The sequence below is a fragment of the Hyla sarda genome, chromosome 5 (assembly GCF_029499605.1).
Source record: "Hyla sarda isolate aHylSar1 chromosome 5, aHylSar1.hap1, whole genome shotgun sequence".
In the NCBI taxonomy this organism is placed as follows: domain Eukaryota; kingdom Metazoa; phylum Chordata; class Amphibia; order Anura; family Hylidae; genus Hyla; species Hyla sarda.
Genome location: NC_079193.1, coordinates 89838582 through 89982760, shown reverse-complemented (window position 1 = coordinate 89982760; position 144179 = coordinate 89838582). Strand labels below are relative to the sequence as shown.

Here is a 144179-nt window from a genome sequence, read left to right as displayed (position 1 = left end):
TGAGAAGGTTGTGTGTTTAATCTTTTTTTTTCTTTTTCAGAGGTGTTAGTTAGCAGTGCTAAAGCTGATCTAACTCTGCAAGATAACAGCAAAAATACTGCACTACATTTGGCATGCAGTAAGGTAGGTTGCAGTATGTAGTTGTGTAGAGTGTGCATCTATTATAAGACAAATTCTACAGCATTTGATTACACAAGTTGTCTCCCCTTAAGTCAGCCATCTTTATCCTTGAATTGCTTTATATACATTTTAGTGTACATATGCCCAGAACTGGGAGGTTCTGAATGGTAATGTCATCCCCATTTTCAGTAACAGTGGGATTTCCAGTTGTTGGGTCATAAATATCTATTCTTGAGGTATTCTATTGCTCTTTGTTACCTAGTACCTGTCCCATTTCCCCAACTTACATGTGGTTACTAGGAAAACTTTATATCTAACCTAAATAGAAACCCTCAGAACTATTTGTAATTTAGTGACATTTAAATTTATTAAAATGTAACTGTTGGAAATGTATCTTTTACAGAGGCCGTCTAGCAATAGATATTTGCTGCCCTATCTGAAGGCAGTATAAACTCGTGACAGACAGCCAGAGTCCAGCCATGTGTGACCTTTTTTTTTGTTTTCATGCAGCAGATCTCAGAAAATCAGCCTTTGTATATGGCAGACAGAGCTGAGCACACTGCTGCTTTCTGCACCTATCCCTGTGTGGCAGCTTTCTGCACCTATCCCTGTGTGGCTGCTTTCTGCACCTATCCCTGTGTGGCTGCTTTCTGCACCTATCCCTGTGTGGCAGCTTTCTGCACCTATCCCTGTGTGGCAGCTTTCTGCACCTATCCCTGTGTGGCAGCTTTCTGCACCTATCCCTGTGTGGCAGCTTTCTGCACCTATCCCTGTGTGGCTGCTTTCTGCACCTATCCCTGTGTAGCTGCTTTCTGCACCTATCCCTGTGTGGCTGCTTTCTGCACCTATCCCTGTGTGGCTGCTTTCTGCACCTATCCCTGTGTGGCTGCTTTCTGCACCTATCCCTGTGTGGCTGCTTTCTGCACCTATCCCTGTGTGGCAGCTTTCTGCACCTATCCCTGTGTGGCAGCTTTCTGCACCTATCCCTGTGTGGCAGCTTTCTGCACCTATCCCTGTGTGGCAGCTTTCTGCACCTATCCCTGTGTGGCAGCTTTCTGCACCTATCCCTGTGTGGCAGCTTTCTGCACCTATCCCTGTGTGGCAGCTTTCTGCACCTATCCCTGTGTGGCTGCTTTCTGCCCCTGTCCCTGCGTAACAGCTTTCTGCACCTATCCCTGTGTGGCAGCTTTCTGCACCTATCCCTGTGTGACAGCTTTCTGCACCTATCCCTGTGTGACGGCTTTCTGCACCTATTCCCTGTGTGACGGCTTTCTGCACCTATCCCTGTGTGACGGCTTTCTGCACCTATTCCCTGTGTGACGGCTTTCTGCACCTATTCCCTGTGTGACGGCTTTCTGCACCTATCCCTGCGTGACGGCTTTCTGCCCCTGTCCCTGCGTGACAGCTTTCTGCCCCTGTCCCTGCGTGACAGCTTTCTGCCCCTGTCCCTGCGTGACAGCTTTCTGCCCCTGTCCCTGCGTGACAGCTTTCTGCCCCTGTCCCTGCGTGACAGCTTTCTGCCCCTGTCCCTGCGTGACAGCTTTCTGCCCCTGTCCCTGCGTGACAGCTTTCTGCCCCTGTCCCTGCGTGACAGATTTCTGCCCCTGTCCCTGCGTGACAGCTTTCTGCCCCTGTCCCTGAGTGACAGCTTTCTGCCCCTGTCCGAGTGACAGCTTTCTGCCCCTGTCCCTGAGTGACAGCTTTCTGCCCCTGTCCCTGAGTGACAGCTTTCTGCCCCTGTCCCTGAGTGACAGCTTTCTGCCCCTGTCCCTGAGTGACAGCTTTCTGCCCCTGTCCCTGAGTGACAGCTTTCTGCCCCTGTCCCTGAGTGGCAGCTTTCTGCCCCTGTCCCTGAGTGGCAGCTTTCTGCCCCTGTCCCTGAGTGGCAGCTTTCTGCCCCTGTCCCTGAGTGGCAGCTTTCTGCCCCTGTCCCTGAGTGGCAGCTTTCTGCCCCTGTCCCTGAGTGGCAGCTTTCTGCCCCTGTCCCTGAGTGGCAGCTTTCTGCCCCTGTCCCTGAGTGGCAGCTTTCTGCCCCTGTCCCTGAGTGGCAGCTTTCTGCCCCTGTCCCTGAGCGGCAGCTTTCTGCCCCTGTCCCTGAGCGGCAGCTTTCTGCCCCTGTCCCTGAGCGGCAGCTTTCTGCCCCTGTCCCTGAGCGGCAGCTTTCTGCCCCTGTCCCTGAGCGGCAGCTTTCTGCCCCTGTCCCTGAGCGGCAGCTTTCTGCCCCTGTCCCTGAGCGGCAGCTTTCTGCCCCTGTCCCTGAGCGGCAGCTTTCTGCCCCTGTCCCTGAGCGGCAGCTTTCTGCCCCTGTCCCTGAGCGGCAGCTTTCTGCCCCTGTCCCTGAGCGGCAGCTTTCTGCCCCTGTCCCTGAGCGGCAGCTTTCTGCCCCTGTCCCTGAGCGGCAGCTTTCTGCCCCTGTCCCTGAGCGGCAGCTTTCTGCCCCTGTCCCTGAGCGGCAGCTTTCTGCCCCTGTCCCTGAGCGGCAGCTTTCTGCCCCTGTCCCTGAGCGGCAGCTTTCTGCCCCTGTCCCTGAGCGGCAGCTTTCTGCCCCTGTCCCTGAGCGGCAGCTTTCTGCCCCTGTCCCTGAGCGGCAGCTTCTGAGGTATTCAGCGTGAAGCACAAACATTATTATATAGATGTATCCAGTATTTTGAAGGGTGCATGAAGTTTGCCTTTTGACTATACTACAGTGTATTTTATTTGTTCCTCTACTTGTAGGGTCATGAAACCAGTGCCTTGTTAATACTAGAGCAAATTAGCGACCGCAACCTCATCAATGCAACTAATGCAGCATTACAAACGTAAGTGGTCTGTCTTTCCATAAGAATATAAAGTCCTTGTAAGTAACCAAAATGACTCTCATGAAATGTAAACCTTAACACTGTGGCCCTGATTTACGGTGTTTTCTTTTGGATTTGGGTTTTATTTCCTGACAGGTTTCGCTACTTGTTTTCCCTCTGTTTTGCACTTTTCCCTACACTTTGCTTTATTTACACATGCTCTGATCTGTCGGGTTTTCCTCAGCTGAAATCCACCACATTTTCTGGGGAAACCTTAGTAAATATGTTGGGATTTTTTGAAAATGTTGGGAACACGCCCCTTTTCGGCAGTCATGTCGGCAGTTGGTTGGGTTTTTAGAATTTTTTAAGCAAATTCTGGCGCTGACACAATTTGTGGCACAATAGGACATGCCACATTTTGGCACACAACCCGACAAAACAGATTGGGTTTACAATAAATAGTAAATCAGGGCCATGCTATTGATACTTGTAGGGCTGGATTTACATCCATATTTGTACCCAAAATTCAGAAGAGAATGTAAATCTTTGCATTGAACAAATATACAGCAGTGGTTCTCAACCTTTTTCGCTACTGTACCCCCAAAGGGTGAAAGTATGTCCGCGGGTACCCCTCGCACATAAATTCGTGCATAACGTATGCCCGTGGGGTACCCGCAGACTAAATAAGTCATAAAATTACTTATTTTCATAATGGGGTGTGCTTACCTTTATACTAATGCAATACTTAATCCCCTTGTGCCATTCCCCCCTGCATCCTAATTCCCTTGTGCCATTATTATCCGATATGGCAAAAGGGGACTAGAGGGAGGGGGGAATAATGGCAAAAGGGGATCAGAGGGAGGGGGGAATAATGGCACAAGGGGATTAAAATGAAGGGGGGAGGGATAAAAGGGGATCAGTGGGAGGGAGGGGATAATGGCACAGGGGATTAAGATGGAGTGAGGGGCGGGGGGATAATCATTACCCCTCCCCCCCCCCCCCTCCATTTTAATCCCCCTGTGCCATAATTCCCCCCTCCCTCTAATCCCCTTTTGCCATTATCCCCTCCCCCCATCTTAATGCCCTTGTGCCATTATTTCTCTCCCTTCATGTGAACCTGATTTTCTTTGTCATATTTAAATCTCCCTTAAGAATTTTTTCTTGTTACAGGAATGTGTCTGGAGTTAAAGATTAAGTGTATTTTATTATATATGTATATTGTTTTGCAGACCTCTGCATGTAGCTGCTCGGAATGGGTTAACGGTTGTTGTCCAGGAGCTACTGGGGAAAGGAGCAAGTGTATTGGCAGTGGATGAAAATGGTACTTAATGTAATCACTGCACTTTGGGATTTTATCATTCATGTTGTGTATTAATCCTGTCTTTGCATCTTGTTTTGTGCATTAGTTGCTTTTTTTAATTACCCAATGTGGTTGTGATTTGTGTAGTGTGCCTGTTTCTACATGGTTTATTTGTCAATGTTTTTTATTTTGAGGGTAGGGTCACATGTGCTGTATTTTGCTCCTGCATATTCTCCTACCTATTGAAGTCATTGGGTAGCAAATACCCACTTAAAGGGGTACTCCGGTGGAAAACTTTTTTCTTTTTTTTTTTTTTTTTATGAACTGGTGCCAGAAAATTAAACAGATTTGTAAATGACTTCTATTAAAAAATCTTAATCCTTTTGGTAGTTTTTAGCAGCTGTATGCTACAGAGGAAATTCTTTATTTTTTGAATTTCTTTTTTGTGTTGTCCACAGTGCTCTCTGATGACACCTCTGTCCGTGTCAGGAACTGTCCAGAGCAGCATAGGTTTGCTATGGAGATTCTCTCCTGCTCTGGACAATTCCTGATATGGGCATCAGGTGTCAGCAGAGAGCACTGTGGACAACACAAACAAGAAATTCAAAAAATAAATATTTTCCTCTGTAGCAAACAGGTGCTAAAAAGTACTGGAAGGATTAAGATTTTTTAATAGAAGTAATTTACAAATCTGTTTAACTTTCTGGCAACAGTTCATTGAAAAAAAACAAAAAACTTTTTTTCCACCGGAGTACCCCTTTAAGGAAGCAGGGCGTACAGGTACGCCCCCGTTCCCGAGTCCCGCTAACAGGGTTTATGCCATTCTCACAAGCGGAGAACAGGTTAAACCCCATGGGTCCTGCTTGCTATGGGCAGCCATGACCCACGGCTAATGCTGGGCACTGCCGATCGGGCTGATGCCTGGCATTAACCCTTTAACCCAAAGTTGGTCGCAGCATCTAAAATGAAAGTAAGGGACTATCGTGACAAAATCACAATGTCCTGATCAGATTACTGGACGACGGGAGGGTTCTCACCTGCCTCAAACGTTGTCCGATCAGCGATCTACTGCTCAATGTCTGGCATAGCAGTGATCAGTATATGCAATCAAAAAATTGCATGGTATAGCCTCCTAAGGGGGCTAAAAAAAAAGTAAAGTGGTAAAAAATAAATAAATAAATAAATAAATGTGAATAAGCCCCCCCCCCCCAAATAAAAGTTTGAATAACCCCCCTTTTCCTATTTTTAAAATAAAATAATGTAATTAAAAAATAATAATCACATGTGGTACTGCCACGTGCGTGAATGTCTGAACTATTTAAATATTAGGTTAGCTAAACCGCACAGTTGATGGCGTACACGTGAAAATAAATACCAGAGCCAAAAATTGTGCATTTTTGGTCACTTCATGTACCAAAAAAATATTCATAAAAAGCAATTAAAAAGTCCCATCAAAACAAAAATGGTACCAATAAAAAAACTACAGTCCACGGTGCAAAAAAGAGCCCTCATATGTGTCATTTTTACCGAAAAGTGCACTGCAAAGAAACGAGCTCTAAAAAGTAGCAAAATGGCGTTTTTTTTTCCCACCCCACAAATTATTTTTTGTTTAGCTGCAGATTGTTATAAAATAAGTGATGTCATTACAAAGTACAATTGGTGACGCAGAAAACAAGCCCTTATATGGGTCTGTAGGTGCAAAATTGAACGCCTTGTGATTTTTAGAAGAAGAGGGAAAAAACGAAAGTGCAAAAACAGATTTTTTTTGAGTCCTTAAGGGGATACATAGGAACATACAGCATGTGAGACCCTACGCTAAAGCTACAACATTTTTTGTGCAACAGCGTTCTAAGGAGGTGGTGGCATTGATTCTTTTTTATTTTATTTTTTTTTTTTTATTGCAAAGTATACAAATACATCATCAAAAAGACATTGATAAATAAAATTTTCTTTTTCCACAAAAACCTAACTCCCATAGACACACAACCCCCCCCCCTATTACCAGCTAGGATGTCTCCTCCCATCTCTTCAATTCCTTTTCTATTTTTAACCCAATCCTTCTTCCTCTGAAATAAATCTCCTCAAAACTTCTCATTTGTTCTCTTCCTCTCATTGAAACTTGGGCCCTCTGGCGCAAACCATCTCCTCAAGATAATTATTTTTGCCATGCCAAAGACCTTCAAAATCACACTGTTCTTCTCCTGATCCCTTAGTCCAATCCCCAAAATTGCCGATTTAATATCAAATAACTATCTTTATTTGCATTTTCTCTTCTATCGTTTTATAAACCTCTTTCCAGAAGGAGTGTAATTTCGGGCATGTCCATAGCATATGCTGTAATTAAGCTTCTTCCATCTCACACTTTGGACACTTTGAGTCTGCTCTTTTTCCTATTCTGTGTAGAAACCCGGTTGTATACGGGATCCTATGTAGAAGTTTTATCATTGAGATTTTATGGTTCATATTTAGAGATGAATAGGCTATGTTGGTAAATACTTCTCCCCAATCTTCATCTTTTATCTGTCCTACCTCCTGCATCCATTTAACCTTACTCTTGGGGGGCGATTTTTCCAAAGAGGATCTAACCAGTCCCTTATATACTGTACCCAGTACTTTTATGGAAGAGGGTCGTAGCCCAAATATATGATCCATTAATTCATGTTGTCTGTTAATCACCCATCTGGGATTGGTTTTCTCCTTCACGAATGCGCTTTTAACTTGTAAATATAGGAAGTAATTGTTCTGGTTTATGTTAAATTCCCTATTAAGAGTTCTCCACTCTTTTAACATACCCTCCACCACCAAATCTTTAACTTGGACTACTCCATTTTTTTCCCAATCCACATACTCTTTCAGTTTCAAAAATTCTGGAAAGAAACCATTACCCCACAAAAGTGTATAGTGCAAACTCCCCTTAATCCCCAAAAGTCGTCTAATAAATCTCCAAACTTTATTAACCCCTTAAGGACCAGGCCATTTTACACCTTAGGACCAGAGCGTTTTTTGAACATCTGACCACTGTCACTTTAAACATTAATAACTCTGGAATGCTTTTAGTTATCATTCTGATTCCGAGATTGTTTTTTCGTGACATATTCTACTTTAACATAGTGGTAAAATTTTGTGGTAACTTGCATCCTTTCTTGGTGAAAAATCCCAAAATTTGATGAAAAATTAGAAAATTTAGCATTTTTCTAACTTTGAAGCTTTCTGCTTGTAAGGAAAATGGATATTCAAAATATTTTATTTTTTTTATTCACATTTCCAATATGTCTACTTTGTTTTCATCATAAAATTGACGAGTTTTTACTTTTGGAAGACACCAGAGGGCTTCAAAGTTCAGCAGCACTTTTCCAATTTTTCACAAAATTTTGAACCTCGCTTTTTTTCAGAGACCAGTTCAGGTTTGAAGTGGATTTGAAGGGTCTTCCCATTAGAAATACCCCACAAATGACCCCATTATAAAAACGACACCCCCCAATGTATTCAAAATGACAACCAGTAAGTGTTTTAACCCTTTAGGTGTTTCACAGGAATAGCAGCAAAGTGAAGGACAAAATTCACAATCTTTATTTTTTACACTCGCATGTTCTTGTAAACCCAATTTTTGAATTTTTACAAGGGGTAAAAGGAGAAAATGTATACTTATATTTGTAGCCCAATTTCTCTCGAGTAAGCATATACCTCATATGTCTATGTTAAGTGTTCGGCGGGCGCAGTAGAGGGCTCAGAAGCGAAGGAGCGACAAGGGGATTTTGGAGAGTAAGTTTTTTTGAAATGGTTTTTGGGGGGCATGTTGCATTTAGGAAGCTCCTATGGTGCCAGCACAGCAAAAATAACCCACATGGCATACCATTTTGAAAACTAGACCCCTTGGGGAACGTAACAAGGAATAAAGTGAGCCTTAATACCCCACAGGTGTTTCACGACTTTTGCATATGTAAAACATTTTTTTTTTTTCACTAAAATGTGTGTTTCCCCCCCAAATTTCACATTTTTGCAAGGGTTAATAGCAGAAAATACCCCCCAAAATTTGTAACCCCATCTCTTCTGAGTATGGAGGCACCCCATAAGTTGGCATGAAGTGCATTACGGGCGAACTACAATGCTCCGAAGAGAAGGAGTGATATTTGACTTTTTGAGAGCAAATTTTGCTCGGGGGGCATGTCGCATTTAGGAAGCCCCTATGGTGCCACAACAGCAAAAAATACCCACATGGCATACCATTTTGGAAACTAGACCCCTTGAGGAACGTAACAAGAAATAAAGTGAGCCTTAATACCCCACACGGGTTTCACGACTTTTGCATATGTAAAAAAATATATATATTTTTTTTCACTAAAATGTGTGTTTCCCCCCAAATTTCACATTTTTGCAAGGGTTAATAGCAGAAAATACCCCCCAAAATTTGTAACCCCATCTCTTCTGAGTATGGAGGTACCCCATAAGTGGACCTGAAGTGCACTACGGGCGAACTACAATGCTCAGAAGAGGAGGAGCACCATTGAGCTTTTGGAAAGAGAATTCGTTTGGAATGGTAGTCAGGAGCCATGTGCATTTACAAAGCCCCCCGTGGTGCCAGAACAGTGGACCCCCCACATGTGACCCCATTTTGGAAACTACACCCCTCATAGAATTTAATAAGTGGTGCAGTGAGCATTTACACCCCACTGGCGTTTGACAGATCTTTGGAACAGTGGGCTGTGCAAATGGAAAATAAAATTTTTCATTTTCACGGATCACTGTTCCAAAAATCTGTCAGACACATGTGGGGCGTAAATGCTCACTGTACCTCTTATTACATTACATGAGGGGTGTAGTTTCCAAAATGGGGTCACATATGGGGGGGGTCCATTGTTCTGGTACAATGGGGGCTTTGTAAACACAAGTGGCCTTCAATTCCGGACAAATTTTCTCTTCAAAATCCCAATGGCGCTCCTTCTCTTCTGAGCATTGTAGTGCACCCATAGAGCACTTTACATCCACATATGGGGTATGCTCTTACTCAGAAGAAATTGGGTTACAAATTTTGGGGGGCTTTTTTTTATTTTCCCTTGTGAAAATGAAAAATTTAGGGTGACACCAGCATTTTAGTGAAAAAAAATTTTTTTTTTTCATTTTCCCATCCAAATTTAATGAAAATTTGTCAAACACCTGTGGGGTGTTCAGGCTCACTATACCCCTTGTTACGTTCCGTGAGGGGTGTCGTTTTCAAAATGGGGTCACATGTGGGTATTTTTTTTTGGGGGTTTATGTCAGAACCGCTGTAAAATCAGCCACCCCTGTGCAAATCACCAATTTAGGCCTCAAATGTACATGGTGCGCTCTCACTCCTGAGCCTTGTTGTGCATCCGCAGAGCATTTTACGACCACATATGGGGTATCTCCGTACTCAGGAGAAATTGCGTTACAAATTTTGGGGGTCTTTTTTTCCTTTTACCTCCCGTGAAAATAAAAAGTAAAGGACAACACCAGCATGTTAGTGTAAAATAAATTTTTTTTTACACTAACAGGCTGGTGTAGACCCCAACTTTTCTTTTTCATAAGGGGTAAAAGGAAAAAAAGCCCCCAAAATTAGTAGTGCAATTTCTCCCGAGTACGGAGATACCCCATATGTGGCACTAAACTGTTTCATTGAAATACGACAGGGCTCTGAAGTGAGAGAGCGCCATGCGCATTTGAGGACTAAATTAGGGATTGCACAGGGGTGGACATAGGGGTATTCTATGCCAGTGATTCCCAAACAGGGTGCCTCCAGCTGTTGCTAAACTCCCAGCATGCCTGGACAGTTAGTGGCTGTCCGGAAATGCTGGGAGTTGTTGTTTTGCAACAGCTGGAGGCTCTGTTTTGGAAACACTGCTGTACAATACGTTTTTTTATTTTTTATTAGGGGGACAGTGTAAGGGGGTGTATATGTTGTGTTTTACTCTTTATTATGTGTAAGTGTAGTGTTTTTTGGGTACGTTCACACTGGCGGGTTTACAGTGAATTTACCGCTAGGAGTTTGCGCTGCGGTGAAAAAGTTGCCACAGCTCATACTTGAAGCAGAAAACTTACTGTAAACCCGCGAGTGTGAATGAACCCTGTACGTTCACATGGGGGGGCAAACCTCCAGCTGTTTCAAAACGACAACTCCCAGCATGTACTGACAGACCGTGCATGCTGGGAGTTGTACTTTTGCAACAGCTGGAGGCACACTGGTTGGAAAACCTTCAGTTAGGTTCTGTTACCTAACTCAGTATTTTCCAACCAGTGTGCCTCCAGCTGTTGCAAAACTTCAACTCCCAGCATGTACTGATCGCCGAAAGGCATGCTGGGAGATGTAGTTATGCAACAGCTGGAGGGATCGCAACTACAACTCCCAGCATGCAGAGACATCTGTTTGCTGTTTAGGCTTGCTGGGAGTTGCAGTTTTGCAACATTTGGAGAGCTATAGTTTAGAGACCACTGCACAGTGGTCTCCAAACTGTGGACCTCCAGATGTTGCAAAACTACAACTCCCAGCATGCCCAGACAGCAAACTGCTGTCTGGGCATGCTGGGAGTTGTAGTTTTGCAAGATCTGGAGGTGCACACTATAGAGATCACTTTGCAGTGGTCTCAAACTGTAGACCTCCAGCTGTTGCAAAACTGCAACTCCCAGCAAGCCTAAACAGCTCTCTGGGCATGCTGGGAGTTGTAGTTTTGCAACATCTGGAGGGTTACAGTTTAGAGACCACTATAGTGGTCTCAGACTGTAGCCCTCCAGATGTTGCTAAGTAACTCACCGGCTTCCGTTGGATCCAGGGAGCTGCGTCGCCGTCCTCTTCTTCGGCCGATCGTCGCCCGCTGCCGCCGCTGATCGTCGCCCGCTGCCATCGCCGATGGGTAAGTGGATCTTCGGCGCCGGTCCCTGTCTGTTTCCCCGTCCTGCCCCGCCTATTGTGGGTGGGCAGGACGGGGAAACCGAAAGTAAACCCCTCCGCCCCCGATCTGCTATTGGTGGTCGCGTCTAGACCACCAATAGCAGAGATAGGAGGGGTGGCAACCCTGCCACCTCACTCCTATCGCTGCGGTGGCATCGTGGGTGTCTAGGACACCCGCGATCCCCCTTCTATTCCGGGTCACCATAGACCCGTATGACCCGGAAGCGGCGCAAATCGCAAGTGTGAATTCACTTGCGATTTGCGCCGATCGCCGACATGGGGGGGTCTAATGACCCCCCTGGGCATTTGCGCGGGGTGCCTGCTGATAGATATCAGCAGTCACCCCAGCCCGATCCCCGCCCGGCGCGCGGCGGGTACCGAAATTCCCACGGGCGTACAGGTACGCCCTTGGTCCTTAAGTACCAGGGAGCAAAGGCGTACCTGTACGCCCTTGGTCCTTAAGGGGTTAAACATATTACATGTGGGTATTCTTACCCATTCCTTATTCATACATCTACCACCTTCAATTAATTGTACTGTGCTTCCTCCACTACTTCCCCTCCTCGCAAAAAAACTTTTAAGCATTGCATCTTCCTTAATCATATATTCAATTTGTGCCGCTATATAATATAATTGTATATTTGGTGTACCAAGACCACCTTTATTCAAAGGAGGACTCAAAAAAGTGTGTTTCATACGTGTGTGTTTCCCATCCCATAAAAACCCATTAATCTCACTCTGTATTTTATTAAAGTGATGTTCCCCTAACCATATAGGAGCTGCCCTTATTACATGCAAAACCATAGGGAAGATAGTAGTTTTAATCTAAACAATTCTTTCAGCCATATTTAGGCGAAGTTTCTTCCATATCAAAATTTTATTTCTTACTTTCTGCTTCAATGGAATTAGGTTCAACCGCGCAAAATCTTCTATATTTCTAGATATTTTGACTCCCAGGTATTCAAGAGCCTCCCCATCTCTGAGCACATGTATCTCTTCATTAATATCTTGTCTCTCACCTGACAAAAGTAGTAACCCCGATTTCTTCCAATTAATCTTGAAGCCTGAATATTTACCGAAATCCCTAATCAATTCAATAATACTTGATAATTTTCTTTCTGGATCTACTACAAATAGGACCACATCATCTGCATATAGCAGTATTTTCTCCTCCTCTCCCTCAACACCGAACCCACCAAACAGCTCCGAACTCCTAATCATCTGTGCCAGCGGCTCGATAAAGAGGGAGAAGAGGAGAGGTGACAAGGGGCAGCCTTGCCTAGTTCCCCTCTGCAACCAGACTGTCTCCTGGGAGATTTTATTGTTTATATAAATTTTTGCTCTAGGGGCTTTGTACATGGCTTTCAGTCCCTGTAAAAAATAGTCTCCAAGATTCATGCGCTCCACAATCCTGAAAAGGAAACCCCACTCCACCCTGTCAAACGCTTTTTGAGCGTCAACAGACAGGATGGAGTGGGGCCCCCTACATCCTGCGTCTGCATATTCAGAAAAACCCTTCTAAAAAATGTTGTTATAAATATTTCTTCCTTTCATAAAACCTATTTGCTCCTTTCCAATTAACTTATCCATCATATGCTGCAGGCGCTTGGCCCAGATTTTTGCAAATCTTTTCTGATCTGTATTCAGGAGGGAGATTGGCCTGAAATCGTCCATTTTTCCGCTCTTACTGCCTTTTTTTGAAATTAAGACAATAATGGCTTCTGCCATAGATGGGGAAAGTTCCCCTCTACTCAAGGATTCATTGTAGACCTCTAAAAGGCATAACAATAATGGATCACTAAAGCATTTATAAATTTCAAAGACGAGGCCATCCGAGCCTGGGGCGAGTTTTAATATTATCGGCATGGGGGGATTTAAGATATTTTGTGGGGCATCGCTCCCCCCCAAGTGATTTCCTTGGATTAAGTTTTGGTGACATCCTCTCCCCCCCTTTTTTTTTTTTTTTTCCTTGTTTTCCTTTCTCTCTTAGGGCACTATGCATAGTTCAGACGAGTGTCAGTCCAGCGCAGCGTTTCCCTGTAGTCAGCAGGTTCTCATCTTGTCTGTCTGCACTGGGCGGCGGACGCTGTAGGGATCCTTATCGGGAAGATAAGGGGGGGGGGGAGTGGAGGACACATTCACCCCGCAGGGTCCATCAGGCGGCCAGAGGGCAGGTCCGGAGCTGACGGTGTTACGTCATGCCGTCACAGCGCCCGCCACAGCTTTTCGGCATTGATTCATATGGACAAATCTTTTGATAAATAACATTTTAACAACCTGTGTGCAATGAAAAATGAGCCCCATTGCTTCTTCCTATAACTTGCTGTAGCACTCTATTTACTCCCTCTGTCTCTTGCACTCTTGTGATCTTCGTGTATGTTTTATGTTTTATATTTTATGTAATGTGTATATTTTTCATGAATGTTAATGTCTCCCGTTATACAGGCTACACACCAGCATTGGCATGTGCTCCGAATAAGGATGTCGCTGACTGTCTGGCTCTCATCTTGGCCACCATGATGCCGGTTTCATCATGCAGCACAATGCCATCTCTAACTTTAAATCATTACACCAATCCCTCAAAGACTGTCACATTTGACTCTTTGCCCATTATGAGGAGTGAGCACAGTTCTTACTGCAGTTTCAACAATATCGGCAGGGAAGATGGATATCCGTACACAGAAGATGATGAGCTCAATGACTCTGACTCTGAAACCTACTGAGGTTCTGCAGGAGCCCAGATTTTTAAGTTCTTTCAATTGTCAAACCTGAAAGAGTTTTTTGTTCTCTGTTCTGCCACAGTGGCCAGAAATTTAGGGGTAAAATTATCACATACAAAGTTTTTTTTTTCTTTTTAAATATACACTGATTTGATGAATACATTTGCAAATGTTTTAATCTGACCCACTTTGTTGGATAAGAATCCTTTCTACAACCGAATAAATGTAATATAATGGTTTGGAAGCTGTCGTGAGCAGAGGAGTTAGCGGGAACAGAAGATCAGAGGACTTTCAGCAGTCTTTACTGTTTTATTTAAAGTTTTATTGTCTGTGTCGAGAGAATCTTTTATAATGCGGGGCATAGCAGTCCAGTCAGCAGACTCCTACTATAATTGTACAGGAAACATTATAATAAACATTGTATAAATAAAATGAAACAATTTTGATGGCAATAAATGAATTTGGTGCATCTGGCATTGTGTGTACATCAGTTTGCCAAGGGACCAAATAACTTTTTTTATTTCTACAAATGGTTTTTGGATGTAAAATGACTGGAATCCGTTAATCTAGAACTGTGCATCTAATATTTTTATTTCTAGGTCGTGTTTCTTTCTGTCCATGCCGAGAAAATGTCCAAAATAGGATTCATTTTATTTTGAATTTTTTTGTTAGCAGGAGCTGAACAGGATGATGTGTTGAATTTCTGTTATGACATTGGATAATGTTGTGCGGGAAATCAAAAACTGTGTTTTGGTTTTTCCTTTGCTATGGCTCTTAAATGGCACTAGTGGTATGTACCCATGGATGAACATATGTGGCAGGATTCCTCATGTTCATTTGGTCTTAAGTTAAAATAAAATCTGAAAAATAAATTATGACTTGACTATTTAGGATGAGCACATACGTTGTTGATCAAAAACCCAGATTTAGATTTTATTGTAATGTGATATCATTTTTGAAGGTTATTAACCACTGTTCTTTGCTTGTTAAATATTAATTATTAGCTGATTAATTTTTCCCACCATCTTAAGCATCTATCAATGCACTTTTTTCTTCAATATTATTTAGATTTTTGCGACTGTATTTGTTTACAATGTTAAACATTATGAGAGGCATTAAAATGGCCATCAGGTAAAATGATACCAACCTCAAGAGTGCTGCTGGGCCAAACTGAGGGTTCTATAGTGATCCAGGTTCCGTTCTCCCATAGCAGGTCTTGCTCTTGTAAATGTAATAAAGGCAATTAAGTGGCACCATTTAATAGCTGTAAAAATCCAGTTTAAGGATATGTCCAGATTTTTGGTAGCAGATAATTTTTTAGGATTTCCAAATTAAAATCCACGACTTCAGATCTGAATGTTTTTTTTTTTTTGTTGTTTTTTTTGGTGTATGGAAATGCCGTTAAATGCTGTCTTTAGCATTTCCTTTCCTTTTGACAGTGTTCTTTGTAGATTATATACACTCCCTTGCTCCCTTGCTGCTGTAATACAGACCTAAAAATACCTCCATGTAAGGGTGGGTTCACACTACGTTTTGTCCCATACGGGAGCGCATACGGCAGGAGGGAGCTAAAAGCTCGCGCTCCCGTATGTAACCGTATGCGCTCCCGTATACCATTCACTTCAATGAGCCGACCGGAGTGAAACGTTCGGTCCGGTCGGCTCATTTTTGCGCCGTATGCGCTTTTACAACCACGGTTTTAGGTCCGGTTGTAAAAGCGCATACGGCGCAAAAATGAGCCGACCGGACCGAACGTTTCACTCCGGTCGGCTCATTGAAGTGAATGGCATACGGGAGCGCATACGGTTACATACGGGAGCGCGAGGTTTTAGCTCCCTCCTGCCGTATGCGCTCCCGTATGGGACAAAACGTAGTGTGAACCCAGCCTAAGACAACTGTAAACCCAGCACTGTTGTCACTTCTGATGACTGTTTAGTAAACACAATTGCAGATTACGTTACAGCATTATATATATAGATATATAGATATATATATATATATATGTATGTATGCGCCATGGTCCTAATTATGCCTATCCTAGAGGTTTAGACTATTGACATGACATTGCTCAAATTGTATCTTCAGAGAAATAAGTAATATTTCCCAGATATTCACATACCAGCAGCATAGTTACCATAGTTACCAATTTAGTTGCATAGGGGAAGATTTATCAAAACCTGTGTAGAGGAAGAGTCATGCAGTTGCCCATAGCAACCAATCAGATCACTTCATTCTATTTAAAAATGCCTTTTTTAAAAATTAAAGAATTGATCAGATTGGTTGCTATGGGCAACTGCACGACTCTTCCTATACACAGGTTTTGATAAATCTCCTCCATGATGCCTTAAAGGGGTACTCCAGTGAAAAACCTTTTTTTTTTTTTTTTTTTACATATCAACTGGCTCCAGAAAGTTAAACAGATTTGTTAATTGTTAATATTAATCAAATCTTAATCCTTCCAGTACTTGTCAGCTGCTGTATACTACAGAGGAAGTTGTGTAGTTCTTTTTTGTCTGACCACAGTGCTCTCTGCTGACACCTCTGTCCATGTCAGGAATTGTCCAGAGTGGGAGCAAATCCCCATAACAAACCTCTCCTGCTCTGGACAGTTCCTGACATGGACAGAGGTGTCAGCAGAGAGCACTGTGGTCAGACAAAAAAGAACTACACAACTTCCTCTGTATTATACAGCAGCTGCTAAGTACTGGAAGGATTAAGATTTTTAACAGAAGAAATTTACAAATCTGTTTAACTTTGACACCAGTTGATTTGAAAAAAGAGTTTTCCACCGGAGCCTAATTTGCCTAATATGTGTCTAGTCTATGGGTTGCATGAAAAGTGTCAAACCAATTTTGTTTGTGGGATTGTTAAAGGTCGCACTAACAGTGGCATATCCAGTATATATGCTACAAAATTCTGATCTGGGGAAATGCCTTTAACTCATGAGGGTACGAAGCTGTGGTTTTTTGTAGTTCCCCAGCCTTATTCTGTGCTAGACCCACAAAATAGAACATCTACAGGAGCAAATATGTGACAATGTGGTCATTTCAGAGAAAGCAGATTGCTGGTAAAGGGCATCTACCCAATGTAAGGACCCTGACAGTCCAACATATCTCAGCACCCTAGATCCCGGGTGCAATATGCAAAACAGGGCGCCTCTCAGCCTGACTGGTTAATAGCACCAATTATTTTTATTTTTCGTTATTCACAGCCTTTACCCTGGGCCTGCTCTGCTGAAATATCTTGTGTGCCCCATGAAATGAAGTTCACAAATAAATTCAGATTATCTGATAAAGCCAGCAATTCTCCAGGTTTAATTGTTTAGGGAAACATTTCTTACAGAACACAATTTGGAATTGTAATTTGTCATTTTATTGATAGGCCTCCAGCAAGTTGTGAAATTTTTGCTGATCCTATGGAATTGGACTCATAGTTTTGGGGAAGGGGGTGGGGCAATGGTATTAGGTTGTTTGAAACTATGATTATTACTTTATTTATTGTTTATTTATTTGTATTTCTAAACTGAAAAAAAAAAAAAAGTTTCTTGAAATAAAGTGTAAATATGCAAAGCATTTGGTTTTGCTATTTAATGCAAACCGTAAAATTTGATCAAAGAATTTATCTACAAATCGAAACCACATTACGCAAAGTGTATTTAATGCCTTTATGAACCAGTTGCATTTTAGTTTATCAATTTGTTGTCCTAATAGTTTTTTCCAGCCCAACTATAAACAAAAAGTCTTTTTCTGTAATGTGAAACTGGAAAACTTTTAAATTGTATCTGATCTTCTGGTTTTAAGAACAGAATGTGACAGTATTTTGAACTATTTGAGAATATTGTAAAGGTTTTTCTTTATTTTATTTTTTTCTTAAGACAATATCGGCATGTACATAGAAATAGTGACTGCTTGGATACTGTATTTACCTGCACTCTTTCAGTACATTGAAATTCCTGTATATTTTATGGAGTATAATAAAATGTGAGTTATGTTTAATTAATGTTTGATTCCATTGTGTCATATTTTATATTTGTGTGGCTTTTTAACCCCTTCAGGACGGAGCCCATTTTGGCCTTAAGGACTGGAGCGTTTTTTGTACATCTGACCACTGTCACTTTAAACATTAATAACTCTGGAATGCTTTTAGTTATCATTCTGATTCCGAGATTGTTTTTTCGTGACATATTCTACTTTAACATAGTGGTAAATTTTTGTCGATACTTGCATCCTTTCTTGGTGAAAAATCCGTAAATTTGATGAAAAATTTGAAAATTTTGCATTTTTCTAACTTTGAAGCTCTCTGCTTGTAAGGAAAATGGATATTACGAATACATTTTTTTTTGGTTCACATATACAATATGTCTACTTTATGTTTGCATCATAAAATTGACGTGTTTTTACTTTTGGAAGACACCAGAGGGCTTCAACGGTCAGCAGCAATTTTCCTATTTTTCACAAAATTTTCAAACTCAGTATTTTTCAGGGACCAGTTCAGGTTTGAAGTGGATTTGAAGGGTCTTCATATTAGAAATACCCCATAAATGACCCCATTATAAAAACTACACCCCCCAAAGTATTCAAAATGACATTCAGTCAGCGTTTTAACCCTTTAGGTGTTTCACACGAATAGCAGCAAAGTGAAGGAGAAAATTCACAATCTTCATTTTTTACACTCACATGTTCTTGTAGACCCAATTTTTGAATTTTTACAAGGGGTAAAAGGACAACATTTTTACTTGTATTTGTAGCCCAATTTCTCTCGAGTAAGGACATACCTCATATGTCTATGTAAAGTGTTCGGCGGGCGCAGTAGAGGGCTCAGAAGGGAAGGAGCGACAAGGGGATTTTGGAGAGTACGTTTTTCTGAAATGGTTTTTGGGGGGCATGTTACCTTTAGGAAGCCCTTATGGTGCCAGAACAGCAAAAAAAAAACACATGGCATACCATTTTGGAAACTAGACCCCTCGGGGAATGTAACATGGGATAAATTGAACCTTAATACCCCACAGGTGTTTCACGACTTTTGCAAATGTAAAAAAAAAAAAAAAAAAAAATTTTACCTAAAATGCTTGTTTTCCCCCAAAAAATTTATTTTTAAAAAGGGTAATAGCAGAAAATACCCCTAAAAATTTGAAGCCCAATTTCTCCCGATTCAGAAAACACCCCATATGGGGGTGAAAAGTGCTCTGCTGGCGCACTACAGGTCTCGGAAGAGAAGGAGTCACATTTGGCTTTTTGAACGCAAATTTCTCTCTGGGGGGCATGCCGCATTTAGGAAGCCCCTATGGTGCCAGGACAGCAAAAAAAAAACCACATGGCATACCATTTGGGAAACTAGACCCCTCGGGGAACGTAACAAGGGGTTAAGTGAACCTTTATACCCCACAGGTGTTTCACGACTTTTGCATATGTAAAAAAAAATTTTTTTTTTTACCTAAAATGCTTGTTTTCCCAAAAATTTTACATTTTTAAAAAGGGTAAAAGCAGAAAATACCCCCCAAAATTTGTAACACAATTTCTCCCGAGTACGGCGATACCCCATATGTGACCCTAAACTGTTGCCTTGAAATACGAAAGGGCTCCAAAGTGAGAGCGCCATGCGCATTTGAGGCCTAAATTAGGGATTGCATAGGGGTGGACATAGGGGTATTCTACGCCAGTGATTCCCAAACAGGGTGCCTCCAGCTGTTGCAAAACTCCCAGCATGCCTGGACAGTCAACGGCTGTCCGACAATACTGGGAGTTGTTTTGCAACAGCTGGAGGCTCCGTTCTGGAAACAGTGGCGTACCAGACGTTTTCATTTTTATTGGGGAGGGGAGGGGGGCTGTGTAGGGGTATGTGTATATGTAGTGTTTTTTGCTTTTTATTTTATTTTTTGTGTTAGTGTAGTGTAGTGTTTTTAGGGTACAGTCACACGGGCGGGGGTTCACAGTAGTTTCTCGCTGGCAATTTGAGCTGCAGCAAATACTTACTGTAATCCTCCGCCCATGTGAGTGTACCCTGTACGTTCACATTGGGGGGGACATCCAGCTGTTGCATAACTACAACTCCCAGCATGCCCGTTGGCTGTCGGTGACTGCTGAGAGTTGCAGTTTTGCAACAACTGTAGGCACACTGGTTATGTATCACTGAGTTTGTGACCTAAATCAGGGTTTCACAACCAGTGTGCCTCCAGCTGTTGCAAAACTACAACTCCCAGCATGTACGGTGCATGGTGTACGGTGTCTGCTGAGAGTTGTAGTTTGCAACAGCTGGAGGCACACCGGTCGTGAAACACTGAGTTAGGTTAAAAAAAACTCTGAGTTTCACAACCAGTGTGCCTTCAGCTGTTGCAAAACTACAACTCTCAGCAGTCACCGACAGCCAACGGGCATGCTGGGAGTTGTAGTTATGCAACCAGCAGATGCACCACTACAACTCCCAGCATGCACTTTAGCTGTTTGTGCAAGCTGGGAGTTGTAGTTATACAACAGCTGAAGGTACACTTTTCCATAGAAAGAATGTGCCTCCAGCTGTTGCAAAACCATAAGTCCCAGCATGCCCATAAGGGAATGCTGGGAGTTGTGGTGGTCTGCCTCCTACTGTTGCATAACTACAGCTCCCAGCATGCCCTTTTTGCATGCTGGGAGCTGTTGCTAAGCAACAGCAGGAGGCTGTCACTCGCCTCCAACGATCCAGACGCTGCAGGTCAGTCCCGCCGCCGCAGCTGCTCCTGGGGCCCCGATCCCAACAGGGGCGCCGGTGATCGGGGTCCCCAGCACCCGGGGGTGCACGTCCCGCACCCGCTCACGTCCTCCGGAAGAGGGGCGGAGCGGGTGCGGGAGTGACACCCGCAGCAGGCGCCCTGATTGGTCGGCCGGTAATACGGCCGACGAATCAGGGCGATCGTGAGGTGGCACCAGTGCCACCTCACCCCTGCAGGCTCTGGCTGTTCGGGGCCGTCAGAGACGGCCCCGAACAGCCAGTAATTCCGGGTCATCGGGTCACTGGAGACCTGATTGACCCGGAATCGCCGCAGATCGCTGGACCAATCGCCGACATGGGGGGGGCATAATGACCCCCCTGGGCGATATGCCGGGATGCCTGCTGAACGATTTCAGCAGGCATCCGGCTCCGGTCCCCAACCGGCTAGCGGTGGGGGCCGGAATTCCCACGGGCGTATGGATACGGGACTCGGGATGCAGGGCGTATCCATACGCCCTATGTCCTGAAGAGGTTAACTATAAGGCTATGTTTCCACACAGGTGTTTTGTTTTGCTTTTGTTTTTTTTATTTTAACCTTTTTTTTTTTAAACTTTTTAAGCAAAGCCAGAAGTGAATTCAAATGAAATGGGAAATAAAGAAAAGACTTAGGCAACGTTTCCACTTGGATTTTATTCTGGCAGTTTTTGGATATCTGCCACTGCAGTTTTTGAGCCAAAGCCAGAAGTGTATTCAAAAGGAATAGGACATATAGAGGAAGGACTTACACTTCTGCTCCCTTATGGATCCACTTCTGACTTTGGCTCAAAAACTGCCAGAAAAAAAAGTGGAAACCTAGCCTTATACTTCTCCTTTCTACTGGATCCATATATAAATTATGGTCGAAAACTGCAGAGCAGTTTTTCAAGAAAAAAAAGAGTCCAGGAAAAAAAACTTGACAAAAATAGCCTTAAAAGGTGTCCTCCAGCCCTAGACATCTTATCTCCCTACCCAAGGGACAGAGGATAGGATGTCTAATCACGGCAGGGGTCCGGCTGTGGCTTTCTGAACACAGAAGCTTGGGGGTAAGATGTCTAGGGGCGGAGTTCAACTTTAAAGGGGTACTCTGGCCCTGAGACATCTTATCCCCTATCCAAAGGATAGGGGATAAGATGGCTCATTACGGGGATCCTGCCACTGGGGACCCCCACAATCTTGTATTTGCCACCCACCTGTTTGAGCTGCACGCCACGGTGGCAGCTCACAAACAGCCGGGTGGCTACCACGAGGCCGGAGGGTCGTGACATCATGATACTCTGGCCCTGTGGTCGCCACCCGGCTGTTTGCGAGCTGGCACCGCGGCGTGCAGCTCAAACAGGTGGGTGGCGAATACAAGATTGCGGGAGCGGCGGGACCCCTGCGGTGAGACATTTTATCCCCTATCCTTTGGATAGGGGATAAGATGTCTCGGGGCCGGAGTACCCCTTTGCCTGGGTTGAAAATCCCTTTAAAGTGGGGCAAATGCAGTTAGAATCGTATGCACTGTGCTTCCTTTTCCACCAAGAGTGCAGTTCCTGCTCCTTTTCAATTAATTTACAATATGATGATTTAGTCACATTATTTCGGCTGCCTTCTTTTTCAATTTACTAGTTGCCAAAATAATAAAATTACAGTCTGTAGTATTCTGACCACTTTACATTTTTTCTTTTTATGTCTACAGGGCTGTGTGTAAGTGCTTGTATTTTGAGCATTGGTTTGTGGGGGAGATATCAAAACCTGTCCAAAGCAACATAGCTCATCAGCAACCAATCAGATCGCTTCTTTCATTTTTCAGAGCCATTTTCAAAAATGAAAGAAGCGATTTGATTGGTTGCTATGGGCAACTCAGCAACTGATCCTCTGGACAGGTTTGATTACATTTCCCCCTGTTTATTTTATTGGTGTTAATTTTGGTGGATAGGTGCTTTATATTCAAATTTTCTGACATGTCAGATGACTAAAGACAGTTTTTTGGGGGCTTTTTGTATTACATTTAGTTCATATTTTAATAGTTTGGAGCAGCATACAACTATCTATATACACTACTCAAAAAAATAAAGGGAACACTAAGATAACACATCCTAGATCTGAATGAATGAACTAATCGTATGAAATACTTTCGTCTTTACATAATTGAATGTGCTGACAACAAAATCACACAAAAATTATCAATGGAAATCAAATTTATCAACCCATGGAGGTCTGGATATGGAGTCACACTCAAAATTAAAGTGGAAAATCACACTATAGGCTGATCCAACTTTGATGTAATGTCCTTAAAACAAGTCAAAATGAGGCTCAGTAGTGTGTATGACCTCCCTACAATGCCTGGGCATGCTCCTGATGAGGTGGCGGATGTTCTCCTGAGGAGTGTCCTCCCAGACCTGGACTAAAGCATCCGCCAACTCCTGGACAGTCTGTGGTGCAATGTGGCGTTGGTGGATGGAGCGAGACATGATGTCCCAGATGTGCTCAATCGGATTCAGGTCTGGGGAATGGGCAGGTCAGTCTGTAGCATCAATGCCTTCCTCTTGCAGGAACTGCTGACACTCTAGCATTGTCTTGCATTAGGAGGAACCCAGGGCCAACCGCACCAGCATATGGTCTCACAAAGGCCCGTAAGTCTTTTTGCTAAACCTAAAGATAAACTAATGATCACCAGGATCTAAACAGGCAAAATGAAAATAAAAAACTAACAAGACTCCATGAATGTAGGGAGGGGTGGAATTTTTTTTCCCCTTTTTTTTTTTGGAACTCCTGTGCCAATAATGCTAAGTAAACAAATATGTAGCTTGTGATATTTGACTAACATCACGCACACATCATGACTTTCTAAATTGCATTTGGCAAACACATCCACTACCCTATGATTATCTGAGAACATAAACAAAAGTCAGCCTTCAAAAGAACTCCTCCACATGGAAAACGCCTGCCAAATCTCATGGTGCGTGCACACCTCCCAGAGATAACAGAAGTTACTGCATCAGTAGACGCATACACTCCATCACTGATATAAAAATAAGTGGTGTAGAATCCCTGTGCCTACATATTTGTTTAATATTTTGATGGATCAACTCAATATACTCATCGATGTAGCTTCATACTGATTGCACAAAGCAGAATTTCCAAGAGTCATAAGAATCATAGATAACCTTAAACTATTAAGGACACATTACCGAGGTTTGAAGCCTGCTCAGGAGCTGAGGACCCTTTTAAACCCAGTGGGTCCTAACTGCTGTCAGCAGCCAGGACCCAGGTTTAATGCAGGACATCACCAATTGGGCCGATGCCCGGCATTAACCCTTAAGATACCATGAACAAAGTTGAGAAGAAAAGAAAACGATCCCGGCAGCTCAGCGGAGCTGATCGGGACCATCGCTGTGAAATTATCCCGATCAGCTGAGAGGATGACGGGAGGGTCCTTACCTGCCTCCTCGCCATCCGATCAGTGCTCTGATGTCCCCAGCCAGCCATGGCAGGCTGGAGCAGCAGAGTACTGATAACACTGATCAGTGCTGAGCCAAAGCTTAGCACTGGACAGTGTATGCAATCGAAAGATTTAAAAAAAAAATGTAACAAATGTTAATAAGCATCTCCCCTAATAAAAGTTTGAATCCCCTCCCCCAATTTGGTATTGCAGCGTGCCTAAATGTTCGAACAATTAAAATATAAGGTTAGTTAAACCGCACGGTCAATAGCGTACAAGAAAAAAATACCAAAATTGTGCATTTTTGGTGACTTCATATACCGTATATACTCGAGTATAAGCCGAGTTTTTCAGCACGATTTTTCCTGCTGAAAACACCCTCCTCGGCTTATACTCGAGTGAGCTCTCCGCCCTCAGTGGTCTTCAACCTGCGGACCTGAAGAAGTTTCAAAACTACAACTCCCAGCAAGCCCGGGCAACCATCAGCTGTCCGGGCTTGCTGGGAGTTGTAGTTTTGAAACCTCTGGAGGTCCGCAGGTTGAAGACCACTGCGGCCTTCGACATCATCCAGCCCCCTCTCACCCCCTTTAGTTCTGAGTACTCACCTCCGCTCGGGGCTGGTCCGGTGCTGCAGGACTGTCCGGTGGGGAGGTCGTCCGGTGGGATAGTGGTTCCGGGCTGTCCATCTTCACCGGGGGGGCCTCTTCTCCGCGCTTCGGGCCCGGCCCCGGAATAGTCACGTTGCCTTGACGACGATGCACAGGGACGTTCATTAGCAATGTCCCTCTGCGTCGTCGTCAAGGCAATACCTCTATTCCAGGCCCGAAGCGCAGAGAAGAGGCCCCACCCCCGGTGAAGATGGACAGCCCGGAACCACTATCCCACCGGATGACCTCCCCACCGGATAGTCCTGCAGCATCGGACCAGCCCCGAGCGGAGGTGAGTACAGAACTAAAGGGGGTGAGAGGCTGATGGCTGCCCGGGCTTGCTGGGAGTTGTAGTTTTGAAACATCTGGAGGTCCGTAGGTTGAAGACCACTGTATCAGACATTGACAAGCGGTGATGATGAAGGGGGGGGGGGCTGATGACAAGGGGATGATGAAGGGGGGTGGGATGATGACAGGGGGGTGATGAAGGGGTGTGTGGGATGATGACAAGGGGATGATGAAGGGGGGTGTGGGATTATGACAAGGGATTGATGAAGGGGGGGGGGGGTGGGATGATGACAAGGGGATGATGACAGGGGGATGATGAAGGGGGTGTGGGATGATGACAAGGGGATGATGACAGGTGGTGATGATGAAGGGGGGATGATGACAGGCGGTGATGATGAAGGGGGGATGATGATGAGGGTGTTAATGACGGGGGTCTGGATGATGACAGGGGGGATGATGTATTTCCCACCCTAGGCTTATAGTCGAGTCAATAACTTTTCCTGGGATTTGGGGGTCAAATTAGGGGCCTCGGCTTATATTCGGGTCGGCTTATACTCGAGTATATACGGTACCTTATAAAAATTAATCAAAAGTGATCAAAAAGTTCCATCAAAACAAAAAAGGTACTAACAAAAACTACAGATTATGGCACAAAAAATTTGCCCTCATATAGCCCCGTATGCGAAAAAAAAAAAAAGTTATACATGGTCAGAATATGACAATTTCAAACATACTAATTTTGGTGCATGCAGTTATAAAATAATAGTAGTAAAATAAAATAAAATCTACATAAATTGGGTATCCTTGTAATCATATGGACCTACAGAATAAAAATAAGTTGTTGTTTTTACAGAAAAGTGCACTGTGTAGAAACGGAAGCCCCCAAAATAATAAAATGGTGTTTGTTTGTTTTTATTTCACCCCACAAATAAGTTTTTTTTTTTGTTTCACCACAGATTATGTTATAAAATAAGTGATGTCATTACAAAGTAGGATTGGTGACGCAAAAAACGAGCCCTTAAATGGGTCTGTAGGTGGAGGAGGAAAAAACTAAAGTGCAAATACCAAAATAGTTTGAGGTCCTTAAAGAGGCACTCTCATTGTTAAAAACTTTTCATATATTGCAGGACTCATTATAATATGACATTTCACAATATACACCTGTTAAATTTTTTTTTTTATTTTCACCTGAAATTCATGCTCAAAATAGCCACCACTAGGGGTTGCCTGTCTCTTAGCCAGACAGACTATTCTAGATTTTAAAGCATACTGGATACCGTCCGTAAAGCATACCGGTATCCAGTATAGGAGATTTCTATTGTGTATGCAAAACTACAGATAAAGGATGTGTGGACATGCTGGGAGCTGTAGTTTTACAATAGCTGGAGGCAACACTGCTCTAACACAGTTATTTACAAACATTGCAGCTTCAGTTGTTACTAAACTACAACTCCCAGCATGCTGAAATAGTCAAAGCTTTCTTGGACTCCTGAATGACAAAGAAGTTGATCAGACATTCAGGAGTCTGTGAAAGATGAATGAAACACATAGTGACAGCTATGCTGATTAGCATCCAGCTTTACTAGGAGAAGATAAAACAGATAGAACATGTATTCATAAAAATGCTGTACTTTTATCTAAAAAATCCTTGCACTAATTTTATAAAGATCTATTCTTATATTTATACATTTTATCCTGTTATGAATTCACCATAATGTCTTCTGATTACTGCCGGCAAGCTCCAAGTATCTTCCTCTGACACATGACATAGCATAAAACCAGAGAGGAAAGGGTTACAGAGTAGAGAGTACTGATTGGCTGACTGCCCAGGCTTGCTCCTGTGAGGGAGACAGACTGACACGCCCCCTCCAGCCTGCACAATGAAAAAGTAACTCACCAGCAGATAAATGCTTATATCTCTGGATATATAGGTCCGAGACACATAAAAATTATATACACATGATCAGGATTGGGTCCTGAGTAACATATCACTTTTTTCTTTTTTTTGCACTATGACAGGTACGCTTTAAGGACTGAGCCCTTTTTCGCAATTCTGACCACCGTCACTTTACGAATTAATAACTCGAAAACGCTTTTACCGAATATTCTGAGGCAGTTTTTTCGTGACATATTCTACTTTAAATTTTGGGCGTTACTTGGATCCTTTTTGGTGAAAAACCCCAAAATTTCATGAAAATTTAGAAAATTTTGCATTTTTCTAACTTTGAAGCTCTCTGCTTGTAAGGAAAATGGATGTTCCCAATAAATTTTATTTTTATTTACAAATACAATATGTCCACTTTATGTTGGCATCATAAAATGGACATATTTTAGCTGTTTGAAAAAATTAGAGGGCTTCAAAGTAGAGCAGCAATTTTCAAAAATGTCCTGAAAATTGCTAAATCTGAAGGGACAGATGTTACAGAACTACAACTCCCAGCATGCCTGGGCAGTCCAGGCATGCTGAGAGTTGTAGTTTGTCAACATCTAGAGGGCTACTGTTTGGGCACCACTGTAACAGTGGTCTCCAAACTGTGACCCTACAGATGTTGCAAAACTACAACTCCCAGCATGCCCAGACAGCCTTTGGCTGTCTGGGCATGCTGGGAGTTGCAGTTTGGCCTTCCTAGTGGTTGCCACAGTAAAGATCACTTTACTTTCACTTTCAATTCCCCCCCCCCCACCCCCCCGCCACCACCATAGATTCCCTACCTGAGCCAGGATCCAGCTGTCTCCAGCGAAGATCGGGGGGTCCCCAGGCATCTTCTCCTCCAGGTACCGGCCTCCATCTTCTGTCCATGTTCCCCTCGACATCCAGGGGTGGGCAGAATGGGGGGTTGCCATGGCAACCCACTGTCCTGCTCTGCCATTGGTCAGAATCAGTTCTGATCAATGGCAGGGGATAGGAGGAGATCGCAACACTGCGACCTCACTCCTAGCCCTCAGGATGATCGGGGCTGTCCCTGACAGCTCCGATCATCGCTATTTTCCGGCTGACTGGGTCACCAGAGACCCGATCAGCCCGGAATAGCAGAAAATCGCATGTCTGAGTTGGCATGCGATTTTCTGCGATCGTCGACATGGGGGGGGGGGGGGGGTCTCAGGACCCCCCTGGGGGATGTGCCGGGATGCCTGCTGAATGATTTCAGCAGGCATTCCGGTCCGATCCCCAACCGGCTAGCGGCGGGGACCGGAATTCCCATGGGCGTATGCATACGCCCAGTGGCGTTGCGACCGGGGTGCGGGGGGTGCGGCCCACACCGGGTGACACCATCCTGATGGGGTGACACCAGGTACGCCCCCGGTCCTCACTTGCGCTGCCTCTGTAATAGCACCACTCACCCTCCCCCGTCCTCACTTTTGCGCTGTCTCACTTGTCTCCGTAGTAGTAGAAGCACCCCCCGTCACCTGCACAGTGAACCGGCCTGCGCCCCCACGTCTTCTGTTGCGCCGGCCCAACGTCACTCCGCAGGGCCGCGCAGGAGGACGTGACGTCACTCGCAGAGCGCCGGAGAGAAGGAGCGCTGCGCTGGATGGGTAAGTGATTGTGTGTCTGTCTCACTCTATCTCTGTTTGTGTGTCTCTGTGTGTGTGTGACTGTGTGTGTGTGACTCTGTGTGTGTGACTCTGTGTGTGTGACTTTCTGTCTGTGTGTGTGATTCTCTGTCTGTGTGTGTGACTCTGTGTGTGTGACTGTGTGTGTGTGTGTGTGTGACTCTCTGTCTTTGTGTGTGTCTCTCTCTGTGAGTGTGTGTCTCTGTGTGTATGTGTGTTTGTGTGTGTCTGTCTGTCGCTATCTCTGTCTGTGTGTGGCTCTCTGTCTGTGTGTGACTCTGTGTGTGTGTGACTGTGTGTGACTCAGTCTGTGTGTATCTCTGACTGTGTGTGTGTGTCTCTCTCTCTATCTGAAATAAAAAAAAAGCACAAACGGATGCGCTCCGTAGTGTAACACCAAAGGTGAGTTGGTAACGCTAAGTGTGAATTGCGCTTACCACATGAAGTTGTACTCCAACCAAGTACAACAATGGAACAGGGTGTATCATCAAAGGGTCTCTGCAGCTTCGTCCCGCTGAAATAGAATCACGATAAAAACAAGCAATCTCCAGGTAGCAGAGCGGGATCAATGGAAGCGCTGAGACCAGATAAGAAGTTAAAAGGATTTATTTCCCATAATGCAACGCGTTTCACGGTCACCCGCTTCCTCAGGCCTGAGGAAGCGGGTGACAGTGAAACGCGTTGCATTATGGGAAATAAATCCTTTTAACTTCTTATCTGGTCTCAGCGCTTCCATTGATCCCGCTCTGCTACCTGGAGATTGCTTGTTTTTATCGTCTCTCTCTATCTATCTGTGTGTGTCTCTGTGTTGTGTGTGTGTTTTTTTTTTTGTGTGGGGGGAGGGGTTGTTTGAACCAGTGATCTAATATGGGGAGACTTTGACCTATTGTGGGGAACATGCAAGGGAACCTGTGGCCTAATGGGGGGAAACTACTACCAAATGTGGGGAATCTATGCTACCTAATGTGAGGAAACTGCTACCTAATGTTGGAAAACTGCTACCTAATGTGCGAAAGCTGCTACATAATGTGGGAAAACTGCTACCTAATGTGGGGAATCTGTGCTACCTAATGTGTGGAATCTGTGCTACCTAATGTGTGGAATCTGTGCTACCTAATGTGGGGAAATTACTACCTAATGCGGGGTAACTGGTACCAAATGTGGGGAATCTATGCTACCTAATGTGGGGTAACTGCTACCTACCTAATGTGGGGGAACTGCTACCTACCTTAAGTGGGGGAACTGCTGCCTACCTAATGCTCCCCCCTGGCAGTAGCACCCTCATCATCCACAAGCACCCCCCCCCCCCCCAGCAGCAGCACCTCCATCAGCAGATCTTGATGGTGGATGATGGGGGTGCTCCTGCCAGGAGGACGATCCTGCCGATGGATGATGGGGGTGATACTGCCAGGGGGGATGGCCAGTAGCACCCTCATCATCCTCCAGCAATACCCCCCCAGTACTAGCACCCCCATCATCCACTAGCAACACCACCAGATTTATATTCAGAGGGTACAGTATGTGTCAGATTTATATTCAGAGGGTACAGTATGTGGCAGATTTATATTCATAGTGTACAGTACGTTTTGGTATTATATTCAGAATGTACAGATGTGTGGTAGTATTATATTCAGTGGGTACGGTGTATGGAAGGTCTATAATCAAAGAGTGTATTGTATAGAAGTATTATATTTAGAGGATACAGTGTCTGGCAGGTTTATAATAATAATTGTTTTCATATAGAGGATGAGAATGCGCTGACATAGTGAGGAGACGTCTGGGCGTCACATTCTACAGACAGAAGTTTTAGCTGGACCAGGCGGTATGTACCATCTGAATTGGATAAGGGAAGACTATAGAGAAGACGTCACCTGTAGTCACTGATATCATTGTGTATTCTCCTCACTATAGAGAAGACGTCACCTGTAGTCACTGATATCATTGTGTATTCTCCTCACTATAGAGAAGACGTCACCTGTAGTCACTGATATCATTGTGTATTCTCCTCACTATAGAGAAGACGTCACCTGTAGTCACTGATATCATTGTGTATTCTCCTCACTATAGAGAAGACGTCACCTGTAATCAATGATATTGTTACGCCGAGCGCTCCGGGTCCCCGCTCCTCCCCGGAGCGCTCACGGCGTCTCTCTCCCTGCAGCGCCCCGGTCAGTCCCGCTGACCGGGAGCGCTGCACTGACATGGCCGTCGGGGATGCGATTCGCACAGCGGGACGCGCCCGCTCGCGAGTCGCATCCCAAGGCACTTACCCGTCCCGGTCCCCTGCTGTCATGTGCTGGCGCGCGCGGCTCTGCTCTCTAGGGCGCGCGCGCGCCAGCTCTCTGAGACTTAAAGGGCCAGTGCACCAATGATTGGTGCCTGGCCCAATTAGCTTGATTAGCTTGCACCTGTGCACTCCCTACTTATACCTCACTTCCCCTGCACTCCCTTGCCGGATCTTGTTGCCCTTGTGCCAGAGAAAGCCTTTCCTTGAGTGTTCCTAGCCTGTGTTCCTGACCTCCTGCCGTTGCCCCTGACTACGATCCTTGCTGCCTGCCCTGACCTTCTGCTACGTCCGACCTTGCTCTTGCCTTATCCCTTGTACCATGCCTATCTCAGCAGTCAGAGAGGTTGAGCCGTTGCCGGTGGATACGACCTGGTTGCTACCGCCGCTGCAAGACCATCCCGCTTTGCGGCGGGCTCTGGTGAAAACCAGTAGCTACTTAGAACCGGTCCACCGACACGGTCCACGCCAAACCCTCTCTGACACAGAGGATCCACCTCCAACCTGCCGAATCGTGACAGATATCATTGTGTATTCTCCTCACTATAGAGAAGACGTCACCTATAGTCACTGATATCATTGTACATTCTCCTCACTATAGAGAAGACGTCACCTGTAGTCACTGATCTCATTGTACATTCTCCTCACTATAGAGAAGACGTCAGCTGTAGTCACTGATATCATTGTGTATTCTCCTCTCTATGTCCTATCAGAGCTGTAGTCGCTTGTCAGTTCTACAGTTATGGTGAGTGAATCTCAACTCCCAGCATAACCTCACCACTGCATAAAGGGGTACTCTACTGGAAAACTTTTTCTGGTGCTACAAAGTTAAACAAATTTATAAATTACTTCTACCTAAAAATCTTAATCCTTCCAGTACTTATTAGCTGCTGTATAAGCAATTTACAGGAAGTTCTTTTCTTTTTTAATTTATTTTCTGTCTGACCACAGTGCTCTGTGCTGACACCTCTGTCCATGTCAAGAACTGTCCATAGTAGGAGCAAATCCCCATTGCAAACCTATCCTGCTCTGGACAGTTCCTAACATGGACAGACAGAGCACTGTGGACAGACTGAAAAGAACTACACAACTTCCTGTGGAGAATACAACAGCTTATAAGTACCGTAAGGATTAAGATTTTAAATAGAAGTAATTAAAAAATCTGTTTAACTTTCTGGCACCAGTTGATATAAAAGTAAATGTTTTCCAGTGGAGTACACCTTTAAGTAATTCTGGGAGCGGTTTATTTAAATGGTGAAAACTTTTTTAACACTTTCCCATTCTGTGGCAACTGGTATATCTGATTATTATACTGGAATTTCTCACAATGTGCTACAACAGTGGTGTCTGTCACAACAGGCTAAAAACTTACTGAGGGGGGGGGGGGGAAGGTATGGGGGTGACACCATTTCCTACCGCACCGGGTGACACCAACCCTAGCAACGCCACTGCATACGCCCCACGTCCTTAAGGACTCGGGATGCAGGACGTATGTATACGCCCGGGGTCCTGAACAGGTTAAAGGGGTTATCCACCATAAGGGGATTTTAGTACGTACCTGGCAGACAGTAATGGACATGCTTAGGAAGGATCTGCACTTGTCTTGTAGCTAAATGGCTATGTTGTGAGATTACCATAACACTGTGGCTAGCTTTTTGTGAACTGGTATTTCCTTTTTGAGTTTTCTTCTTTGCCTACAAATCCCATAATTCCATTTTCCTTCCTCCCACACATCAGCCACCCCACCCATTGAAACATAAAAGAGCTGCATCCATTCAAAAGACCTGTGGTTTTCAATCAGGGTGCCTACAGCTGTTGTATTAGTTGCAGATTGATCTCTCTCCCACCAAGCGATCCCTCCACCCATTGAAGCAGACAGGCTCCCTGTCATCAGCTGACTAGTGAGTCAGGTCTCGGCCGTATTGCAACCTGGGAAAAATCTGAGACAACAGTCATTTTGTATGCTGTTAAAAATAAATATTGGGGTGAAAATCACAGAAGATTTGTGAGAAAACCGTCACACACAGGTACAGACACTATATTATGAACTACACTAACTTTACAGCCCCTGTAGCATAGTCAAATAAAACAAATTCCTGGAATACCCCTTTAAGACACTTATTATTACTGAAGGGTAATTTACTTAAAAGGAAACCTGCCAGGAGATTTTACCTAATAAAGTGTGCAGCAACACATTATATATGGTAAAATCTTCCTCATCATCCCTGGACGACTTCCTACCCGCAGCGATAGTGAAGATATTAAGTTAGAAAGTTTCACCCACCAGCCCCGTAGTAAGTAGTCGCCTGGGCCGGGAGCTATACTCACCTAGTCCCGTCATTTCAAGCTGTAATCACGTCCCCTCAGCGTGATTGTCAGCCTGCATCACCGCTCTGCTCCCTAAGCAGACGAAGCAGAGTGACGACGAGGGCCATGGCCAGGCTGTCAATCATGCTAAGAGGGCATGTTTACAGTCGGTGAAGAAGGGACTAGGTGAATATAGCTCCCTACTACTTAAAGGGAACCTGGTGAGGCTATGAAGTTAGGAAGTCTCCCCTGTTAGCCCTGTAAGTCCAATCCTCATCACTATTAAAAGGGGCATACACAGATCAGCCATATGATTAACCCATTCAGGACAAAGGGCGTACAGGAATGCCCTGAGCTCAGAGGAGCTACCCGAACTTTATTGCGGAAGTACAGGGAGATAAATGACAGAGAATGGTCCCCTTACCTGCCCCCTGCTGCCAATTGCCAATCCCCTTATGTAGCTTGGCTTAGCCAGGCTATATCAGTGGATTGCCGATCACACTGTATAAGGCTATGCCATAGGTGTAGCATTATACAGTGAATGCAATCTAATGATTGCATATAAAAGTCCTCTATTATAAATTAAATGTCTAAAATTATATAAACCCCCACCCCCCTCCTCCTCACGTAATAAAAAAAACAAACTGTTTTTCAAAAAAGAAATAAATAAATTCGGTATCACCGCGTACGTAAATGTCCAAACTATTAAAATATAATGTTTATGATCTCACAAGGTAAACAGAGTAAACGTAAAACAATACCAAACACCAAAATGTCCCATCAAAACAAAAATGGTACCAATAAAAACTACAGATAAAGAAGCAAAAAATTAGCCCTTATACATTCCTGTATACGAAAAAATGTAAAAGTTATAGGGGTCAGAAAAAGACAATTTTATGCATACCAATTTTATTAAAGAAAGTTAGCATTTTTTAAAAGAAGTACAATAATAGAAAAACTATATAAATTAGGTATCGTTTAATCACATTGGCCTAAAGAATAAAGATATTGAATAATTTTTACCATAAAAACCAAACCCCTCAAAATTTGCTAAATTGCCAGGAAAAATACAGCAGTGAGAAACAAAGTGTGATACTGAGACACCAAGGGAGCAGCAGCAGGTGAGGACAGTTTATTGTTTTACATGCTGGCAGCCGGGGCATGATAATAAATAATTTTGACCATGGGACTTCTCCTTTAACTACCTGGGTACCAACTTAGCTGTCACGATTCGGCTTCCAGGTAGTGGATCCTCTGTGCCAGAGAGGGATTGGCGTGGACCGTGCTAGTGGACCGGTTCTAAGCCACTACTGGTTTTCACCAGAGCCCGCCGCAAAGCGGGATGGTCTTGCTGCGGCGGTAGTGACCAGGTCGTATCCACTAGCAACGGCTCACCTCTCTGGCTGCTGAAGATAGGCGCGGTACAAGGGAGTAGGCAGAAGCAAGGTCAGACGTAGCAGAAGGTCGGGGGCAGGCGGCAAGGTTCGTAGTCAGGATGGGTAGCAGAAGTTCAGGTACACAGGCTTTGGACACACTAAACGCTTTCACTGGCACAAGGCAACAAGATCCGGCCAGGGAGTGCAAGGGAGGAGACTAGATAAAGGCAGGGAGCAGGTGGGAGCCAATTAAGCTAATTGGGCCAGGCACCAATCATTGGTGCACTGGCCCTTTAAGTCTCAGAGAGCTGGCGCGCGCGCGCCCTAGAGAGCGGAGCCGCGCGCGCCAGCACATGACAGCAGGGGACCGGGACGGGTAAGTGACCTGGGATGCGATTCGCGAGCGGGCGCGTCCCGCTGTGCGAATCGCATCCCCAACGGCCAACACAGTGCAGCGCTCCTGGTCAGCGGGACTGACCGGGGCGCTGCAGGGAGAAAGACGCCGTGAGCGCTCCGGGGAGGAGCGGGGACCCGGAGCGCTAGGCGTAACAGTACCCCCCCCCTTAGGTCTCCCCTTCTCTTTGTCCGGTAACTGCCTCCCCTGGGATGAGGACACCGGGAAAGAATGGAGGGTTTCCTCAACGGCAGGCAGTACAGCAGGAGTGGGAATGGGGAGGGAGGGCAGAGGGCGAGGCCTGGCACGGGGCAGTGTGACACCAGGACGGGGGCCATGGGGAGGCACAGAGGCTTGCCTGATGGGACTGGGAGGGGGGGAGAGGCACTTCCTGTGGCAGGCAGAGTCCCAGTTCCTGATCTCCCCGGTGGTCCAATCAATGGTGGGGGAATGAAGCCGGAGCCAAGGCAGACCGAGGAGGACCTCAGAAGTACAGTTGGGGAGAATGAAGAACTCAATCCTTTCGTGGTGGGGTCCGATAGACATCAGGAGGGGTTCTGTGCGGTAACGCACGGTGCAGTCCAATCTGGCTCCGTTGACCGCGGAAATGTAGAGCGGTTTGACGAGACGGGTCACCGGGATGCTGAATCTATTAACAAAGGACTCCAACAAAAAATTCCCGGAGGCACCAGAGTCCAAGCAGGCCACGGCTGAGATGGAGGAGTTGGCTGTAGAGGAAATCCGCACGGGCACCGTGAGACGTGGAGAAGAAGACTTAGAAGCAAAAGATGCCACACCCACGTGAGCTGGGTGCGTGCGTGCGTTTCCCAGGCGTGGAGGACGGATAGGGCAATCCACCAAGAAATGCTCAGTACTGGCACAGTACAGACAGAGATTTTCTTCTCTACGGCGATTCCTCTCTTCCTGGGTCAGGCGAGACCGATCCACTTGCATGGCCTCCTCGGCGGGAGGCCCAGGCGAAGACTGCAAAGGATGCTGTGGGAGAGGTGCCCAGAGATCTAAGTCTTTTTCCTGGCGGAGCTCTTGGTGTCGCTCAGAAAAACGCATGTCAATGCGGGTAGCCAAATGGATGAGTTCTTGGAGGTTGGCAGGAATCTCTCGTGCGGCCAGCACATCCTTGATGCGACTGGATAGGCCTTTTTTAAAGGTCGCGCAGAGAGCCTCATTATTCCAGGATAGTTCAGAAGCAAAAGTACGGAATTGTATGGCGTACTCGCCAACGGAAGAATTACCCTGGACCAGGTTCAGCAAGGCAGTCTCAGCAGAAGAGGCTCGGGCAGGTTCCTCAAAGACACTTCGGACTTCAGCAAAGAAGGACTGGACTGTGGCTGTGGCAGGATCATTGCGGTCCCAGAGCGGTGTGGCCCAAGACAAGGCCTTTCCTGAAAGAAGACTTACTACGAACGCCACCTTAGACCGTTCTGTAGGAAACAAGTCTGACAACATCTCCATATGCAGGGAACACTGAGACAAAAATCCACGGCAGAGTCTGGAGTCCCCATCAAATTTGTCCGGCAGGGACAAGCGGAGGTTAGGAGCGGCCACTCGCTGCGGAGGAGGTGCAGGAGCTGGCGGAGGAGATGGTTGTTGCTGTAGCAGAGGCAGAATTTGCTGTAACATGGCGGTCAACTGCGACAGCTGCTGTCCTTGTTGGGCAATCTGCTGCGATTGCTGAGCGACCACCGTGGGAAGATCAGCGAGACTTGGCAGCGGCACCTCAGCGGGATCCATGGCCGGATCTACTGTCACGATTCGGCTTCCAGGTAGTGGATCCTCTGTGCCAGAGAGGGATTGGCGTGGACCGTGCTAGTGGACCGGTTCTAAGCCACTACTGGTTTTCACCAGAGCCCGCCGCAAAGCGGGATGGTCTTGCTGCGGCGGTAGTGACCAGGTCGTATCCACTAGCAACGGCTCACCTCTCTGGCTGCTGAAGATAGGCGCGGTACAAGGGAGTAGGCAGAAGCAAGGTCAGACGTAGCAGAAGGTCGGGGGCAGGCGGCAAGGTTCGTAGTCAGGATGGGTAGCAGAAGTTCAGGTACACAGGCTTTGGACACACTAAACGCTTTCACTGGCACAAGGCAACAAGATCCGGCCAGGGAGTGCAAGGGAGGAGACTAGATAAAGGCAGGGAGCAGGTGGGAGCCAATTAAGCTAATTGGGCCAGGCACCAATCATTGGTGCACTGGCCCTTTAAGTCTCAGAGAGCTGGCGCGCGCGCGCCCTAGAGAGCGGAGCCGCGCGCGCCAGCACATGACAGCAGGGGACCGGGACGGGTAAGTGACCTGGGATGCGATTCGCGAGCGGGCGCGTCCCGCTGTGCGAATCGCATCCCCAACGGCCAACACAGTGCAGCGCTCCTGGTCAGCGGGACTGACCGGGGCGCTGCAGGGAGAAAGACGCCGTGAGCGCTCCGGGGAGGAGCGGGGACCCGGAGCGCTAGGCGTAACATTAGCTACCTACATACCTACCTGGCCATCTACCTAACTACCTGGCTACTTACCTGAATAGCAATATAGCTACCTTCCTACCTAGCTATCTAGCTACCTAACTATCTATCTGGCTACCTACATGGCTATCTACCTAGCTACTAACATACCTACCTAACAACAAACCTAGCTACCTACCTACCTTGCTACCTACCTGTGTGGAGCAGTGTTTTCCAACCAGGGTGCTTCCAGATGTTGCAAAACTACAACTTCCAGCATGCCCAGACAGCCTTTGACATGCTGGGAGTTATAATTTTGCAGCAGCAGGATGGGGGACATGCTGAGGAAGAGGTAACTAAGTGTTACAAAACTACAACTCTCAGCATTCCTGGACAGCCTTTGGCTGTCTAGGCACACTTTGAGTTGTAGTTTTGCTGCAACTGGAGGCACCTTGGTTTGGAAACACTGGTATGGAGGTGGGTTGTCCCAGAACCAAATGCTGTCCTGTGGGCTAAAGATTGCCTTGGGCATCCTTGCTGTCCCTGTGTTGGGCCCACTGCGCCATAGTGTAATTATGCTATGTTGATTTCCTGTGTTATGTTGTGTTAAATTATGTACTGTACCCTTAAGGGAATACTGCAAAGAGCCCCCAACATTGACCTTTATATAGTGTGGGGGGGGGGGGGGGGATCTGTTCAGTAAGAGTAGAGTGTGAGAGAGAGGAGGCTAGGAGTTGAAGAGCTGAGGAACCTGAGAAGAAGAGCCTAAAGTCCGCAGCTAGGCCAATCTCAGGAAAATTCCAGTGCACAGGTGGAAGTCATTTACACTTTCAAAATAACAGAAAACAAAAAAATGGCGTCTGCAAAAGTTTGGGCACCCTGCAGAATTTATAGCATGAACTGCCCCCTTTGCAAAGCTGAGACCTGCCAGTGTCATGGATTGTTCTCAATCATCATCTGGGAAGACCAGGTGATGTCAATCTCAAAGGTTTTAAATGCCCAGACTCATCTGACCTTGCCCCAACAATCAGCACCATGGGTTCTTCTAAGCAGTTGTCTAGAAATCTGAAACTGAAAATCGTTGACGCTCACAAAGCTGGAGAAGGCTATAAGAAGATAGCAAAACGTTTTCAGATGTCAATACCTCTGTTCGGAATTTAATTAAGAAATGGCAGTCATCAGGAACAGTGGAAGTTAAAGCAAGATCTGGAAGACCAAGAAAAATATCAGACAAAGCAGCTCGCAGAATTGTGAGAAAAACTATTCAAAACCCACATTTGACTGCACAATCCCTCCAGAAAGATCTGGCAGACACTGGAGTTGTGGTACACTATTCCACTATAAAGAGATACTTGTACAAATATGGTCTTCATGAAAAAGTCATCAGAAGAAAACCTCTTCTACGTCCTCACCACAAAAATCAGCGTTTGAACTTTGCAAATGAACATATAGACAAGCCTGATAAATTTTGGAAACAATTTCTGTGGACCGAGGAGGTTAAAATGTAACTTTTTGGCTGGAATGAGCAAAGGTACGTTTGGAGAAGAAGGGGAACAAAATTTAATGAAAAGAACCTCTGTCCAACTGTTAAGCATGGGGGTGGATCAATCATGCTCTGGGGTTATATTGCAGCCAGTGGCACAGGGAACATCTCACGAGTAGAAGGAAAAATGTATCCAATAAAATTTCAGCAAATTTTGGATGCTAACTTGATGCCATCTGTGAAAAAGCTGAAGTTAAAGAGAGGATGGCTTCTACAAATGGATAATGATGCTAAACACACCTCGAAATCCATGGGGGATTACATCAAGAGGCGTAAACTGAAGGTTTTGCCATGGCCTTCACAATTTCCTGACCTAAACATAATTGAAAATCTATGGATAGACCTTAAAAGAGCAGTGCGAGACAGACAGCCCAGAAATCTCAAAGAACTGGAAGACTTTTGTAAGGAAGAATGGGCAAAGATACCTCAAACAAGAATTTAAAGACTCTTGGCTGGCTACAAAAAGCATTTACAAGCTGTGATACTTGCCAAAGGGGGCAGTACAAGATATTTACTCTGCAGGGTGCCCAAACTTTTGCAGATGCCATTTTATTGTTTTCTCTTATTTTGAAAGTGTAAATGATGGAAATAAAATCTAACTTTTGTTGACATATTATAAGAATGTCTAATATGTAATTTGATGCCTGTTGGAGATTTTTCCATCTTTCCTTGGCTTCTTTATGCACATTAATACTAAAAAAAAAAAAAAAAAATGAAAATAGCCACCACTAGGGGTAATTTATATTTATGCAGACAGACTACTCTGCATTTTGCAGCATACTAAATACTGGCCCTAAAGTGTGTTGGTATCCAGTATAGGAGATCACCATTGCACCACTACAGCCTTCAGCTGTTCTTAAACTACAATTCCCATGATGGGAGTTGTAGTTTTGCAACAGATGGGGGTAAGATCTTTGTTTAGAGCTGTGTATTCTCCAGCTGTGTGCCTTCAGCTCTTGCAAAACTACAGACAAAGGATGTGTGGGCATGCTGGGAGTTATAGTTTTGCAACAGCTAAAGGCAACACTGCTCTAACACAGTGCTTTACAAACATTGAAGCTCCAGCTGTTGCAAAACTAAAACTCCCAGCATGCTTTAACAGCCAAAGCTTTCTCTGATTCCTGATTGACAAAGAAACTGATAATTCAGGAGTTTGTGAAAGCCGAATGACACACATAGTGACAGCTATGTTGATAAGCATCCAGCTTTACTAGGAACAGATAGAAAATGTATGTAGGCTGCTCACATACTCAAAGCAGAGTCATCACAGTGAGGGAGAGAGACAGACACGCCCCCTCCACAAGGCAAGAAGACAAAGCAAGTGAACAAGATATATAGGTCCTAGACACATAAAAAAATATATGTACATGATCAGGATTAGGTACTGAGTAATATACCACTTTTTTGGCACTATAACAGGTATGCTTTAATGAAAAGGAAAAACTACATTTGCATTAACATAAGTATTCAGACCCTTTACTCAGTACTTAGTTGAAGCACCTTTGACAGCAATTACAGCCTCCAGTCTTCTTGAGTATGATGCCACAAGGTTTACAAACCTAAATTTGGGGATTTTCTACCTTCTCTCATTCTTCTTTGCAGATCCTCTCAAGCTCTATCAGGTTGAATGGGGACTGTTGGTGGAAGCCATTTCCAGGTGTTTCCAGCATTGTTCGGTTGTTTTTAAGTTAGGCCTCTGGCTGAGTCACTCAAGGAAATTGCCTAAGCCACTTCTGTGTTGTCTTGGCTGCGTGGTTATGGTCATTGGGAGAGATTTATCATAGTGTAGCTGTGTGAAGTCATTTCTTCTGCTCTTCTTTTTTTGCATTTTTTTGCCTTATTTGCACCAAATTTATCAAAAAGGCGCACAGGCTAAAAAATTTTGCACAAATGAAAAAAAAAAACGTAAAACTTGGTGTAGGATGTCACTTTTCTAAGGCAAGGCAGACATGTTATGAATTAGCATTTTTCTGGAACATCTGCACACTTTTTTGCGCCTATTTCAAAAAGGTGCAGATGGTAAATATCTTCCACTGCAATGTCAATAATGATTCACTGCATTTCACAGTTTTGCAGAAAGTGTCTATTTTGAAATTGCGCAAAAGTTTGGACAAAAAATTAACTGTGTAGTCTTTTACAGTAAAGGAAGTGCGGGGGTGATGCACCTTCCTATGCAATCCTCAGGTGAATATTACAACCCTCAGTAGCTGCAGATCACTCCGGACCTGGTGTATGCCGTTCAGGTAGTGCATCTACGTGATAAAGTGCTCAAACATATGTAGACTTGAATAGAAAAAAGTACGGAGCACTGACCGTAATTCTGCAGAAGATATCCTTTATTGGAATTCACAACACTTCCATGTGTATAGGTGGGGAGAGCGGACGAAAAACTAACTGCACACAAATTTTGCTCCAAATTACAGCCCAAAAAATATCAGCAAGGCAATGATAAATCTCCCTTATTGTTTTGTTAAACGGTAAACCTTTGGCACAGTCAGAGGTCCAGAGCACTCTGGATCAAGTTTTCATTAAATAGGTATTACAAATACTAGAAGTTCTTATATTTAGCTAGGGCACAATGATGATAACAAAAAACATGTACTCACCTACCTCGGGGCTCCTTAATTTCTTCCAGTCCCCCACTGACTGCTTCAGCTGCTACTTCCGTGACAGACTTGTCTTGATAGTGATAGCCCATCAGCCAATCACAGACTGCAGAGTTATTCTGCCTCAGTCAGTGAATGGCTATGCTTTGCTTCATTCAGCTTTTCCTCAACCCTCAATCCAGCTTTTCCTCAACAGTCTCTCTGTCCCAGTTACTAAAAAACACTCGTCAGGATGATTCTGCCACTATCATGCTTCACTATAGGGATGGAATGTGCAGGTGATGAGCAGTGCCTGGTTTACTTCAGATATGACGCTTAGAATTGAAAAAAATATATATAAAAAAAATCTTCATGCAGCTACGTTAGCAGAAAAATAAAAAAAGTTATGACTCTTGTAAGGCAAGATGAGAAAAGAAAAATGTTTAGCAAAAACTAGTTGTTTGGGAAGGGGTTCAATAGTTAACTGATCTTCCATTTCCAATCCATCTTAAGCCATTTGTAAGCCTCTTCAAAATGTTTGGATAAGGCAGGGTACCTATGCCTACGACTAGTACAGTCCTAAAGTTGCCCGATAACTAAACAATATCTAAAAGATCACCAACTTTTGTCAGCAGAACAAATTCCTCCTTCCTCCTCCAAACTCAATCCCCCTTTAATAAACAATTAACAATCATATTTCTAAAAGCTAAGCCAGTGCCCTCCCCTGTAACTTTCTCCTTGCCCTTATTACGATAAAATGGATTCCAAGCCCCTCAATGTAGCCTGTTTAATAATGCAGGTAGGCGTACAACTGACACATAATAACGGGAACAGTGTGCAGGGAGGGCTAGACGTGGCGGGGGGAGCTCGAGACGATGGATCCTATTTCGCGTCCAGTGACGCTTCTTCCGGTCCGGAAGAAGCGTCACTGGACGCAAAATAGGATCCATCGTCTCAAGCTCCCCCCGCCACGTCTAGCCCTCCCTGCACACTGTTCCCGTTGTTATGTGTCAGTTGTACGCCTACCTGCACTATTAAACAAGCTTCTACAGAAGTGGTGAGCTGCTACGTGTTACTTCTTTTTCCTGCTACAATACGAATGTACTTATCTTACACACACGTATAGCACCGCACTTCACCGGTCGGGAACGGATAGGTCTCATAACTCCGCCACAGATTGAGAGCCAATAATGCCAGGTCTTTCTGCCTCTTATCCACAGACATTTCCCTCAATGTAGCCATTTATATAGTCCACATGAGGTCCTCCTTCTCGCAGTGCACCCTGCCCCTGGAGTGCAGATTGCCACCACCGTTAACCGGGATTCCAGCTGTAATGATGTGTGGTCACATGACTGCGCCTCACTGTAAGAGGAGTAAGCAATCTCTGTTTAGGATCCCTGGCAATAAGAGTGTACAAATAACAATAAATAGACAACATGCTTCCATTGTCCATGCTGGTAGGTTTTTGCATTCCAAATAAAATAAGCCTTGTGGCACTTGTAGAAGATGACATTTTCAAGAGAACAAATTTCCGAAAAATATGCATTCTGTACCTATAAATGACAATATACTTGACATGCTCTTAATCCTGCATGAAACACTTCACTCTGTACTACTCTTATTAGAGATAGTGTATCCAGTATTTTCAGTGTAATTTATTGAGTACTCATGTATAATATGACTAACAAAGATAAGAGAATTGAGTTTAGTCCACTTAGGACATTATGTTGTTACATTAATGAGATTTTAAAGGCTCAGCTGCATTGTATGTATCCTGTGACCCCCTTCTAGTTTATAGGCTCAGCTGCATTGTATGTATCCTGTGACCCCTTTATAGTTTATAGGCTCAGCTGCATTGTATGTATCCTGTGATCCCCTTATAGTTTATAGGCTCAGCTGCATTGTATGTATCCTGTGACCCCCTTATAGTTTATAGGCTCAGCTGCAGTGTATGTATCCTGTGACCCCTTTATAGTTTATAGGCTCAGCTGCAGTGTATGTATCCTGTGACCCCTTTATAGTTTATAGGCTCAGCTGCAGTGTATGTATCCTGTGACCCCCTTATAGTTTATAGGCTCAGCTGCAGTGTATGTATCCTGTGACCCCCTTATAGTTTATAGGCTCAGCTGCATTGTATGTATCCTGTGACCCCCTTCTAATTTATAGGCTCAGCTGCAGTGTATGTATCCTGTGACCCCCTTCTAGTTTATAGGCTCAGCTGCAGTGTATGTATCCTGTGACCCCCTTCTAGTTTATAGGCTCAGCTGCAGTGTATGAATCCTGTGATCCCCTTATAGTTTATAGGCTCAGCTGCAGTGTATGTATCCTGTGACCCCTTTATAGTTTATAGGCTCAGCTGCAGTGTATGTATCCTGTGATCCCCTTATAGTGTATAGGCTCAGCTGCATTGTATGTATCCTGTGATCCCCTTATAGTTTATAGGCTCAGCAGCATTGTATGTATCCTGTGACCCCCTTATAGTGTTTAGGCTCAGCTGCAGTGTATGTATCCTGTGATCCCCTTATAGTGTATAGGCTCAGCTGCAGTGTATGTATCCTGTGACCCCCTTCTAGTGTATAGGCTCAGCTGCAGTGTATGTATCCTGTGATCCCCTTATAGTTTATAGGCTCAGCTGCAGTGTATGTACCCTGTGACCCCCTTCTAGTGTATAGGCTCAGCTGCAGTGTATGTATCCTGTGACCCCCTTCTAGTTTATAGGCTCAGTTGCAGTGTATGTATCCTGTGACCCCCTTCTAGTTTATAGGCTCAGCTGCAGTGTATGAATCCTGTGACCCCCTTATAGTTTATAGGCTCAGCTGCAGTGTATGTATCCTGTGACCCCCTTATAGTTTATAGGCTCAGGTATCCTGTGACCCCCTTCTAGTTTATAGGCTCAGCTGCAGTGTATGTATCCTGTGACCCCCTTCTAGTTTATAGGCTCAGCTGCAGTGTATGTATCCTGTGACCCCCTTCTAGTTTATAGGCTCAGCTGCAGTGTATGTATCCTGTGACCCCCTTATAGTGTATAGGCTCAGCTGCAGTGTATGTATCCTGTGACCCCCTTATAGTTTATAGGCTCAGCTGCAGTGTATGTATCCTGTGATCCCCTTATAGTGTATAGGCTCAGCTGCAGTGTATGTATCCTGTGACCCCCTTCTAGTGTATAGGCTCAGCTGCAGTGTATGTATCCTGTGACCCCCTTATAGTGTATAGGCTCAGCTGCATTGTATGTATCCTGTGATCCCCTTATAGTTTATAGGCTCAGCTGCATTGTATGTATCCTGTGACCCCTTTATAGTTTATAGGCTCAGCTGCATTGTATGTATCCTGTGACCCCTTTATAGTTTATAGGCTCAGCTGCAGTGTATGTATCCTGTGATCCCCTTATAGTTTATAGGCTCAGCTGCAGTGTATGTATCCTGTGACCCCCTTATAGTTTATAGGCTCAGCTGCAGTGTATGTATCCTGTGACCCCTTTATAGTTTATAGGCTCAGCTGCAGTGTATGTATCCTGTGACCCCCTTCTAGTTTATAGGCTCAGCTGCAGTGTATGTATCCTGTGACCCCCTTATAGTGTTTAGGCTCAGCTGCAGTGTTTGTATCCTGTGATCCCCTTATAGTTTATAGGCTCAGCTGCATTGTATGTATCCTGTGACCCCCTTATAGTGTTTAGGCTCAGCTGCAGTGTATGTATCCTGTGATCCCCTTATAGTGTATAGGCTCAGCTGCAGTGTATGTACCCTGTGACCCCCTTATAGTTTATAGGCTCAGCTGCAGTGTATGTATCCTGTGACCCCCTTATAGTGTATAGGCTCAGCTGCAGTGTATGTATCCTGTGACCCCCTTATAGTTTATAGGCTCAGCTGCAGTGTATGTATCCTGTGACCCCCTTATAGTTTATAGGCTCAGCTGCAGTGTATGTATCCTGTGACCCCCTTCTAATTTATAGGCTCAGCTGCAGTGTATGTATCCTGTGACCCCCTTATAGTTTATAGGCTCAGCTGCAGTGTATGTATCCTGTGATCCCCTTATAGTGTATAGGCTCAGCTGCAGTGTATGTATCCTGTGACCCCCTTATAGTTTATAGGCTCAGCTGCAGTGTATGTATCCTGTGACCCCCTTCTAGTGTATAGGCTCAGCTGCAGTGTATGTATCCTGTGATCCCCTTATAGTGTATAGGCTCAGCTGCATTGTATGTATCCTGTGATCCCCTTATAGTTTATAGGCTCAGCTGCATTGTATGTATCCTGTGACCCCTTTATAGTTTATAGGCTCAGCTGCAGTGTATGTATCCTGTGACCCCCTTATAGTTTATAGGCTCAGCTGCAGTGTATGTATCCTGTGACCCCCTTCTAATTTATAGGCTCAGCTGCAGTGTATGTATCCTGTGACCCCCTTATAGTTTATAGGCTCAGCTGCAGTGTATGTATCCTGTGATCCCCTTATAGTGTATAGGCTCAGCTGCAGTGTATGTATCCTGTGACCCCCTTATAGTTTATAGGCTCAGCTGCAGTGTATGTATCCTGTGACCCCCTTCTAGTGTATAGGCTCAGCTGCAGTGTATGTATCCTGTGATCCCCTTATAGTGTATAGGCTCAGCTGCATTGTATGTATCCTGTGATCCCCTTATAGTTTATAGGCTCAGCAGCATTGTATGTATCCTGTGACCCCTTTATAGTTTATAGGCTCAGCTGCAGTGTATGTATCCTGTGATCCCCTTATAGTGTTTAGGCTCAGCTGCAGTGTTTGTATCCTGTAATCCCCTTATAGTGTATAGGCTCAGCTGCATTGTATGTATCCTGTGACCCCCTTATAGTTTATAGGCTCAGCTGCAGTGTATGTATCCTGTGATCCCCTTATAGTGTTTAGGCTCAGCTGCAGTGTATGTATCCTGTGATCTCCTTATAGTGTATAGGCTCAGCTGCAGTGTATGTATCCTGTGACCCCCTTCTAGTGTATAGGCTCAGCTGCAGTGTATGTATCCTGTGACCCCCTTCTAGTGTATAGGCTCAGCTGCAGTGTATGAATCCTGTGATCCCCTTCTAGTGTATAGGCTCAGCTGCAGTGTATGTATCCTGTGACCCCCTTATAGTTTATAGGCTCAGCTGCAGTGTATGTATCCTGTGACCCCCTTATAGTTTATAGGCTCAGCTGCAGTGTATGTATCCTGTGACCCCCTTCTAGTTTATAGGCTCAGCTGCATTGTATGTATCCTGTGACCCCCTTATAGTTTATAGGCTCAGCTGCAGTGTATGTATCCTGTGATCCCCTTATAGTGTATAGGCTCAGCTGCAGTGTATGTATCCTGTGACCCCCTTCTAGTGTATAGGCTCAGCTGCAGTGTATGTATCCTGTGACCCCCTTATAGTTTATAGGCTCAGCTGCAGTGTATGTATCCTGTGACCCCCTTATAGTTTATAGGCTCAGCTGCAGTGTATGTATCCTGTGACCCCCTTATAGTTTATAGGCTCAGCTGCAGTGTATGTATCCTGTGATCCCCTTATAGTGTATAGGCTCAGCTGCATTGTATGTATCCTGTGATCCCCTTATAGTTTATAGGCTCAGCTGCATTGTATGTATCCTGTGACCCCTTTATAGTTTATAGGCTCAGCTGCAGTGTATGTATCCTGTGATCCCCTTATAGTTTATAGGCTCAGCTGCATTGTATGTATCCTGTGACCCCTTTATAGTTTATAGGCTCAGCTGCATTGTATGTATCCTGTGACCCCCTCATAGTGTTTAGGCTCAGCTGCAGTGTATGTATCCTGTGATCCCCTTATAGTGTATAGGCTCAGCTGCAGTGTATGTACCCTGTGACCCCCTTATAGTTTATAGGCTCAGCTGCAGTGTATGTATCCTGTGACCCCTTTATAGTTTATAGGCTCAGCTGCATTGTATGTATCCTGTGACCCCCTCATAGTGTTTAGGCTCAGCTGCAGTGTATGTATCCTGTGATCCCCTTATAGTGTATAGGCTCAGCTGCAGTGTATGTACCCTGTGACCCCCTTATAGTTTATAGGCTCAGCTGCAGTGTATGTATCCTGTGACCCCCTTATAGTTTATAGGCTCAGCTGCAGTGTATGTATCCTGTGACCCCCTTCTAGTTTATAGGCTCAGCTGCAGTGTATGTATCCTGTGACCCCCTTCTAGTTTATAGGCTCAGCTGCAGTGTATGTATCCTGTGACCCCCTTATAGTTTATAGGCTCAGCTGCAGTGTATGTATCCTGTGATCCCCTTATAGTGTATAGGCTCAGCTGCAGTGTATGTATCCTGTGACCCCCTTCTAGTGTAAAGGCTCAGCTGCAGTGTATGTATCCTGTGATCCCCTTATAGTGTATAGGCTCAGCTGCATTGTATGTATCCTGTGATCCCCTTATAGTTTATAGGCTCAGCTGCATTGTATGTATCCTGTGACCCCTTTATAGTTTATAGGCTCAGCTGCAGTGTATGTATCCTGTGATCCCCTTATAGTGTATAGGCTCAGCTGCAGTGTATGTATCCTGTGATCCCCTTATAGTGTTTAGGCTCAGCTGCAGTGTATGTATCCTGTGACCCCCTTATAGTGTATAGGCTCAGCTGCAGTGTATGTACCCTGTGACCCCCTTCTAGTGTATAGGCTCAGCTGCAGTGTATGTATCCTGTGATCCCCTTATAGTGTATAGGCTCAGCTGCAGTGTATGTATCCTGTGACCACCTTATAGTTTATAGGCTCAGCTGCAGTGTATGTATCCTGTGATCCCCTTATAGTGTATAGGCTCAGCTGCAGTGTATGTATCCTGTGACCCCCTTCTAGTGTATAGGCTCAGCTGCAGTGTATGTATCCTGTGATCCCCTTATAGTGTATAGGCTCAGCTGCATTGTATGTATCCTGTGATCCCCTTATAGTTTATAGGCTCAGCTGCATTGTATGTATCCTGTGACCCCTTTATAGTTTATAGGCTCAGCTGCAGTGTATGTATCCTGTGACCCCCTTCTAGTGTTTAGGCTCAGCTGCAGTGTATGTATCCTGTGATCCCCTTATAGTGTTTAGGCTCAGCTGCAGTGTATGTATCCTGTGACCCCCTTATAGTGTATAGGCTCAGCTGCAGTGTATGTACCCTGTGACCCCCTTCTAGTGTATAGGCTCAGCTGCAGTGTATGTATCCTGTGATCCCCTTATAGTGTATAGGCTCAGCTGCAGTGTATGAATCCTGTGATCCCCTTATAGTTTATAGGCTCAGCTGCAGTGTATGTATCCTGTGACCACCTTATAGTTTATAGGCTCAGCTGCAGTGTATGTATCCTGTGACCCCCTTATAGTTTATAGGCTCAGCTGCATTGTATGTATCCTGTGACCCCCTTATAGTTTATAGGCTCAGCTGCATTGTATGTATCCTGTGACCCCCTTATAGTTTATAGGCTCAGCTGCAGTGTATGTATCCTGTGACCCCCTTATAGTTTATAGGCTCAGCTGCAGTGTATGTATCATGTGACCCCCTTATAGTTTATAGGCTCAGCTGCAGTGTATGTATCCTGTGACCCCGTTCTAGTTTATAGGCTCAGCTGCAGTGTATGTATCCTGTGACCCCCTTCTAGTTTATAGGCTCAGCTGCAGTGTATGTATCCTGTGACCCCCTTATAGTTTATAGGCTCAGCTGCAGTGTATGTATCCTGTGACCCCCTTATAGTTTATAGGCTCAGCTGCAGTGTATGTATTCTGTGACCCCCTTATAGTTTATAGGCTCAGCTGCAGTGTATGTATCCTGTGACCCCCTTCTAGTTTATAGGCTCAGCTGCAGTGTATGTATCCTGTGACCCCCTTATAGTTTATAGGCTCAGCTGCAGTGTATGTATCCTGTGATCCCCTTATAGTTTATAGGCTCAGCTGCAGTGTATGTATCCTGTGACCCCCTCATAGTTTATAGGCTCAGCTGCAGTGTATGTATCCTGTGACCCCCTTCTAGTTTATAGGCTCAGCTGCATTGTATGTATCCTGTGACCCCCTTCTAATTTATAGGCTCAGCTGCAGTGTATGTATCCTGTGACCCCCTTATAGTTTATAGGCTCAGCTGCAGTGTATGTATCCTGTGACCCCCTTATAGTTTATAGGCTCAGCTGCAGTGTATGTATCCTGTGACCACCTTATAGTTTATAGGCTCAGCTGCAGTGTATGTATCCTGTGACCCCCTTATAGTTTATAGGCTCAGCTACAGTGTATGTATCCTGTGACCCCCCTTCTAGTTTATAGGCTCAGCTGCAGTGTATGTATCCTGTGACCCCCTTATAGTTTATAGGCTCAGCTGCAGTGTATGTATCCTGTGACCCCCTTCTAGTTTATAGGCTCAGCTGCAGTGTATGTATCCTGTGACCCCCTTATAGTTTATAGGCTCAGCTGCAGTGTATGTATCCTGTGATCCCCTTATAGTGTATAGGCTCAGCTGCAGTGTATGTATCCTGTGACCCCCTTCTAGTGTATAGGCTCAGCTGCAGTGTATGTATCCTGTGATCCCCTTATAGTGTATAGGCTCAGCTGCATTGTATGTATCCTGTGATCCCCTTATAGTTTATAGGCTCAGCTGCAGTGTATGTATCCTGTGACCCCTTTATAGTTTATAGGCTCAGCTGCAGTGTTTGTATCCGGTGATCCCCTTATAGTGTATAGGCTCAGCTGCAGTGTATGTATCCTGTGACCCCTTTATAGTTTATAGGCTCAGCTGCAGTGTTTGTATCCTGTGATCCCCTTATAGTGTATAGGCTCAGCTGCATTGTATGTATCCTGTGACCCCCTTATAGTGTTTAGGCTCAGCTGCAGTGTATGTATCCTGTGATCCCCTTCTAGTTTATAGGCTCAGCTGCAGTATATGTATCCTGTGACCCCCTTATAGTGTATAGGCTCAGCTGCAGTGTATGTATCCTGTGACCCCTTATAGTGTATAGGCTCAGCTGCAGTGTATGTATCCTGTGACCCCTTTATAGTTTATAGGCTCAGCTGCAGTGTATGTATCCTGTGACCCCCTTATAGTTTATAGGCTCAGCTGCAGTGTATGTATCCTGTGACCCCCTTCTAGTGTATAGGCTCAGCTGCAGTGTATGTATCCTGTGACCCCCTTCTAGTTTATAGGCTCAGCTGCAGTGTATGTATCCTGTGATCCCCTTATAGTTTATAGGCTCAGCTGCAGTGTATGTACCCTGTGACCCCCTTCTAGTGTATAGGCTCAGCTGCAGTGTATGTATCCTGTGACCCCCTTCTAGTTTATCGGCTCAGCTGCAGTGTATGAATCCTGTGATCCCCTTATAGTTTATAGGCTCAGCTGCAGTGTATGAATCCTGTGATCCCCTTATAGTTTATAGGCTCAGCTGCATTGTATGTATCCTGTGACCACCTTATAGTTTATAGGCTCAGCTGCAGTGTATGTATCCTGTGACCCCCTTATAGTTTATAGGCTCAGCTGCAGTGTATGTATCCTGTGACCCCCTTATAATTTATAGGCTCAGCTGCAGTGTATGTATCCTGTGACCCCCTTATAGTTTAGAGGCTCAGCTGCAGTGTATGTATCCTGTGACCCCCTTCTAGTTTATAGGCTCAGCTGCAGTGTATGTATCCTGTGACCCCCTTATAGTTTATAGGCTCAGCTGCAGTGTATGTATCCTGTGACCCCCTTATAGTTTATAGGCTCAGCTGCAGTGTATGTACCCTGTGACCCCCTTATAGTGTATAGGCTCAGCTGCAGTGTATGTATCCTGTGACCCCCTTCTAGTGTATAGGCTCAGCTGCAGTGTATGTATCCTGTGATCCCCTTATAGTGTATAGGCTCAGCTGCAGTGTATGTATCCTGTGATCTCCTTATAGTGTATAGGCTCAGCTGCAGTGTATGTATCCTGTGACCCCCTTCTAGTGTATAGGCTCAGCTGCAGTGTATGAATCCTGTGATCCCCTTATAGTTTATAGGCTCAGCTGCAGTGTATGTATCCTGTGACCCCCTTATAGTTTATAGGCTCAGCTGCAGTGTATGTATCCTGTGACCCCCTTATAGTTTATAGGCTCAGCTGCAGTGTATGTATCCTGTGATCCCCTTATAGTGTATAGGCTCAGCTGCAGTGTATGTATCCTGTGACCCCCTTCTAGTGTATAGGCTCAGCTGCAGTGTATGTATCCTGTGATCCCCTTATAGTGTATAGGCTCAGCTGCATTGTATGTATCCTGTGATCCCCTTATAGTTTATAGGCTCAGCTGCATTGTATGTATCCTGTGACCCCATTTATAGTTTATAGGCTCAGCTGCAGTGTATGTATCCTGTGACCACCTTATAGTTTATAGGCTCAGCTGCAGTGTATGTATCCTGTGATCCCCTTATAGTTTATAGGCTCAGCTGCAGTATATGTATCCTGTGACCCCCTTCTAGTTTATAGGCTCAGCTGCATTGTATGTATCCTTTGACCCCCTTATAGTGTTTAGGCTCAGCTGCAGTGTATGTATCCTGTGATCCCCTTATAGTGTATAGGCTCAGCTGCAGTGTATGTACCCTGTGACCCCCTTATAGTTTATAGGCTCAGCTGCAGTGTATGTATCCTGTGACCCCCTTATAGTTTATAGGCTCAGCTGCAGTGTATGTATCCTGTGACCCCCTTATAGTTTATAGGCTCAGCTGCAGTGTATGTATCCTGTGACCCCCTTCTAGTTTATAGGCTCAGCTGCAGTGTATGTATCCTGTGACCCCCTTATAGTTTATAGGCTCAGCTGCAGTGTATGTATCCTGTGATCCCCTTATAGTGTATAGGCTCAGCTGCAGTGTATGTATCCTGTGATCCCCTTCTAGTGTATAGGCTCAGCTGCAGTGTATGTATCCTGTGATCCCCTTATAGTGTATAGGCTCAGCTGCAGTGTATGAATCCTGTGATCCCCTTATAGTTTATAGGCTCAGCTGCAGTGTATGTATCCTGTGACCCCCTTCTAGTTTATAGGCTCAGCTGCAGTGTATGTATCCTGTGACCCCCTTATAGTGTATAGGCTCAGCTGCAGTGTATGTACCCTGTGACCCCCTTATAGTTTATAGGCTCAGCTGCAGTGTATGTATCCTGTGATCCCCTTATAGTGTATAGGCTCAGCTGCATTGTATGTATCCTGTGATCCCCTTATAGTTTATAGGCTCAGCTGCATTGTATGTATCCTGTGACCCCTTTATAGTTTATAGGCTCAGCTGCAGTGTATGTATCCTGTGATCCCCTTATAGTGTTTAGGCTCAGCTGCAGTGAATGTATCCTGTGACCCCCTTATAGTGTATAGGCTCAGCTGCAGTGTATGTACCCTGTGACCCCCTTCTAGTGTATAGGCTCAGCTGCAGTGTATGAATCCTGTGATCCCCTTATAGTTTATAGGCTCAGCTGCAGTGTATGTATCCTGTGACCACCTTATAGTTTATAGGCTCAGCTGCAGTGTATGTATCCTGTGACCCCCTTATAGTTTATAGGCTCAGCTGCAGTGTATGTATCCTGTGATCCCCTTCTAGTGTATAGGCTCAGCTGCAGTGTATGTATCCTGTGACCCCCTTCTAGTGTATAGGCTCAGCTGCAGTGTATGTATCCTGTGATCCCCTTATAGTTTATAGGCTCAGCTGCATTGTATGTATCCTGTGACCCCTTTATAGTTTATAGGCTCAGCTGCATTGTATGTATCCTGTGATCCCCTTATAGTTTATAGGCTCAGCTGCATTGTATGTATCCTGTGACCCCTTTATAGTTTATAGGCTCAGCTGCAGTGTATGTATCCTGTGATCCCCTTATAGTTTATAGGCTCAGCTGCAGTGTATGTATCCTGTGACCCCCTTATAGTTTATAGGCTCAGCTGCAGTGTATGTATCCTGTGATCCCCTTATAGTGTATAGGCTCAGCTGCAGTGTATGTATCCTGTGACCCCCCTTCTAGTGTATAGGCTCAGCTGCAGTGTATGTATCCTGTGATCCCCTTATAGTTTATAGGCTCAGCTGCATTGTATGTATCCTGTGACCCCTTTATAGTTTATAGGCTCAGCTGCAGTGTATGTATCCTGTGATCCCCTTATAGTTTATAGGCTCAGCTGCAGTGTATGTATCCTGTGACCCCTTTATAGTTTATAGGCTCAGCTGCAGTGTATGTATCCTGTGACCCCCCTTATAGTTTATAGGCTCAGCTGCAGTGTTTGTATCCTGTGATCCCCTTATAGTTTATAGGCTCAGCTGCAGTGTTTGTATCCTGTGATCCCCTTATAGTGTATAGGCTCAGCTGCATTGTATGTATCCTGTGACCCCCTTCTAGTGTATAGGCTCAGCTGCATTGTATGTATCCTGTGACCCCCTTATAGTGTTTAGGCTCAGCTGCAGTGTATGTATCCTGTGATCCCCTTATAGTGTATAGGCTCAGCTGCAGTGTATGTACCCTGTGACCCCCTTCTAGTTTATAGGCTCAGCTGCAGTGTATGTATCCTGTGACCCCCTTCTAGTGTATAGGCTCAGCTGCAGTGTATGTATCCTGTGATCCCCTTATAGTGTATAGGCTCAGCTGCAGTGTATGTATCCTGTGACCCCCTTCTAGTGTATAGGCTCAGCTGCAGTGTATGTATCCTGTGATCCCCTTATAGTGTATAGGCTCAGCTGCAGTTTATGTATCCTGTGACCCCCTTCTAGTTTATAGGCTCAGCTGCAGTGTATGTATCCTGTGACCCCCTTCTAGTGTATAGGCTCAGCTGCAGTGTATGTATCCTGTGACCCCCTTCTAGTGTATAGGCTCAGCTGCAGTGTATGTATCCTGTGATCCCCTTATAGTGTATAGGCTCAGCTGCAGTGTATGTATCCTGTGACCCCCTTATAGTTTATAGGCTCAGCTGCAGTGTATGTATCCTGTGACCCCCTTATAGTTTATAGGCTCAGCTGCAGTGTATGTATCCTGTGATCCCCTTATAGTGTATAGGCTCAGCTGCAGTGTATGTATCCTGTGATCCCCTTCTAGTTTATAGGCTCAGCTGCAGTGTATGTATCCTGTGACCCCCTTCTAGTGTATAGGCTCAGCTGCATTGTATGTATCCTGTGACCGCCTTCTAACAAAGAATGAGCTTAGTACGACATACCACATTAGCCTTTGGTGGTGCAGTTTTATCACGGATTTGCTCTTTTTAGGGATATTCCAGTTTTTTGGGGGTGATATTCCAGTGCTCAAGCTTTTTTTTTCTTTTTTTAAATGAGGAGTCCTTTCCTGCTGCTGTTCTGATGGTGCCCAGACTCTGCTGTGTTTTTTTATTTTTATTGTGGCTATTTTTATTTACCTACTAGCTGCGTACCCGGCGTTGCCCGGTTTTTCCTTCCTAATCCTTATTGGGGAGGAAAATAAACAAAGGAGGAAGCTTTTGACTTCACATCCCGTCCTCATATATTGTTGTCATATCCCAACCCCATACCCTGTCCTCATATCCTGGCCTCCTATCCCGTCATCATATCCCATCCTCACATCTCGTCCTCATATCCCGACCTCCTATCCCGAACTCTTATCCCAACCTCCTATACCGTCCTCCTATCCCGACCTCCTATCCCAACCTCCTATCTCAACCTCCTATCCCGTCCTCCTATCCCGTCCTCCTATCCCGACCTCCTATCCCCATCTCCTATCTCGACCTCCTATCCCATCCTCCTATCTCGACCTCCTATCCCATCCTCCTATCTCGACCTCCTATCTCAACCTCCTATCCCGTCCTCCTATCCCGACCTCCTATCCCGACCTCCTATCCCGTCCTCCTATCCCGTCCTCCTATCCCGACCTCCTATCCCGTCCTCCTATCTTGACCCCCTATCACGTCCTCCTATCTCAACCCCCTATCCCGTCCTCCTATCTCCACCTCTTATCCCAACCTCCTATCCCGTCCTCCTATCCCGACCTCTTATCCCGTCCTCCGAACCCGACCTCTTATCCCGTCCTCCTATCCCGTCCTCCTATCTCCACCTCATATCCGGTCCTCATAACCCGACGTCCTAACTCGACCTCCTATCCCGACCATCCCGTCCTCCTATCTTGACCTCCTATCCCGTCCTCCTATCTTGACCTCCTATCTTGACCTCCTATCCTGACCTCCCATCCCGTCCTCATATCCCGACCCATAATATGTGCACCAGGTATTGAAATATCTCCAGCCGTACGGAAGTTATGTGGGAACATACATTTCCCATTGATTTGCATGGGACTTTAAACAAAACCCTGACCCTCACAAATGGGGGTAGTTAAGGGTTAAATTAACTATCCTATATTTTAAGTGGACATATAAGTAACATGTGACCAAGTATTATCGAAAAATCTCCAGCCATTTGGAAGTTATGCAGTAACATGTATTTCCCATAGACTTGTATAGGACTTTAAACATAAACCCCGCCCCTGGCAAATGGGGGTGAGTAAGGGTTAAATCACCTATCCTATGTTTGTTGTTGACATATAAGTAACATGTGTGCCAAGTTTCAAGTTAATATCTTTAGCCGTTTGGAAGTTTTTGTGGAACATACATACATACATATATACATACACACACGTTGAGTTTTATATATATAGATTGGAAGCTTTTAATTAGAGATGAGCGAACTTACAGTAAATTCGATTCGTCACGAACTTTTCGGCTCGGCAGTTGATGGCTTATCCTGCGTAAATTAGTTCAGCCTTCAGGTGCTCCGGTGGGCTGGAAAAGGTGGATACATTCCTAGGAAAGAGTCTCCTAGGACTGTAACCACCTTTTCCAGCCCACCGGAGCACCTGAAAGCTGAACTAATTTATGCAGGATAAGTCATCAACTGCCGAGCCGAGAAGTTCGTGACGAATCGAATTTACTGTAAGTTCGCTCATCTCTACTTTTAATGTTGGCCTCCCAAAGCGTTTTTACTTACTTATTGTTGCATGTAACCTAGGCTTCCATTTATTCTAGTATGGAACCGATCAAAATAGCAAATGAAAATAAACAATAGAGAACAGAACACAGTGCCTGCAAGGGCAGAGAGTAATCTCAGGTCAGGGCAGGTAGCACAGGTGCACGGTCAGAAGAATAGCCAAAGGGGTTCAATAGAAGGATATGAGAGGCAGGAACAGGGAACCAACAGGGAATCAATAGCTTAGTATCTATGTACAAGGCAGCAGATTAACCTTGCACTGATGTAGAGAACTGGCTGGGTTTTAAAGAACACAGGAGCCAGAAATGCTCCTGCTTATTAGACAACATATATTAGACAAATTTGTCAATATATATCTTGCAGCAGCTGCAATGTGATTTACTATGCGACGTGCGACTGTGGCAAGATATATGCTGGACTCCCGTCTAGAGAGCTAAGAATAAGAACACGTGAACATGTGAGGGATATCATAGCGGCAAGGGAAATTAGTGATATCCACACCCTAAAAACAATTCCAAGGCATGTTAAGCTTGTGCACAAAGGAGATCCACAGGGACTTAAAATTAGAGGGATTGAGAGAATACATACTGGCATCAGGGGAGGCGATGTGCGGAAGCTCTTAGCCAGGAAAGAATGTCGATGGATAGTGACATTGGGAACGTCAGCACCACAAGGCTTAAATGAGCAACTAAGTTTTGCTTCCTTCTTATGAAATACGTCCACCTGTATCATGATTTTAACTGTTCTGTGTTGATTTTTTAGTAGGTTTTAAGGGTTTCACAGTATCTTACCGTTATTTGAGTATGGGAGCTGGTTATAATATATGACGCAACAGTCTTCGACACCAAATGGCCAAAATCTGTGAATTCTGGGAAAGAAGAATATCCAAATATATGGAATGAAAGAAAAAAAGAAACAAAGAATGTGATAACAATGGTGCATTTAGATTGACATTGTGTTACGAAGTAATTTTTGTCCTCCCTCCCTATCCTCACAAGCCTTCCCTCACTATACTGCACTCCTTTCCCTTTCACCTTCCCTAAACCCCCCCCACTTTTTTCTTTTTTTTAATTTTTTTTTGTGTGCTTTTGAAGTGCTTGACTATGATATAACATGAAGTATTATACAGTGGTCCCTCAACATATGATATTAATTGGTTCCAGGAGAACCATCATATGTTGAAACCATCATATGTCGAGTACATATGTCTATGTAAAAATGGTAATTGGTTCTGGGGCCTCGGAACCATTGTATGTTGAATACATATCTCTATGGGAAACTGCTAATTGGTTCTGGGATGACCATTGTATGTTGAGTGTATGGGGAGTGTTTAACAAACCAGGGTGCCTCCAGCTGTTGCACAACTACAACTCCCAGCATGCATGTACAGCCATTGACTGTCTGGGCATGCTGGGAGTTATAGTTTTGCAACAGCTGGAGGCACACTGATAGGGAAACATTGATGTATGGGGTGTATAGTGTGTATATGATATGTATTGTATGTGATGTGTGACATCGCATACAGTACTGTACAGTTCTTTAAATACCTTCAGGGGGGACAGAATGTCCTCCATTACGATCCTGCCGACTACAGCTCTATAGGAAAGGAAGGGGAGGGCAGCCAGCAGCTCATTGGATACCTGCAGCAAGATGCTGCAGGCTATTGGCTATGGCTGCACTGGGGGGGCGGGGCTTACATGGAGCTCACAGTGGAAGCCTACGTGAGTTAGCAGGACAGCATGTGAGGAACAGGAGGCAGAACGGGGCACACGGGGCACATTAAACAACTATCTGTCAGTTGCTGAAGTTGTCAGCGCTGTCAGATAGCTGTTTGTACGATGGCCCCGACACACAGCAGCATCATATGTCGATGCTGCCTTCAACATACGATGGGCTCTGAGAGGCCATCATATGTTGAAATGATCATATGTCGGGGCCATCATAAGTCGGGGGGTCACTGTATATGATTTTTTATTGAGAGTGAGTCACAAATTGTATATTGTATTGCATGTGGTTGTGCGCGCTCATCCGTGGACGCATGCACACAGTCAGTTAAACAAGTTACACAATTTTTTTGGTGGGGATACCCCATATAATTTTATATTTCAGGGAGAAATCACAGATAGATTGGGTTGTATTGTGGACTGCCATGATCACCCTGCATATAAATGCATCGTGACCATGGCATAACACATTTATGGACTAGGTGCACTAGTTAATTGAATGTATACACATTTAAATTTTTAAGAGATGTAAGCTTTTAGTAGTGATAAAATGTGGCATGAAAAAAATTCAAGTGTTGGGATGGTGATCACTATAACTAAGAATGTAACTGTAAAGGCTTAGAATGGTATATAGGGGGAGGAGATAGATAATTTACAATGAACTGATCTCAACATCAAAGTTATTCCGGTATACACGCATGCGCACTGTGTGATCCAGCGCTGCCCTCCTTCTGGGTCAGTGGAATGCAGATCTGTGTTCCACGTTGACATGACGTGGATACGCTGCTCTGCGTCATGACGCGATGGGGGATCAGTGTTCAACCGGTAACACGAACAGCGCATGCACAGTTGGCCAAAATGGAATAACAGGAAGTCAGACTGGCGTCCCGGAAGTAAGATACAGGCCGGCCCCATATATAAACCTCTATTTTACACAGTACACATCAGTCCCCTGAGGAAGGAGCGAAAGCGCGCTCGGGGTCCGGACACATATACAGCTGCTGATATGGGTGAGTGATCATGATCCCAACATGTACTTACAGGGTTTTATCAGTGGCGGCTCCAGGGGGGGGGGGGGGGGGGGGCAATGGGGCAATTGCCCTCCCCCCCCCCCCGAGATTGCTGCCCCTTCCGTACAATAGTATTGTGGAGCGGGAGCTGCAAGCCCCGGCTCCAGTATCCCCTAACCCAGTAGCGTTGGTAGGGGGGGCCGACTGCAGCCTCTTGTGGGGTGATACCCTGACCAAGGTGCCAAGTGATACGATCATGGTAGCCGTGCCTCCACTGCCTGCGGACCGCCAGAGAGGAGGAGAGCATCTAAACAGTGTGGGCGGAGCTTGTGATGGACATCGGAGCGGAGCTGCGCTCATGCTGACGTGACGTCTCAGGCCGCATGCTGGAAGAGCAGCCCCGGCATATAGAGGAACGCACCCGTGCCTGGTGAGCTGCGATACTGCGATGCGGAGCTGAGGCGAGGGTGGTGGGTATGGTTGGTGGGGTATGGTATGATATGGTCTGGGAGCGGTGGGGGATTTTTAAGGGAAGGGGGAGTGGTGCGGCCAGACATGATAAGGCACAATAATGTGGGGGTTAAAAGACTCACATGAATCATATCAGCCTTTTAACCCCCACATTATTGTGCCTTACCATGTCTACATTATCACCCCAATCACTGTGCCTTAGGTCTGCTTCATCACTCCCCCCCTCCCCCCATATCTTATGATGCACAGTAATTTGAGGGGTGGGCGTGATAATGTAGACATGATGAGGCACAATAATGTGGGGGGAGGGGGGAATTTTTATTGGCTACAGTATGTAACCGTATTATATTCAGGAACAAAGTGGGGTAGTAATATATTCTGAGGGGGCAGTGTGTAGCGGTAATATATTTACAGGGAGCTGTTTGTGGCAGTATTATATTCAGTGAGCACAGTTTGTGGTAGTATTATATTCAGAGTGTGCAGTGTATAGTAGTATTATATTCAGAGAGTGCAGTGTATGGTAGTATTATATTCAGAGGGTACAGTGTTGGAATGGGTAAATTCAGAGGGCACAGTGTGTGGTAGTATTATATTCAGCAGTGTGAGGTAGTTTTATATTCAGAGGGTACAGTGTGAAGGTTGGGGGGGTTATGGGCTACAGTTTGCAACTGTATTATATTCATAGGGCACAGTGTGTAGAAGTGTATTCTGGGGGCGCAATGTGTAGCTGTATTATATTTATAGGCCGTGGAGGGTAGCGGTATTATATTCAGAGGGCACAGTGTGTGTCAGTATTATAGTCAGTGAGCGCAGTCTGTAATAGTATTTTATTCAGAGGGTGCAGTGTATGGTAGTATATTCAGGGGGTACAGTGTGAGGCAGTATTATATTCAGGGGTACAGTGTGCTGCAGTATTATATTCAGAGGGTACAGTGTGTTGCAGATTTATATACAGAGAGTACAATGTGTGGTAGTATTATATTCAGAGGGTACAGTGTGTGGCAGTATTATATTCAGTGGGTACAGTGTGTGGCAGTATTATATTCAGTGGGTACAGCGTGTGGCAGTATTATATTCAGTGGGTACGGCATGTGGCAGTATTATGTTTAGGGGATACAGTGTATTGTAGTATTATATTCAGAGGGTTCAGTGTGTAGTAGTATTATATACAAAGGGTATGGTGTGTAGTAGTATATTCAGAGGTTACAGTGTGTTGTAGTATATTCAGAGAGTACAGTGTGCCAGAATTATATTCAGAGGGTACAGTGTGCCAGAATTATATTCAGAGGGTACAGTGTGCCAGAATTATATTCCAAGATTATGGTGTTTGGCAGTATTATAATAATTATTGTTTTCATATAGAGATGATTTAGCTGGACTTGGTGGTATGTACATCTGAATTAGATAAGGAAAGACAATAGAGAAGACATCACCTGTAGTCACTGATATCATTGTGTATTGTCCTGACTGTCCCATCAGAGCTGGAGTCACTTGTAAATTTTGCCGTAATGATGGGTGAAACAACAACTTCCAGCATACCCTCACCACTACTTAGGTCATACTTGGAGCTGTACTTTAAAATGGTAAAAACTTCTTTAGCACTTTCCCATTATGTGGCAATTGGTATATTTGATTATTATACTGGAAATCATTTTCTGCAACATGCTACACCGCGGGCATCACAACATGCCAAAAAAAAAATCGGCACCTATATCCCTGTATCATAAATTTTATAATATTGTAAGTTCCTTAAGCAGCACCTTTCTGTCCGCCAACACAAAATACTCTAATAGTGCCCCTCACGAGACTAGGCTCTGGATCCGCCCCTGGGTTTAATAGGATTAGAGTGACCCCTATATGGGGATAGGAACACACGAGTTGGCGCCTTGCACGGTATCTAGTCTCTGAATTGTCATTTATGATTATATGATCACTGCATATGGATGTATAATACCCACTGGCATACAATATTGTAGCTGTCTCTGTGTTTCTGGCTTGTTTATATCTGTAACTCTGGCTTACAACATCATATATTTTTTTTGATACTGTTTTTAAAATATACTTTAATAAAAGTTATATTTTACGATTAAGTGGGAGTCAACTTGGTTTTTCATAAAATGTAAAAAAAAATATATTAGACAATATAGCCTATATAAGCCACTCCTTGGTTGTCATGGCTTTGTATTTAGGGTCGTTGTCTGGTTAGAAAGTGAATTCTCAGCCCTGTCTGATGCCAAGAGCACTCTGGATCAGGTTATCATTAAGAATATCTCTGTACTTTCCTTCACTCAGCTCTCCCTTAAGCCAAGGCATAAGGCTATCCTTAAATGGACATTGTCAGATCCAAAAACATTTTATATGTTGTTAATAATGAAAATTAAAGACCTTTTGTAATATGGCTGTTCACCTTTTAAAAAAAAAAAAAAAAAATGTAATAAAGAAAAGGGTTCTAAAAATCCCACCACTAGGGGGTCCTCATTCCTACTGGAACACTAACCAGTCTTGCAGCAGCCTCAGGCTTGTCCATTAGTCATGGACAAGAAATGACTCATGGACAAGGCGACATGAGCAGACACACGAATCACCTCCTACCACCACAAGGAAGGGACATGCGCCCTTCTCCTGAGAGGATTTCTACCACTGTGAGCTAACGAAAAGAGGTATTTTAATAATAAATATACAGGGTGGGCCATTTATATGGATACACCTTAATAAAATGGCAATGGTTGGTGATATTAACTTCCTGTTTGTGGCACATTAGCATATGTGAGGGGGAAAACTTTTCAAGATGGGTGGTGACCATGGCGGCCATTTTGAAGTTGGCCATTTTGAATCCAACTTTTGTTTTTTCAATAGGAAGAGGGTCATGTGACACATCAAACTTATTGGGAATTTCACAAGAAAAACAATGATGTGCTTGGTTTTAATATAACTTTATTCTTTCATGAGTTATTTACAAGTTTCTGACCACTTATAAAATGTGTTCAATGTGCTGCCCATTGTGTTGGATTGTCAATGCAACCCTCTTCCCCATAAAGAGGGAAACACATCATCATGTAGCAATTTCGCATATCCAGTAGCCTACATGATGATGTGTTTCCCTCTTTATACACTGAAGCTGGCACGTTCCCTGAGTTTTTCCAGCAAGATGGTGCATCACCACATTAGGGGTGTCAGGTCCAAGCATTCCTAGATGAAGTATCCTGGAAAGTGGATTCGTCATCATGGGCCAGTTGAATGGCCCCCAAGGTCTCCTGATCTGACACCCTTAGACTTTCATCTTTGGGGTCATGTGAAGGCAATTGTCTATGCTGTGAAGATACGAGATGTGCAGCACCTGAAACTAAGGATACTGGAAGCCTGTGCTAGCATTTCTCCTGCGGTGTTGCTATCAGTGTGTGAAGAGTGGGAGAAGAGGGTTGCATTGACAATCCAACACAATGGGCAGCACACTGAACACATTTTATAAGTGGTCAGAAACTTGTAAATAACTCATGAAAGAATAAAGTTATGTTAAAACCAAGCACATCATTGTTTTTCTTGTGAAATTCCCAATGAGTGTGATGTGTCACATGACCCTCTTCCTATTGAAAAAAACTAAAGTTGGATTCAAAATGGCCAACTTAAAAATGGCCGCCATGGTCACCACCTATCTTGAAAAGTTTCCCCCCTCACATATACTAATGTGCCACAAACAGGAAGTTAATATCACCAAGCATTCCCATTTTATTAAGGTGTATCCATATAAATGGCCCACCCTGTAGATGTTAGGGGCATAAAAATTAGGATTAGGTACTAAGTAACAATTTAAATTTTTTTGTACATTCTAAGACAGGGCCAGGGACTTTTGATAATATTCAGAATATTGGGCAGATTAGATGGACAAAATGTTTTAGTTTTTTTTTTTTAAATCTGACAGCACATCCTATGTTTCTAGCTTCCCGGCTTCTAAAAAGCAACCCCACAGGATTTTGCTGCCACCACCATGCTTCACAGAAGGGTATGTATTGGGCATGTGATGAGCAGTAGGTTTGCCATAAAGTCCAGGGTGAGGGAGTCTTATATATGAAACAAACAAATTGCGGCACTCACCGGATAGCTGCAAATCTTTTATTAGGGATTTCATATAAGGGGGCACAACACAGACAGGGAAGTGAAAGGTGGAGAAGAGATTGTGGGGGTGTTCAGGAGAAGACGACCGTTTCTTGTCACTAGGCGCCTACTCTGACCAGGTCATAGACGATTAGGTACTTAATCCACATGATTTTAAATTGCTCTTATATTCAATATAATTTATTTTTTAATCCTTGTACCCTACAGAATTACTTGTAGCATGTCCTCTGACCTCTTTATAGTACTTCTGATGTATAAACTTGGTTTACATTGCTTACCCTATTCTCTACATATATATATATATGTCTGATTGTATCGATTTCTGGGTCTCTCTAACTACTAATCCACGGGGAGGACCATTTTATGGCCAGGCTTTTTCAACTACACTGCTCAAAAAAAAATAAAAGGGAACACGAACAACACAATGGGGGAGATTTATCAAAGGATTTAGACTGGTTTTTCCCATCTAAAGATGTCGCACAGAAAGTCGCAGTCTAAATACTTGCGACTTTTTTTTGCAACTTTTGCTTTAGTGGATTTTTAGAACATGATGCATTCTAGTCTATTTTAGACAGAAAAATGCATGGGTGTTGAATTTATCAATAGCGACTTTTCGTCGAAAAGTCGCATTGGCTGAAGGTACGCTGAAATGTCAGTCCATACTGAAGCAGGTTTAAATACAGTCCAAATCGTAGATCCCGAAGTCTGTGCACAGAATTTATCAAGAGCCATTAAACTTTTGATAAATATAGTGCACAATAGACCGGCCTAACCCTCTGTAGGTTGGTCTATATTTATATGTGAAATAGACAGCTTTGATAAATCCCCGACCCCCCCCCCCCCCCAATGTAACTCCAAGTCAATCACACTTCTGTGAAATCACACTATCCACTCAGGAAGCAACACTGATTGACAATCAATTTCACATGCAGTTGTGCAAATGGAACAGACAGCAGGTAGAAATTATAGGCAATTAGCAAGACACCCCCAATAAAGAAGTGGTTCTGTAGGTGGTGACCACAGACCACTTCTTATTTCCTATGCTTCCTGGCTGATGTTTTGGTCACTTTTGAATGCTGGCGGTGCTTTCACTCTAGTGGTAGCATGAGATGGAGTCTACAACCCACACAAGTGGCTCAAATAGTTCATCTCATCCAGGATGGCACATCAATGAGAGCTGTGGCAAGAAGGTTTGCTGTGTCGGTCAGCGTAGTGTCCAGAGCATGGAGGCGCTAACAGGAGACAGGCCAGTACATCAGGAGACGTGGTGGAGGCCATAGGAGGGCAACAACCCAGCAGCAGGACCATTACTAGAAATGAGTGAATCGAAGCTGACAAACCTGAATGCATTACGAATTTCAGGAAATATCAGCAACCTGTCACCCCTGTGATGTCACAGCCCTATATATTCGGCAGCCATAATTCCGGCTCTTCACTTCATTACAATACACTGCAGAAGGATCATAGGACGCAGAGCCTGTGTGTGTGTGTGTTACAGCAGAGAAAAGCGCAGTCCAGCAGCGTTTAACATACTCCTAGTCACATCAGCATTCTTGTGGACGGAGAGCATTGTTTTTTTCACTGAAAAGTATTTTTACTGCAGCTGCAGGCATTAACCTCCCAGTAACTTTCTTCGGCATAGTATTACAGAGAGGGGCAGAGAGCTGTGTGTTGCCTCCTACATTTCAACAAGCTGCCTCAAGTTCATAACCTTAGCAGAGGAGGCAGGAATAATTTTTCAGCTCAATTCAGTGTCTTTGTTCCACAAAAAAATCATCATCTGGTTATACTAGTCTGTAGATGGTATAATACACAGCAGACCATTCCTAATAGTCTTTGACAGAGTGCAATTTTGTGTTTAGTACACAGCTTTTTTTGGCTGCAGCACTGTTGTGTACTGCTGGTGTTTTACAAAAATAAGTTTTTTGTAAGGGTACTGTAGCACATTTTTCTGCCCTCACAAGTGCATACCACACACGTACATCTAAGTAGTGTACTATTTTGTACCTGTTAATCTGTCAAGGGCCTAGATACTGTGAAAGGCCAGCCAAAAGTGCACACCTGCTGCTGTTCTAGACAAATACTGTTTTAAGCATAGTGAAGCGTATTGTACTCCCCTCATAGACAAACTAAGTATGTCAGGCAGAGAAGTGCCAGGACATGCAGACAGGAGTGGCAGAGGCCTAAATCCTTCAGGCAGAGGTCGCAGCAGACTAGGGGCGAGTGCCAGCAGGAGTTGCAGCGAGAGGCCTGAGCTCCCGTTATCAGCTAGCGGTCGTGTCTCGACCAGCAACCCATCTGCATTTGTCGATTGGTTAACACGGTCTTCCACTTCATCACAAGTGACATCTGACACCCTCAGTCAACAGTCGGTGGGTTCCTCACAACCCTCAGTTGGCATGGCCCGGGAGCAGTCCCTGTCCTCACATTGCCTCTGTCCTATGCTCTTCCCTCCCCTACAGAAGTATCTTATGCTGTGGGTTCAGCTCCACTATTCACGGAGGATGATCTATTAGAGGAGAGTCAGCAGCTACTGCCCAGCCAAGAAGTGGAGGAGACATCTACCGCTTCCTCGCTAGGCAGGCAAGTAGTGATGAGGAGAATGACATGGGAGGTAGTGTGGCCAGGGTTCAGGGTCCTGAAGCAAACACTGTAGAGGTACCTGAGGAGGACATCAGTGACGTGCAGACACTTGTAGATGATGATGAAGCCGATCGCAATTGGGAGCCGGGTGCAGAAGGGGCTTCCTCATCATCAGGAGAAGAGGGTTGCAGGTTGCCCGTGAGGCAGCAGCTGAGCCAGCAAGGTGGTAGCATGGTTGACAGTCAGCAAGGTGTGGACTGTTGGTGGGAAAATCAGCTACTCGGCGGTGTGGCAGTTTTTCATCAAGCAGGTTCACATAGCCACATGCAAGATATGTCGGCAGAAGGTGAAGCGTGGCCAGGGTCCCAATGTTGGCACCACAGTCCTGCGTCAACATATGCTTCGCCACCATAAAGCGGCCTGGGAGAACCGTGGTTCCGATGTAGTGGTCCAGCCTGCTGCATCATCCAGTGGCACGTCGCTCCTTCTTTCAGCCAGCCAAGGCTCCACCACCTCAGCCGAAGGGAGCTGTGTGTCATACCCTCCTTCTGTCGCTCCAGATGCTCCTGCTCCTTTAGTCAGCCATTCCGCCAACAATCCATCGGCGAAGCCATGTCCAAGAGACAACAGTATGCGTCCACTCATCCAACGGCACAGAAGATGAATGTACTCCTGTCTAAGTTGCTGGTGCTGCAGTCCCTCCCTTTTCAAGTGGTGGACTCTTCACCTTACAGAGAACTGATGGCTTGTGCCGAGCCAAGGTGGAGAGTGCCAAGCAATCATTTCTTTGCGAAGAAGGCAGTACCAGCCCTGCACAATTTTGTGGAAGAGAAGGTGGTCCAGTCCTTGAGCCTGTCGGTGTGTACCAAAGATCACAGCAGCGCCGAAGTCTGGAGCAGTAACTGCGGTCAGGAAAAATACATGTCCTTTACGGCTCACTGGGTGAATGTGGTTCCTGCACAGCCACAACCCCATGCTCTCAGGCCGTTCGTCCTGTGACAGTGTGCCACTCCGCCTCCTCATCCTCCACCGTGTCCTCAGCCTCCACTGCCCAGACAAGTCTCAGTGGCCCTTAAGCATACCATGTGTGCAGGGCAAGGCGGTGTCACGCTGTTCTTCACATGGTTTGCCTTGGCGAAAAGAGTCAGACAGGGGAGGAACTGCTAAAAGTCATTCGTAAAGAAATCGGCGCATGGCTTACTCCACGAAAACTGGAAATGGGAACCATGGTGACTGACAACGGGAAGAACATCATGCATGCTCTGCGACTGGGAAGGCTGAGCCATGCACCCTGCATGGCACACATGTTCAATCTGGTTGTGAAGCAGTTCCTGAAGTGTTCCCCCCATTTGCAAGACATCCTAACAATGGGAAGGAAACTTTGAAGGTACTTCAGCCACTCGTACAAAGCAAAGCACACCCTCCTTGAGCTGCAGCATCAGAACGGTATACCCCAACATAGTCTGATTTGTGACGTTGCCACAAATTAGAATTCCACCCTCCATATGTTGGACCGACTGTACGAACAGAGAAAAGCCATCACCGATTTCTTGATGATCCAAGTGGATAGGGGTACTCCCCTGTAACTTCAATGTGAACCAGTGGCAGCTCATACGTGACACCTGCCGTTTGCTCAGGCCCTTTGAGGAAGCCACATTATTAGTAAGTCGCCAGGATTACGAGATGAACGACATCACTCCACTGCTTCATTTATTACAACACGTGTTGGAAACAATGGCTAGTCAGGGCACTGGATACTTGGCGTCTACATCTCACGGCCACATGAGCACTGTGGGGGCTGAACCGGAGGAGGGGGAGAGGCACAGTGGAGTACAGTTTAGGTTTTGCCAAATGGGTGGTTTTTCTAGTAATCTGACAGGAGAGGAGGAGCAGAAGCAGCCAGAGGAGCTAGAGGGTTATAAGGAAGGTGAGATATATTTTATGATTAATGTAGGGACTTAAAATTTCACTTTTATTCTGTTTAAAATATAAACCAATTCTTTTACTTTTGTAATTATTTATTCACTCAGGCCGCCACCATATTGTAAAGCAGTGCACAATTAGAACAAACAATTAGAACAACTGATTCCTGATGAACTGACAGCGAGAAACGAGTAGAATCCAACATAAGGACTAACACTTACCTCCCCGTTTGTCCAGGAATAAGAATAGACCGGACCAGTGGAGTAGGAGTATCAGGACCACAGGAGAAGCAAGTACCGGATTACAGGTTTCTAATGGGAAAACTGTTTTGCTGTGTTAGAACATGAGGAATGATGTAAGTGCAATATACAAGTGCAATATATGAAGGGGACTGTGCAATTTGAATACCGCAATGTGTGCAAATGATTGTGTATAGTGGAGGTGCTATGAGAAGGTGTCCTCAACAATTGGAGATTAAAAGCACATAATAGCACATAGCACTGTATGTGTTTAAAGACAGAGTTCCTCCGGAGTATATAGCTGCCACTAGTGTGAAACACAGCACACAATATATCAATCACATACACTATGGACATAAGAAGTGTGTGGTTTACAAAATACCGTTTGGGACAATAAGCAGCAATAACATAGGAAGGTGTGATCATATATATGCAGCCAAGGGATTGTGTGCAATATCAACGGCACCTATGTAAGCAGAATTGTCACACGGCGGGACTGTGCAAAACTAGACTCCTATATATGCTGCTTAACCAATGGGACTATGTGCAATGATGAATGCACATGGTGCAGAGATGTAATCCGGCAACTTGGGAATTAAACAAGTATATAGGGTGTGAGTATATATAAAACACCTACTATATAAGGATCCTGTGGTCTATTGTTTGTTCTAATTGTGCACTGCTTTACAATATGGTGGCGGCCTGAATGAATAAATAATTACAAAAGTAAAAGAATTGGTTTATATTTTAAACAGAATAAAAGTGAAATTTTAAGTCCCTACATTAATCATAAAATATATATATGCACTGGTAGGAGACCAATTGAATTGGTGCGTTTAAACCACAAAAGGAATACTTATAGGGAAGGTGAGACAAAGGACCCAGACACACAGTGGCAGTATGCAGTGGAGGTCGGGAGTCCCTCCGAGTCACTTGCACATATGGCACGATGCACGCTCACTTGCTTGCTTAGTGACAGCTGAATTGTCACCATTCGGTAGCGGGATGACTTCTGGATCTCCACCTTATTGGAACCTCGCTACCGCCACAGAATAGGGGCCTTTTTTACACCCACTGAGAGGGAGGACAAAATGACCAACTACAGAGGCATCCTATGTAGTTTGCCTCAGCGCCATCGTCTATCCTCTCGCAGGTCTGAATCGGGGGGCCCCCTGCGCTCACCTTCCACTTCCATGGCTGCTGGGGAGGGGGGGGGGGGGGGGGGGTGGCAGGAGCAGTACCAGCACCATCAGCAGCAGCCTGAGTCTACAGTCGCTGATGAGTAGCTTTCTTCACCCGTATAGTGGAAGCAACTAATCAGCAGCAGGTACACCTGGAGAAGGACCTGAACCAGTAGGTGGTGGCATACCTTGACATGCCCATGCCAACACACCTTGAAAATCTGCTGGACTTCTGGGCAGCCAAACTTGATTTGTGGCCGCAACTAGCAGAGTTTGCCCTGGAAAAGCTGTCCTGCCCGGCCAGTAGTGTGCCATCAGAGCGGGTGTTTAGTGCGGCGGGGGCCATAGTCACCCCAAGGAGAACTCATCTGTTCACGAAAAATGTGGAGAGACGGACCTTTGTGAAGAAGAATCAGGCATGGATCAGCCAGGATTTCAAGCCACTGATGCATGAGAGTAGATTGACCATGGGGCCACACCAGCACTTCACAAATATGGATAGTGCCAAACAGATTTAAGGCGCTGCTACCCAGTTACAAACATTCCTCCACATCAAACTTTTTTTCACTCACCTTCACCGGGTAGTGGTATTGCAACCCACCGCACCACTCTGTCACCGGGTCACTTTCAGGACTCCTGCTGCTGCCACCTCCAGGCTGTCTCATTCAGCCACTATATGGTCTCTTCTCATGCTTCAGCCAACTCCAGGCTGTGTCATTCATCCAATATATGGTTTACTGATGCTTCAGACAGCTCCAGTCTGTGTCATTCAGCAAGTACATGGTTTAATGATGCTTCTGGGCCTAGGACATTACCTATGTTTGCTGCCACAAACTCCAGGCAGTCATTCAGCCACTATATGGTCTCCTCATACTGATGCCACCTCCAGGCTGTCTCATTCAGCCACTATATAGTCTCTTCTCATGCTTCAGCCAACTCCAGGCTGTGCCATTCAGCCACTATATGGTCTCCTTCTACTGATGCCACCTCCAGGCTCTGTCATTGTGCTGCCATGTGACTCCTTGTTAGATTTGGTCCTTTGTACCCACACGCCGGGGCCTGGGACACAAACTTGGGAGTTAAAAAGTTCAATTTAAAAATCATAAATTTCAATGGTCTCCTCATGCTTCTGCCAACTCCAGGCTGTGCCAATCAGACACTATATGGTCTCCTCATGCTTCAGCCAAATCAAGGCTTGTCATTCAGGCAATATATGGTTTACTGATGCTGCTGGGCCTGGGTATAAACATTTTGTTATGGTAGCACTAGCTACCAAAAATTTTCCGTTTAAATTTCAGAATTCATCTTTTATTCTTAGGGATTGTGAAGCCCTGGTGTCTACTCATGCTGCTGCCAACTCCAGGTTGTGCCATTCAGACACTATATGGTCTCCTCATGCTTCAGCAACCTCCAGGCTGTGTCATTCAGCCAATATATGGTTCGCTGATGCTGCTGGGCCTTGGCCTAATAATTTTTTGTGGTAGCACTAGCTACCATAAATCTTCAATTTAAATTTCAAAATTCCTCTTTTAATCTTAGGAATCTTAGTGAAGCCCTAATGTCTACTCATGCTGCTGCCAGCTCCAGGCTGTGTCATTCAGCCACTATATGGTCTCCTCATGCTGCCAACACCTCCACGCTGTGTCATTCAGCTACTATATGGTCTCCTCATACTGTCATCGTGCCGCTCTGAGGCAGTGATTCTAAAAGCAATACCTGTAATCTGCATGTCATACTAAATAACAGTATTATTTCACTACCCCAGCACACTCCATATGCGTGTTAGAATACAGCAAAGTGTTCTACACCCCTATTGAGGCTCTCTGTAGGACAGAAATAGCCGTTTTTAATATAGATTCGCCGTGAATCAATTCATATTGAACCAAACTTTTTCAAAAAATTTGGCGAATTGATCGAATTTTTCAAAAGTTCGCTCATCTCTAACCACTACCTCCGCCTTGGTGCAAGGAGGAGCACTGCCAGAGCTCTGCAAAATGACCTCCAGCAGGCCACAAATGTGCATGTGTCCACTCAAATGGTCAGAAACAGACTACATGAAGGTGGTATGAGGGTCCGACATCCATAGTTGGGGGTTGTGCTTACAGCCCAACACCAAGCAGGACGTTTGGCATTTGCCAGAGAACACCAAGATTGGCAAATTTGCCACTGGCGCCCTGTGCTCTTCAGAGATGAAAGCAGGTTCACAATGAGCACATGTGACAGATGCAACAGTCTGGAGACGCCGTGGAGAACGTTCTACTGCCTGCAACATCCTCCAGCATGACCGGTTTGGTGGTGGGTCAGTAATGGTGTGGGGTGGCATTTCTTTGGGGGGCCGCACAGCCCTCCATGTGCTTGTCAGAGGTAGCCTGACTGTCATTAGGTACCGAGATCCTCAGGCCCTGGGTTCCTCCTAATCCAAGACAATGCTAGACCTCATGTGGCTGAAGTGTGTCAGCAGTTCCTGTAAGAGGAAAGAGGAAGGCATTGATGCTATGGACTGGACCGCCTGTTCCCCAGACCCGAAGCTGATTGAGCACATCTGGGACATCATGTCTCGCTCCATCCACCAATGCCACGGTGCACCACAGACTGTCCAGGAGTTGGCGGATGCTTTAGTCCAGGTCTGGGAGGACATTGCTCAGGAGACCATCCGCCACTTCATAAGGAGCATGCCCAGGCCTTGTAGGGAGGTCATATGGGCACGTAGAGGCCACACACACTACTGAGCCTCATTTTGACTTGTTTTAAGGATTTTGCATCAAAGTGGGATCAGCCTGTAGTGTTGTTTTCCATTTTGATTTTAAGTGTGACTCCATATCCAGACCTCCATGGGTTGATAAATTTGACTTCTATTGATAATTTTTGTGTGATTTTGTTGTCAGCAAATTCAACTATGTAAAGATGGAAGTATTTCATACGACTAGTTCATTCATTCAGATCTAGGATGTGTTATCTTAGTGTTCCCTTAATTTTTTTGAGCAGTGTATATTAAAATTCCAGTGTTATCACATACATATCTTAAAAGAAACACTGAATGGGGAGGGGTATTGCAAATCCTGCCTATTCTATTCTCTTGCTGCCTAACATTCCCACCCCTTGAGGTCATCTTTACAAGGTTTTGTTTACTTCATTTATCAGTGTTTTTTTGTGTGTGTCAGTGTAAAGGTTCCCCTAAAATTTAGTCAAAGGTTGAACGAAACTGTTGTCTTTGGCAGGATTGGCCAAATGTCTAAAAAGTGTATATAGTCATCAAAACCCTCCCCAACAGATTATGTCGGGAAAGAAGGGTCAGGAATGTTGGCTTTAAGCTGTCTGGCAGTGGCATTCCTCTCTCCAATGAGAACATTTGGCCATGCAAAATGTTCATATGTATAGGAAAAATTGGGAAGATAGATGTAAACTGAAAGCTCTCAAAGGTGTATGGCCACTTTAGATGGGCATGGTCATTAAAATATATATTTTTTTTTCATATGGTACAGCAGGTAAGATACATAAGATTTGTAATTTATTCCTTGTCTTTTTCTGTCACTTTCTGACCACTAGGGGTCTCCCTTCTGGTCCAGACCACATTCCGTCTGCTCAAAAAAAAACAGACTTTGGTCTCCTGGCAGGAGACCAAATTCAGGAAGTGTAGTCTGGCCATAGACAGTGAATAGCACTTGTACTCCCTGTTTCATACACAGGCAGAGAGCAAGTGCTATTCACTGCTTATAGCCAGACTGCACTTCCTAAAGTTGTTCTCCTGCCAGTCCAGCAGGAGACCAAAGTCTGCAGTCTGGACCAGAAGAGAGACCCCCTAGTGGCCAGATTTATAAGGCCATGAAAGTGGCATAAAAATATATATATATTTTTTTACAGGGAGTAAATTACAAATCTTATTTCTTTTACCTGCTGTATTATAAGCAAAAAATTGTTTTTATGACAGTGCCCATTTAACTTAAGCTGGTTACACAACTGTCGCAGTTTTGATAAACATGTTAAAAGAAAGTTTCACATTTAAATATCACCCAGCCAAAAACACCAAATCCACTGTAATTCACAGTAAAATTGATTTGTGTACATTGTAATTGGCTTAAACAACACACTGGCTATTGGTGAACGCAGCTTTATAACAAACATTAACCTGTAAAAAATCACATTTCACAATTCCTGGTTAAAGACACTTCAGGTCCAGGGGTTGAGTATTCTATTCTTTAGGCAACCAATTTTTTTTTAACTAGAAATTACTATTGTAAATTGTGAATTGAGAGATAAAAGCACCATAAGTATAAAATTACCAAGCTATATAAATAAGAAAACAACCCAGATGAAATAAAAAAAAATTATACTCTTGGAATAGAATAATAAAAAACATTTTACTCTCAACAAAAGGCTTGAAGTAGATAAAATATTTGTTTATATTTGTTTATGAGAAAATACAATTTGTTTATGAGAACACTACACATGGAGCAAAAGAACAAAAGAAGTGTTGATGATTCATTCTATAATAGTACTCCAATGTATTATAGATCTCATGTGCTATATTGTGGAGAACATTAGAAGAGCATCATTAATGTAATCTCCTAGGTGTCATTGCGGACAGCATAGAGATGCACATACAGGATATATTTAGAACACAAAAAAACATTGGTCTTCTCAAATAATTGTTTTGTTTTCTGAAACTAAGAAAGTTGCAAATCCACTGAATAGAAAAGTCTAGTGAAGCTTCAGTTTGGAGCCCCTTAGAATCTGCCAGATAGTTTTTCTTAGTAAAAGCAACCATTACCGGAGGTAAAATGTGAAATCACATCCACACTTTTGTTGTTGTTGTTAATGAGTCCAATGTGGGATCAAAGAAATTACATGGTTATTTAAACAAGTGGCACTGCAAGTGCTCCCTTCTCTATCCAAACCCTGTGCCTTCAACATTCATTTGATTGACAGTTTTTGTTTTAATTTGTTTTATCATTACTAAATGTCAAATATTTTCTTGTTCCTTTGATTGTACACTCTTACTCCTAAAAGACAGAACCAACAGAACTATTCAATTTGTATTTTTGGAGCAAGTTCATTCTTGAAAAAACATTAAAACCAGCTAATGTTACCTGAAATTATTGTCTCTGTCTCTTTCGTAGCGTCTTCCATATAGTGCTGCAGTCACTAACCCCAGTTCCAGTCCTGTTTTATTCATATAACTATCCTGACCCTTCCAGCCCCATTGGTCAGGTAGCTGTAAAGTGATTCCTGATGTCACTATCATAGGAAATATATATTTGGTACTAAACCTGCCCCATAACTGAAAGGTTATGGTGCTGCTTGCATTGGTGACTTCCTGACCACAAGTTTCCAAATCTAGACCACCACATTTTACCAATGCACAAATCTGAAGGTAATATGTACCATGTACTGTGTGCAGACCATCAAATACCCCAAGGGCGTAAAGCTCATTGGTCATACTATGGTCACTGTAGGTAAGATAACAACACAGTGGGCCAGCACATACGTGTACTTTCCCATCCTTGTCTTTCAAAGGGATAAAAGTGAAGTTGTCATACATCATTTTGCCATGAAATAACATTTCTTGCTGTTGGTCTGTTTCTATGCAACGTTCAGTCTTGTCCATCTTGTCACACATCTCTGCACTAGTGAAGTAGTGGCTGCCTCCAAGTGAGCCACCATGCTCAAGTGAAATCTTTTTATCATGTCCTGAATACATTTCTTCTGATGGATTCACTGGAACCTTGGCTACAATGAGGTGTCCTTGTTTGGTGTCCATATCATAGTGGTAGGAAGAGTTTGAAGGACTGAATATACCACTTCCAGTCATTCCCAGGGTTGTGTGGTGGATGTTTGCAGCCAATATATTTACACTGAACCTAGTAGCAAAAGCTCTCTGAATCTGAATCGAGGAAAGAAGAGGCAACTGATTCATCCAGGCTGTGGGATACAGTAGATGCTTCACATGGTGCTTTTCAATGAGACTTACAACTGGTTCATAGAACAATATATCAAAACAAGTAAAGAGTCCAAACCTGCCAAAGCGTGTATCAAAAACCGCATACTGGACATCCGGTGGGGTGTCAAAGCCAAATTCAAAATATAAATTTTGCTTGAAATAGCTGGCAACCAGTGCACCCTTGTCACTAAACACAACATTTGTGTTAAACTGGTATCTTCCATCTGGTGGGCATTGAGGGTCCAGAGGGTCACAAGGTCTCCTAGTTCCTAGATTTGCAGCCACAAACATACCACTTTTTGATGCCATGCAACTAAGCCTCTGTAGGACCTGTGGATAATAGAAAACTTCTTTAAAAGCATGTAACATGACATTTTTTTCTCAGTACTGCAAACCTTATAAATCTAAATACTTAGATGTAGAAAACATGTGTGAACAGTTTAGTACAGCCCATGAATCAATAGCTTGGAAAGCCACATTTATCTGCAATACCTTGTAGTAATAGCTTTCTTATGACATTATCAGTCTCTCACATTATTCTGGCAGAATTCTGACCCACTCTTCTTTACAACATTGCTACTGTTCATTGAGGTTTGTGGACATTGGTTTATGTACAGCTCTTTTAGGTTTCCACCACAGCATTTCAATTGGTTTAAAGGGGTTATCCAGGAATAGAAAAACTGCTGAACCACACCCAACCTGGAAACAGACAGGGAGCGGTTTAGAAAAAAAAAATAGCTCTGTTTTTCTATTCCTGGATAACCCCTTTAAGGTCTGTACTTTGACTGGGCCATTTTCTTTTTCAGCCTGGTGTGCTTGATATCATTATCCTGTTGTGTGACCCAGTTTTGGCCATGCTTTAGTTGTTGGACAGATGGACTTTGGAATACTTTGATATACAGAGTATACACTTTTCCACAGTGTACATTATCAGCAAACATCTTCACTTTGGCTTTGTGGTTTGGCCAAATTGCATTGTTCCAGAAGTCTCCTGGTTTGTTCAGATGCAACATGGCAAACTTAAAGGGGTATTGCGAGTTATTGTTTTTCATTTACTTTTAATGGCCTTAGCCTGGTATACTTACAGTTGGGCAAAACAGTATTTAGTCAGCCACCAATTGTGCAAGTTCTCCCATTTTAAAACATGAGAGAGGCCTGTAAGTTTCATCATAGGTATCTCTCAATTATGAGACAGAATGGGGGGAAAGAATAAAGGAAATCACTTTGTAGGATTTCTAATGAATTAATTGGTAGACTCCTCGGTAAAATATGTATTTGGTCACCTACAAACAAGCAAGATTTCTGGCTCTCGCAGACCTGTAACTTCTTCTTTAAGAGTCTCCTCTGTCCTCCACTTGTTACCTGTATTAATGGCACTTGTTTGAACTTGTTATTAGTATAAAAGACACCTGTCCACAACCTCAAACAGTCACACTCCAAACTCCACTATGGCCAAGGCCAAAGAGCTGTCAAAAGAGGTCACATGGTCAGATGAAACCAAAGTAGAACTTTTTAGTAAAAACTCAACTAGTCGTGTTTGGAGGAGAAAGAATGCCGAGTTGCATCCAAACAACACCATACCTACTGTGAAGCATGGGGGTGGAAACATCATGCTTTGGGGCTGTTTATCAGCATAGGGACCAGGAAGACATCCGTGTAAAGGAAAGAATCAATGGGGCCATGTATCGTGAGATTTTGAGTGAAAACCTCCTATCAGCAAGGGCATTGAAGATGAAACGTGGCTGTGTCTTCCAGTATGACAATGATCTCAAACACACCGCCAGGGCAATGAAGGAGTGGCTTCGTAAGAAGCCTTTCAAGGTCCTGGAGTGGCCTAGCCAGTCTCCAGATCTCAACCCCATAGAAAACCTTTGGAGTGAGTTGAAAATCTGTGTTGCCCAGTGACAGCCCCAATACATTACTGCTCTAGAGGAGATCTGCATGGAGGAATGGGCCAAAATACCAGCAACAGTGTATGAAAACCTTGTGAAGACTTACAGAAAACGTTTGACCTCTGTCATTGCCAACAAAAGGTATATAACAAAGTATTGGGATGAACTTTTGTTATTGACCAAATACTTATGTTCCACCATAATTTGCAAATAAATTCTTAAAAAATCAGACTGCGATTTTATGGATTTTTTTTCTCATTAGGTCTCTCATAGTTGAGGTATACCTATGATGAAAATTACAGGCCTCTCTCATCTTTTTAAGTGGGAGAATTTGCACAATTGGTAGCTGACTAAATACTTTTTTTGCCCCACTGTATCTTCCTCATTCCTGCCACTATATAACCACAGGATAGGGGATAAGTGTCTGATCGTGGAGGTCTACTCAGCCAATCACTGGCCACTGTCCCACCTCAGCTGGTGATTGGCTGTGCGAGCCACCACTGCCAAGATCATTTTTTCTCGTAAGGTGGGGACCTGAGCACTCAGCAAAGCGAGTGGAACCTCTAGAGATCCTGGGAAGTCCTAGTAGACAAACCACCCCCAAACACCCACCAACTCCCCCGGCAATCTTACACTTATAAGTTTTTATTCTCCAGATAACCCCTTTAATGTTTTCCAACATTACCTTTCTTGCTTTTGCCGTGGTTCTAGCAAAGCTGGTCCTGTTGCACAGCTGTGTTTGGGGTCAGCGCATGCACTGCTGGGGCGGGACACTGTTGCGGCCGCTGAATTTTCCACACATTGAATCTGCATGTGGCCCAATTTGTGATATAAATAATGACAAAGTGTAATTTGTCATGTGTTGTTGTTCATCTGAGTTTGCATTTACCTAATTTTGAGAGCTTCTAAGGACCGTTTTATTATGTCCTCATATGTAAAACCATATAATTTAAAGATAGGATTTAATATGCATAAAACAAAGTATGTTATTGTACTTTAAACAGTTTATTATTTAATGGGTCTTAATATTAAAAACACACAATCTGAAGACTGTTCTTAGTTATATGGTAATGCTGTAAGTATAAAATAACAAATCAGGATCATTTTGATACTTGGGTAAAGCTCAGGAGGACCTCTTGATGTAAGAGTTTTTCTGTGACATATCACTTTCTTTTATCTGCACTTAGAAAAACAAAACCAAGAATATAAGCATGGCATTCAACTGAACACATTGTGCCTCTAAAGTGTTCAATCCCTTTGATGTCAGCAACGATATTAGACAAGCATGTTATCCGTAAATCAAAGCATCGGAATACTATTTATGGCCTACACAATTTCAGTCTCTTATCTTCATTTTCACATACCTAGAAACATAGGGGCTGTTACAACTCTCCTTCCCTTGTGCGAAGATTTCGCCCTCTCAAATGGGACTACTATTTTTTTTATTTTTAACTGTGATAAAGATTAATTGAAGGTTGGTCCTGGCAGGCCCTACAATCTGTGCATCATATATTTAAAAGGTGTAGTCCAGAGTCGCAGGGCAATAAACCTAGTACCCTTCTGGCAAGGAGTCTTTCTGGGTAATCATCTCCTAAATGGTACCTTCTAACAAAAAAAAAACTAATTATGTAAGCATTATCTAGATACTTTCAGTCTCTATTTTCTGTCTATTTAATCATCCTCTTTGTTCTCCACTCAAAGGGACTTAAAGGGGTGGTCAACATGTTTTTCTGTTTTTGACTTACCCTATTTGTTTTGTTTCATTTCTATTTGTTGTTTAGGCTACTCTATTTCCGTTCTTTGTTGTCTTTTTATACCCACTTTGTCCCCCTATCTTTGCTTCTATTTCCTGTTTCTTTCTGTGCTGAAAACTACAAATCCCAGCATGCCACATGCCCTGCTGGTTTTGGGCGTTTTTTTTTGGTTGTTCCGCCCTTTACCCACCCTACTATTTTCCCGGGTCGGCCCCCTTATACACAGCACACTAATATAAATCAGCCCTGGTTGGGATACACTGGCATACACATAAAAGGGATTACAACTCCCAGCATGAGTCATTCAGGAGTCTTCAGTCTGTGGTATAACACCAGCATGCTGCCTCTGTAGTCTCCTGGGGGTTGTAGTTCACCACACCTCTATAGGGCATACACCAGTGTTTCCCAATCAGGGTGCCTCCAGGTGTTGAAAAACTACTACTACTACCAGCATTCCCTAGTTGGGAAACACTAGCATACACACACACATAACAGGGACTACAACTCCCAGCATCTGTCATTCAGGAGTCCCCCCCCCCTCACACATAGAAATCATCCCCAGTATGAGATTTATTCCCCAGCCCCAGCAGTCTATACATCCCCAGCCCTGCACTTTGTCATCCTCCCGTTCTGTGAACACAGAGTTCAGGGAGGAGATGAGGAGGAGTGTACGTCCTCTCTCTTATCTTCTTTCAGTGCAGACCTGCGTCCTCTGAAGACAGAGCAGGGGGAGGGGAGATGAGGAGCCCTGTACGTGCTCTCTCCCCCTGCTCTGGCTTCTTTCTCTCATGCAGACCTGTGACCTACGGGAGAGGGAGATGAGGGGGCGTGGATTATTTCTCTCATGCAGACCTGCGTTCTGCGGGCTCTGACTTCACTCCCCCCAGCTCTAACTTCAAAAACCTTACATATTCATAAGCTGGGCGTAAAAGAAGCCACCCAGTCATGGAAACAAAGAACAGGGGGGAAAAAAAAAAAAAGCCCTGACGCGTGGACGACAGTAAGAGATCCAACGCCGAACTACAGAACTTCCTGGCCCACAAACAGGTAAGAAAAAAAAGACACATGCTACACAAACATATAACACATGTCAATTGCAAAAAAAATGAACATTAAAAGAAGATGCAATATAGCCAAAAATCTTAACCACTGGAGTACCCCTTTAATTAACAAACCAATCGCCTCTGAGGAAGTATCCTTGGCTATCAAGTCGGTAAAATCAACTAGCACTCCTGGTCTGAATGGCTCTGGAGTCTTAGATTATACAAAATTTCCCCCTTCACTTGTTTCCCCCTTTTCAGGCTCTTCAACACAATTTAATATATAGATCCATTGGGTTCGGAATATCATATGGCTACACTTGGGCACTGTCAAATCAAAAAACTTTTTTATAAGTTGTACATCTTGGCAAAACATTAACCTTTCTAATATACTTCATGAGAAAATTTTAATTTCCTTTTTATAGAAATCATGGCTTATAAAATCATGGCTTTGTCCGAGCTGAAGCACAGGCATGGACAAAAGTTAGGGTGGGTTAGCACTTCTCTGTGTCTGATAGAACAGGAGAGAGCACAGAGGAGTGCTATCAGACAGGAGGGAGCACAGAGGAGTGCTATCAGACAGGAGAGAGCACAGAGGAGTGCTATCAGACAGGAGAGAGCACAGAGGAGTGCTATCAGACAGGAGAAAGCACAGAGGAGTGCTAGCCCACACTCACTTACTGGACTTTGTCGATGCCTGTGCTTCAGCTCGGACACAGCCATGATTTCTATAAAATGAAAATAACATTTTCTTATGAAGCATATAAGAACGGTTAATGTTTTGTCAATATGTACAACATATAAAAGGCTTTTGTATCTGACAGTGCCCATTTAAGGTCATCCCTAAGCTCAATATAAAATTACACGATTTATGATGCCTAGTCAACAACGACTGTTCTCTGGTACACCACAATATCCAGTTAGCAATTCACAGAGGGGGTGTACAATGCTAAAAGGTTTATTTTAATATTAATAATCCCTAAAAGAATCCCCCCCAAATATTGAGTCAAGGGAATGTCCATAGCGGACTTGTATTAGCCAACTAAACAATGGAGCCATCAATATGCAAATACAAGATTTTCATCAGTAAAATACATTTGACCCCTTAAACATGCTTGGACCTGTACAGGTGTAATGGGTATGCCAGAGAAAATTGAAGAATTGGAAGTCAGCTTACCACCTGTATGGACACTGTAATAGACTGAACGTGGATCATCTGAGAGGGAGCACAGAGAGAGCAGGGGGTTGGATCCCATGTAAACTTGTAGATAATATCTAAACAATGATTTCAGCTCCCAAAGTTAAAAAGCATGGCTTAAATGGTACAGATTAAAAATAGAAAACCCCCACACATGGCATATGAATGAAAACAAATGCAAGCAGTTAGCATAAGGCTAAGACGAGATATAGCCATAGGCTAACTGCCAACTACCACAACCTTGACTTACATGCTACGGTGGACCAAGGAACGGTTTGACTTTACTAATTAAAATTTTTTCCCCAGATTATTCAAATGTGGAGGAAAAGCGTAGGGTAAGAACTTTACGGAATACCAGGGATAGCCCAAGGGTTAGTCCTGGGCGAGTGCCCTGACAGTCCTTGATTGAGAAGGGATAGCCTCACCACACTGACATTTAGGGCATTCTAGGGTGCATTGTAGGAGTGACTTCATATAAAGACCATTCTGCTTTCTTTTACTAGAGACCCCTGGTCAAATGGTGTTTCTAGTGTTCCACACCTAGGGACATTGTTCCAGAAGGTGCTACAGGATTGGGTGATAATGTAACCTAATTCACTTTACTGTATCGTTTTTGGTGGCATAACTATTACACCTTTGCAGGTATAAGTGTGACTGTTGGGGTACAAGCATGTTTTCCCTTTTATTTTAAGGGGTTAAATGTTTCACGAGATAAAAGGTGTATATGTTTATTTACACCTCCCTTGTTTGGTTGGCTAATACAAGTCCGCTTCGGACAATCCTTTGACTCAATGTTGGTGGGGGATTTTTTTTGTGTGATTATTAACATTAAAAGTTCAATTATAGCATTGTAAACCCCCTCTGCGATTTGAAATCAAATGACTGACTAAAATGTTAGCCTTGAGGATCAATACTTTTCTTTAGGGATGTCATTTTTTTAAGACCGAGTACGAGTACCGATACTTTAATTCTAGTACTCGCCGATACCAAAGTACGAGTACTTATATTTTAAAGGGAATCTGACACCAGGGTGACCTGGCTGCTGGCGCTGTTTACTGTATGATATGTGGGTCCTTGTTGTGTACAATGGAGGCGGCTGCTGTAGTATGAGCCAAGATTTCTCTCTTCTCCATTGGACAGAACAGGGAATTTGCATTGGCGGTGAGACCTATGACCACATGGTGAGCAGCGGTAGAAACCGGGTGACCTGCACTATCTACCTATAAATTCAAGTTAGTGCAGGTGACTCTGCTGTAAGATTGTCTTTAATAGTAGGTAGTATCCCCTTGCAGACATTAGTAGCAGCCCCCCCCCCCCTATAGACTGCAGCCCCCCCTGTAAACAGCAGCCCCCCCCCCATTTAGACAGCAGCAGGGTCCCCCCTCGTTTAGACAGCAGAAGCCCCCCCCCCCCCATTTAGACAGCGGCAGGGCCCCCCCGTTTAGGCAGGGACCCCCTCATTCAGTGTTTATTATATGCTTCCCATGCATTATAGTACCAGTCCCACCCTTGACCCATTTGCAGAGGGATCTCTAGAATATTGAGTGAGTCATGAAGGGTAGATGAGTTGGTTCTAAGGGGAAGATTCATCAAGACCTGTGCTAATTAAAAGTTGATCAGTTGCCTATAGCAATCAATCAGATTACTTCTTTTATTTTACAGAGGTCTTTTCAAAAATGAAAGAATTGATCTGCTTGGTTGCTATGGGCAACTGGTCAACTCTGCACAAGTTTTGATGAATCTGTTCCTAAGACTCTATATTCTCCCCTCGTCACCAAGGAGGCGAGCTAGATAAGCTCATTTAGAGCAGATACATGCTGGTGCACCTGCTCCTCAATGGTGGTGTCTGAGATCCCAACATGCCCTATTACTCTTATTCAATGTGTTGTGTTGTCTCCATCTTTATCACAATCCCCTGTATCAAGGGATAGCCTCAAAATATGGTTTTCCTCTAGTCTTTATTTTCCAGGAATAGAAAAACATAGCTCAGGGGTGTGGAATTTTATTAAAAAACTACTTGTCCACGGGACTAAAACAGAGAAAAACCTACTTGACTCATGACTTCACTTGTCCTGGCCAATTTTCGCTTTTACACTCTCTCATTTGTCCTCCTCACCCTATAATAGCCATAAATAACTGATATAATGATACCTTTTAAATTTTTCTATAACATATGCTCTGAAACAAAAAAAAAAAACATTGGTGAAGTGAAATTGAAATAGTAAAAGATAATTTTGCAAATTTAGTGGTTTTCTTTTCTATGCCATTTACCTTGTGGTTGAGCTAACATGTTATTTTGATACTTTAGGCCGGCCTCATTGCAGCAATACCAGATTTGTATAGTTTGTCATGTTTTACTCATTTAAAGAAATTTTGAACTTTTTCAAAAAAAATGTAATTGCCTTTTTTGGACCACTGTAGTTTTTAAATTTTTTTCTCCGTATTTCAAGGCTGTATGAGGGCAAATTTTTTTGCGCAATAATCAGTTTTTTGTATCAATACCACTTTGATATTAATCTGACTTTTTAGGGTCTATTCACACGTACAGTATTTTGCGCAGATTTGATGCGCAGGATTTTCTACTGCAGATTTCAATGTAAACTGAATGACTTGAAATCCTGCGCATCAAAGGATAGAGACTAACAAACACAGGTCCGACAAACCACATTAAGGAAGGGGAAGACAAGGAGAAAGCAGGTAGAAAAGAGGGAAGGAAGCACAGCCAAGTGCCCCCGGAGGAAAGTCAAGAGTTGCCTGTCGGTGAATCTATCCCAGGCATCCCACACCGTGAGAAAGACTGGGACAATATTGCTTAGGGAGGCCGTGAGAGACTCAAGGGACCGAATTTCCTGTATTCTAGCCACTAGACGGAGGTAGAGTTTGCTTCCAGCACTTGGCTATAAGAGTTTTGGCAGCTAAAGAGATATGTAGGAACAAGTTGAATGGTTTCCTAGTTAGAGTTTTGATGGACAATTGTAGCAGAAAGACCAGCGGGTCCAACGGGACCATCACCCCTAGCACCAACTGAATCAGATGCTGAACCCTAGCCCAGTACGGAACTATGAGCGGGCATGACCAAAATATATGGAAAGTATCACCTAAATCAACCCCACATCTCCAGCAGTGGGGAGGAAATGCAGGGTTCAGCCTATTCAACAGTACTGGAGTGTGGTACCACCCCATGAGCATTTTGTACTGCGTCTCTTTATAGGCAGTACAAATGGAAGCCCTAGCGGCCCGATCACAAATCACCTTCCACTGAGGAATGGAGATAGAGGTCTGAAGGGCCGTCTCCCAATAAGTCATGTATCTGTGCGAGGGAGTATTGCCATCTGGAGGGGAGATTAAGAGAGAGTAGATACTAGAAAGGAGTCCCCTCATCTGGGGCCCGCTCCTGCACAGCCTCTCAAAGCAGATAGCTATGCTTTTTTAATCCCGAATTTTAATGTGCATGGGCAACCTAAAGCACACCATGCTATTTATTAGGATCCAGAAAAGAAATCTCCTGGGAAATGGTGTACAACTACTGGTCCAGACCACTAACTAGAGACTTCTGTTGACTGCAACAAGTACAGTAAAATATCTAGAAAGCTCTCATTCTTGGTAGGTGTTCAATAGGAAAAGTGAAACATAATGGAGCCTGAATACAGTGACCCCCCGACCTACAACGGCCCCGATATATGATAATTTCAACATGCGATGGCCTCTCAGAGGCCATCGCATGTTGAAGGCAGCATCAACATATGATGCTTTTGTATGGTGGGGCCATCGCATAAACAGCTATCCAGCAGCGCTGACTGCTTCAGCTGCCGCAGGATAGCTGATTACGGTGCCCCGTGTGCTCCAATGATGGTCTCCTACCTGTCCTCGGGGCTCCGGAGCGTCCTCTTCGGGATCCCCTCCATCGCCGGCGCTCTCCATCATCGTCATCACGTCGCCGCGCACGCCGTCCCGTCATGCAATAGGAGCGGCATGCGTAGTGACGTGATGAGGGCGACGTGAGAGCAACATTCCCGGCCAGCAGAGATGTTCCGGAGCTGCAAGGACATCACGGGGACGCGGCGACAGCGATAGAGCGCAACATCCAGGGCAGCGGTGACGGTCCGGAGCGGCGGGGACAGGTGAGTACAACTTCCTAAACTTTACATTGCATGAATCCCTCAAAATACGATGGTTTCAACAAACGATGGTTCATTTGGAACGGATTACCATCGTATGTTGAGGGACCACTGTATAATAAAGCAATTGTGCAAGGACCAGTTTTCAAACATTTGTATTTGCAAACAATACTGTGAAGACCTATATGACCAACAAGCTCTAACCTCAGTGTCCTGAAACCTTTCTGGTTCTAGACATGGATTCCATGGAAGCATATTCGGTAGAGGAAGATAATCCAAGTATGGGTAAATAGATGCTCTGCTGTAGTTAAAGCCATGGATTCCATCTTCAGGAAAGACAATAATATCAACACCCTGGTATAGAAAAAAAACTGACATTAAATGAATATCACTCAACATATCTGTGATGAAAAATATGAGGGTGGGACACCAAAATGCAAGGGAGAAACTGCAGATGCAACTAGTTCTTAAACTGGTGTTTTAGACTTAAAAGAATAGTTCTACCTTAAAGAAGCACTCCAGGTATGTATTTTTGTTCATATAGTGCAGCAGAAGTTATTATTGTAAAACAATGTAGATATTTTAGCTGATGTGGCATGCATAGAATTGCATCCATGCTGGCTTGAATTCCACACTGAAATGTTCCTTAATACTGCCTACTAGGGATGCACCAAATTTTGACCGACAGAAATTTATCGGCTGAAAAGGGGGTTATCGGCATTGTGCTGAAAGGAAAAAAATTTACCTAGAATTTTATCCTACACTGCGTGGATCCAGGAAGTGCTGAAATGTGATATGTTTGTGACTGTAAGACCGATCACGACAAAGTAGGTAGACCTGAGCTGTGATGAGATTGTGGCTGAAGGATCTGCGATGATTCCATAGAGTAAGAAGGCCTGAGCTGTGATGAGAGTGTGGCTGAAGGATCTTTGATGATGACAATGAGTAGGTAAGGGTGAGCTGTGATGAGATTGTGGCTGATGGACCTTTAATGATGACAGAGTGGGTGGGGCTGAGTGTGATAAGATTGTGGCTGAAGGACCTGTTATAATGATGATGACGCGGGCTAGGCCGGGCTGAGCTGAAGGGGGCTGTAAGAATAAAAAAGAAAGGACAGTATTGTATGAAGTTTTGTACAAAAGGGCAGTATTAAAGTTTGAGATCACTGCTGTATAGCAGTACATTCACAAAGTTTATTCATGTGTTTACTAAACATGTTTACTGTTACATGCGGTAACATGTGAATAAACTTTGTGCATGTACTGCTATAGAGCAGTGATGATCACCAACCTGTGGCTATGCAGCTGTTGCAGAACTACAACTCCTGACAGCCAGGCATTTTTTGTGTTACTGCCCTTATGCATTGCTGGTCAGTTGTCATTGTCTGCTAGGTGTTGTACTGCTGCACAAGCTACAGAGACACAGAATGCAGACCATTGTTTTATAACACAAAATGCTGGGAGTTGTAGTTTTGAGTTCATTTAGGCCAAGCACTTCCTAAATTTTAATTTCGGACAAAAATTTTAATTTCGGTGCACCACTACTTTCTACATTTTCTGTGAGCTAGCAGAAACAATCTAATAGGTGATGTCATCCTGTAATTCACAGGAATCAGCTATACCAGGAAAGACCACTTCCTCAGAATTTTCTGTTGGTCAGACTAGTAATCAGAAAAGTTACAGTAATGAAAAGCATGGATGCAGCTGTGCTGGAATAAAACAAATAGCACTGTGGGACCCAGAGTGCTTCTCTAAGCATTTATGGCATTTAAGTGTTGCCTCTTTGGGTATGTTCATACAAGTAAAAACACTTTACAAAAAAAAACACCACAACATTTTAGATCGGAACTTGCTATGTGGTTTTTAGTACCAATTTTGTTGTGGTTTTTTACATGGCTTTCCAGATGTTTTGTGTCACCCCTGGGTAGGGAAAAGTGCAACCTGGATCTTGCCTTAACCACTATCCCTACCTACTTGGATGATCCGCCCTATATGATGGCCCACAATTGATTGATGGCCCCTACACTATGTGGAGGGGGGTTAAAGTAGTAAGAATAGTCAGACAAACCAGGTCGGTAACAGGTACAAAAACACTACTAAATCACAAACCAGGCAGAGGCAGAGCATGTACAAGCAATGTGTCAAACCTAGACAGCAGCACAGTACAGAATCAGCAAACAGGAAAATGGTCATGGCACAGACAAAAGTTAGGTCACAGAAGGTCAGAACAGCAATAGGAACACAGGGAAATAAGTAATGCTGGTGAAGGGAATACATTCCTATCATTGGCACAGTGCATGTGTACCTTTTTTTTTTTTCAATTTCGCTTTCAAACAGACTTGCTGTGAAAAGTGATGTTTAATTTTTTAGCACTGTTTTCTTTAAAACCACATGCTTTTTGGAACAATCCCTATTGATGCCAATGAAAGTTGTGGTTTGTTTTTTTGGATGTGTTTGCCATTGTCGACATATCCTTACTGTGCAACTGTGTGTTTCTGTCTGGAAAGATCTGCTATGCTTGTACCTACTTGCCATGAATGGACATACTGGTATGTTTTACGATTAGAATATGTATGGAGTGTAACTTTATCCCTGGACTATGCTGATATAACTCTTGAATTTTACACATGAACTCCAAATATGTAAGAATATGTTTTCCATTTTTGTACTATGGTTAAAACATTCTGCATACTACTTGTGGCAGTGAGAAAATAGAACGCTAAAAATATTTCTTATCTGGATCAGATTGGTCTTTATTGCAGTGCTTTTGCTGATGACAAATATTTAACATTTTCGTTGGACTTGCAGCATGGATTACAATATGCTTGCATTAATGATCCAAGAAAATATTTTTGTAAATATAAAATGTTAGAATCGTGAGCCAAGAGAGGAGAAGGGTTTCGAAATTTCACTACAGTGGTTAGTGAAGTCGTTTAAAACAAAGGTGAAGCGTAAAGCTGCTGAAAGATGACTGTATCAAGACAGAAGGTAATACAGTAGCTTGTCTATCAAAACAGTTTACTTACTCTTTTAGCAGCAGCAATGACCTGCTGCTCATAAATATCTAGGTTTTTAGACATGAACTCTAAGGCAAATGTTCGGCTGGTCAGAGCTGTAGAGTTGGGGTTCAGTATAACGTGGTGCTCATACACGGCGGCAATGTAGTAGTTTACTGCAAAGGCAACCTGTGCCAAATAAAAGCAGTAAAAACCCGGAATTGCAACAATGATGCCCATATCTTTCATAAAGACACAATACCTAAAAAAATATAATATATAATTAAAATTAATAGTACAGAAATAAATCAGCAAGAATAAGACTGGCCATTGCTTTTTTCCCAATTTATATCCAGTCTATGGACCCTGTTGATTAACATGGCACCTGCTGCACTACCAAATGATGCACTCAAGAGCCCCAGTATTAATAAAAGTCCACCATTGTGTTTCATCAACAAGAGGTTCTTTCAGCCTCATTCCAGGCGGAGATTCCATGTACAGCGGGCACCGGCGTAATCAGTGCTGACATCAAGCTCCACCCTCTTTAACCCCTTAAGGACCAGGCCATTTTACACCTTAAGGACCAGAGCGTTTTTTGCAATTCTGACCACTGTCACTTTAAACATTAATAACTCTGGAATGCTTTTAGCTATCATTCTGATTCTGAGATTGTTTTTCGTGACATATTCTACTTTAACTTAGTGGTAAAATTTTATGGTAACTTGCATCCTTTCTTGGTGAAAAATCCCCAAATTTGATGAAAAAAATGAAAATTTTGCATTTTTCTAACTTTGAAGCTCTCTGCTTGTAAAGAAAATGGATATTCAAAATAAAACATTTTTGGGTTCACATATACAATATGTCTACTTTATGTTTGCATCATAAAATTTATGAGTTTTTACTTTTGGAAGACACCAGAGGGCTTCAAAGTTCAGCAGCAATTTTGAAATTTTTCACAAAATTTTCAAACTCGCTATTTTTCATGGACCAGTTCAGGTTTGAAGTGGATTTGAAGGGTCTTCATATTAGAAATACCCCATAAATGACCCCATTATAAAAACTACACCCCCCAAAGTATTCAAAATGACATTCAATAAGTGTATTAACCCTTTAGGTGTTTCACAGGAATAGCAGAAAAGTGAAGGAGAAAATTCACAATCTTCATTTTTTACACTCGCATGTTCTTGTAGACCCAATTTTTGAATTTTTGCAATTGGTAGAAAGGAGAAAATTTTTACTTGTATTTGAAACCGAATTTCTCTCGTAAGCACATACCTCATATGTCTATGTTAATTGTTCGGCGGGCGCAGTAGAGGGCTCAGAAGGGAAGGAGCGACAAATGGTTTTTGGGGGGCATGTCACCTTTAGGAAGCCCCTATGGTGCCAGGACAGCAAAAAAAAAACACATGGCATACCATTTTGAAAATTAGACCCCTCGGGGAACGTAACAAGAGGTAAAGTGAACCTTAATACCCCACAGGTGATTCACGACTTTTGCATATGTAAAAAAAAAAAATAAATGTTTTACCTAAAATGCTTGGTTTCCCAAAAATTTTACATTTTTAAAAAGGATAATAGCAGAAAATACCCCCCAAAATTTGAAGCCCAATTTCTCCCGATTCAGAAAACACCCCATATGGGGGTGAGAAGTGCTCTGCTGGCGCACTACAGGTCTCAGAAGAGAAGGAGTCACATTTGGCTTTTTGAAAGCAAATTTTGCTCTGGGGGCATGCCGCATTTAGGAAGCCCCTATGGTGCCAGAACAGCAAAAAAAAACCACATGGGATACCATTTTGGAAACTAGACCCCTCGGGGAACGTAACAAGGGGTAATGTGAACCTTAATACCCTACAGGTGTTTCACGACTTTTGCATATGTAAAAAAAAAACATTTTTTTAACCTAAAATGCTTGGTTTCCCAAAATTTTTACATTTTTTAAAAGGGTAATAGCAGAAAATACCCCCCAAAATTTGAAGCCCAATTTCTCCCGATTCAGAAAACACCCCATATGGGGGTGAGAAGTGCTCTGCTGGCGCACTACAGGTCTAAGAAGAGGAGGAGTCACATTTGGCTTTTTGAAAGCAAATTTTGCTCTGGGGGCATGCCGCATTTAGGAAGCCCCTATGGTGCCGAGACAGCAAAAAAAAAAAACACATGGCATACTAATTTGGAAACTAGACCCCTCGGGGAACGTAACAAGGGGTAATGTGAACCTTAATACCCCACAGGTGATTCACAACTTTTGCATATGTAAAAAAAATATATATATATATTTTTTACCTAAAATGCTTGGTTTCCCAAAAATTTTACATTTTTAAAAAGGGTAATAGCAGAAAATACCCCCCATAATTTGTGACAAAATTTCTCCCGAGTACGGCGATACCCCATATGTGACCCTTAACTGTTGCCTTGAAATACGACAGGGCTCCAAAGTGAGAGCGCCATGCGCATTTGAGGCCTATATTAGGGACTTGCATAGGGGTGGACATAGGGGTATTCTACGCCAGTGATTCCCAAACAGGGTGCCTCCAGCTGTTGTAAAAGTCCCAGCATGCCTGGACAGTCAGTGGCTGTCTGGTAATACTGGGAGTAGTTGTTTTGCAACAGCTGGAGGCTCCGTTTTGGAAACAGTGGCGTACCAGACGTTTTTCATTTTTATTGGGGAGGGGGACTGTGTAGGGGAATGTGTATATGTAGTGTTTTTTACTTTTTATTTTATTTTGTGGTAGTGTAGTGTTTTTAGGGTAGAGTCGCACGGGCGGGGGGTTCACAGTAGTTTCTCGCTGGCAGTTTGAGCTGCAGCAGAAAATTTGCCGCAGCTCAAACTTGCAGCCGGATACTTACTGTAATCCTCCGCCCATGTGAGTGTACCCTGTACATTCACATTGGGGGGGGGGGGGGGGGGGGGGTGACATCCAGCTGTTGCAAAACTACAACTCCCAGCATGTACGGTCTATCAGTGCATGCTGGGAGTTGTAGTTTTGCAACAGCTGGAGGCACACTGGTTGTGAAACACCGAGTTTGGCAACAAACTCAGTGTTTTGCAACCAGTGTGCCTTCAGCTGTTGCAAAAGTTACAACCCCGAGCATGTACGGACAGCGGAAGGGCATGCTGGATGTTGTAGTTATACAACAGCGGGAGGCATACTACTTTGGCTGATGATGTTGGGGATTGTAGTTATGCAACAGCTGGAGACACACTGGTTTGCTACTTAACTCAGTGTGCCTTCAGCTGTTGCAAAACTACAACTCTCAGCAGTCACCGACAGCCAACGGGCATGCTGGGAGTTGTAGTTATGCAACCAGCAGATGCACCACTACAACTCCCAGCATGCACTTTAGCTGTTTGTGTAAGCTGGGAGTTGTAGTTACACAACAGCTGAAGGTACACTTTTCCATAGAAAGAATGTGCCTCCAGCTGTTGCAAAACCATAAGTCCCAGCATGCACCTAAGGGAATGCTGGGAGTTGTGGTGGTCTGCCTTCTCCTGTTGCATAACTACAACTCCCAGCATGCCCTTTTCACTCACCTCCTGCTGCTGCTGATCAACGCTGCAGGTCAGTCCCACCGCCGCTGTCGTCGTCGTCGTTCCTGGGGCCCCGATCCCAACATTAACGCCGGGGAGCGGGGTCCCCAGCACCCGGGGTGCACGTCCCGCACCCGCTCACGTCCTCCGGAAGAGGGGCGGAGCGGGTGCGGGAGTGACACCCGCAGCAGGCGCCCTGATTGGTTGGCCGGGAATCCGGCCGACGAATCAGGGCGATCGTGAGGTGGCACCAGTGCCACCTCACCCCTGCAGGCTCTGGCTGTTCGGGGCCGTCTCTGACGGCCCCGATCAGCCAGTAATTCCAGGTCACCGGGTCACTGGAGACCCGATTGACCCGGAATCGCCGCAGATCGCTGGACTGAATTGTCCAGCGATCTGCGGCCATCGCCGACATGGGGGGGCATAATGACCCCCCTGGGCGATATGCCGCGATGCCTGCTGAACGATTTCAGCAGGCATCGGGCACCGGCTCCCCTCCGGCTAGCGGCGGGGGGCCGGGAATGGACAGGACGTATTCCTACGTCCTCGGTCCTTAACGACTCGGAAACGGGGGCGTAGGAGTACGTCCATTGTCCTTAAGGGGTTAATGGAAATGCAGTTCAAGGCTAAATCCAGAGTCTGAAATTGAAGACGGAAAATATAGATTTTATCAAAGACAGGAGGCATTTGCATTATCTATTAATTCTCTCTTTACTTGCTCCAGCAGCAAAGTATTAACATAGCAATACAGAGAAAAAACATAGAATGTTCAGGTATAGACAAACATGCTGCCCATCTTAATAGCCAATCAGGATGGGTATAATATAGTCTATATAAGTTGATGACGCTGTAACTCCGCCTCTTTCTTTGATGTGAAGTAAGAAGATGAAGAACATAAACAGTCTTTAAACCAAAGCAGTAGAAGGTGAGTATTCATGAACAGTTGAACAGGAACTGAAGATTGAATATCTGACTGAAGACATGAAGAAGATCCCATATCCATCGTGGATCAATATGCTAGATAAATTAAGATTTAGGGATGGGTTAAAAGGCAGGGATAATGCTTGTCTCCTCTCTTTCATAAAATCTATATTTTCCGTCACCTAGGGAAGGAAAATCTTCAATTTTATTTCAAGACAGGAGGCATTTGCATTATGCAAGTTTAAAGCTTAAAACTATAATAAAAATAATACACAATTATATAAATTATAGAACAAAATATATTAAACAATAGACTTGGAAACATGAGGTTTGGGTCTATAATATAAAGTTTTAAAAGTAGATGCTGACGACCAATTGACAGCTTTGAAAAGATCCAATAAAGAAACTCCTACTTGAACAAGTTTGGTGGACATTGCTCCTCTAGTAGAAAGAGCACCAAAAATTGAGGTATCAATGCCAGCTAGAGTCATGGATTGTTTAACCCATCTGGCAAGTGTAGAGGAGGAAACCGGTAAGTGGGGTTTACAATCGGAAATAAGTTGAGAGTGAGAAGGATTAAGAAGAGATCAAGTCTTGGATTCATAATTATTATTTTTTTTTTAAACTGTACATTATTATTATAAGATTTGCAATGTAGACACAAACAACATTACAGGCAGAAGAGAACAAAGCCCCGCAGCTCAAGTCAACAACAGAAACAAAGCTCATGAAACACATGATAATAGAACAACTAAGTTAAGCAAGCAATACACACGAGTTAGGAAAAGCCCAGGCACTCAAAATTTAACGATCACAAGGAAAAGGAGGGGTGGGGGAGGGGGTAGGGAGGGGATGGAAAAGAGGGGGGGGGGGGAGTGAGGAAGGACAAACACCATACTGACAAAACACATCAAGGAAAGGGGAGACAAGACAAGGAAAAAAGTGAGAAAAAAAAAAAAAAGGAAGCACAACCAAGGACCCAAGGAAAGGATAGAAACTAAGGGGGTTGCCTATCGGTGAACCTATCCCAGGGATCCCACACCGAAAGAAAGGCCGGGACAGAGTTGTTCAAAGAGGCCGTGAGTGACTCCAGGGACCTAATTTCCCGTAACCTAGACACTAGATCGTCCTCCGACGGAGGTAGAGTTTGCTTCCAGTACTTCGCTATGAGGGTCTTGGCAGCTAAGTAATATGCAGGAACAACTTAAATGGCTTCTTTGCTAAAGTTCTGACTGACAATTATAAGAGATAGACCAGTGGATTCAACGGGACCATTACCCCCAACACCGCTTGGACCAAACGCTGAACCCTACCCAATATGGTATTATATGCGGACAGGACCAGAAGATGTGGAAAGTATCACCTAAACCAACCCCACATCTCCAACACTGGGGGGGAATGTTGGGGTTCAGCCTGTTCAGCAAGGCAGGGTGTGGTACCACCCCATGAGCATTTTATATTGAGTTTCCTTGTATGCTGTACAAATCGAGGCCCTAGCAGCCCGATCCCAGATCACCCTCCACTGAGGGATGGAGATAGTGGTTTGAAGGGCCGTCTCCCAGTATATCATATATCCATGTAAGGGATTAATGCCATTTAGAGGGGAGATCAAGAGATAGTAAATACTAGAAAGGAGTCCCCTAGTCTGGGGCCCACTCCTGCACAGCCTCTCAAAGCAGGTAGTCAAGGATACACTCAAGGAGCCCCGAGCCGAGGACAGGTAATGACGAAGCTGTACATAGCAAGGAAGGGCAGAAGAGTACGGGACACAGGATCAACTACATCGGCCCAGCAGAAAAGATTACGGGAGCCCCATTCCCGGACCATATGGGAAGTCACACAGGGGGGGGGGGGGGGTCGAGTCCGGATGATAGAGGAACGACCTCAGGGGAGAAAAAGAGGATAGAAGTCCAAACCACCTAGAACAGTAAGTCCACACATAGCGGGTGAAGGACATGTGGCCAAGGAGAGGGTTAGTTGGAGACGGAAGAGGGAGGGTCCATAGGAAGGAGTTCGGATGTGTAGGAGCTAGCCATAATTTCTCCACCTCCATCCATTTGCTATAAGCGTGGTCGGTGGACCAGGACGCCAGGTGCCTTAGATGGGCCGCCCAATAGTACTTTGTCACATCCGGAACCCCCAGCCCTCCGTGACATTTCTTCATCATCATAACTGACATAGGTAGCCTGTGCCGTTTAGCGTCCCAAATGAACCGGAAAATAGCTGATTGAAAAGAGCGCAAGACTGCAAGCGGGACCCCTACAGGCAGCGTTTCAAAATAGTAGCAATTTTGGGAGAATTGTCATTTTAACTGCCGCAATCCGCCCGAAAAAAGATATATATTGAGAACGCCACTACTCTATTAAAGAACGCAGCTCACCAAGTAGGGGGGGGGGGATTAGAGTATAGCGAGGAATAGGTAGGAGTAAGCAAGACCCCCAAGTATTTGATAGAGGATTGAGACCATCTGAAGGAATAGTTAGTTCTCAGGAGGGAAACCATAGAAGAAGACAGGTTAAGGGGCATCGCCTCAGATTTAGGAAGGTTGACCCTATAGCCGGAGACGAGACCATAGGTATGGAGAAGTTTATAAAGGGAAGGTAAAGATATAAGGGGGTTAGTAAGAGTAAGCAAGACATCGTCTGCGGAAAGACAAATCTTAAATTCCCTACCATGAATAGCCACACCAGAGATGTCCGAGTACCCCGGGATTAAGGCTGCCAGCGGTTCAATACATAATGCAAAAATCAGGGGGACAACGGGCATCCCTGCCGAGTACCAAAGAAGCAGAAGAGGCACAGGGGAGTTTAAGCGAAGTGGTAGGAGAGGGGTATAGGCCTCGCAATGATATAAGGAAGTTACCAGAGATCCCAAACTTCTGGAGAGTGGCAAACATAAACGGCCAACCCAGCCTATCAAAGGCCTTTTTCGCGTCTAAGCTCAACAGCAAGGCCTGCCCTGAACCCTGATTAACCACATCTATCAGGTTCAGAACCCTTCTTGTGTTATCTCCCCCCTGGCGACCGGGGATAAACACCACTTGGTCTTTATGTATAAGGGTAGGTAAAAAGCCGGCGAGTCGCCAACACTTTAGAGAACAACTTCAGGTCGGCATTAAGGTGGGCTATGGGCCTATAGCTGGAGCATTCATGAGGATCCTTTCCAGGCTTCGGGATCAGGGTAATTAGAGAGTGTAAGAAGGTTTGTGGGACACCCTCCCCACTCAGGAAAGAGTTGAATAAAGAGACCAGTTTAGGTGAAAGGATAGCTGAGTAAGCTTTATAGTTCAGATACGTAAAACCGTCTGGACCCGGGGAGCACCCCTCAGGGAGAGACTTAAGAACGTCAGCAAGCTTCTCAAAGGTAATGGGAGCATTCAGGACCTCCCGATCAGCAGCAGAGAGGACCGGAAGACTACACCTAGAGAGGAAGGAGTTTAGAGCTGCAGCACGCTCCCCCGGATCCGAGGGTAATTGAGAGGGAAGAGAGTACAGTTTGGAGTAATAGTCCTGAAAAAGACGAGAAATAGAGTCAGGGTGATACTGTAGAGTCCCTACCGAGTCCCTCAGGTCAGAAGGCGTCTGTGAGGCCGTCCGATCGCGAAGGCGCCTGGCCAGCATTGTATGAGCTTTATTGCCTTTTTCATAGAAGCGCTGTTTGGCATAAAGTAATTGTCGCTCCACCGTATGGAGGGCGAAGTCTCCCAACTGGGACCTCGCAGCTACCAAGCGCCTCATGATCGGGAGGGAAGGAGCAGTCTGAAGGCGAGCCTCCAGGTCAGAAATTAAAACCCTGAGTTCCCGGGAGCGAGCCAACTGATCCCGCTTCTGTCTAGAGCTCAAAGCAATGCAATGACCTCTGACCACAGCCCTGTGGGCCTCCCACAGGATAGCTTGGAAGAGACAGAATGCCTCATTGGCAGTAAAATAGTCAGTAATGCTTTTAAGGATCGAGTCACGGGAAAGAGGGGATTTAAGAAGAGAATCATTAAGACGCAAGTGACAGCGGCTAAGAAAAGGAGAAAACGGAGAAAAGGAGACTAGGACAGGGCCATGGTCATACCAGGAGATAGGTTCCAAGGAAGCAGAGGTGAGCATGCGTACCATGGGGAGGTTGCCAAAAAAGTAGTCGATGCGAGTATGAAGTTTATGAGGGTGCGAGTAAAAAGAAAAAGATCGGTCGGAGGGATGATTAATACGCCACAAATCAAAAAGCGCGGCCGAGCGAAGCAGTCGACGGACCCAGAGAGCGAATGACGGTCAACCCAAGGAGAAAAGACTAAATTAAAATCCCCCCCTAGTTACCACGCCGAGGGGGAGTATTTATGCAGTCGTGTAAAAACACGCTGGAGAAAGGGTAGCTGAGAAGCGTTCGGGGCATACACATTACAGAGGAGTAGTTGCTTATTACCCAGGGACCCTTGCAGAATAAGGAACCTACCCGATGGGTCTGCATATGAGGAAGTAACCTGCAGAGGGCACGTTCTAGAAATCAGTATAGCTACTCCAGCTACTTTCCTGTCAGCTGAAGCCAGGAAGGTCTGGGGAAAAAGGTGGGAAAGAAATTGAAAGGAACCCGTCTTGTCAAAGTGTGTCTCCTGAAGATACACAATATCCGCTTTAAGGGCTACCAACTCCCTCTGCAGTAAACGCCTCTTCATGGGGGTTTTGAGGTCTTTCACATTCAAAGAGACACACTTAGCCATGAGGGTGTGTTAGAGGGAGGAAGACATGTTGCATAGGGTACTCACTCAGCAGTGCAGAAACGAAAAGGGTGGTCCACTCAGGAGCGGGGGTCCACGGCAGCGGGTTGAACTTCTCAGGAGAGGTACTTCCAGGGAAAGCAATCAGGAGGAAAGAAAAGAATACATGAGGTGGAGACAAACAGAAACACTGGGAAAGGGAGACAGAACAAAAGAGACCAAGAAAAAAACACTGGAACACTGGCCAGTGTGGAGGCCAAAATGGTTAGACTAAGTAACAAAATAGCATAGAACATCACCATCTCGTTAATTGCCATAGCCTCGAGGAGGGAAGGTGGAAGAACACACCAGAAAATGGAACCACACAGGAGGACTAGAGTCCCGATCCAGAGGCCAGGCAAAGAGAGAGAGAAACTACCCTCGGCACTATCCCAAGGGATATGTATTAGAGACTTCTTGAACCTAGAATGCAAGAATAAACGACATAACAGCATCATGAAAGAGCAACAAACAGAAGTCCCAAGTCAGGAAGAGGCCCCAAACCAGAACCAGCAAGCAGCAGATCAGGGAGGATCCAAGCCAGGTCTCGGTAAGCTGAAAGGAGAGGCAGTACAGCCCGACCGATGGAGCCTCCCTCGCACAGGCTGCCACACCAGGGGGCAGGGGCGGGGGAGGAGGGATCAAGCCCCAGTCCGTGAGGTGAGGGATCGGGAGGGCAAGGGTTGAGCAGAAGTCTTGTAGATCTGCAAATGAGCGTAGAACAGTAGAGTGTCCATCCCTTCTGGCTTGTAAAGCGAACGGAACGGACCATCTGTAGGGAATCTGTGCAGCTCACAGGGCCGACAGGAGAGGTTGCAGCATCCACCTCTAGATTTCCACTGAGATTTTTTTTCCCACCAGCAAAAACGCATGGAAAAACTGCCAGGAAAACTGCCACGAATTTTCCTTGCATCTTGGCAGTTTTTCAGGCGTTTTCCCTGGCATGTGGAAATAGCCAGTTTTGTCCCCTGTGGCAGTTTTCTCACTGTCTTCTGGTACCACCTGTGGCGTAGCTATAGAGGTCGTAAAGGTCGCCATTGCGACCAGGCCCCTTAACACAGGGGGCCCTCAGGGCCCCCCTGCCACTATACTATACTATTGCCGCACTTCGGGCCCTCAGGCAAAGCCCGAGACCCCAGGCCTGAAGGGGAGGCTTGTTGCGGCTGACGCTGCGGCAGCAGCGCAGCCAGTACCAGGCCCGGCGCTAGCCTCAAACCCCCCGCCCCTCCCCTCCCCCGCCGAGGTCCCAGGCCTGAAAGGGAGGCTTGTGGCCGCGGCGCTGCCAGTACCAGGCGCGGCGCTAGCCTCAACCCCCCAATCTACCACAACCCCATAAACACACTATAATGTTGCCGAGACTTACACCCCCCTCCTCCCCTCACCGGATGCAGACACGCTCCTAATGCCTGCAGCAATGGCATAGGAGTGAGCGCAGAGGGTCCGGATCAACAGCAGGTCTCCTTGCAGAACTTCATGGCGAGTGAGGACGGGTTAATTTAATTTTGGGTCTGTAGGAGCGGCGGGGGGCTTAATTTGTGGTCCGGTGGAGCGGCAGGGGTGGCCAGGTGGTCGGGTTGCTGGGGCTTAATTTTGGGTCCGGAGAGGGGGGGGGGGGTGGTGGTCGGTGTTAATTTCGGGTCCGGAGGGGAGGGGATCCGTGTATGCAGAGGATTACTGTGGATTCGATGGATTACGACGGATGAACTGGATTTTTTTTTATTTTAATAAAATGGTTAACGAGGGCTGTGGGGGAGTGTTTTTGTAAATAAAATAATTTTTTCAATGTGTTGTGTTTTTTTTTTTTATAGAATTTTCAGGCTTAGTAATGGAGGCTGTCTAATAGACGGAATTCATTAATATGCCAGGGCTTAGCGTTAGCCCCAAAAACAGCTAGCGCTAACCCCCAATTATTACCCCGGTACCCACCGCCACAGGGGTGCCGGGAAGAGCCGGTGCCAACAGGCCTGGAGCGTCAAAAATGGCACTCCTGGGCCTAGGCGGTAACAGGCTGGCGTTATTTAGGCTGGGGAGGGCCAGTAACAATGGTTCTCGCCCACCCTGTTAACGTCAGGGTGTTGCTGCTTGGTTGGTATCTGGCTGAGAATGAAAATACGGGGATCCCTATGCGTTTTTAATTTTTTTAAATTTATTTTTGAAGAAAAAAACCGCATAGGGTTCCCTGTATATTCAGTATCAGCCAGATACCAACCAAGCAGCAACAGCCTGACGTTACCAGTGTGGGCGAGGACCACTGTTACTGGCCCTCCCCAGCCTAAATAACGCCAGCCTGTTACCGCCTAGGCGCGCCATTTTTGACGCTCCATGCCTGTTGGTACCGGCTCTTCCGGCACCCCTGTGGCGGTGGGTATCGGGGTAATAATTGGGGGTTAGCGCTAGCTGTTTTTGGGACTAACGCTAAGCCCTGGCATAGTAATGGATTTCATCTATTAGACAGCCTCCATTACTAAGCCTGAAAATTCAATAATAAAAAAAAAATACAACACATTGGAAAAATTATTTTATTTAAAAAAAACACTCACCCACAGCCCTCGTTAACCATTTTATTCAAATAAAAAAAATCCAGTTCATCTGTCGTAATCCATCGAATCCGCAGTAATCCTCTGCATACACGGATCTGAAATGAGAAAAAAAAACACAAAAAAATGGGTTAGGAAATTTTTTGCGCTCTCTGCAGGGGAGAGAGCCCATAATGCAATGTCTACCTAAACAGGGAGCATCCAATTGGTGCAAAACTACAACTCTCAGCATGCCCAGACAGCCTTTGGCTGTCTGGGCATGCTGGGGGTTTTAGTTTAGCAACAGCTGGAGTCTTCCTGTCTGGGAAGACACTGGCAGAAGGGTCTGTTCACATTTTCCAAAACGGACAATGTTAACAGAGCTTCAGACTTACTAGCCTGGATCCCGTTGTAGCTCCGCCCCTATTGACATCATCACTAGGGGCGGAGCTACACGGGGGCTGGACTGAGGTAAAGGGACTTCTTCATCTTCTGTATACACTATATACAGCTATCTATAGATAGCTGTATATATTGTATATTGCCCAAAAGGGTTAACCTACACTGTCCAGCAGTGTAAGTTAACTATTTCCTTGCCGGGCTGGCTTAGCGCACAGCTCAACAAGGGGTTAAGTGAGCCAGCAATGTGTATACTGTATACACAGTGCAGGCTCACTGTAAGTTCTTGCTGGGCAGTAGATATACGATGTATACCTACGGTTCAACATCAGCTGATCTCCCGGCTCTGTAGCCCTGAGAACAGCTGATCCCGACATTCACATCAGGAGAATCGCAGCGGGTGTCAGGAGGAGTGACATCCGCTATGACCTGGCCCTTACTGCAGGTACTGCTCCATGCTGGGAGTTGTAGTACCTGCATTAATAGACAGATCACAGCGAGTGTCACTCTGTGATTCTCCTGTATAATGTATAGATGGGGTGGCCGCCCGCATCTATACATTATACAGGAGGATTGCAATGGGCGATCTGTCTATTAGTACAGGAACTACTACTCCAATCATGGATCAGTGTGTTCCATTCTGGGAGTAGTAGTACTACCTAAAAAATGTAAAAAAAAAAATAAAAATGTGAAAAACACACACACACACACACACACACACACTACATTTTTATTATTGTCGGCTACATTTTTAGTGACTCACCGCCCAAATAAATTGATCCCTGTTTAAAAATGAATAAAAATTTTGTTATAAAAAAATATTAATTTTGTTAAATACAATTTTTTCCATCACTACTGTATCTTTTTTATTATTATTTTGAAATGGTACACTACGAAATTTTTATAAAAAATTTATCTCCATAACTTTTTTGGTTTGCTAAAGTCCAAAATAGATTAAAAACCTAAGCCAGGATTTTCCTGGAGTAAATGTAAGTAAACTTTTACTTTAATGCGACATTCGCATTTTATAAATCTCTAACTACCGTAAGCTGATTTGTGAAAATTGCTTACAAAAGCCGAAATTATTATTTTTGATTTTCTTGCTCTGAAGAAGGATTGTCGCAAAGAAAAATGTGTAGTCGCAACTGCGACTTTTTAGCGACAAAGATAAGAAGAAACCAAATGGGTAAACACTTTTATGAATGTCCCCCATGTTGTTTTTCACCTTGCAATCCATGGTATTTTAGATGCTCTACAATCCTATCTTTCAGTAGGGTTTCCATTAATTTCCTTTGATTTCTCCCTACTACCTTTCTTGTGAATGGGCACAACATTTGCTGATTTCCAATCTTCTGGGACAACTCCTGTTACCAGTGATTGGTTAACCTCTTAAGGACGCAGGGCGTATGGATACGCCCTGCATCCCGAGTCCTTAAGGACGCAGGGCGTATCCATACGCCCGTGGGAATTCCGGCCCCCACCGCTAGCCGGTTGGAGACCGGAGCCGGATGTCTGCTGAAATCGTTCAGCAGGCATCCCGGCATATCGCCCAGGGGGGTCATTATGCCCCCCCATGTCGGCGATCGCCGCAGATCGCTGGACAATTCAGTCCAGCGATCTGCGACGATTCCGGGTCAATCGGGTCTCCAGTGACCCGATGACCCGGAATTACTGGCTGTTCGGGGCCGTCTCTGACGGCCCCGAACAGCCAGAGCCTGCAGGGGTGAGGTGGCACTGATGCCACCTGACGATCGCCCTGATTCGTCGGCCGGATTACCGGCCGACCAATCAAGGCGCCTGCTGCGGGCGTCACTCCCTCACCCGCTCCGCCCCTCTTCCGGAGGGCGTGAGCGGGTGCGGGAAGACGACCCCGGGTGCTGGGGACCCCGATCCACAGCGTCCATGTTGGGATCGGGGCCCCAGGAGCGACGGCGGCGGCGAGGGACTTTCCTGCGATGAAGCAGCAGCAGGAGGTGAGTTACAGCCTCCTGCTGTTGCTTAGCAACAGCTCCCAGCATGCAAAAAGGGCATGCTGGGAGCTGTAGTTATGCAACAGCAGGAGGCAGACCACCACAACTCCCAGCATTCCCTTATGGGCATGCTGGGACTTATGGTTTTGCAACAGCTGGAGGCACATTCTTTCTATGGAAAAGTGTACCTTCAGCTGTTGTATAACTACAACTCCCAGCTTGCACAAACAGCTAAAGTGCATGCTGGGAGTTGTAGTGGTGCATCTGCTGGTTGCATAACTACAACTCCCAGCATGCCCGTTGGCTGTCGGTGACTGCTGAGAGTTGTAGTTTTGCAACAGCTGAAGGCACACTGGTTGTGAAACTTAGAGTTTTTTTTTACCTAACTCATTGTTTCGCGACCGGTGTGCCTCCAGCTGTTGCAAACTACAACTCCCAGCAGTCACCTTACACCATGCACCGTACATGCTGGGAGTTGTAGTTTTGCAACAGCTGGAGGCACACTGGTTTTGAAACACTGAGTAAGGTCACAAACTCCGTGATACATAACCAGTGTGCCTACAGCTGTTGCAAAACTAAAACTCTCAGCATGTACAGTCTGTCAGCGCATGCTGGGAGTTTTAATTTTGCAACAGCTGGATGTCCCCCCCAATGTGAATGTACAGGGTACACTCACATGGGCGGAGGATTACAGTAGGTATCGGGCTGCAAGTTTGAGCTGCAGCAAATTTTCTGCAACAGCTCAAACTGCCAGCGAGAAACTACTGTGAACCCCCGCCCGTGCGACTGTACCCTAAAAACACTACACTACACTACCACAAAAAATTAAATAAAAAGTAAAACACAGCCCCCCTCCCCTCCCCAATAAAAATGAAAAACATCTGGTACGCCATGGTTTCCAAAACGAAGCCTCCAGCTGTTGCAAAACAACAACTCCCAGTATTGTCAGACAGCCGTTGACTGTCCAGGCATGCTGGGAGTTTTGCAACAGCTGGAGGCACCCTGTTTGGGAATCACTGGCGTAGAATACCCCTATGTCCACCCCTATGCAATCCCTAATTTAGGCCTCAAATGCGCATGGCGCTCTCACTTTGGAGCCCTGTCGTATTTCAAGGCAACAGTTAAGGGTCACATATGGGGTATCGCCGTACTCGGGAGAAATTGGGCTTCAAATTTTGGGGGGGGGTATTTTCTGCTTTTACCCTTTTTAAAAATGTAAAGTTTTTGGGAAAAGAAGCATTTTAGGTAAAAATTTTTTTATTTTTTTTACATATGCAATAGTCGTGAAACGCCTGTGGGGTATTAAGGTTCACTTAACCCCTTGTTACATTCCCCGAGGGCTCTAGTTTCCAAAATGGTATGCCATGTGGGTATTTTTTGCGGTCCTGGCACCATAGGGGCTTCCTAAATGCGGCATGCCCCCAGAGCAAAATTTGCTTACAAAAAGCCAAATGAGACTCCTTCTCTTCTGAGACCTGTAGTGCGCCAACAGAGCACTTTTCACCCCCATATGGGGTGTTTTCTGAATCGGGAGAAATTGGGCTTCAAATTTTGGGGGGTATTTTCTGCTTTAACCCTTTGTATAAATGTAAATTTTTTGGGAAACCAAGCATTTTAGGTACATTTTTTTATTTTTTTTTACATATGCAAAAGTCGTGAAAGACCTGTAGGGTATTAAGGTTCACTTTACCCCTTGTTACGTTCCCCGAGGGGTCTAGTTTCCAAAATGGTATGCCATGTGTTTTTTTTTTGCTGTCCTGGCACCATAGGGGCTTCCTAAATGCGGCATGCCCCCAGAGCAAAATTTCCTTCAAAAAAGCCAAATGTGACTCCTTCTCTTCTGAGACCTGTAGTGCGCCAGCAGAGCACTTTTCACCCCCATATGGGGTGTTTTCTGAATCGGGAGAAATTGGGCTTCAAATTTTGGGGTGTATTTTCTGCTATTACCCTTTTTAAAAATGTAAAACTTTAGGGAAACCAAGCATTTTAGGTAAAAACATTTTTTTTTTTTTTACATATGCAAAAGTCGTGAATCACCTGTAGGGTATTAAGGTTCACATTACCCCTTGTTACGTTCCCCGAGGGGTCTAGTTTCCAAAATGGTATGCCATGTGGGGTTTTTTGCAGTTCTGGCACCATAGGGGCTTCCTAAAGGTGACATGCCCCCCAAAAACCATTTGACGCTCCTTCCCTTCTGAGCCCTCTACTGCGCCCGCTGAACAATTAACATGGACATATGAGGTATATCCTTACTCGAGAGAAATTGGGTTTCAAATACAAGTAAAAATTTTCTCCTTTTTACCCCTTGCAAAAATTCAAAAATTGGGTCTACAAGAACAAGCGAGTGTAAAAAATGAAGATTGTGTATTTTCTCCTTCACTTTGCTGCTATTCCTGTGAAACCCGTAAAGGGTTAAAACGCTTACTGAATGTCATTTTGAATACTTTCGGGGGTGCAGTTTTTATAATGGGGTCATTTATGGGGTATTTCTAATATGAAGACCCTTCAAATCCACTTCAAACCTGAACTGGTCCCTGAAAAAAAGCGAGTTTCAAAATTTTGCGAAAAATTGGAAAATTGCTGCGGAACGTTGAAGCCCTCTGATGTCTTCCAAAAGTAAAAACTCATAAATTTTATGATGCAAATATAAAGTAGACATATTGTATATGTGAATAAAAAAAAAATATTTTGAATATCCATTTTTCCTTACAAGCAGAGAGCTTCAAAGTTAGAAAAACGCAAAATTTTCAAATTTTTCATCAAATTTTGGGATTCTTCACCAAGAAAGGATGCAAGTTACCAAAAAATTTTACCACTACGTTAAAGTAGAATATGTCACGAAAAAACAATCTCGGAATCAGAATTATAACTAAAAGCATTCCAGAGTTATTAATGTTTAAAGTGACAGTGGTCAGATTTGCAAAAAATGGCCGAGTCCTTAAGGTGAAAAAGGGCTCAGTCCTTAAGGGGTTAAATAAATCTGTTAATGGTTTTGCTAGCTCACAACTAAGCTCTTTTAATAATTTTGGGTGTATCCCATCAGGCCCCTGTGACTTATTTGTCTTCACTTTAGACAGCAAACATAGAGCCTCTTCCTCTGTAAAGACACATGCATCAAACGATTCACTAGTCTTCCTCCCTAATGGAGGTCCTTTTCCTTCGTTTTCTTCTGTAAAAACTGAACAGAAGTATTCATTAAGGTAGTCGGCTAGACCCTTATTCTCTTCTACATACCTTCCTTTCCTTGTTTTTAATTTAGTTTTTCCTTGTTTTAAGAATGTCTTATCCCCTTTTTTCACAGACTGAGCTAGTTTTTCTTCTGCCTGCGCTTTAGAAGTTCTTATAACTTGCTTGGCCTCTTTCTTCTTAATCTTGTAGCCTTGCCTATCTTCATTGCTCTGGGTTGTTTTATAATGACTAAATGCTAGCTTTTAGTTTTTTATGATTTTGGCAACTTCTGCAGAGTACCACAGTGGTCTCTTCCTTTTTCTGCTTTTACTGAGAAGTCTAATGCAATTTTCTGTTGCCTTCAATAATGTGTCTTTTAAGTAGTCCCATTTCTCCTGGACTCCATGTAATCCGTTCCAGTCTGATAAGGACTCTTTTATGACTAATCTCATTTTTGAAAAGTCTGCTTTCGCCTATAATAACATATACCAAATCCCCATTTGTGAATACCAAATCCCAAATTGTCTCCCTCCGGGTTGGCTCCTCAACCACTTGTTGTAGAGATAATCCCAGAAGGGAATTTAAAATATCTGTACTCCTGGCAGAACTAGCTATTTTGGTTTTCCAGTTTATATCTGGAAGATTAAAGTCTCCCATAATGATAATATATATATTTTTTTTTAAAGAGCCGAGGCAAGTGTTCTCTATCACCCAAAGTGCAAGAAAAAGTGCAAGAAAAAGTGCAAATGTGTCACACTAAAAAAACGTGCACAAAGGATTCGGTCTATTGCTAAGCCCTTCTCCAACAGGAGAGAGGCCCCCCCAACAAACCTACCCTTCACCTCCGGGCTAAAAGGCACCTGCAAGGATCCAGGTTCGATGCCCCTTTTTGCCGAAGCTACTAAGGGGCCGAAAATGCTCCTGGCTTCAACCTAGGTTTTTACCAAGGTATCAGCCAAGGATCCGTATACTGATGGCATCTTAACAGAAGCCAAGATGCCCAGGGGTTGCAGGGAAGTGAGGAACCTAATGGCCACACACACCTCCCCTAGACCACCAGGAGGGACACCCAGAAGGGCTACCGCATCCTGACAATCCTGTGTACAAAAACAGACACATAAAAGTGGCACAGTGACAAACAAAAAATAAATAAAATAAATAAGTGGACGAGTGCAGATATATTGCCTGGTCATCCGGCCGGAATATAAAAAGGGTGAGTGCCAAAGGTGAAGAGTAATGGTGCAGTGCTTTCATTCAGTGAGTTATAACACCCAGTGAGTTTCGGCACCTCAGGGTCACCACTCCCGAGGCACAGACGTACCTCGGCTCTATAACCTCGGCTCGAGACCTGGAGGAAACAGGTCACATCAGGACAGCCGTTGAGCTGGTTACGTGGCACCAGCCCCAGAATGCCCTGGTACCCCTGCTCCTCCATGCAGCATCCATCCTACATCAATGGCAAAGACTAAACCACTGATAAGAACAGATACTACACTTGATATTAGCCAAAAGGATAACTTCTCCTTTCATTGTAATTTTAGCTATTTCTTCAACTAGGAGATCATCTAATTCTTTAACTTGGCCAGGTGGTCTATATATATCACACCTACACGAGTTACTGTCTGATTACCAAACTGCAACGTAACCCAAACTGACTCTATGTTGGGCTCACTAACTTGTATTAGGTTAGATTTTATGCTATCTTTCACATATAAGGCCACTCCTCCTCCTTTCTTGCCTTCTCTGTCTCTTCTGTATAAAGAGTACCCTGGTATGGATATGTCCCAGTCATTACTTTCATTAAAAGAATATATGTAAATATATCCAAATAAATAGTTAACATATGAAGAGGAGGACCGAGAGGAGGGACTGGCCGGGTGTGGTGACGCGACTGAGGGGAGTGGCGGGAAGCCTCTGTTGATAACCAATTCTCTCAAGACTACAGCAATATAGCTGCATCACAGGAGACCAGAGGAGCATGCGTGCGCTGAAGACAGCAGCGGCGGGAATGGCACGAGATAACGGAGGTAATGGCGCAGTTAATATAAATAAAGGGAACCAAAGATTGAAGGAGTAAGAAATGTATAGAAATATACATATAAAGGGGAGAAAGGGTTAAGAAGTAGGAATATATGATACACAGTAGTGGAATAAATGGGAAGAAAAAAGATAAATGAAAAAAAATTATATATAAAATATAAATAAATAATAAGAACATAATATTTATTAAAAAGGAAAAATAAGGAATAAAAAGAAGAATAAGGCAATGTATAAACAGTAAAATACAGAGATCACAATACATATACCGGTAATTATCTTACTGCGGGGCAGCAAAGAAAGAGGCGAGTTACAACATCATGAACTTATATAGACTATACTATACCCATCCTGATTGGCTGTTCAGATGGGCAGCATGTTTGTCTACACCTGAACATTCTATAATGTTTTTTCTCTGTATTGCTATGTTAATACTTTGCTGCTGGATCAAGTAAAGAGAGAACTAATGCATAATGCAAATGCCTCCTGTCTTGAAATAAAATCCAGAATTTTTACGGCGGAAAGTCTGAAGTGTGCGCAGAGCAGCAAAATACCTTAAAAAAGCAGGAGGCTGCTGCACATGGGGTCGCTGTCTGTCTCTAGGCAGAAATTCAGTAGTGTGAATGGGCCCAAAGGGAAATTATTTCATTATTTCTATAGTATAGTGCTACAAGGAATACCTACAACAGGCACCTCATGTGTCTCTGTACAAGCTGCATGCACATGTGCCTGACTGAGCTTACTTAGTGTAACTATTTTATTTCTGACTAATGCAAAAGCAAGCTTGATGGTTGATGGTTGATGGTTGGTTTCTCAAGGGCACGTCTGAATTTCGATGACCTCAAAAAAACATTTTCTGTTCATGGAACAAACTAAATAAATAGGCACCTTTACATTACTGCCATTATAGAACAATTTGACTTATTTTTGTAATCTTGCCACTGAAAAGACTTCTATCCCCATTACCTGTAAAATGTCAGCATGGTCTTAAATACAGTTTTATCATCATTATATAATTCAACCCGTCCATTTGATGACTGTACCACAATCCAGTATAATTTATCAGTTATTACAGGTATTCTTGCTTCCTTTACTACAGTAGGCTGCCAATCTCCAGTTACTTACAAAGCCAAAAGTGACTTTTATTACCAATGGTGACACCGTTTTAGAAGGTCAAACTAACAAAACAAAAGAACTATGGGGGGAGATTTATCAAAACCTGTCCAGAGGAAAGGAAAAGTTGCTGAGTTGCCCATAGCAACCAATCAGATCACTTCTTTAATTTTTGAAAAGGCCTCTGAAAAATGAAAAACAATCGGATTGGTTGCTATGGGCAACTCAGCAACTTTTCCTCTGGACAGGTTTTGATAAATCTCCCCCTATGTGAGTACAAGTACTGTGTAAGTGTCCCTATTTATGTGCCATACTTTCTTGATGTTCATTTTTGTCCCTAAATACATCGCTGTAAAAAGTATTTGCCTCTCACCCAATTTCTTTTATTTTTGCTAATAAAATGCAGTTTTTCAATGATCTCTCAGCTTATTAAAAGATAAAGATTTAATTAAAACATTTAATCACCCATTAGTGTAATTAGGGCAGCAGAAGTAGCAAATACCATGGGGCCCAAGTACTAAAGGGGTCTAAAAGATGTAAACATTTTTGGAAATTTTGAAGCTATTGAAAAAAGTTTTTTTGCCCCTTTTTTTCTGGAAAGAAAGTAAATTTTAATGAAGAATGCAGAGTGGAATATTTTTAGATCTGCCTATTAAGAAAGACCTTATTTATTCACTATTTTGGTTGAAATTATTGTGTGTACCAGGACAAATGGATTTTCATGAGGGACAAGTAGATTGTGCTCCATTTTAGTCCCTTGGACAAGTAGTTTTTATTTTATTTCCCTCCTTTGCCATTCTAGCTTAGCAAACCCTTGCGATCACGTTGAAGGGGTTCGATAAGTTCCTCTGAGCTACCGAAGATTTTCACTTTCACCTTAGACGCTGTGATCGGCATTGATAACAGTGTCTAAAGGGTTAAATGTTGGGCAGCAGCGGGATCGCAGCATAAGCAATGAGTGTTTGGCTACTGATGGTAGCCAACGCTTACTGCTCTGAAGTGAGCACAGCTCCTGCGCTTGCTTCAAAGCCACTTAAGGCGTTGTCCCTAAGGACAAGGGCATACCTGTATGCCCTGCGTCTTTAAGAGGTTAAATAAATAATGCTAGTGGGTTTTAAAATCATATGATTTCTACCGCAGGGACCCCCATCAAGGAGAGTCAGTATTAAGGTACAGATGCCTTTCCGTTAAGGGGGGGCTGAGAGGTAAGGACAAACAGGGAGGTTTGCCAGGCAGTTAGGATCTGCCTCCTTGACACTTGGCTTACAAATAAGAGATTTTATGTTCACCATTCGCTCAGGAAAAATATGGTTTGCATTTTATTTATTTTTTTGTACCGTAACAGCTATCTAACAGGGTCTGTAGCCCATATCAGCAAATACAGCTTAGATTCCTTTAACCACTTAGGGACCCAGGGTATACAGGTACACCTTTGCTCCCTGGTACTTAACCCCTTAAGGACCGGGGGTTTTTCCGTTTTTGCATTTTCGTTTTTTGCTCCTTGCCTTTGAAAAATCATAACTCTTTAAATTTTGCACCTAAAAATCCATATGATGGCTTATTTTTTGCGCCACCAATTTTACTTTGTAATGACGTCAACGGAAAAAAAAAAATCATTGTGCGACAAAATTGAAAGAAAAAAAACGCTGTTTTGTAACTTTTGGGGGCTTCCGATCCTACGTAGTAAATTTTTCGATAAAAATGACCCCTTATCTTTATTCTGTAGGTCCATACGATTAAAATGACACCCATAGGTTTGATTTTGTCGGACTTCTGGAAAAAATCATAACTACATGCAGGAAAATTAATATGTTTAAAATTGTCATCTTCTGACCCCTATAACTTTTTTATTTTTCCGTGTATGGGGCGGTATGAGGGCTCATTTTTTGCGCCGTGATCTGATTTTAACGGTACCATTTTTGCATTGATAGGAATTATTGATCGCTTTTTATTCATTTTTAAATGATATAAAAAATGACCAAAAATGCACTATTTTGGACTTTGGAATTTTTTTGCGCGCATGCCATTGACCGAGCGGTTTAATTAATGATATATTTTTATAATTCGGACATTTCCGCACGCGGTGATACCATACATTTTTATTTTTATTTACACTGTGTTTTTTATGAGAAAAGGGGGGTGATTCAAACTTTTAATAGGGGAGGAGTTAAATGATATTCATTCACTTTTTTTTTGCAGTGTTATAGGTCCCATAGGGACCTATAACACTGCACACACTGATCTTCATCATTGATCACTGGTTTCTCATCGACGATTCTGCCGCATGACTCTCAGGCATCATGGATCTCAGGCACTGAGCAGTCATTCGGCAATCGGACAGCGAGGAGGCAGGTAGGGGCCCTCCCGCTGTCCTGTAAGCTGTTCGGGATGCCGCGATTTCGCCGCGGCTATCCCGAATAGCCCACTGAGTTAACCGGCAGCTTTCCCTTTCGGTTTTAGCCGCGCGGCTCAGCTCTGAGCGCGCGGCTAAAGGGTTAATAGCGCGCGGCGCCGCGATCGGCGGGTCCCGGCTTCACTATGACGCCGGGCCCGCCGTGATATGATGCGGGGTTACCGTGTAACCCCGCGTTATAGCAGGAGAGCAGGACCAAGGACGTACCAGTCCATCCTTGGTCCTTAAGGGGTTTAGGACCAAGGGCATACCTGTATGCCCGTGGGAATTTCGGTACCCGCCAAGCGCCGGGCAGGGACCAGGATGACTACTGATATCTATCAGCAGACATGCCTTGCAAATGCCCAGGGGTGTCCCGAGACACCCCCATGTCGGCGTTCACCACAAATCGTCGGGGAATTCACACCGGCGATTTGCTGCGATTCCGGGTCATATGGGTCTCCGGTGACCCGGAAAATAAGGTTGATGGCAGTTGTCAAAGACACCCACGATCCCCCTGAAGGGATAGGAGTGAGGTGGCAGGGGTGCCACCTTTCCTATCCCTGCTATTGGTTGTTCAGAAGCGACGGCCAATAGCAGATAGGGGCGGGGGGGTTAAAGTTCGGTTGCCGCGCTCTGCCCACCCACTGTAGTCTGGACAGAGCGGGGGAACCGACGGTGAACGGCACCGAAGGTCCGCTTACCACCGGCGGCAGCGACAGTCAGACATGCGGCTCGCTCCCTAGTGCAATGTGCTGCAGACTACAGAAGCTGGTGAGTTGCCTAGCAACATCTGGAGGGCTACAGTTTGGAGACCACTATACAGTGGTCTCTAAACTGTAACCCTCCAAATGTTGCAAAACTACGACTCTCAGCATGCCCAGACAGCTGTTTGCTGTGTGGGCATGCTGGGATTTGCAGTTTTGCAACAGCTGGAGGGCTACAGTTTGGAGATCACTGTGCAGTGATCTCTATACTGTGGCCCCCTAGATCTTGCAAAACTACAACTCCCAGCATGCCCACATAGCAGTTTGCTGTCTGTGCATGCTGGGATTTGTAGTTTTGCAACAGCTGGAGGGTTACAGTTTGAAGATCACTGTGCGGTGGTTTCTAAACCGTGGCCCTCTAAATCTTGCAAAACTACATCCCAGCATGCACGAACAGCAAACTGCTTTCTCGCCATGCTGGGAGTTGTAGTTGCGTACCCCCAGCTGTTGCATCTACATCTCCCAGCATGCCCTTTGGCGATCAGTACATTCTGGGAGTTGTAGATTTGCAACTTGCTGCGTACTAACTCGTTTTTGAGTTAGTACGCAGCAAGTTCTCATCAGGACCGACTTCATCCCCTACTTGGCTCAACGATACACGCCCCACGGGGAATCATAGATGTGGGAATTGTTCTTTCTGCAGCCAACTCAAGCGACGTCGGAACTACCACCTAGGTGGTGAGAGCATACACGTCAGAGATCTCATCACCCTCAGAACTAAATTCGTTATATATTGCATACAGTGCCCTTGCAGTCTCTTCTACATCGGGTGTACCATTCGCCCGATCTTTGTGAGGTTCAGAGAGCATGTCCGACTCTCTAGGAGAGAGGAAGGGTACCAAGATTGGCAGAACATTTACACACTAAACACAGTTGCAATCCTGCACTACTAATTTTCTTTGGTCTGGAAACAGTCACAACGACTCCTGCAGGTCTTACCAGACAGACCTTTCTACAACAGAAAGAAGCTCGCGTGATCTCCCGGCTGGGAGCCACTGGACCCATAGGGTTCAATGAACGCAACGAGTTTAGTGGGTTCCTATAACTGCACCTGACACTTTTTGCTAACCATCCCTTTCCCCCTCCCCCCCTTTTTCCATATGTACTCTCCTTTGCGTATCCTGATATCAAGATTTTCTTACCCTTCCTTTATACAGGTGGATGCTACAGCACTGCTGCAGCTATTAGCTACACGCCTGTACTTTTGGCAACGCTGGAGGTCCCCACGTAGCAGCCGCCGGCATGTAGCGTCATGTTGTCTAGCAACAACACGTCAGCTGATTAGAGGCCGCAGCAGTAAAGTATAAAACCGCGACCATCATCAGTGGGCATGACCAAGCGGACAAACCGCAAAACGGAACAGTTGTTCCACGAGCTCGGCTGAGCTCAGATTTCTCCCTCTCCCTGACCCGAACTGCTGTAACCCCATCAGCATGGAATAAAAGCAACTTGTTTTGCATAATACCGGGTGAGTGCGTGATATGTACTTTTCTTTTCTTGATATATTCCCAACCAGTGTGCCTCCAGCTGTTGCAAAAGTACAACTCCCAGCATGCACGGTCTGTCAGTGCATGTTGGGAGCTGTGGTTTTGCAACAGCTGGAGGCTTGCCCCCATGTGAATGTACAGAGTACATTCACACGGGCGGGTTTACAGTGAGTTTCCTGCTTCAAGTTTGAGCTGCTGCTAATTTTCCGCCGCAGGGCAAACTCCTAGCGGGAAACTCACCGTAAACCCCCCGTGTGAATGTACCCTAAAAACACTACACTACACTAACACAAAGGGTAAAACACTACATATACACCCCCTTACACTGTACCCCCAATAAAAATGAAAAACATATCGTACGGCAGGGTTTCCAAAACGGAGCCTCCAGCTGTTGCAAAACAACAACTCCCAGCATTTCTGGACAGCCACTGACTGTCCAGGCATGCTGGGAGTTTAACAACAGCTGGAGGCACCCTGTTTGGGAACCACTGGCGTAGAATACCCCTACCCTATGTCCACCCCTATGCAATCCCTAATTTAGCCCTCAAATGTGCATGGTGCTCTCTCACTTCAGAGCCTTGTCGTATTTTAAGGAAACCGTTTAGGGCCACATATGCGGTATTTCCATACCCGGGAGAAATTGTGTTACACATTTTGGGGGGCTTTTTCTCCTTTTACCCCTTATGAAAAGGAAAAGTTGGGGTCTACATCAGCCTGTTAGTGTAAAAAACATAAAAAAATTTGCACTAACATGCTGGTGTTGCCCCATACTTTTTATTTTCACAAGAGGTAAAAGGAAAAAAGACCCCCGAAATAACACAATTTCTCCTGAGTATGGAAACACCCCATATGCGGGCGTAAAATGCTCTGCGGACGCACAAGGCTCAGGATTGAGAGCGCACTATGTACATTTGAGGACTAAATTGGTGATTTGCACAGGGGTGGCTGATTTTACAGTGGTTCTGACATAAATGCAAAAAAATAAATACCCACATGTGACCCCATTTTGAAAACTACAACCCTCATGGAATGTGACAAGGGGTATAGTGAGCCTTAACACACCACAGGTGTTTGACGAATTTTAATTAAAGTTGGATGGGAAAACAAAATACATTTTTCATTTTCACAAGGGAAAAATTTGAAAAAAAAGCCCCCCAAAATTTGTTACCCAATTTCTTTTGAGTAAGAACATACCCCATATGTGGATGTTAAGTGCTCTGCTGGCGAACTACAATGCTCAGAAAAGAGGGAGTGCCATTGGGCTTTTGGTGAGAAAATCTGTCCGGAATTGAAGGCCATGTGTGTTTACAAAGCCCCCATAGTGCCAGAACAACGGACTCCCCCCCCCCCACATGTGACCCCATTTTGGAAACTACACCCCTCACGGAATGTAACAAGGGGTACATTGAGCATTTATGCCCCACAGGTGTCTGACAGAATTTTGGAACAGTGGTCTGTGAAAATGAAAAATTTTATTTTTCATTTGCTCAGCCCACTGTTCCAAAGACCAGTGTACCCCTAATTACATTCTGGGTGAGGGGTGTAGTTTCCAAAATGGGGTCACATGTGGTGGGGTCCACTGTTTTGGCACCACAGGGGGCTTTGTAAATGAACAAGGCCCCCGACTTCTATTCCAACCAAATTCTCTCTCCAAAAGATCAATGGCGCTCCCTCTCTTCTGAGCATTGTAGTGCGCCAGCAGAGCACTTGATGTCCACACATGGGGTATTTCCATACTCAGAAGAAATGGGGTTACAAATTTTGGGGGGCATTTTCTCCTATTACCCCTTGTAAAAAATGTAAAATTTACGGAAAAGCCATTTACACTTCCAACTTTAACAAAAAGTCGTCAAACACCTGTGGGGTGTTAAGGCTCACTGTACCCCTTGTTACGTTCCTTGAGGGGTGTAGTTTACAAAATAGTATGCCATGTGTTTTTTTTTTGCTGTTCTGGCACCATAGGGGCTTCCTAAATGTGACATGCCCCCCAAAAACCATTTCAGAAAAACTCTCCAAAATCCCATTGTCGCTCCTTCCCTTCTGAGCCCTCTAGTGCAAACAGAGCACTTGACATACACATATGTATTGTATGTAAGTATTTCCTTACTCAAGAGAAATTAGGTTACAAATTTTCGGGTGATTTCTCTCCTTTTACCACTTGTAAAAATTCAAAAACTGGGTCTACAAGAACATCCGAGTGTAAAAAAATGAAGATATAGAATTTTCTATTCCTGTGAAACACCTAAAGGGTTAACACACTTTCTGAATGTCATTTTGAATACTTTGAGGGGTGCAGTTTTTATAATGGTGTAATTTATGGGCTATTTCTAATATGAAGGCCCCTCAAATCCACTTCAAAACTGAACTGGTCCCTGAAAAATTCAGATTTTGAAAATTTTTTGAAAAATTAGATAGATAATTGCTGCTGAACTTTGAAGCCCTCTGATGTCTTCCAAAAGTAAAAACATGTCAACTTTATGATGCAAACATAAAGTAGACATATTGTATATGTGAATCAATATATAATTTATTTGGGTTGTCCATTTTCCTTATAAGCAGAGTTTCAAAGTAAAAAAAATGCTAAATTTTTCATAAAATTTTAGAATTTTTCACCAAGAAATGATGCAAGTATCGACAAAATTTTACCACTAACAAAGTAGAATATGTCACGAAAAAACAAACAATCAATCTCGGAATCAGAATGAAAGGTAAAAGCATCCCAGAGGTATAAATGCATGAAGTGAAAGTGGTCAAATGTGCAAAAAATCGCCGGGTCCTTAAGGTGAAAATGGGCTGTGTCCTTAAGTGGGGTTAAAGTTGTACATTAATCTGTATACTTGTATGCATATTAAAATGTAATATGGTAGGTATTAAGAGAGACAAGCGCACTTAACGCAAATATTGCTTCATGTGTATGCTTTATTGTGAAATTCCAGCATCAGGGATGGAGCCAAGTGTGCAGGGGGATGACAGAATACCTCCTCCACCTGTCGTCCCCCTGCACACTTGGCTCTGTCCTTGATGCTGGAATTTCACAATAAAGCGTACAGATGAAGCAATATTTGCAGTGAGTGCGCTTGTCTCTCTTCATACCTACCAATGAACACTGTTCCATAATGAGCCAGCACCACCGCTGCTGCATTGTATGGAGCAGCTGCCTGTATTGTCCTAAGAAGGTATCAATATACTGTGAGTAACCACGAAGCAGTGCCAGGTACTGTTCCCATTCTTGGACTTGTCATTTAAAATGTAATATTTCGAGTACAATCGCAAACACCAAAACTGCAGTATAATCAGCTAAATTGTAAGGGCATGACTTTGTCTACATCCGGTAGCTGCAACATGAAGCCCTACCCAAAATTATAGGATTCTGTCTGTATCTACATCTGCAAATAACATAGAATTGCCTGAACCATTAAAGACAATGGATGTACCCCTAGTGTGGAGACAATCTACTATGAGCACTATTCAGGCTGGGAATCAGTGGCGTAGCTATAGATGTCGCAAAAGGTCGCCACTGCAACCGGGCCCCATAGCCCGGTTGCTGACAGGTCAGGCCCTTAATCATTGCCTGTCGCTGATTTGCTTTGAGTAGGCTCCCAGGCCCCCGACAACCTCCTTCCCCTCCCGTCCCCCTGTTAATTATGGCTGGGGCCTGCAATGTCAGGGGAACCCAGCCACCTAGGACATGTACCATTACTCTGCAGGCTGCACATCTCTCCCCTTCAGATTCCTGCTGCCGTCGGGTCTTAGAGGAGGAGGGTCAGGGGATTCATGGCACGGCAGCCTGAAGAGGCCAAACAGCAGGTCATGAATAGGAAGATGTGCCCGCTGCCTGTGCCGAGTCCTGTCCCCCCTCCTCTCAGTTGTGTTATCTGCTATTGACCTCTCTGTAACCATCCAGGGATGAAGAGCAAGTCAGGGTCCCCGCGTCTAATAAAGCATATTAACACTATACATAACAGTGATACAAAAAAACTTATGTTCACAGGCATACAAAAATTAGAACTCATAGAAGGATATGATGTCAAGAGACTTTGTGAACTTGAGACAAGATGGATACTCCATACACAAGCACAGGAGAATATAGGTCTTAAAGGGGTACTCCGGTGCTTAGACATCTTATCCCCTGTCCAAAGGATAGGGATAAGATGCCTGATCGCGGGAGTCCGGTCGCTGGGGACCCCGGGATCTTGCACGCGGCACCCCGTTTGTAATCAGTCCCCGGAGAGTGTTCACGCCCCCTCCTGTAGGCTTGCAATGAGGGGCGGAGTGTGACGTCACACGGGGGCGGAGGCGTGACGTCACATGCCACCGGCCGTGTGGTCGCCGGTAATCAGACCCGCAGCGAACACGCTCCGGGGACTGATTACAAACGGGGTGCCGTGTGCAAGATCCCGGGGGTCCCCAGGGGCGGGACTCCCGCGATCAGGCATCTTATCCCCTATCCTTTGGATAGGGGATAAGATGTCTAAGTACCGGAGAACCCCTTTAACGACTGAATAGACATGGGAGTATTTTTATAAAATAGCATTGCATGAAATAAGAGATTCTTTCAAGTAGAATATAAGATTTTGTATATATATGCTAGTATCCACTATATTTATTGAATTTGCAATTGTATTTAAATATTTGCACTGCACTATTGTCTACTTGTACACTAATTTCCACTCACCTGTGTTCCACGTCACTAGAAGGGGAGTGTACTTAAAAGAGGAGTGCACAGGTCAGGGGAAATGGTCCGTTGAAGTTCCTCTGGGAAGGAAACAGCTGTCATCAGCAATTTTACACACTGGCGTCCTGCGCTTGCCGCGGCAGCCACCGCTATCCTGCTATGATATGTATCATATGAATTAAAGAAGAAGTTTGTTCACAGCGCTGGGTGAGTGCCTTTGTTCTAATATACACTGAACTGAAGTCAGGGGAATGCCTGCATGAGGTTAGTGTAGTGTTAATGAAAGGGCATGTATGTCTATTAAGTGTTAATGAGAGTGCATGTGTGTGTATAAAGTGGTAATAGGAGTGCATGTGTGTGTATAAAGTGGTAATGGGAGTGCATGTGTGTGTATAAAGTGTTAATGGGAGTGCATGTGTGTGTATAAAGTGGTAATGAGAGAGCATGTCTATGTATAAAGTGGTAATGAAAGTGCATGTGTGTGTATAAAGTGGCAATAGGAGTGCATGTGTGTGTATAAAGTGGTAATGAGAGAGCATGTCTATGTATAAAGTGGTAATGAGAGTGCATGTGTGTGTATAAAGTGGTAATATGAGTGCATGTGTGTGTATAAAGTGGTAATATGAGTGCATGTGTGTGTATAAAGTGGCAATAGGAGTGCATGTGTGTGTATAAAGTGTTAAAGAGAGTGCATGTGTGTGTATAAAGTGGTAATGAGCGTGCATGTGTATGTATAAAGTAGTAATGAGAGAGCATGTGTGTGTATAAAGTGTTAATGGGAGAGCATGTGTGTGTATAAAGTGGTAATGAGAGAGCATGTGTATGTATAAAGTGGTAATGAGAGTGCATGTGTGTGTTTAAAGTGGTAATATGAATGCATGTGTGTGTGTATAAAGTGTTAATGGGAGTGCACGTGTGTGTATAAAGTGTTAATGGGAGTGCACGTGTGTGTAAAAAGTGTTAATGAGAGTGCATGTATGTGTATAAAGTGTTAATGAGAGTGCATCTGTATGTATAAAGTGGTAATGAGAGAGCATGTGTGTGTATAAAGTGGTAATGAGAGTGCATGTGCGTGTGTATAATGATGGTATGTTCACACGTCAGAATTTCAACCGGAAATTCCACCATAATTTACTGCCCATCGACTTTAATGGGATTCTGCTGTCCCATTCAGACAGCAGAATTTCTGCGGAAATTTCGCATTCTACAAATATATAAGATCAGTCTTATTTTTTCAGAATTCCACAGCTGAATCCCACTAAAGTCAATAATTAGAGATCGACTGATTTTTTAGAGCCGATACCCATACCGATAACCTGTGAACTTTCAGGCCAATAGCCGATAACTTATACCGATATTCTGTGTATTTTAATTTTTGGGAAAAAATAATTTCTACACAAATCTGCTGTATATCTGTGCATACGCCATTAACCGTGCGGTTTAATTAACGATATATTTTTATAATTCGGACATTTCTGCAAGCGGCGATACCACATTTGTTTTTTGTTTTTTTGGGGGAAAAGGGGGGTCATTCAAACTTTTATTAGGGAAGGTGTTAAATGACCTATATTAACTTTTTTTTTCTCAGTGTTATAGCTCCCATAGGGGACTATTACATTGCACACACTGATCATTTACACTGATCACTGCAAAGCCCTAGCTTTGCATTGATTAGTGTTATAGGCGGTCGATTGCTCAAGCCTGTATCTCAGGCTTGGAGCAATCAAACTCCGATCAGACGCGACGGAGACAGGCGAGGGGACCGCCGCTCGCGTGCTAGCTGATTGGGACATCGCAATTTTATCGCAATGGTCCCAATCAGCCCGACTGAGATGCCGGGAAGCTTTTACTTTCATTTTAGACGAGGCGATCAACTTTGATCGCCGCATCTAAAGGGTTAATAGCGCGCGGCACAACGATCGGTGCCGCACGCTACTAGCCCAGGGTCCCGAGACTTCAAAACAGATTGGGGCGCACGTGCTGGACGCATTATCAGCATTTTCGGCAAGGTTAGATGCCGATACCGATAACTTACAAAATCGTGAATCCGATAATCGGTTGATCCCTAGTCAATATGGCTTGAATTTCAGCAAAATTCTGTGCTCTGAGAACACAGAAATTTGGCCAAAATCATGAGCAAATTCCCCCAGAAGCTTTGCTGAATAGAATTTCTGCTGAATTGCAGAAATTCTGCTGTGTGAACTTACCATAAGGCTCCCTTTAGATATAAAGCTTATTTCAAGAGCATTTAGTCTTCCATTTTGCAGACACAAGTCCAGGCCTCAATGGAGGTCATCAAACCCATGGCGTAGTTTGTGGTAGTAATGTACTCAGATGGCATGGTGTGTCGTAGTACTATATTCAGTGTGCGATGGGTGTGGTAGGATTATATTCAGAGGGCACCGCATGTGATAGTATTACATTCAGAGTGTGCAATATGTGGTATTCAATGGGCACAGTGTGTGGTAGTATTTTATTTAGAGGGTACAGTGTGTGGTAGTTTTATATTGAGGTTACAGTGTGCGGTAGTATTATATTCAGAGGGCGCATTGTGGTAGTATTATATTCCGAGGGTACAGTGTGTGGTAGTATATTATAATCAGAGGGTGCAGTGTTTGGTTGTATTATATTCAGAGTGTGCAATGTGTGGTAGTATTATATTCAATGGGCACAGTGTGTGGTAGTATTATAGAGGGTACAGTTTGTGGTAGTATTATATTCAGAGGGTAGTGTGTGGTAGTATTATATTCAGAGGGTGCAGTGTGATAGTATTTTCTGAGGGCACAGTGTGTGGTAATATTATATTAAGAGGGCACAGTGTGTAGCCGTATTATATTCAGAGAGCACAGTGTGTGGTAGTATTATATTCAGAGGATGCAGTGTGTGATAGTATTATATTCAGAGTGCGAAATGTGTGGTAGTATTATATTCAGTGGGCAAAGTGTGTGGTAGTATTATATTCAGTGGGCACAGTGTGTGGTAGTATTATATTCAGAGTGTGCAATGTGTGGTAGTAGTATATTCAGAAGGCGCAGTGTGTTTGTATTTTCTGAGGGCACAGTGTGTGGTAGTATTATATTCAGAGGGCGCAGTGTGGTAGTATTTTCTGAGGGTACAGTGTGTGGTAGTATTATATTCAGAGGGCGCAGTGTGGTAGTATTTTCTGAGGGCACAGTGTGTGGTAGTATTATATTTAGAGGGCACAGTGTGTAGCAATATTATATTCAGAGGGTACAGTGTGTGGCAGTATTATATTCAGAGGGAACAGTGTGTGCCAGTATTATATTCAGGGGGTACAGTGTGTGGCAGTATTATATTCAGGGGGTACAGTGTGTGGCAGTTTTATATTCAGAGGGTACAGTGTGTGGCAGTATTATATTTAGAGGGTACAGTGTGTGGCAGTATTATATTCAGAGGGTACTGTCTGTAGCAGTATTATATTCAGAGGGTACTGTCTGTGGCAGTATTATATTCAGAGGGTACTGTCTGTGGCAGTATTTTTTTCAGAGGGAACAGTGTATGGCAGTATTATATTCAGGGAGCACATTTTCTGGCAGGTTACATTTAGAGGGTACTGTGTGTTGCAGTATTATATTCAGTGTGTACAGTAGGTGGCACTATTATATTCAGAGGATAAAGTGTGTGGCAGTAGTATATTCAGGGGGTACAGTGGGTGGCAGTATTATATTCAGGGTGTACAGTGTGTGGCAGTATTATATTCAGGGGGTACAGTGTGTGGCAGTATTATATTTAGCGGGTATGGTATTTAGCAGGGTTATAATGATTATTGTCTTCATACAGAGAATAGGTATCTGCTGACAAAGTGAAGAAACCAATGGGCGGACGTCAGACTCTACAGAGAAGATGGAAGAAGACATGGCATCTGGACCAGATGAAAAAGAAAAGGAAAGACAACAGAGAAGACGTCACTCAGGTCACTGATATCATTGTGTATTCTCCTGAGTGTCCCATCAGAGTGTAGTCACTTGTAAGTTCCACAGTGATGATGGGTGACACTGTACTCCAATCTGTGACTCTGCAGCTATTACAAAACTACAACTCCCAACATACATGAGGCTCTCCAGACATGTTAGGAATTGTAGCTTTGCAACAGCTGGAGAGCCATTTAACCCGATAACGACCACGGACGAGTATAGACGTCCAGGTTGGCGGGCGTTCCCGCACCTGGACGTCTATACTCGTCCATTATTCTCGTGGGTGCTGCCCAGTGCACCCACAAGATCGCGGCAGGGACTCGGCTGTATCACACAGCCGGGACCCTGCTGCACTGCCAGGACCGAAGTAAACTTCGGTCCCGGCAGTTTTAACCCTTACAGCCGCGGTCGGAAGTGACCGCGGGCTGTAAGTGTTATGACAGAGGGAGGGAGCTCCCTCTGTCTCCTCTGCAGCACCCCGCATCGCGATCGCAGGGTGCTGTGTGTGGCCGCGGCTGGCCGGGGCCTTCCGCACTGCCGGGAGTGAAGTTCACTTCACTCCCGACAGTTTAACCCTTACAGCCACGGTCAGAAGTGACCGCGCGCTGTAAGGAGTTCTGACAGAGGGAGGGGGCTCCCTCTGTCTCTCCTGCAGCACCCCGGAGCATCGCGGGGTGCTGCTGCATACCTGGGCAGCCGGGGGTCCTACAAAGACCCCCAGGTCTTCCCTGGGTATTGCCTGTAGGACGTGCCTGAGGCCCGTCCTGATATGCAGCCTGCTAGTGAAAACTGGCAGGCAGCATATAACTGCAATGCTTTGGAATACTAAGTATTCCAAAGCATTAAAAAGTGTAAAAAATAAATAAATAAATAAAAGTGTAAAAATAAATAAAAATAATAAAAGTGTAAAAAAAAAAAAAAAAAAAAAAATATATATATATATATATATATATATATATATATATATATATATATATATATATATATATATATTTATTATATTAAAAATACATTTATTAAATTAATCTAATAAAAAAAATGCATAATGTGTAGGATCGCATTGGGGGACATCCGCAGCATGTAATATGCTGCGGATGTCCACCATGTGATCCTACACATTATGCAGCAGTCACGGTAAGGAGCTCCCTGCTGCGGCTGGGTAGCTTTGTGTGTCCACTCATAGCAGCGGATTTCCCACCAGCAGTCATGAGTGGACACACTGAGCTACCCAGCCGCAGCAGTGATGGATATATTCGCCATGAGCGGGTGCTTATTCCCACAACATGGCGGATATATCCATCAGGAGCCTTAACTGTCACAGACAGACGCGTTATACTGCCAGCCGACCAAGGACCAATCTGAGAGCTCCCTGGTCCAGCCAATAACTTGTAGGGGTGCGGTATATAAATGGGGTCACTTGTGGGGGTGGGGGTACTGTTCTGCCCTGAAAGCCAAATGGCGCTCCTCTCCTTCTAAGTCCTACCACGCGGCCAAGGAACCATATATGGCCAAAGCGGGGGTATTTCCGAACATGGGACAAGCAGCTAAATAAAATATAGCCCACCCTTAAAAAATCCCCAACAAAAAGCTGAGCAGGGTATCTCTGGGACAAGTACAATATCACATATATTGCCAATAGCACAATCCTACAGTATAGGTTTGGTCAGCGTATAATAGAACAATGTCTCAAAACACTTTACCTAGTTGTGACATGCTGACAGCCTCCCAGTGATACTCCTGCGACCTCGACACGTGTTTCGGATGATTCCTTTCTACCTGTTTTGTATTCATAATAAAGATTAAATTTTTGAACATAAGTTTGGGCTAATTGTGTAGGTTGTTTGATTATTATTAGCCTTTTGGGCTCTGTAGGTAATATATAAATAAAATATAGGGTGCATTTCTTTCAATATCAGAAGTGATGTACAAAAAATATGCCCCCCAAATGATGCATTTGTGAAAAATTGCAAATTTTGAATTTTTAACACTGACTTTGTAATAATTTCTGCCAACAAACTATGGTGCTAAAATACTCACTGTACCCCTAGCAAATACCTTGAGGGGTCTAGTTTTTAAAATGGGGTCATTTGGGGGGTGTTCCTATGTTCTACTACCTTTTAATTTCTGCAAACCTTGCATAGCACACAAAAAAGATGTACTTTTCAAATTTTCTAAATTTTCTAAATTTCAAGTTAAATTGTTAGGCTTCTAACTAATTTAAAACAAAAAAATGACGTCAAAATAAAGTAGACATCTGAAAGTATAAGTTTCATAAACTATTTGGTCAGTATGTATAAATATATGCAACCTATTAGTGTTAAAATAGCAAAAAATCTTAATTTTTTAAAAAAAATTTCATGATTTTTTACATTGTAAAAAAAAAAAAAATACAAATCATATCGCCTTACTTTTACTATGTACATGAAGGACAACTTGTGACAAAAAAACAATGTCAGAATTATCGTGATTGGCAAAACGTTACCAGAGTTATTCTCTAATAAAGACAGACATCCCCGATTTGAAAAAACAGGCCTGGTCTTTCAGGGGCGTACAGGTTTATTTGTATTGGTCCTTAAGGGGTTAAACCAAGGTGATCGGTGGGGGTCCCAGCAGTCGAACTTCCATAAAAAAAAAGGCTGCTTATTCTAAAATGCCCGGGCCTATTTTTGGTCCCAGTCTGGCCCTGCCTGTAAGTCACTGATATCATTGTGTATTGACACTGGCTGTGTCCCATCAGTGCTGTAGTCACTGATATGTGATATCCAAGGCCGGGTAAGGGGGTTGTCCGGGAAGTGGAGGGTAGGGGGGCCCAGAGCAATTTTTTGCATCGGGGCCCTGTGGTTTCTAGCTGCTCCCCTGCTGGGAATACTAGAGTCTCTCAAAGTAATTACTAGGATTGTAGTTGCAGTGTAGACAAGGTAATAAAATATGGGGTATATATTAAAAAAATGCCAAAACACATGCACATAAAGGAAATCTGTCACCAGTGTCACCTGCACTAACCTGTTGATACCGACACAAAGTGCAGGTGACAATGATGACAACGGTACTTACCTTGTCCCGTTCCTGCAGGGGATCTACAGTAATCTTCTCCGTTAGCTTAAGCTTTGGGCCCGGGTTGGGGCACGGGCGGAGCTTAGTGACATCACCGCTGCTGTTCTCTAGCAGCGGGACCCAGCAGAGAGCAGCAGCGGCTTGGGGCATGGGCGTAGCTTAGTGCCGTCACTGCTGCTGCTCTCTGCTTGGTCTTGCGGCTGGAGAACAGCAGCGGTGATGTCACTAAGCTCCGCCCGTGCCCCAAGCTGGGCCTGGAGCTTAAGCCAACGGAGAAGATTACCAGAGATCCCCTGCACGGAACGGGACAAGGTAAGTACCGTTGTCATCAGTGTTACCGACAGGTTAGTGCAGGTGACAGATTTTCTTTAAGGCTAATGAATGCCAGCTAGCCTGTATTGTGACTTCCAAAAAACAAAGTCTATATTATAGGTGTAGAAGTACATGTAGATGAACAATTCCCTTGTAACCACAAATACCTTTATATATACTATTTATGTCATACACCAAAAACCACCAAATTTACATGACATATTTCAGTCTTTTTGCAATAACATACTGTTGGGAAATCATCCCTGGTCCTTCATGATTCCTTTTAATATTGTGTTGCTAATGCCTATGGGTAGACATCAGCAGGGGGTTAAAGTTATAAATACACGCTTTCTCCTTACATGAAAATGACTGAAATTAATAAATTATAACAACCCTTCTAATCTTATGTTTTTTTTTTTTTTAACGACACATCTCTGAAGAGGACATCTATGACGTAAGAGTGAAGCACCTCTCCAAACACAAGTGGCCTCTCAAAGTTTATCAAATAAGACATTTCAGAAAACTTAGCTTTATTCTTCAGCCTTTTCTTTTTTTTTTCTTCCCTCTTACTCATGAAAAATAATCTCAAAGGGCTCTAATTGCAGCTCCATTTGTGGGTGAACAAAGCCGGTCAACTGATCCTGCTCATCTGCACACAACTCCAGTGTGGGAAGCGTATTGTCATTAAGACATATAAATTGAGTCAGAGAATCTGGCTGTCACTCTGTGGAGCGGATGACAAGGAGGCAGCACTGGACATACAGGCACAGCTGCTGCTTTACAGAAGGTAAGATGGGTTGTTTCATCTCTTATTAACTACGCACAGAAAATCTACATGTTTTTTACTTCTCTACATTTTATGTCATACCTTAAATTTACATATCTGTGTACATTTTTCCTATTTTATTAGGATGAAAGAAACTCATGTTGTAGCAGCCTATATACTATCTCTACTTATTGCAAGCATAGCAGCTCAGTCCTCCCAAGAAAGGGAATGGAAATCCTTGGGAAATCCATACAACAGGGATTTGGTAATATTCTTTATACATGCTTGGTTGTGATGTGTGCCTGTTGCTTTATGTTTTATGCTTTATGCTGCTTTATATGCATTGTGTTTATACATTTTAACATATGTGTAGAGAAAGAGAGCAGCAACGATCAATCAATCAATCAGTGGTCAATATAAGATGAAGAAGTGACAGTATGAAGGATTGATGCCCTATACTTTTATTATTACACAAATGGTTGATAGGCTTAAACAAGAATTGCTTAACTTGCTTAACTGTAGTTCTAAGTAGAGTAGCCTAAGAGCTTATTATAAACTGGACCATGAGAACCGATGTGAGAGACTGCATTAGTATTTACTAAGATTGTGTAGCTAATGCATCAAGCAAAGTGTATGTGACAAGAAGCAGTCTCCTGGTATTGATGTAAGGAGACCACACATAATAGAAGATTATACACTAACATAATAGAAGATTATACACAAAAGTTCTAAAAGTTCTGCAACATTCACATGTACGTTGTGTTTTCGTTGCAATTCTTTTTTTTAGCACTGACTAGAGATGAGAGAACTTACAGTAAATTTGATTCCTCACGAACTTCTCGGCTCGGCAGTTGATGAATTTTCCTGCGTAAATTCGTTCAGCCTTCAGGTGCTCCAGTGGGCTGGAAAAGGTGGATACAGTCCTAGGAAAGAGTCTCCTAGGACTGTATCCACCTTTTCCAGCCCACCGGAGCACCGGAAAGCTGAACTAATTTATGCAGGAAAAGTTATCAACTGCCGAGCCGAGAAGTTCGTGACGAATCGAATTTACTATAAGTTCGCTCATCTCTAGCACTGACAGTTATTAGGAACATTCTTGTTCACATGCGGAGGATGCAATACTGCATAAACCTATAAACCTTTTTACAGTAAAGAACTTGATACAGTTATATTCAGGTTACCCAATGCTCTATTTGCTAAATACATCAACAAAAAAGACACTCTCCTGTTCTTAAAGTTTGCAGCAAGGTGAATAAAAGTCTATAGTGTATGTTATTTAATTTACAAAGGATTGACAATGTTATGTAAATATTTATTAATGGTCATGTGAAGGGAGACTATGGTAAATTAACACATAGTAGATTTGCTGCCGTCCGGATTGATGGAAAATCCACAGCAGGGTACAGTAGAAGCAAAATGGGTGAAATTTAAATGAATACACACAAGTACATCATGAAGTCATTATTTTGCACAGAAAGTAAACATGCAGTGCAAATTTAAAATATGTGGTAAGTCAAATTATGACAAAGAGTCATCATGGATTTCCCACTATCACTTACCCTGATATAACAATAATATGAATTTATGGATTGTTTTATTTCAAGGCAAGTGTTTAGATTTCATAATTTACTTTTATTACCAAGATTGCTTAAAAAACAAAAAACAAACAGAGATTCCACCAGGACTAAGGGGAAGATATTCCGAAAATATTACATGTAATCACAGTATCCCTTTTGTTTAAGAGCTAATGCATATGGCCATATTACATATTGCACAAATCTACAACACTCATAACCTGGCTTTTTGATGGAATCATACAGAATCTAATAAACAGTAATTCTTGGGGAAAATCATTTGTATTATTATAACTGATGGCATCCGATTTATTAATAGTATGCTTTCCTGCCTGGAAACAGTCAACCAGCAGAGTAGAAGATGAGACTGTAGACCATTACCAAATGTGCTCATTCCCAAAAGTGTTGGAAAAAGACACGTAAGAGCCACAACTGATCTACACAACACAGATATCAAACATGTCAGTTGAGCTGCCCCCATACACATTAGACTTTTGGTATATTACACTGAAACTGGTGAGTTGAGCAAGCATGGGATTTCACAGGACATAGCAGCTGAGGAGGAAGTTTATTCAGATTTATTAGGGGGCGTTCTCACTGGACCTGCAGGGTAGGTGTAACAGTGTACTTGGGGATTAGAAACCCCCCCCCAGTGCACCAAATCTTATCACAAGAGGACGACTTTCCGCTTGCCCCCAGGATAGGCAGTTAAGTATGCGCACTCCCACTCCATTCAATCTTAATGTTACTAAGGAAGATAGCCGAGGACTATACTTTGTTTTCTTCCGCAGTTCCAGTGTCTGAATAGAGAACTGCATATTCAATTCACCATACCCCCACCAATCAGACACTTACCACCTAACCTATGGATGGTAATGAGTTGTAATTTTGGGGTAACCACTTTGAATTTAGAAGACAAGCAAATAGCCAATATATGCTACTGCACCTCTTGAATGACAATCATGCAACAAGCCATCATGTAACAGCCATAGGTACACCTACACGAGTCTACTAGCTGCGAGGACCATAGACCATACCATTTCTCTCTACTGCTTTCTCTATATTGTGGTTTGCTAAAATTTAAATTTTTATTCTTCAATTTTTTTATGTGTGTGTGTGTGTGTGTGTGTGTGTGTGTGGGGGGGGGGTTGCTCAGTAGGTGAAATAATACCATTTGTAAATATAATGTCATAAGAGTCTCCCTGAAAAGCCATGTATAATCCAGGTTTCCTTTCAAACAAGTTAAACGTGGTATGATTGCCCCAGTTTTTTGTTTGTTTTTTTATTTTCCTATTATGTTTTTGCAAGAAACATGCCACTTGCAAATACATACATATATATATATATATATATATATATATATATATATATATATATATATATATCTCGTATATACTCGAGTATAAGCCGACCCGAGTATAAGCCGAGACCCCTAATTTCAACCCAAAATCCCAGGAAAAGTTATTGACTCGAGTATAAGCCTAGGGTGGGAAATACCTCATCCCCCCATGTCATCATCCAGACCCGTCATTAACATCCTCATCATCATCCCCCCCTGTCATCATCCAGACCCGTCATTAACATCCTCATCATCATCCCCTTGTCATCATCCCACACATCCCCCCTTCATCATCCTCTTATCATCCCACACATCCCCCCTTCATCATCCCCTTATCATCCCACACATCCCCCCTTCATCATCCCCTTGTCATCATCCCACACATCCCCCCTTCATCATCCCCTTATCATCCCGCACATCCCCCCTTCATCATCCCCTTATCATCCCACACATCCCCCCTTCATCATCCCCTTGTCATCATCCCACACATCCCCCTTCATCATCCCTTTATCATCCCACACCCCCCCTTCATCATCCCCACCCCCTTTCATCATCCCCACACCCCCCCTTCATCATCCTCTTATCATTCGCCCTCAGTGGTCTTCAACCTGCGGACCTCCAGAGGTTTCAAAACTACAACTCCCAGCAAGCCCGGGCAGCCATCGGCTGTCCGGGCTTGCTGGGAGTTGTAGTTTTGAAACCTCCGGAGGTCCGCAGGTTGAAGACCACTGCGGCCTTCAACATCATCCAGCCCCCTCTCACCCCCTTTAGTTCTGAGTACTCACCTCCGCTCGGCGCTGGTCCGGTCCTGCAGGGCTGTCCGGTGAGGAGGTGGTCCGGTGAGGAGGTGGTCCGGGCTGCTATCTTCACCGGGGGCGCCTCTTCTCCGCGCTTCCGGCCCGGAATAGAGGCGTTGCCTTGACAATGACGCAGAATTACGTTGGCAATGAACGCACCTCTGCGTCGTTGTCACGGCAACGTGACTATTCTGAGGCCGGGCCCGAAGCGCTTAGAAGAGGCCTCCCCGGTGAAGATAGCAGCCCGGAACACTATCCCACCGGACCACCTCCTCACCGGACAGTCCTGCAGGACCGGACCAGCGCCGAGCGGAGGTGAGTACTCAGAACTAAAGGGGGTGAGAGGGGGCTGGATGATGTTGAAGGCCGCAGTGGTCTTCAACCTGCGGACCTCCGGAGGTTTCAAAACTACAACTCCCAGCAAGCCCGGACAGCCGATGGCTGCCCGGGCTTGCTGGGAGTTGTAGTTTTGAAACCTCTGGAGGTCCGCAGGTTGAAGACCACTGCGGGTGGGGGAGTTCACTCGAGTATAAGCCGAGGGGGGTGTTTTCAGCACGAAAAATCGTGCTGAAAAACTCGGCCTATACTCGAGTATATACGGTATATATATATATATATATATATATATATATATATATATATATATATACATACATACACACACACACACACACACACGTTTGTGTGTATTCCACTTGTAAATAAAATACTTATACCCTATTAACAGAATAAAGGATAATCTTTAGAATGTGGTCCGATCCTTCTCGCTGAGAACTTTAGCCCCCACCTTTCCAGACGTACTAGTGTCAGCAGTAATAGGACACTCAATCACTGGCCACAGCGATGTCCCACCAGTTCATCTTGAAAGGTGGAGAATGACGCTCAGCGGAAAGAGTCGGGCCCCGTTCTGGAGAATATGAGGGGGGGTGGGGTTACCCAGCAGTCAAACTCTAGGCTATTAGACACTTACAGTGAACCCCCCCCCCCCCCCGACCTACGATGGCCCCGACATACGATCATTTCAACATATGATGGCATGTTGAAGGCAGCATCAACATACGATGCTTTTGTATGTCGGGGCCATCGCATAAACGGCTATCCGGCAGCGCAGACTGCTTCAGCTACCACCGGATAGCCGTTTACAGTGCCCCGTGTGGTCCGCTGACGATCACTTACCTGTCCTCAGGGCTCCGGTGGGATCGGGATCCCCTGCATCGTCGGCACTCTTCATTGTCATCATCACGTCGCTGCGCACGCCGTCCCGTCATCCAATAGGAGCGGCGTGTGTAGCGATGTGATGGCGGCGACAGAGAGAGAGGATGCCGGGGAAGCAGAGGCCTTGCCGGAGCATCGGGGACACCACGGGGACGCAGCGGCAGCGATGGAAGGCGACATCCAGGTCAGCGGTGACGGTCCGGAGCGGTGGGGACACGCGAGTATAACCTTCAATACCAGTGGTCTTCAACCTGCTGACCTCCAGATGTTGCAAAGCTACAACTCCCAGCATGCCCGTACAGCCGTTGGCTGTCCGGGCATGCTGGGTGTTGCAGTTTTGCAACATCTGGAGGTCCACAGGTTATAGACCACTGTCCTATACTTTACATTGCACGGATCCCTCAACATACGATGGTTTCAACAAACAATGGTCCTTTTGGAACGGATTACCATCGTATGTTGAGGGACCACTGTATCCGCTATCCTGAGGAAGTTTTTTTTAAAGCTGGATAACCCATTTAATGGCACAAAAAATATATATGGTATTAAAAAAAAAAATCTGAAAATTATTGGATCAATGTGTCTTCCACAAATAAAAATATCAGTAAAAACTAATTTTTGTTTAATAAATGCTGACTTTTTATATAGTTTTTCAAGTTCTTGAAGTCTTATATCACTGGGAGGGGAGCACACATGATGAATCCTGGGAACAAGGACAAGCTTGCAAGTGATTCAAGTACTAATGGAGAGTCCAAGTACAGCAATCTGCGGCAATATATGGACAACAATGAAATTGTGGACATCTAGACAATGACACCAGGCAAAATGTGCAGGGTGTCAAAAACATGCATATGTTGGCAAGTTGGAATACCGTATCATGCACTGGTCCTTCATGCATTGCTTTACTTTGTTTTTCAGACTTATATCGAACATTCTGTACATATAGTTTTGTCATATTTTAAATGAACTGAAATTAGATTATTTTCATCTGCTGGAATAAAGCTTTGTTGTGGTTTTTAATAGTTTTTTTTGCACTGTTTAATTTTAGTCCAGACTACAGTATATTGACTTACTACAAGTCTGTTTGCTGGAGACAGCAATACAATACAGATTAAAGGGGTTGTCTAGGGACATGCATTTTTTTAATACATTGCTGGATAGTAAAATATAAGTCAGACTCATCTCCCCTGATGTCTCGCAGCTCCTTGATGTCATCTGGTTTCCCCGCTTTAGAGACTCATCCTTACTGGTTACAGTATGTTCTGTCACAGTCAGTGATTGATTGAATGAGAATGAGGTGGCTCATCTTAGAAGCAGGCAGAAGTGGTGACAACAATTACAGCCATGTATACAAATTTTGATGTCCTCTTTAACCCCTTAAAGGGGTAGTCTGCTGGAAATATCTTACCTCCTATCGAAAGGAAAGGGGATAAGATGTTAGATTGCGGGGTCCCGCCTTATGCCTATCCCATGCATGCTTAAACTCTTTCACTGTATTTGCAGCTACCACTTCTGCAGGAAGGCTATTCCATGCATCCACTACTCTCTCAGTAAAGTAATACTTCCTTATATTACTGCAGAAACCTTTGTCCCTCTAATTTAAACTATGTCCTCTTGTGGTAGTTTTTCTTCTTTTAAATTTGCTCTCCTCCTTTACCGTGTTGATTCCCTTTTTGTATTTAAAAGTCTCTATCATATCCCCTCTGTCTCTTCTTTCTTCCAAGCTATACATGTTAAGGTCCTTTAACCTTTCCTGGTAAGTTTTATCCTGCAATCCATGTACTAGTTTAGTATCTTCTCTGAACTCTCTCTAGAGTATCTATATCCTTCTGGAGATATGGCCTCCAGTACTGCGCACAATACTAAAAGTGAGGTCTCACCAGTGTTCTGTACAGCGGCATGAGCACTTCTCTCTTTCTACTGCTTATACCTCTCCCTATACATCCAAGCATTCTGCTAGCGTTTCCTGCTGCTCTATTACATTGTCTTCCTATAGTTAAAGGGGTACTCTAGTGGAATCAACTGGTGCCTGAAAGTTAAACAGATTTGTAAATTACTTCTATTAAAAAATCTTAATCCTTCCAGTACTGATTAGCTGCTGAATACTACAGAGCAAATTATTCTCTTTTTGGAGCACAGTGCTCTCTGCTGACATCATGACCACAGTGCTCTCTGCAGACATCTCTGTCCATTTTAGGAACTGTTCAGAGCAGCATATGTTTTCTATGGGGATTTTCTCTCCAGCAGAGAGCACTGTACTCATGTCGTCAGCAGACAGCTCTGTGTTAGAAAAATAAAATAATTTCTCCTGTAGTATTCAGCAGCCAATAAGTACTGGAAGGATTGAGATTTTTCAATAGAAGTAATTTACAAATCTGTTGAATGTTCTGGCACCAGTTGATTTAAAAAGAAAAAAAATGAAAAGTTTTCCAAGTTTTCCACTGGAGTACGCCTTTAAGTCTTCTGAAATAATTACTCCTAAATCCCTTTTCTCAGATACTGAGGTCAGGGCTGTGTCAAATATTCTACCCGAGGGTTTTTATGCCCCAGGTGCATTATCTTGCACTTATCCACATTAAATTTCAGATGCCAGAGTTTTGACCATTCTTCTAGTTTTCCATTTGGCGTATCCCTCCAGGAACATAAACCCTGTTACATATCTTTGTGTCATCAGCAAAAACACATACCTTACCATCAAGGCCTTTTGCAATATCACTAATGAAGATATTAAACAATATTGGAACCAGTACAGATCCCTGAGGTACCCCACTGGTGACAAGACCTTGTTCTGAATATTCTCCATTGACTACAACCCTCTGTTGTCTGTCACTCCCACTGCCTAATCCACTAAACAATATGGGAGTCCAAGCTCAATGACTGCAGTTAAAATAAGTAAAAAAAATATACATATGTGTTTAATTTGGGCAACTACTCCACTTTTCCTCAGCACAGCTTTTCATAAATCCCCCCCCCCCCCCCCCCCCCCAAGGGCACCAGAACATATATTTACATCTAATGTCCTTAAGGGGTTAAGAGATGTAAACAGCTTCTGCCATATTAACACTCACTGGCTACTTTATTAAGTACACATGTTCAATTGTTAGTTACCACAAATAGATTATGGTTTTTGGTGCCGGACGGGCTGGTCGGAGTACTTTAGAAACTGCTGATCTCCTGGGATTTTTACACAAAACCATCTCTATGGTTTGCAGATATAGAAGAAGAGAAAATATCCAGTGAGCGACTACTATATCTCAATGAAAAAACATGTCGAACCTTAAAGCAGATGATCTACAGCAGTATAAGACCACACCGGGTGCCATTCCTGTCAGTTAAGAACAGGAAACTGAGGCAACAATTCACACAGGTTCCCCAAAATTGGACAATGAAAGACTGGAAGAACATTGCCTGGTCTGAGGAGTTCCAATTCTAGCTGTGATATTTAGATGGCAGGGTCATCAATATGCAAACAATATGAGTGCATGGATCCATCCTGCCTTGTATGAATGGTTCAGGCTGGTGGTGGTGGTGTGTTCTTGGCACACTTTGGGCCCCTTAGTACCAACTGAGCATTGCTTAACCCCTTAAGGACCAGGCCATTTTATACCTTAAGGACCGGAGCGTTTTTTGCAATTCTGACCACTGTCACTTTAAACATTAATAACTCTGGAATGCTTTTAGTTATCATTCTGATTCCGAGACTGTTTTTTCGTGACATATTCTACTTTAACTTAGTGGTAAAATTTTGTGGTAACTTGCATCCTTTCTTGGTGAAAAATCCCAAAATATGATGAAAAAAAAGAAAATTTAGCATTTTTCTAACTTTGAAGCTCTGTGCTTGTAAGGAAAATGGGTATTCAAAATATATTTTTTTTGGGTTCACATATACAATATGTCTACTTTATGTTTGAATCATAAAATGTATGAGTTTTTAGTTTTGGAAGACACCAGAGGGCTTCAAAGTTCAGCAGCAATTTTGAAATTTTTCACAAAATTTTCAAACTCACTATTTTTCAGGGACCAGTTCAGTTTTGAAGTGGATTTGAAGGGTCTTCATATTAGAAATACCCCATTAAAGACCCCATTATAAAAACTGCACCCCCCAAAGTATTCAAAATGACATTCAGTAAGTGTATTAACCCTTAAGGTGTTTCACAGGAATAGCAGCAAAGTGAAGGAGAAAATTCTAAATCTTCATTTTTTACACTCGCATGTTCTTGTAGACCCAATTTTTGAATTTTTGCAAGGGGTAAAAAGGAGAAAATTTTTACTTGTATTTGAAACCCAATTTCTCTCGAGTAAGCACATACCTCATATGTCTATGTTAATTGTTGGGCGGGCGCAGTAGAGGGCCACATGGTTTTTGGGGGGCATGCCGCATTTAGGAAGCCCCTATGGTGCCAGGACAGCAAAAAAAAAAAAAAACATGGCATACCATTTTGGAAACTAGACCCCTCAGGGAACATAACAAGGGGTAAAGTGAACCTTAATACCCTACATGTGATTCACGACTTTTGCATATGTAAAAAAAATATATATATATTTTTTACCTAAAATGCTTGGTTTCCCAAAAATTTTACATTTTTAAAAAGGGTAATAGCAGAAAATACCCCCCAAAATTTGAAGCCCAATTTCTCCCGATACAGAAAACACCTCGCATGGGGGTGAAAAGTGCTCTGCTGGCGCACTACAGGTCTCAGAAGAGAAGGAGTCACATTTGGCTTTTTGAAAGGAGTCACATTTGGCTTATTAGCTGCTGAATACTACAGGGGAAATTATTTTCTTTTTGGACCACAGTGCTCTTTGCTGACATCTCTGTCCATTTTAGGAACTGTCCAGAGCAGCATATGTTTGCTTTGGGGATTTTCTCCTACTCTGGACATTTCCTTAAATGGACAGCAGAGGTCAGCAGAGAGCACTGTGTTCCAAAAAAAAAGAAAAAAAAAAAGAATTTCCTCTGTAGTATTCAGCAGCTGATAAGTCCAAAAAGGATTAAAATTTTTTTTTTTTAAGAGAAGTAATTTACAAATCTGTTTAACTTTCTGGCACTCGTTGATTTAAAGAAAAAGAAAAAAAAAAAAGTTTTCCATCGGAGTTCTCTTTTAAACACAACAGCCTACCTGAGTATTGTTGCTTACCATGTCCATAATTTTATGACCACAGTCGATCAATCTTCTGATGACTACTTCCAGCAGGTTAATGCACCATGTCACAAAGCTCACATCATCTTAAACCTGTTTCTTGAACATGACAATGTCCCCCAATGGCCTCCACAGTCACCAGATCTCAATATAATACAGCAACTTTGGGATATGGTGGAACGGGATATTTGAATCATGGATGTGCAGCTGACAAATGTGCAGCAACTTTGTGATGCATTTTGCTCATTCTGACCAAAGTGTCTGAGGAGCGTTATCACCTTGTAGAAAGTAGCCATGAAGCAAGGTGTACTTAATAAAGTGGCAGTGAAATCAGAGTCAGATGAATCAGAGAATAAAAGGCAAAGAAAAATGCAGTAGGGCTTCTTAAAATGGGTATTCTGACAATAAAGATGATGTCTTAGTATATAGCATGAAAAATAAGGAAAAAGTAAGATTTAGGATAAACATATTAACCCCTTAAAGAGTAGCTCCCACCATCCTTTTTTTTCTGTCCCTGCCTATTGCCCATCTATCCCTAACCCCTTCACTGCCTTTAATTTTTTTTTTTACTATATTAAAAATGATGTCACTGATGCCTGCTTGGGGGGCCGACTTCTGACCTTAGTTCACCTATACAGTGTGCCTCCAGCTGTTTCACCACTACAACTCCCATCTTGCCCTGACATCTATTGGCTGTCAGGGCATGCTGGGAGTTGTAGTGGAGAAACAACTGAAGGCACACTGTGGTAAACCCCGCCGCACAACCCACTCCCCCCCCCCCCCCCCTGAAAAAGAATAAAGTGCAGGGCAGTCCTACCTCACACCGGTAGCCGGGTTGGTGTGACAGGCAGGGAGTGAGCACAGGCTGGATAAATAAAGACCGACTGCCCGGCAGGCATTGGTCCAAATTCAAGCGTGACGTCACGCCAGGCTGCAGCCGGCTACTAGGAGGGAGACCCCTAATGGCCAGTTTTCAAATGTAATTTAAACTATTTTAATGAAGAAAATAAAAATGAATGTATATTAGATATGTTGTAGTACATAAGTACTACAACATATCAAAAGAAAGTTTGGTGACAGTGCCCATTTAAGGACTAAGGGTTCTTCCGTTTTTGCACTTTCTTTTTTCCTCCTTACCATTTAAAAATCATAACCCTTTCAATTTTGCACCTAAAATTCCATATTATGGCTTACAGTGGGGATCAAAAGTTTGGGCACCCCAGGTAAAAATTTGTATTAATGTGCAAAAAGAAGCCTAGGAAAGATGGAAAAATCTCCAAAAGGCATCAAATTACAGATTAGACATTCTTATAATATGTCAACAAAAGTTAGATTTTATTTCCATCATTTACACTTTCAAAATAACAGAAAACCAAAAAAATGGCGTCAGCAAAAGTTTGGGCACCCTGCAGAATTTATAGCATGCACTGCCCCCTTTGCAAAGTTGAGACCTGCCAGTGTCATGGATTGTTCTCATTCATCATCTGGGAAGACCAGGTGATGTCAATCTCAAAGGTTTTAAATGCCGAGACTCATCTGACCTTGCCCCAACAATCAGTACCATGGGTTCTTCTAAGCAGTTGTCTAGAAATCTGAAACTGAAAATAGTTGACGCTCACAAAGCTGGAGAAGGCTATAAGAATATAGCTAAATGTTTGCAGATGTCAATAGCCTCTGTTCGGAATGTAATTAAGAAATGGCAGTCATCAGGAACAGTTGAAGTTAAAGGGGTTCTCCGGTGCTTAGACATCTTATCCCCTATCCAAAGGATAGGGGATAAGATGCCTGATCGCGGGAGTCCCGCCGCGTGCAAGATCCCGGGGGCCCCAGCGGCGGGACTCCCGCGATCAGGCATCTTATCCCCTATCCTTTGGATAGGGGATAAGATGTCTAAGCACCGGAGAACCCCTTTAAAGCAAGATCTGGAAGACCAAGAGAAATATCAGACAGAACAGCTCGCAGGATTGTGAGAAATACAATTCAAAACTCACGTTTGAATGCACAATCCCTCCAGAAAGATCTGGCAGACACTGGAGTTGTGGTACACTATTCCACTATAAAGAGATACTTGTACAAATATGGTCTTCATGGAAGAGTCATCAGAAGAAAACCTCTTCTACGTCCTCACCACAAAAATCAGCGCTTGAACTTTGCAAATGAACATGTAGACAAGCCTGATGCCTTTTGGGAACAAGTTCTGTGGACCAATGAGGTTAAAATTGAACTTTTTGGCCGGAATGAGCAAAGGTATGTTTGGAGAAGAAGGGGAACAGAATTTAATGAAAAGAACCTCTGTCCAACTGTTAAAGGGGTACCTTGCCCCTAGACATCTTATTCCCTATCCAAAGGATAGGGGATAAGATGTCAGATCGCCGGGGTCCCGCTGCTGGGGACCCCCGGGATCGCCGCTGCGGCACTGCGTTATCATTACTGCACAGAGTTCACTCTGCGCATAATGACGGGAAATACAGGGGCCTACATGCTAACTTGATGCCATCTGTGAAAAGCTGAAGTTAAAGAGAGGATGGCTTCTACAAATGGATAATGATCCTAAACACACCTCAAAATCCACGGGGGATTACATCAAGAGGCATAAACTGAAGATTTTGCCATGGCCTTCACAATCTCCTGACCTCAACATAATTGAAAATCTATGGATAGACCTTAAAAGAGCAGTGCGTGATAGAAAGCCCAGAAATCTCAAAGAACTGGAAGACTTTTGTAAGGAAGAATGGGCAAAGATACCTCAAACAAGAATTTAAAGACTCTTGGCTGGCTACAAAAAGCGTTTACAAGCTGTGATACTTGCCAAAGGGGTACAAGATATTAACTCTGCAGGGTGCCCAAACTTTTGCAGACGCCATTTTTTTGCTTTCTGTTATTTTTTTTGAAAGTGTAAATGATGGAAATAAAATCTAACTTTTGTTGACATATTATAGGAATGTCTAATCTGTTATTTGATGCCTTTTGGAGATTTTTCCATCTTTCCTTGTCTTCTTTATGCACATTAATACAAATGTGATACCCAAACTTTTGATCCCTACTGTATTTTTTTTGTACCACCAATTCTACTTTGCAGTGACATCAGTCATTTTACCAAAAAATCCACACCGAAACGAAAAAAATTTTTTATTGTGCGATAAAATTGAAGAAAAAATGCCATTTTGTAAATTTTGGGGGCTTCCGTTTCTACACAGTAAATTTTTCGATTAAAATAACACCTTTTTTTATTCTGTAGGTCCATACGATTAAAATAATACCCTACTTATATAGGTTTGATTTTGTATTACTTCTGTTTAAAATTGTCATATTTTGACCCCTATTACCTTTTTTATTTTTCAGTGTACGGGCCAGTTTGAGGGCTAATTTTTTGTGCCGTGATTTGATATTTTTAGCGGTACCATTTTTGTATTGATCTGACTTTTTGATGGCTTTTTATAAATTTTTTCATTATATAAAAAGTGACCAAAAATACTCTATTTTGGACTTTGGAATTTTTTTTGCGCATAAGCCATTGACTGTGCAGTTTAATTAACAATATATTTTTATAGTTCAGACATTTCCGCACGCGGCGATACCTTGATTATTTTTATTTACACCAGGGGGGCGATTCTTACTTTTATTAGGAAAGCGGTTAAATGATCTTTATCAACTTTTTTTTCACACTTTTATTTTGCAGCATTATAGACCCCTCTAGTGGCTATAACACTACACACACTGATCTGCTTACACGGATCACTGCCGTGCATTAACATGGCAATGATCAGTGTTATCGGCGTTTGATTGCTCAAGCCTGGATTTCAGGCTTGGAGCAATCAATCGCTGATCGGACGCGCAGGAGGCAGGTAAGGCACCCTTCTGCTGCATCCTAGTTGATCGGGGCATCGCAATTTCACCGCGATGGTCCCGATCAGTCCAACTGAGCTGCCGGGAGTGTAGTTTTGTTACTTTAGACGTGGCAATCATCTTTGAATGCAGCGTCTAAAGGGTTAATAGCACGGGCCACGCGCTATTAGCCCAGGGTTTCGGCTTTCATTAACTGCCGGGACCTAACCGGTATGACCCCGCGTTATAGACCGTGACCGGGCACAAGAGCATACAGGTACGCCCTGCGGCCTTAAGAGGTTAAGGAGATGAGGTAGCTATTCACTTCTCTAACTTTGGCTGAAAAAAAAAAAAAGAATGGTACCCAGGGGCGTAACTGTAAGGGGGTGCAGAGGTAGCCATCGCACCAGAGCCCTGATGCCTAAGGGGCCCCCAAGGCTCATCTGCCTCATAAGAGACCAGTATTATAAATGGCACATGGTGGTCAAAACGCCCCCTCCCATAGACTTGCATTGAAGGGGTGTGGTGTGATGTCACGTCCACGCCCCTCTTGACACCAAAACCCCTCAATGCAAGTCTATGGGAGGCGGCGTGTTGACCCCCGCAGCCCACACCCAGCGTTCGGAACATAATGTTCCAAACGCTGGGGCAGTGGAATACCCCTTTAACCTGTTCAGGACCCTTGTCGTACCGGTACGTCATGGGACCCTGGTAGTTAAGGACTCATGACATACATGTATGGCCGTGGGAATTTCGGGCCCCGCCGCACGGTGACCGAACCAGGGTGACTGCTGATATCTATCAGCAGGCACCCTGCGCAAATGCCCAGGGGGGGTCATTAGACCCCCCCATGTCAGCGATCGCAGCAAATCGCCGTTGAATTCACACAGGCGATTTGCGCAATTCCGGGTCATTACGGGTCTATGGTGACCCAGAATATAAGGGGGATCGCGGTTGTCCAAGACACCCACGATCCCCCTGAAGTGGTGCCACCCCGCCTATCCCTGCTATTGGTCGTATAGACGCGATGACCAATAACAGATTGGGGGTGGGGGGGGTTTACTTTCAGTTTCCCCGTTCTGCCCACCCACAATAGGTGGGGCAGGAAAGGGAAACCGACAGGGACCGGCGCCGAAGGTCACTTACCGATCTGCGGAGGCTGCGGGCGACGGTGATGTCGTGCGGCTGGCTCCCTGGATCCTACGGAAGCCGGTGAGTTGCCTAGCAACATCAGGAGGGCTACAGTTTGAGACCACTATACAGTGATCTCTAAACTGTAGCCCTCCAGATGTTGCAAAACAATAACTACCAGCATGCCCACACAGCTGTTTGGGCATGCTGGGATTTGTAGTTTTGAAACAGCTGGAGGTCTACAGTTTAGAGGCCACTGCACAGTGATCTCCAAACTGTAGCCCTCTAGATTTTGCAAAACTACAACTCCTAGCATGCCCACACATCAGTTTGCTGTCTGTATATGCTGGGATTTGTAGTTTTGCATCTGGAGGGCCACAGTTTGGAGATCACTGTGCACTGGTCTCTAAACTTTAGCCCTCCAGATGTTGCAAAACTGCAAATCCCAGCATGCCCACACAGCAAACAGCTGTCTTGGCATGCTGGGAGTTGTAGTTGCGTACCTCCAGCTGCTGCATAACTACATCTCTCAGCATGCACTTGGGCGATCAGTACATGCTGGGAGTTGTAGTTTTGCAACAGCTGGAGACACACTGGTTGGAAAATACTGAGACTGAGTTAGGTAACAGAACCTAACTGAAGGTTTTCCAACCAGTGTGCCTCCAGCTGTTGCAAAAGTACAACTCCCAGCATGCACGGTCTGTCAGTACAGGTTGGGAGTTGTAGTTTTGAAACAGCTGGAGGTTTAGGGTACATTCACACGGGCAGGTTTACAGTAAGTTTCCTGCTTGAAACAGGGAGGTTTACAGTAAGTTTCCTGCTTTCTGCAAACTCCTAGCGGGAAACTCCCCGTAACCCGCCAGTGTGAATGCACCCTAAAAACACTACACTAGACTACACTACACTACCACATAATAAAGGGTAAAACACCACATATACACCCCCTTAACTCTGTCCCCCCCCCCCCCCCCAATAAAAATGAAAAACATATTGTATGGCAGTGTTTCCAAAACGGAGCCTCCAGCTGTTGCAAAACAACAACTCCCAGCATTTCCGGACAGCCACTGACTGTCCAGGCATGTTGGGAGTTTAACAACAGCTGGAGGAACCCTGTTTGGGAATCACAGTCGTAGAATACCCCTATGTCCACCCCTATGCAATCCCTAATTTAGTCCTAAAATGCGCATGGCGCTCTCTCACTTTGGAGCCCTGTCGTATTTCAAGGAAACAGTTTAGGGCCACATATGGGGTATTTCCGTACTCGGGAGAAATTGCACTACAAATTTTGGGGGGATTTTTCTCCTTTTACCCCTTATGAAAGGAAAAGTTGGGGGCTACACCAGTTTGTTAGTGTAAAAAAATAAAAATGTTTACACTAACATGCTGGTGTTGCCCCATACTTTTTATTTTCACAAGCGTTAAAAGGAAAAAAAAGACCCCCAAAATTTTCAACGCAATTTCTGCTGAAATACCCCATATGTGGGCATAAAATGCTCTGCGGGCGCACAACAAGGCTCAGGAGTAAGAGTGCACTATGTACATTTGAGGCCTAAATTGGTGATTTGAACAGGGGTGGCTGATTTTACAGCGGTTCTGACATAAACACAAAAAAAGAAATACCCACATGTGACCCCATTTTGGAAACTACACCCCTCACAGAACGTAACAAGGGGTATAGTGAGTTTTAATACCCCACAGGTGTTTAATGAAAATTCTTCAAAGTTGGATGGAAAAATGGAAAAAAAATTTCACTAAAATGCTGGTGTTACCCTAAATTTTTCATTTTCACAAGGGAAAATAGGAAAAAAGCCTACCAAAATGTGTAATCCCATTTCTTCTGAGTAAGAACATACCCCATATGTGGATGTAAAGTGCTCTGCGGGCGCACTACAATGCTCAGAAGAGAAGGAGCGCCACTGGGCTTTTGAAGAGAAAATGTGTCCGGAATTGATGGCCACGTGTGTTTACAAAGCCCCCATAGTGCCAGAACAATGGACCCCCCCACATGTGACCCCCTCAGGTAATGTAATAAGGGGTACAGTGAGCATTTACACCCCACATGTGTCTGACAGATTTTTGGAACAGTGGTCCGTGAAAATTAAAAACGTAATTTTTTATTTGCACAGCCCACTGTTCCAAAGATCTGTCAAATGCCAGTGGAGTGTAAATACTCACTGCACCCCTTATTAAATTCTGTGAGGGGTGTAGTTTCCAAAATAGGGTCACATGTGGGGGTGTCCACTGTTCTGGCAGCACGGGGGACTTTGTAAACGCACATGGCCCCCGACTTCCATTCCAAACAAATTTTTTCTCCAAAAGCTCAATGGCGCTCCTTCTTTTCTGAGCATTGTACTGCGCCAGCAGAGCACTTGACGTCCACACAAGGGGTATTTTCATACTCAGAAGAAATGGGGTTACAAATTTTGGGGGTCATTTTCTCCAATTACCCCTTGTAAAAATGTAAGATTTGGGGAAAACTAGCATTTTTGTGAATTTTTTTCTATTCATTTACACATCCAACTTTAACAAAAAGTCGTCAAACACCTGTGAGGTGTTAAGGCTCACTGTACCCCTTGTTACGTTCCTTGAGGGGTGTAGTTTCCAAAATAGTATGCCATGTGTTTTTTTTTTTGTTTTTTTTTTGCTGTTCTGGCAGCATAGGGGCTTCGTAAATGCGACATGCCCCCCAAAAACCATTTCAGCAAAATTCGCTTTCCAAAAGCCAAATGTGACTCCTTCTCTTCTGAGCATTATAGTGCGCCAGCAGAGCACTTGATGTTCACACATGGGGTATTTCCATACTCAGAAGAGATGGGGTTACAAATTTGGGGGGGCATTTTCTCCTATTATTCCTTTTAAAAAATTTTAAATTTGGGGAAAAACTAGCATTTTAGTGAAAAAAATAATAATTTACACAACCAAATTTAACGAAAAG

General features: G+C 44.0%; 3 protein-coding genes across 5 annotated transcripts in view; 2 read left to right on the top strand and 1 right to left on the bottom strand.

Annotated features, from left to right (window-relative positions):
* The window catches only part of ANKRD28 (ankyrin repeat domain 28), a 156945-nt gene extending 141570 nt beyond the window's left edge, over nt 1–15375 (top strand). For 2 of the 3 annotated variants that reach the window (XM_056519915.1, XM_056519913.1), the window contains exons 25-28: nt 41–123; nt 2836–2918; nt 4127–4218; nt 13547–15375. In XM_056519915.1, coding sequence (XP_056375890.1) covers nt 41–123; nt 2836–2918; nt 4127–4218; nt 13547–13824 — 536 coding nt within the window. In that variant the 3' untranslated portion in view covers nt 13825–15375. Of the gene's footprint in view, nt 1–40; nt 124–2835; nt 2919–4126; nt 4228–13546 lie in introns of all 3 variants that reach the window. The other variant, XM_056519916.1, reaches the window with a different exon arrangement.
* Nucleotides 15376–73831: 58456 nt separating this feature from the next.
* BTD (biotinidase) lies at nt 73832–88724 on the bottom strand. Its single transcript, XM_056519912.1, has 4 exons — nt 88474–88724; nt 85653–85802; nt 74596–75776; nt 73832–74508 (listed from the first exon to the last, which is right to left on the bottom strand). Exons 1-4 carry the CDS (start codon nt 88690–88692, stop codon nt 74469–74471), a joined length of 1590 nt encoding a protein of 529 aa, XP_056375887.1. The 5' UTR covers nt 88693–88724; the 3' UTR covers nt 73832–74468.
* Nucleotides 88725–97946: 9222 nt separating this feature from the next.
* Nucleotides 97947–132161, top strand: LOC130274532 (uncharacterized). The gene is made up of 4 exons (XM_056522968.1): nt 97947–98291; nt 126062–126243; nt 126367–126487; nt 131796–132161. Exons 1-4 carry the CDS (start codon nt 97947–97949, stop codon nt 131952–131954), a joined length of 807 nt encoding a protein of 268 aa, XP_056378943.1. The 3' UTR covers nt 131955–132161.
* The last annotated feature ends 12018 nt before the right edge of the window (nt 132162–144179 follow it).

Excerpts from the sequence above, each read along its gene's own strand:
- BTD (XM_056519912.1), bottom strand. The coding sequence starts at position 88,692 with ATGAAAGATATGGGCATCATTGTTGCAATTCCGGGTTTTTACTGCTTT. Across the intron at positions 75,777-85,652 it reads AAAGGTTTCAGGACACTGAG|GTCCTACAGAGGCTTAGTTG; the intron begins GTTAGAGCTTGT and ends TATTATCCACAG. Across the intron at positions 74,509-74,595 it reads GACAGAGACAATAATTTCAG|GAGTAAGAGTGTACAATCAA; the intron begins GTAACATTAGCT and ends TCTGTCTTTTAG.
- LOC130274532 (XM_056522968.1), top strand. The coding sequence starts at position 97,947 with ATGGAACCACACAGGAGGACTAGAGTCCCGATCCAGAGGCCAGGCAAA. Across the intron at positions 126,244-126,366 it reads CAGCTGCTGCTTTACAGAAG|GATGAAAGAAACTCATGTTG; the intron begins GTAAGATGGGTT and ends CTATTTTATTAG. Across the intron at positions 126,488-131,795 it reads ATCCATACAACAGGGATTTG|TTTTTCAAGTTCTTGAAGTC; the intron begins GTAATATTCTTT and ends CTTTTTATATAG.